The sequence below is a fragment of the Capsicum annuum genome, chromosome 2, assembly GCF_002878395.1.
Source record: "Capsicum annuum cultivar UCD-10X-F1 chromosome 2, UCD10Xv1.1, whole genome shotgun sequence".
NCBI lineage: Eukaryota > Viridiplantae > Streptophyta > Magnoliopsida > Solanales > Solanaceae > Capsicum > Capsicum annuum.
This window is the reverse complement of record NC_061112.1, coordinates 122395189-122500008: the sequence shown is the minus strand read 5'-3', so window position 1 is coordinate 122500008 and position 104820 is coordinate 122395189. Positions and strand designations below refer to the sequence as shown.

The window sequence follows — 104820 nt, the reverse complement described above, 5'->3', positions numbered from 1 at the left end:
ACGTTAATCTCCTAAAGCCAAAAAACATTAAATTTAGCAAATAGCCTAATACTAGCTATCAAACTAGAGAATCCAACTGTTAGCTCTTTTTACCCTGGATCCGGCCGTCCCTGACAAAGAACCTTAGATCCGCCCTCGACTCCCGCCCCACCCCAAGCCTCGACACCCTACCTTGACTAGGGTCTCGAAACCCGAGCTATACTCGAGAATCAAGACCCAATCCTCTTCGGGACCCAGACTGTCCCCAAATAAAACTTGACTCAAGACCATAGACCCGACCCTGACTCAAGACTCGAGACCCGACCTCAACTCGAGACCAGATATCCGAGCACGACCCAGGTCACGACACCCGATCCTAACTCAAGACTCGAGACCCGACCCTGGTTCCGACATCCAAATTCTACTTTCACTTGAACCCAACTCAGGACCTGAAACCTGAACCAACTCCCGCCCACGAGCAAGGTCCTAACACACAATCCTGACTCGGGACCTGATACCTTACACCGAATCCCGCCCCTAACACGGATCTAGACACCCAACCTTGACTCTGAACTCGAGACCTCACCCGGTCCCGACAATCGAACTCGACCACAAATCTTGATCTTGACCCAAGATCTTGACTCCTGACACTTGTCCCTGAATCTTATTTTATCTAAAAGAATCTGATTTATATTTTACAGTATAACGGAGTACATTCTACCCTCCCCAGACCACACTAGGTGGGAATATACTGGGTTTGTTGTTGTTGTTGTTGTTGTTGTTGTAGTATAACTATGTAAACTACCTATATGAGTTATGGATACCCTAAACAAACTTGAAGATCATATTTACCCAACTAAAATATAAGTGGTCCAACTCATAAAAATGTGGGGAAAGTGGGCTTATTTTATAAATACAATAACAACCTACCCAATCAAATCCCACAAATAACGTCTGGAAAGGGTAAAATGTACGCAGAGCATACCACTACCTCGGAGAGGTAGACATGGGGAGATTGCTTCTGAAAAGACACTCGTGGGCTCATTTTATAGATATGGGTTGAAATTGCCAGCTCTATGTAGACCTTACCTCTACCTCGGGCAGAGAGTTAGTTTTCGATAAACCCTCGGTTCAAGAGAAAAAAAGGTCCAAAACAGTCCAGAAAATGAAGTAAACAAAAGTACAAGAAATAATAGATAGTAACTACAACAGATTATATGATACTCGAAGGACAAGACAACGGATAACAACACAATGGATACTTCAACAACTAGTATCTCGTACGATACAAAATGAATTTCACTCAATTACATTACCCTTAGAGAATACTTTTCCAGATTCCACGTTCTCCATGGATGGATAACAAGACAACTTTTCTAATCAAACGCGTTAATGGCGTAGTATTACTTTCGTGTGATCAGCAGCATCAGAGATAGTAAAAGAAAGTTCACCCTGTTTCTGGGAATGTTTAAGAGCAAAGGTTAGATTTAACTGCATATGATAGTGCAATCTTAGACACTGAGCAATAATCTGTATAAAAGAATAGTAAAAAAGGTGCATCTCATGCCAACCTTTTCAGATAAGTGGGTTGAGTTTATACCCTTTAGCAAAATATCGTAACTGAAGAAGTGAAATTGTAGAGAAGAAGCTCCCATTCTAACACAGCAGTTCCATTTCGGAGTGATTTTTCCGGAGAAAGGAACTGGGTGGCCGTCGTAGAGATGTGGTGGTTATGGATTAGACCGGAGAAGAAGAAGCTCTATCGTCCTTTCAAATTGGCGGGTCGGACTGAGATCCGAATTTCAACTAACTATTTGGGTTGTCAACGTATTGGGCTTATAAGCTCGAAATGTCGGCTGAATTTCAAAAATAGACCCAAACAACACATTGGGCTTATAAGCTCGAAATGTCGGGTGAATTTCAAAAATAGATGCAAATTAGGGTAGCTTTCAAATTTTAGCCCCAAATAAAAAAGTTTTCTTAAAATAACCTTTACCTATTAACTAATAATTTTTTAGACAAAATTGTCCTTGGTCAATGGAGTAAATTACATAAATGATCCTTATAATGAATAACAACTCTATATTTATATCTTTCAACTTTATTTTTTTTCTCTTTAATTTTACTTAGATTTTTATTTTTTATTTTCTCTTTTTATTTTTAATTTTCTCAACCCTTACTTTTTTCCTCTCAACTTCATTTTTTTTATTTTTTATTTTATATTATTATTATTTTTTATTTTTTTCCTCTTTTTTTTTTAATTCTTTTTAGTTTTTCTCAACCCTTACTTTTTTTCTTTACACCTTTCAACGTCTACTTTTATAAAAAAAAAACTTTTTTTATTTTTCTTTGATTTTTATTTTTCCTTTTAAAATTTTTCTCGACCTTTATTTTTATTTAATCTTTCTTTTTTTTTTTTATCAATTTTTACTTTTTCCTATTCTCTCTCAACTTCTACATTCTTTGATTTTTATTTTTTTAATATTTTTCTTTATTTTCTTCTTTTTTCGCAATTTTTATTATTTTTTTCTTTTCTTCAATTTCTTCCATTCAAGTTACATCTCCTGAGTAAGAGTTGACACTATCACATTAAAAAGGTAAGATTTATGACTTTTGAACAATAAGCTAGATTTCATGAGTAAGAGTTGACACTACTACATTGTAGAGGCAAGACTTATGACTTTCAGACAACAAGTTATGTTTCATGAGAAAGAGTTGACATTACCACATTGTATTTTGATTTATGAGATGATCTACAACTATTGCCTTAGAGTCAAGACTTAGCTTAAGGACTTTCAAGCAAAAAATTATGCCCCACGGGCAAGATTTGACTCTACTACGTTATGTTTTCATTTATGAGATTTCTACAACTATTGCCTTGGATGCAAGACTTAGCTCAAGGACTTTCAAACTACAAATTAGGCCCCACGAGCAAGAGTTGACTCTACCACATTATGTTTTCATTTATGCGATATTCTACAACTATTTTCTCAGAGGCAAGACTTGGCTCAAAGACTTTCAAACAACAAATTACGCCCCACGGGCAAGAATTGACTGTACCACATTATGTTTTCATTTATGAGATATTCTACAACTATTGCCTTAGAGGCAAAACTTGATTCAAGGGATTTCAAACAACAAATTATGCCCTACGGGCAAGAGATAACTCTACCACGTTATATTTTCATTTATGAGATGTTCTACAACTATTGCCTTAGAGGCAAAACTTGGCTCAAGGACTTTCAAACTACAAATTATGCTCCACGAGCAAGAGTTAACTCTACTACGTTATATTTTTATTTATGAGATGTTCTACAACTATTGCCTTAGAGACAAGACTTGGCTCAAAGGCTTTCAAACTACAAATTATGTGTCCCATGGGCAATAGTTGACTTTACCACGTTTTTCATTTATCAGATGTTCTACAACTATTGCCTTAGAGGCAAGACTTAGCTGAAGGACTTTCAAACTACAAATTATGCCCCACGGGCAAGAGTTGACTCCACCACGTTATATTTTTATTTATGATATTTCTACAACTATTGTCTTAGAGGCAAGACTTAGCTCAAGGACTTTCAAACTAAAAATTAGGCCCCACGAGCAAGAGTTGACTCTACCACATTATGTTTTCATTTATGAGATATTCTACAACTATTTTCTTAGAGGCACAACTTGGCTTAAGGACTTTCAAACAATAAATTATGCCCCATGGGCAAGAGTTTATTCTACCACGTTATGTTTTCATTTATGAGATGTTCTACAACTTTTGCCTTAGAGGCAAGACTTAGCTCAAGGACTTTCAAACTACAAATTATGTCCCACGGGTAAGAGTTGACTCTACCATATTATGTTTTCATTTATGAGATGTTCTACAACTATTGTCTTAGAGGCAAGACTTAGCTCAAGGACTTTCAAATAACAAATTATGCCCCACAGACAAGAGTTGACTCTACCATATTATATTTTCATTTATGAGATGCTCTACAACTATTGCCTCAGAGATAAGACTTAGCTCAAGGAATTTCAAACAACAAATTATGCCCCACGGGCAAGAATTGACTCTACCACATTATGTTTTCATTTATGAGATGTTCTACAACTATTGCCTTAGAGGAAAGACTTGATTGAAGGACTTTCAAACAACAAATTATGCCCCACGAGCAAGAGTTAACTCTACCACGCTATATTTTAATTTATGAGATGTTCTACAACTATTTCCTTAGAGGCAAGACTTTGGATCAAGGCCTTTCAAACTATAAATTATGCCACGTTATATTTTTATTTATGAGATGTTCTACAACTATTACCTTAGAGGCAAGGTTTGGCTCACGAACTTTCAAACTACAAATTATGCCCCACGGGCAAGAGTTGACTTTACCATGTTATGTTTTCATATTTGAGATGTTCTACAACTATTGCCTTAGAAGCGAGACTTAATTAGCTCAAGAACTTTCAAACTAAGATTATGCGCCACGGGCAAGAGTTAACTCTACCACGTTATGTTTTCATTTATGAGATGTTCTGCAACTATTGCCTAAGAGGCAAGACTTAACTCAAGAACTTTCAAACTACAAATTATGTCCCAAGGGCAAGATTTTATACTACCACGTTATGTCTTTATTTATGAGATGTTCTACAACTCTTGCCTTAGAGACAAGACTTAGTTCAAGGACTTTCAAATAATAAATTATGTCCCACGGGCAAGAGTTGACACTACCAATTATGTCTTCATTTATGGGATGTTCTACGACTCTTGCCTTAGAGGCAAGATTTTGCTCAAGGACTTTCAAATAATAAATCATGCCCCACGGGCAAGAGTTGATACTACCTCATTATGTCTTTATTTATGAGATATTCTACAACTCTCGCCTTAGAGACACGACTTATCTCAAGAATTTTCAAAGAACTTCATAACAACAATTCATGCCCTTAAATTAGCTTTGATGTCAAAAAAAGAAAATCCCTTTGTGGATTATCTAATTTTTTATTTATTAGCAAAATATAATAAAAGTTGAGAAAAGAGAAAAAAGCGATCAAACAAAATAGAGAAATAATAAAAAAATTGAGAAAAAAAAAGAAAAGAAAAAACATAAATATCAAGAAAAATGTGAAGAATTAAAAAAATTAAGAAAAATAAAAATGAGTGGAAAAATAAAAATAAATATTTAAAATAATGAGGAAAAAATGAGAACTAAAAAGGAAAAAAATGATCAAACAAAATAGAGAAATAAAAAAAAAGAGTGAGAGAAAAAAAGGCAAGAAAAAAATAAAGATTAAGAAAAAAGTGAAGAATTAAAAAAATTGATAAAATAAAAAATCTGAGGAAAAAATAAAAATAAAGTTTAAGAAAAATGAGGAAAAAAAAGAGAACTAAAAAAAACTAAAAATAAAAGAAAAATAAAGGTTAAAGACAAATGAATTAAAAAATAAAAAAAGAAATAGATAATGCTTGAGAAAAAGGAAAAAAGAGAAAAAAATAAAGTTTGAGACAAATGAATTAAAGCATGAAAATAAAATTAAAGGAAAAAAAATAAAAAGTGAAAAATAATAAAATTAAAAAAAATAAAAAATGAAAATAATAAAAAATAGAATAATAAATGAAAGGAAAAAATAAAAAGTTGAAATAATAAAAAATAAAATTTGAAAGACAAATAAGTATGAAAAGTTTTAAAAATATATTTTATGTGTAGAGGGGTAAAACGATACTTGTACTATACTTTAAAAGTAAGGAAGATTATTCTTTAAAGACATTTCTTAGTAGGGTCAAATATCTAAAGCACCCATATTTGGGTTTATGACATGCAATTTCAAAAAGATCTTAGGATTACATTCATCAAACAAAATATTTTTAGCCGTCGCAAAAGAGGTGACGGTGCTCAAAGTAAACAGACAAGTCATCCTTTGAAGCTAATCACTTTTCATCTTTTGTAGGAAAATCCCCTTCTCTAGTCTTGGGAAATTGAGCGACCCATCCACATAAGCACAAGAATTTTTTTCCGAGTGTAGACACCTAATTTCGTCCCTCCCCGATGTCGTTTTACCTATTGTTTACCTTATCCTACCGTGTACCCTCACCCGTGTGATAATCCCTCCAAAAAAATGTCAAAAATAACAACCCCCTAACTAATTTTGTTTTATCCTAATATTCTAACAACCCACCCAATTAAAAAAACAACACCTATCCTCTCCTAACAAACTCTACCCCACCTCACCACTACCCCCTACCCCCTACCCCGCGTGACCCCACCTACCTGACCTCACTACCCCTACCCATGGACCATTTTATATATACACACATCACAAAACACAACAGATATGGAGAGAGCTTTATTTTTTCAGAGTTTAGCCATCAATAATTCCACTCACAATCTCACAATTTTGCACTATTAGTAACCAAAAAAAAAAAAAAGAACATACAGCACTCAGCATCATCTTCTTAACCTCACAAAAGCTCCATTTTTGGTCACACACAGGGGACACACACTCATCTTCTTTCTTTTCTTCCGATCGACACTCACCCTCACCATTTACACAACACACACATACTCTCTCAGACGCATATAACATGCAACAATACACAAAGAAATAGGGGCATAAATTGCACACACAATACCAAGAACACACACCCCTCTCACACCTACACACCCTAAATCAGACGCACACGCAGAAAAAAAAGGATAGAGAGAGTGAAATCGAGAGAGAAGGTGAATGGAAAAAGAAATTTAGGTGAGAAATTAAGAAAGAGAGAGATGAAATCAGAGAGATGTGAGAGCGAATCGATACTGAGAGAGTGAAATCGAGAGAGGAGGTGAACGGGAAAGGGGATAACGGGGTAAATCCGATGTCTCAACTGCTTTTTTCGGTGAACCTTTTCGCCGGATTTGGTATGCAGGTGGTCTTGTGATCGACTTGAGTTTAAAGTTCTTGAATATTCTTCGTCCCCACTAATTTCGAACAAAAACCGGCCGAGAAACAGTGAGGATCGCTAGAATTTTTGGTCCATCTTTTTCTGTCTCGTCTGAGCTTACCAGAGCTCAAGCTACATCGGTTTTCGATCTTCTGTCGTATTGATCTGGGGTTTTGGGTTCGTCTATTCTCACGCCGTTTGGGTAGTACATTCTTGATACTGAGTGGATTGTGCTACTGTGGAGTTTTTCGTTCGAGGATTCCTGTCTCGGGTTTCTTTATTATCGACAAAACATTCTATCGAGGTCCATTTCTTAACTCATCTAGTTTTTTTTATATATATATATATTTGGTTGGTTTTTTGGATTAGTTGCGATTACGAGTGGTGTGATTATGGTTTGTTGGATTTTGTTTATGTTGATGTTATGATCATGATGCTTGGTTGTTTGGTTTTGGTGGATTGAGGAATAAATTTGATCATGTTCTAATGGATGGATAGAAAGGAAGTTGGGGTGGAATTGAAAAATTGACAAAAAGGATAGATTCGGTTTAATTTTGATTTATTGTTGGTATGAATCGTGATAGATTTACGATGGGTTGAAATGGATAGGCAATATAGGTTCGGGTAGGCAAATTTTAAAACTTATGGTTTTGGTTGAATGTTATAATGTGCGTATGAATGTTTCTTCCTAGTTTATTGTGTTTAATTGAAAAAATGTATTCATTTGATCGGGGAATGCCCCGAAGATTCGATGTATTTATTCACCGGGGAATGCCCCGACGTATCATGTTGGCGGAAAATGATCGTGATGAAGGCCCGCGACATCGGGTAAAGCATTGGAGCTTAGTCTAGAATTAGTTTAGACTAGGATTTATATTTTCGTATTTTTCTATTTTTGGACTGTATAATTGGACTAGACTTTACATTTTTGGATTATTTTGTTTTGGTTATTGTTTGATTATTTTGCGTGCTTTTGTGTGGTTTATACATTTCGTAATGCCAAAATAGTTGATACACTGTACCAAGCGATCGTGGTTGAACCATGGGATCGAGGGGTGCCTAACACCTTCCCCTCGGTCAACAGAATTCCTTAATCGGAGTCTCTGTTTGCACATCAGTTTAAAGAGTCAAATGGTTTTGAAAAGAATTTTTCAATGTTGACTTGGCACACCAGATTATGCCAAGTGGCGACTCTGAATAAAAAATGTAAATAATCCTTTTCCGAAATGAATTTTCATTTCTTGTCACTTAAATAATAAAACCCTTTCGAACTAAAAACATTAAATTTTTTGGAGTACGTAAAAAAGGGGTGTGACAGCTCTGGCGACTCTGCTGGGGACAGTATGAGAATTCGAGCTATTTTTGGAGTCGTATCGGCTTTGTTTGACATTACGAGTGTATAAGCATTGTTTGTGGTTATTGTTTGTGTTATTTTCACTTTTGTGTGTTTTCGTGCTCTTTGTTTATAGTATTTATCCTATGTGTTACCGCTTTATATCTGTCATCATGAGTCCACCCCCCGGCCTTCTTTCTGCAATAAGTCCATAGTACACGTGTTGTACACAACCTCTAGTCGAGTCACCCTTATTTTAGGGGGGGAGCTGTTGGTGTTATGGAGTAGGTGGAAAGCAAGGCAGCCACTATCGACCATACGCTCCCCCGAACAGCCTTGTTAGTAAATCACAACGCAGGTTAGCCTTTAGGTCATGGTTATGTGCATCATACGGAGACCTAGCGGGACCCACATGACCCTTTGTAGGAGACTCCCCTCTAAAGTATCCCTACGTGCTAACTGTTGCATTTTTAAGGGTAACATGGTCATTTGACGGACTGATTTTTGAAAAAAAAAAATTTGTTAGGAGTAAGGTGCGTAGGCAAAAACGAAAAAGAAAAAAAATAGAAAAAGTGAGTCGAAAAGAATGAAAAAAAAAGAAGAAGAAGAGGAATGTCGTAGTTTATTTTAGAATTCTTTATGGCTTTTGTTCTTCATGATCCAAAAACTCAAAAGAAAATAAATTTTTACGTTTTACATTTGTCTTCGCAAAGTACCGTAAATTCAAAAAAAAAAAGTTTTGTTTGCCTTTTCTACTTATTTGTCGAAAACAAAAATACCAAAAAAAAATTTTCTTCATAATTGGTGGTGTCAGTCTTAGTTAAAGTGTCTAGCGAAAAATCCAAAAGGTTTTTTTCGTTTGTTTTTGGTGGTGTCTCTTAAGTTAGGGTCAATTTATTAGTTAATCGTTAATTGTCCAATGTGGATGAACTACGCACACCTGATTCCCTTCCCTTGGGTTGGGATACGTAGGCAACCCTCGGTGGGTTCGGTAATTCTTTGTGTTGGCCTTTGTCTTTGTATTAGCCTAGGTCTCTCGCCCCGTAATCTAGAGTTGTTTGCCAAGTAGACTGATTTCGCTCAGTACTTCTGTTTGGCAAATTAGAGTCATGGATGTGGTCTGTCCCATCGACATATGTTTGCGTCAAAAATCCCAAGGGTTGGGAATCTTCTACTCCTATCCAATTTTGAGATAACGTCTTATGTGTTATTATAGGATGGATTTGTCCACCAAGTCTAGAGTTCTGATGGTTGTCAAGGTGCCCAAAAAGTTAATCAAATGGTGGGAAATGTTTAACTATGTTGATTAGCAGAAACTGGTTAAAATATTAGGTGATCTTATGGAACTTCTGCATGTGACCCCTCGTCTAGACTTAATAGAGGCTTTGTTGACCTTTTAGGATCCGAGTAGTTTGGTATTCAGGTTTGGGGAATGTGAAATGACTCCTACTTTGGCAGAAATATCCGATTTGTTGCATTTGCCCTATATCGAGAAGGATATGATCCGAGCACGAAATCATACTGGCGTGAGATTTTTACAGTCTTGTGGTTTAAAAAGTAAGGGTATCCATTTGGGTTGCTTAAGTGATTCGTGGGTTTCCCTAGATTTTTTGTTCGCTAGATTCGGGCCTTCGGAAGGTTTTGATTGCTTTTGGGATGAATTTCATGTGACTAAGGAGAAGTGCGAGAGAAAGCATCTTGAAGACTTCACCCTCGCTTTGTTAGGTACTTTGGTGTTTCCGCTAGAAGAAAAACGTATTAATACCTGTTTGCAATCTGTGGTGATGGCCCTATTTCATAAGGATCAAAACGATAAGGGCGTCAATCAAAAGGGCAGGTTCACTCTCATACCCATGATCTTAACAGAGATATATAAGGCTTTAACCAAAGTGAAGGGGGAAGGAGATTTTTTGAGGGCAGTAACCTGATATTGCAGATATGGGTGATGGAGCATTTGCATGCGCCTTATTTAGTTAGATCAGACGTGTTAGATCATTGTATATTCCCAATCGAGTGAAAGCCATGGACTCCAGGTTGCGTTTGGATAAATTCTCATTACCCGTGGGAGTCGACGCTTGGATTGAATTTCTTGAGTCAAGAACCAGGGATAACATTTTGTGGACTTATCTGTGGCTTCGCCCAAAGATAGTATTGTTGGGTTGTCAGACGCAGCTCCCTTTAGTTATGTTAGGGCTCAATTGCACTAGACCATACAGTCCTTCTAGGGTAATGCGCTAGTTGGGTAGGCTTCAGGATGTGCCACCAGCAGTGGATCTTCTGAAGGATGTTGAGTACTTCAAGGACCAAGCCTTAGGTGAGAGCAAGTATGAGCAGTTTTGGAAGCATGCAACAAAGCTGGGTGTGGACACACTCAAAGAAAGTTTAGATAATCCGGGCTACACTCAAGGATATGGGGTTTGGCTTCAATCTATCCCTCAGGGTATCAGTCAACCCTTACCAACGTAGCTTAGAGGGAGAATACAGGAAGAATGCATAGTAGACGATCATCAGGATGAAAGTGTGGGGTCCAAAGTGGAAACACTGAGAGTTTAGTTAGCAGATTTATTCAAGACGGTAGAAAGGTGTCAGAATAATCTTTCCAAGTGCACTCCTCATGAAGCAAGAATACGGGCCCGAAGCTTCCTCCCCGGTATCAGGGTGTCTTTACGGGATATGCTACAAAGTTTAAATGGGAGAAAAAGAACTTCAGAGGCAGGTCCATATCAGCCAGGGTCATCACACAGAGCACCAGTCTGAAAGTGCACTTCTTATCTTTATCCAGTTTGAGTCTTTTATGTGTCTGGCATTGTAGGGTGGTGTCTGCTTTAAGTCGAAGTCAAGTTGTTTTTGGTATTAGAGTCATTTTTAGTAATTTCACCTATGTTGTCTTAGGGGTCTATAATGTTGTTTCGTATTTGTTGTTTAGTTTTAAAGTGGTCCCAAACTTTTGTACGTTTTTGTTGTTTTCTTTCTTCAAAATGTTATGATGTTACGTCTTTCCTTGGTTTGTTATTTTTGTCTTCTCAAAAAAAAAAGTGGGTAATATTTATGCACATGCTGCCCGAACTACGTAAGATCTGATTCATGTACAACATGATACGTAGGCAACCTACTTTTGGGTTCGATCTAATCATTTTGTTTCGTTGTTTTTCATTATTTTTCCTCTTTTAAGGAAAAACAAAAGCCATAAAGAATGATAAAATAAAGGTAGATAACGAGAAAAAGGAAAAGAGCAGAGATGGATACGAAAAAATAATAATAATAATAACAAGTGTAGATAAAAAAAAATAAGTATAGACAAAAATCAGGATGATGTTAAAATGACCTCGCTACCCTCAAAAGCTGGTAGAAATGAACATGAATTTAGGACAATTTTACCAATGTGATTCCCATGCTTGTTGTGTGCCCTAATCCTAACGGATGTCGTCTTTGATGAGCATGTTCTTTCAGATAACAGTGGTAGGTTTGCAGCACTCTGGCTAGTCACCTATACTTCACTAGATCTAAAGCAAAGCTCGCCATGGCTAGCAGGGAGATTGAAAATTCGCTCATTGACCCAGATCAGGATCACAGGGAAGAAAGTTCTGAACACAATGATGAGGTAGTAAGGCTCAAGAAACAATTGATAGATTTACACCGGGCATGGGCCAGCGGAATGCCTCCTCCTCCGCTCCCTGAAGGTCTTGGGAATATCTCTAACTGTCCACCGCTCTCTCAGGCACAATTCTCTGCTCCTACTGAGTCACCTGAGCACGCGCCAGGGTTCACTCCGCGACATTATTATCCTGGCAGCTCTGGTGTGCCCTTGGCAGCTCCCCAATCAAGACCAGCTGCTCAGCCAGAAACACCGATCACACCGGTATTCGTGGCTCCATCACCACATGAAACTCCTATATATGTTGTGCGTCCCACAACGAGGCTTCCTGGGTCTGCCAGTGAGCCAGTACTGAAGGTTTCAAATAGTCAGTATTATGCCCCGAAGCCTACTTTGCAAATGAATGAACCGTATGGGTACACTCAGCCGCCTGCATTTCCATTTGATACGGAGAGACCTATCGCAACAAAGGAAGAGGATATCATAGCCCGAAAATTGAAAAGTTTAGAACAAGCTATGAGGAATTTGTAAGAAATCGGAGATTATAGGAGTGTTTCCTATAAAGATCTTTGCATGTTCCCAGACATCAACCTTCCCCCCGGTTTTAACATGCCTAAGTTCAAGAAGTATGCAGGACACGGTGATCCCGTGGCACACTTAAGACGTTATTGCAACCAGTTGAGGGCTGCAGGAGGAAAGGAAAAACTGCTTATGGCTTTCTTTGGCGAGAGTCTTTCTGATCTGGCCTCAGAATGGTTTATCGATCGAGATATCGATAAATGGAACAACTGGGATGATTTGGCTTCTGAATTTGATCAATATTTTCAGTATAACATCGACCTGATTCCAGATGAAAATCCTTGGTCAACATGAAGAAAAAGAGCATCGAAGGTTTTAGAGAATACGCGATAAGGTGGCGTGAACAGGCCGCCAGGTAAAGCCTTCAATGAAAGAAAGTAAGTTGGTAGAAGTTTTCATTCAGGCGCAGGATGAGACTTATTTTCAACATTTACTTCCGGCAATGGGAAAGTCTTTTATGGAAGTCCTCAAAATGGGGGAGATGATAGAGGACGGAATTAAGACCGGTCAAATAGTGAGTTTTGCCGCATTAAAAGCCACCACACAAGCAATTCAAGGTAGATCTAGCACATTTGGAGGTAAAAAGAAGAAAGAGGACGTGGCAACTGTCGTAGCTGGAACCCATTCCTATCCCAAAAGGCCACCTCGCCCCTATCCCCAATCCCAAGCCCAAGTCTACGCCCAAGCTCCATATATTCCTCTCCACCATTACTACCCTCTACAAAACCCTATATATTCCATTTCGCCACCCCCGTACCCAGTATATAGCATGCAACCATATGCCCAAACCCCTTCTTACCCGCAGTGGCACGTGTAAGCTCCACAAAATCACCCATTCGATCCACCAAATTACTAAAACCCCTCTAGACCCACCTTTCAGCCTTGGCCCGAGTATAAGAAGGAGAAGACAGTCAAAAATCAATTCACACCTCTTGGGGAGTCATATGCTAGCTTGTTTGATAGGTTGAGAAAGTTGAAGGTTTTAAGCCCAATTCAAGGAAGGCTTTCAAATCCACCGCCGAGGAATTTCGATTATTCTTTAAGGTGTGCGTACTATTCTGACATGCCAGGCCATGATATTGAGAAATACTGGCATTTAAAGAGAGCTGTTCAAGATTTAATTAACATAAATCAGATGCTGGTCCAGGCCCCGGAGGGTCCAAACATTAACCAAAATCCGCTGCCAACCCATGCTGAAGCCAATATGTTAGAATTGATATATGACGGGAAAGAGTCTTTGAGGGGTTATAAGCTTATTGTCAAGATACAGACCATTGAGGAGAAATCGGTGAATGTAGCGGAGTCTTTGAATGCAATGTCATTGAACCGAGAAGGAATCAGAGAAGATAAAGCCAAGAAAGCACAAAGAAACCCCTGATCACAGTACAAGGCGCCAGAAGGTATGTTGATTTAAGTCAGGATAAACCTAAGTTGATAGTGGTGGGAGCTCTGAGTCAGCCCATCTTGACGGTGAAAGGAGCACTGGCTATGCCTATTGTCCTCAAACCAGTGACACAACCTCCGATAGTTGATGCGAAAAGGGTTCCCTGAAATTATGGGCGTACTGTGATGACCTATCAGGGGAAAGAAGTTGTGGAAGATGTAGATGAGGTAGGGGGTTTGACTAGGTCAGAAAGATGCTTTGTGCCTGAAAGCTTAAGAAAGTCCAAGCCAACGGTGAATGGGCCGTCCTCTATCAAAAAACCTATCACTGAAGAAGAAGCCGAAGAATTTTGAAAAAGATGAAATTGCCAGAGTATTCAATATTAGACCAGTTGAAGAAAACCCCTGCTCAAATTTCCCTTTTATCTTTGCTGTTACACTCCAAGGAGCATCGTGATGTTTTACTGAAGGTATTAAATGAAGCATATGTTACAAGGGAGATTACAATCAACCAACTTGAGAAAATGGTCGAAAAAATCTTTGAAGTCAATCGGATCAGTTTTTCTGATGAGAAATTACCTGTTGAAGGTACAGGACATAACCGGGGCCTTTACATTATAGTGAAGTGTGAAGGTTTCTACGTCACTTATGTCATGATTGATGGAGGTTCAGGTACAAATATTTGCCCTATTTCTACTTTGCAAAAGTTGAATATTGGTGCTGACAGGATCATGCCCAACAATGTATGTGTTAGGGCTTTCGATATTGTAAAATCAAATTCCATTGGCGAAATAGAACTAATGTTGACCATAGGGCCTGTTGAGTTCGCCATAGAGTTTCAAGTATTGAATGTAGACTTCTTTTACAATCTGTTATTGGGAAGGCCGTGGATCCACAAGGCCAAGGCGGTTGCATCTACACTGCACCAAATGATTAAGTTTGAGCATGACAGGTAAGAAGTAGTTATTCATGGTGAAGGAGATTTGTCAGCCTACGAAGATTCTCCCTTGTCTCTTATTGAAGCAAACAACATAGAGGAGACATTCGTCTATCAAATATTTGATACAGTGCCAGTGAATCATATCCTTGAATGGCAGGCTATACCGGGACCGTAATTGTCTTCTGCTTCTATCATGATGGTGAGTGAACTTTGGAAATATGGATTTGAGCCAGGAAAGGGTTTGGGAGCATCTCTGCATGGTATAGTTCATCCCATATGTCCGAGTGAGAACGTGGGCACGTTTGTTCTGGGATTTGAGCCTACAGCTGAAGGTCTGAAGAAAGCCAAGGGAAGGAAAAAGGAAATATGGTCACTCCCTCGCCCAATGCCACTACTCAGTGAATCATTTGTTAAGAGCGGTGTCACGAAGCATGTGGAATTTGAAGTTGAATTGGTTGATGACTTCCAGAACCTTTTTATTGAAGTTGATATGGTCAAAGCAGGAGAAGGTACCAGTATGGCAGACGTGCAATTCATAGGTCCAGCTGTCCGACTCAATAATTGGGAAGTCACCCCTCCCCCCGTCAGGAGGGAGTTTTGGTAGTTTATTTTGTTTTTCTTTCTGTTTATCCGAGTTATTTCAGGGTTGTAATTTGGATTTTAGTTTGTTTATGTTATGTTTGCATCTATGTTTAAAACCTTCTATCTTTTTATTTAATGAAATGCAATGTCCCTTTAGTTTCGTGTCTAATATATTTTGTTTTTCTTTTCTTACACAGTTCTCTTTATGCTGATTCTAATGACATGACATGCATGTGAAATTTTCAGCCTGATCTTAAAATCCAAACTAATGAAGATGTAATGAAGCAGGATGAGGAATATGATGAAGAAAAAGCACTAGAAAAAATAAGCAAAGAGTTGGAACAGTTTGAAGACAAACCGAATCCTAATTTGAATGAGACTGAGCCAATAAATCTAGGGGATCAAGAAGATGTTAGGGAAACTAAAATCAGTGGACATGCTTTGCCATAGATAAAGATGGAATGATTCAAGCATTAATTGATTATAAGGATGTTTTTGCATGGTCTTATGATGATATGCCTGGTTTAAGCACTGAATTAGTGGCTCACAAATTGCCAACTGATCCCGCGTTCTCTTCTGTCAAACAGAAGTTGAGGAAGTTTAAAATGGATGTAAGTATTAAAATTAAAGAGGAAATCATGAAACAACTTGAAGCCAAAGTAATTCGAGTAGCTCGCTATCCCATGTGGTTATCCAATGTTGTTCTCGTACCAAAGAAAGATGGCAAAATTTGAGTGTGTGTTGATCACCGTGATTTGAATAGAGCAAGTCCAAAAGATGATTTTTCACTGCCCAACATCCACATTTTGTTAAACAACAGTGCTAAACACGAGGTTGCCTCTTTTGTGGATTGCTATGCTGGATATCACCAGATCATTATGGATGATGAAGACGCAGAGAAGACATCTTTTATCACACCATGGAGAACTTATTGTTATCAAGTGATGCCATTCGGTTTGAAGAATGCTGGAGCAACATACATGAGAGCCATGACCACTATGTTTAATGATATGATGCATAAGGAGATTGAGGTCTATGTGGATGATGTGATTATTATGTCAAAAAGTCAGGCCGACCATGTTAAAGATTTAAGAAAGTTCTTTGAAAGGCTTCGTAGGTATAATCTCAAACTCAACCCGGCAAAATGTGTATTTGGAGTTCCGTCCGGAAAGCTGTTGGGGTTTGTAGTCAGCCGTTGGGGAATTGAATTGGATCCCTCGAAAATCAAAGCCATTTAGGATTTGCCCCCACCCAAGAATAGAACGGAGGTGATGAGTTTGCTTGGTAGACTGAATTACATTAGCAGGTTTATTGCTCAACTCACAACCACTTGTGAGCCTATATTCAAGTTGTTGAAAAAGAGTGCTGCGGTAAAATAGACTGAAGAATGTCAGGAAGCGTTCGATCAAATCAAAAGATATTTGTCAAATCCGCCAGTGCTGGTGCCCTCGGATCCTGGTAAGCCTTCGATCTTATATTTATCAGTCACGGACAATTCTTTCAGTTGTGTCTTGGGTCAACATGATGTCACAGGCAAAAAGGAGCAGGCTATTTATTATCTTAGTAAGAAGTTCACTGCATATGAGGCCAGGTATACTCTTCTTGAAAGGACGTGTTGTGCCCTAACTTTGGTAGCACAGAAGTTAAAGCATTATCTTACTTTCTATACTACTTATCTCATCTCCCGCATGGATCCTTTGAAGTATATCTTTCAGAAAGCTATGCCAACGGGTCGATTGGCAAAATGGCAAATATTGCTTACCGAGTTCGACATTGTATATATGACTCGAATCGCCATAAAAGCCCAAGCCTTGGCAGATCATCTTGTTGAGAATCCCATCAATGAAGAGTACGAGCCATTAAAGACATATTTTCCTGACGAAGAAGTGTCGTGCGTCGATGAAGTCATTATAGATGCTGATCCAGGTTGAAGGTTATTCTTTGATAGAGCTGTCAATATGAAAGGAGTTGAAAGAGGTGTGGTTCTTATCTCTGAATCGGGACAACATTTCCCGGTAACAGCACAACTTCGATTCTACTGTACTAATAATATGGTAAAGTATGAAGCCTGCATTCTTGGTTTGAGGTTAGCTATTGATATGGGAGTCCAAGAATTATTGGTGTTGGGGGATTCAGATTTTCTCGTCCATCAAATTCAAGGCGATTGGGAGACGCGAGATTTGAATCTCATCCTGTATCGACAATGCTTGCAGGAGCTATGTCAACGGTTTGTGTTAGTAAAATTTAGGCATATTCCAAGGATTCATAATGAAATTACTGATGCTTTAGCTACTCTGTCTTCAATGCTCCAACATCCTGACAAAGCCTACATCGATCCAGTGCATATACAAAGTCGTGATCAGCATGCTTACTGTAATGCGGTTGAAGAAGAGCTCGATGGAGAACCTTGGTTCTTGGATATCAAGTGGTACATTTAGTCAAGAGAATACCCAGCATACGCCACCAATGATCAAAAGAGGACGATTGGGCGTTTGGCTAGTGGATTTTTCTTAAGTAGGGGAATCTTGTATAAGAGAACCCCAGATCTGGGACTTTCAAGGTGTGTAGATACAAGAGAAGCCTTGGCAATCATGGTTGAAATACACTCTGGAGTATGCGGGTCACACATGAACGGTCATGTTTTGTCAAAGAAGATTCTTCGAGCAGGTTATTACTGGCTTACTGTGGATAGTGATTCTATTCAATTTTTTTGGAAGTGTCATTAATGTCAGGTACACGGTGATCTGATACGTTCTCCTCCTGTTGAGTTTCATGCAATGGCCGTTCGTGGCTTGGGGAATGGATGTGATTGGACCGATTGAGCCGAAGGCATCAAATGGACATAGATTCGTTTTTGTAGCCATTGACTACTTCACAAAGTGGGTAGAAGCAGTAACTTTCAAGTCAGTGACAAAGAAGGCTGTGGTAGATTTTGTTCATGCCAATATCATTTGTAGATTTGGAATTCCTAAGATGATCATTACAGACAATGCTGCCAATCTCAATAGTCATTTGATGCAAGAAGTATGTCAATAGTTTAAGATCGCACATCGAAATTCTACTCCATATCGTTCAAAAGCCAATGGTGCTGTAGAAGCCGCTAATAAGAATATAAAAAAGATACTGCAAAAAATGGTACAAGGGTCTAAACAGTGGCATGAAAAGTTGCCGTTTGCATTGGTAGGTTATCGCACCACTGTTCGCACTTCAACAGGGGCAACTCCATGTTTATTGGTGTACGGGACAGAAGCAGTCATCCCTATAGAAGTTGAAATTCCCTCTCTTCGAGTCATTGTAGAAGCAGAAATTGATGATGACGAATGGGTAAAAACCCGACTGGAACATTTGAGTTTGATTGAGGAAAAAAGGCTAATGTCTGTGTGTCATGGCCAGTTGTATCAGAGGAGGATGGCTCGAGCGTATAACAAAAAGGTCCATCCCAGGAATTTTGAAGTTGGTTAGTTGGTATTAAAACGTATCCTTCCTCACCAGGTTGAAGCGAAAGGCAAGTTCTCCCCTAATTGGCAAGGTCCATTTGTTGTGAAGAAAGTGTTGCCCAATGGAGCCTTATATTTGACAGATACTGAAGGCAAAATGGCAGAAATGGCTATCAATGCTGATGCGGTCAAAAGATATTACGTATGATATTTGATCCTTTATTGATTTTATTGCATGTTTAGTACTTGCATTTTTGAAGATTGATATGATGAAGATATTTTATTCTTCTATCCAAATATTGTGTCATCCTTCGTTTACCCGTTTGAGCCTCGTTTTAATTTTCTTTCATATCCCTCTTTTGGAATCAAAATGGATTCAAAGATAAATGTCAAAGGAAATAAGAAAAAAAATCAATCAAAACAAAGAACAAGCTGATGGAACTATGTGTGACCTGATTCTCCTCTCTCGAGAGTGAGATACGTAGGCTGCCCGATTTCGGGCTCGGTCTAATCAAATAAAGATTTAAGATTCACCCAGTCAACAAAACTGGGGCATGATTTAATGTGTTGTTTGAGTCGATTCCAAAAGTTGTAAGTCCCACCCCCCACTTCAAGTATCGTTTGAGCCCCTTACCATCTTTTTTAACCTTAACCTAAAGCTAAGTTACAACCAAAGAAAGTCCTTCAGATCAATTTTTGATAATGTTAAGGCTAATCATGAAATGGATATGATGATACATTGTGAGGTACCGCTTGTCTCCATCAGCATAAGAAATCAGGAAAGAAATACAAAAATGAGAGAGTCTTATTGGTGAAAACCCCCGTGGGCATCATAAGGCGATGGTGAGTTGAGAGAAAATGAAAATGAGAGAGTCTTATTGGTGAAAACCTTTGCAGGCACCATAAGGCGATGATGATTGGAGAGAAATAAAAATGAGAGAGTCTTATTGGTGAAAACCCTCACGGGCACCGTAAGGCGATGGAGAGTTCAAGAGAAAAGTGAAAAGTGAGGAGAAAGAGATTTGTTGGCGAAAGTCTTTTAAAATGTTGTCAATCGAATGTGATGTATGAGTCCAATGGATTTGAAGAAGCGGCTCAGCGGCAAAAGGTACGAACTCAACAACAAATGGGGAGTTTGGATAGGAAGATCAGACAGCTCAATCCAAAATGCATGTCATACTCATTGGAGTTGGTTGTTGTATTCAAATAAGTTTTCTTTTTGAATATGGGACATTGCCCTTTTCTTTAATTTACATATTCATGCTTTTTGTCTTTTTATGTCATTTATTAAAATAAAAGTCACCATCATTCCTTTACATTTTAAGTCAAGTCTGTGTCAACACAAGCGAGAAAGGATTTCAAAATTTACTATCAGTCTTTCCAATTATACAAGGAAAAGCCAAGGAACAACACAAGAAAGAAATATAATCATAATTTAACATGAAACAAAGGAAGTCTATCAACCGACAGGCTGTTGGATTAGTGGAAACATTCAGATTTGGGAAAAGGGTGCACCTCAGAGGCATGGTAAAATGGAAGCCCATTATTCGAGTCGGAACTCACTTCCCTCAATATGGATCCGGGTCGATGATGTGGCAAGACAGGGCAAGTGTTAACGATTTAGAACAAAGATGAAAGGAATGAGTGCTGGGCAGATACCTGAGAAGCCAAGATCTGCAAACCACCACTAAGTTTTTAACTGACATATTTTCTTTGTTGAAATAGGGGGAAATTCGCTTCACTTAATTCTGCTACCATTGGAAATGCACATCCGTGGGATTTTACTTTCTGTTCAGGACCTTCCTAAAAAATGGGATTTTACTTTATGTTCAGGACCCTCCTGAAAAAGGGATTTTACTTTATGTTCAGGACCCTCCTGAAAAATGGGATTTTACTTTCTGTTCAGGACCCTCCTGAAAAATGAGACTTTACTTTCTGTTCAGGACCCTCCTAAAAAATGAGATTTTACTTTATGTTCAGGACCCTCCTGAAAAATGAGATTTTACTTTATTTTCAGGACCCTCCTGGAAAATGGGATTTCACTTTCTGTTCAGGACCCTTCTGAAAAATGGGATTTTACTTTCTGTTCAGGACCCTCCTGAAAAATGGGACTTTACTTTATTTTCAGGACCCTCCTGGAAAATGGAATTTTACTTTCTGTTCAGGACCCTCCTGAAAAATGGGATTTTACTTTCTGTTCAGGACCCTCCTGAAAAATGGGATTTCACCTTATGTTCAGGACTCTCCTGGAAAAGGGGATAACGCTTTCAAAAATGAAATACTATTTTATTATAATTCTTGTTTGGGATAATTTTCGTTCTAGTTTTAATTTTGGATTTCAGGAGTCCGTCTGAAGAACAGGGTGATGAAATAACAAGTCAGAGGCCCGCCTGGAGAACAGAGTGAAGAAATGAAAGTCAAGCAACAAAGTGATGAAATAGCAAGTCAGAAGCCCTCCTGGAGAATAGGGTGATGAAACGAAAAGTCAAGCAACAAAGCGAAACAATTGAAAGCCAAGCAACAAGTTGAAAGAAATTGCAAGTCAGGAGCCCACCTGAAGAATAGGGTGATAAAAGTCGAGTCAAGAGCCAATAGAAGCTTTATAGATAGGATTTTTGTAATTTCATTTATGTTTTAACTTGTAATTTTTATTTTTTTGATGTAATGACAGAGCCGCGGACCGGAACCTCGATGGAACCTCACTCGACTCTCCAACTCGATATAGTCCACCTCTTCCAATCCTTTGAAATACCTGCGACTTGATTCTCTCATAACTTGGGTAAGAAGGATGTCTTAAGTTAAGAACCGGTTGTCCTTCTTCTTTCTGTTTCTTTCTTTGAATAATGGTCGGGTCAAAATTTGGTCTCTCTGTCTACTTCTTTGCCTAAAAACACTGCGTGTTTACATTCAAAGGGGCATGATGTAGACAACTAATTTCGTCTCTCCCCAATGTCGTTTTACCTATTGTTTACCTTATCCTACCGTGTACCCTCACCCGTGTGAAAAGCCCTCCAAAAAATGTCAAAAATAACAACCCCCTAACTAATTTTGTTTTATCCTAATATTCTAACAACCCACCCAAATAAAAAAACAACACCTACCCTATCCTAACAAACTCTACCCCACCTCACCACTACCTCCCTACCCCCTATACACACATCACAGAACACAACAGATATGGAGAGAGCTTCATTTTTTCAGAGTTTAGCCATCAATAATTCCACTCACAATCTTACAATTTTGCACTATCAGTAACCAAAAAAAAAAAAACATACAACACTCAAACATCATCTTCTTAACCTCAAAAAAGCTCCATTTTTGGTCACACACAGGGGACACACACTCATCTTCTTCCTTTTCTTTCGATCGACACTCACCCTCACCATTTACACAACACACATATACTCTCTCAGACGCATATAACACGCAACAATACACACAGAAATAGGGGCATAAATTGCACACACAATACCAAGAACACACACCCCTCTCACACCTACACACCCTAAATCAGACGCACACGCAGAAAAAAAAGAATAGAGAGAGTGAAATCGAGAGAGAAGGTGAATGGAAAAAGGAATTTGGGTGAGAAATTAAGAAAGAGAGAGATGAAATCAGAGAGATGTGAGAGCGAATCGATACTGAGAGAGTGAAATCGAGAGAGGAGGTGAACGAAAAAGGGGATAATGGGGTAAATTCGGTGTCTCGACTGCTTTTTTCGGTGAACCTTTTCGCCGGATTTGGTCTGCAGGTGGTCTTGTGATCGACTTGAGTTTAAAGTTCCTGAATCTTCTTCGTCCCCACTGATTTCAAAGAAAACCCGGCCGAGAAACAGTGAGGATCGCTGGAATTTTTGGTCCATCTTTTTCTGTCTCGTCTGAGCTCACCAGAGCTCAAGCTACGTCGGTTTTCGATCTTCTGTCGTATTGATCCGGGGTTTTGGGTTCATCTATTCTCACGCCGTTCGGGTAGTACATTCTTGATACTGAGTGGATTGTGCTACTGTGGAGTTTTTCGTTCGAGGATTCCTGTCCCAGGTTTCTTTATTATCGACAAAACATTCTATCGAGGTCCATTTCTTAACTCGTCTATTTTTTTTATATATATATATATATTTGATTGGTTGTTTGGATTGGTTCCGATTACGAGCGGTGTGATTATGGTTTGTTGGATTTTGTTTATGTTGATGTTATGATCATGATGCTTGGTTGTTTGGTTTTGGTGGATTGAGGAATAAATTTGATCATGTTCTAATGGATGGATAGAAAGGAAGTTGGGGTGGAATTGAAAAATTGACAAAAAGGATAGATTCGGTTTAATTTTGATTTATTGTTGGTATGAATCGTGATAGATTTACGATGGGTTGAAATGGATAGGCAATATAGGTTCGGGTAGGCAAATTTTAAAACTTATGGTTTTGGTTGAATGTTAGAATGTGCGTATGAATGTTTCTTCCTAGTTTATTGTGTTTAATTGAAAAAATGTATTCATTTGATCGGGGAATGCCCCGAAGATTGATGTATTTATTCACCGGGGAATGCCCCGACGTATCATATTGGCGGAAAATGATCGTGATGAAGGCCCGCGGCATCGGGTAAAGCATTGGAGCTTAGTCTAGAATTAGTTTAGACTAGGATTTATATTTTCGTATTTTTCTATTTTTGGACTGTATAATTGGACTGGACTTTACATTTTTGGATTATTTTGTTTTGTTTATTGTTTGATTATTTTGCGTACTTTTGTGTGGTTTATACATTTCGTAATGTCAAAATAGTTGATACACTGTACCAAGCGATCGTGGTTGAACCACGGGATCGAGGGGTGCCTAGCACCTTCCTCTCGGTCAACAGAATTCCTTAGCTGGAGTCTCTGTTCGCAAACCAGTTTAAAGAGTCAAATGGTTTTGAAAAGGATTTTCCAATGGTGACTTGGCACACCAGATTATGCCAAGTGGCGACTCTGAATAAAAAATGTAAATAATCCTTTTCCGAAACGAATTTGCATTTCTTGTCACTTAAATAATAAAACCCTTTCGAACTAAAAACATTAAATTTTTTGGAGTATGTAAAAAAGGGGTGTGACACTGAGTAAATTATTCTTCATCGCATAAGCCCATGACAAGTCATTTTCAGATGCTTCTTTCAGAAGAGCATGGAAAAAACCTATGGAATCCTCACTTGGTGATGGAAGTTCACCCAAGTTGTGGTGCCACAACCTTCGAACTAGGCGTGCCTTCTCCGATTCAATCAGGGGCCTAATCTGTTCGTCCAAGCGATCTTTTTGTTCTTTAATCTTGGCCAATTCAAGTTGATCCAAGGCTCTTTCGATCTCGGACCGATCCCCTGGCTCTTCTTCAGCCGCGGGAAGGCTTGGTTCTGTCAAAGAGCTAACACCCCCTCCAGCGCCCTCACCTGATCCAGGTAAAATATGGCCTCTTCGTTGCAACAATTTATTAACGTCATAAATTTTTGGGCAAACAACATAAATCCCGACAGTTTGTAGCTTAATTACAAAAAATCTTGACATTTTGCATAATTACTGAAAATTTTAATTTTGAGTCTGTCGAGATACATAATTAGCTTCGATACATCCAACAAAGATGCATTTTTTCCTTTGCAAAGATATACAATTAGCTCCCGATACACTTTTTTTTTAAATTTTGGGTCTATCGAGATATATATTACATCCAACGAAGATATATTTTTTTTGATAAAGATACATAATTAACCCCTGATATATTTTTTTGATTTTGAATTTGTTGAGATACATAATTAGCTCCCGATATATCCAACGAAGATACATAAATTAATTGAGATTTTTGTAATTACTTTATATGTGTGGAGACTTGTGCAGATATAATAAGTTAAGCTTTGTGTTTATGTTATTTTTTAAAAATTATTTTGAGATTAAAAATAATTTAATTTTTTGAAAAAGTTGATCGATAGTTAGAGCTTTCATTTGAATATTTGTGGATAAATTTTCTCGATCTGTTTTGATTTTCTCCTTAGTGTAGCAAGTTGGCAAGTCATACATGAAGTAAATTCGAAGACCCGATGAATGTAAATTAAATACATATAATCAGTTGTCATTTTGATTATGGCTACCGCTAATATCTTAATTTATAAGGTTTATATATAATTGGTTAATTACATGTTATGAAGGATTAAAATTGACATGCTTTTAAGATTTTCTTAGTAAAATATTTCTCGTTATAATGTTTTTGACCTATTAAACTCTCACATAATATTATCTCTGCATTAAAATATAGTTTTCCAATATCTTGCTGTTGAATAGTGGTTGATTTTTGCAAAATAACTAATGTCCAATTCCAAATTTCTTCTGACCTAAAAAAAGACCATGAGGATGACTTCAAAAGGTAAATATTATAACATCGTTTCCATCCTAAACTATACTCGAAACATCTAAGCCACACCTAAACTATTCTAGTGACTTATTACACACCTTAACTATAAAAAAGTGGTATTATTACCTACCCGCGACCCCATTCTAAGACGCGTGTGTTACACTTATTTTAGGCACGTCCAGCCTATTAAATAACAAAAGTAAACGGCTAAAAACATTAAGGGAAAAGTCGCAAAGTCGAATCCACACCTAAACTATATAAGTGACCTATTACACACCTTAATTATAAAAAAGTGATACTTTTTACTTACGTGGTGCTGACGTGGCAGCGCGTGTAAAACACTACACCACATGCAAGTGGTGGTAGCCTGACAAGGTGTAAATAGTTTCACTTTTTTATAGTTTAGGTGTGTATAGTTTAGGTGTGGCTTCAACTTTTCGGGAGATTAACATTTTGGTAGCTTCTCTTTGCCCAATTTTAGGAACTTTTGAAGTCAAACATTCTAAAAGTAAAGCCTAAGTTGAGGAGAAATGAGTCTGACTTTCACAGACTAATTGATATATCTTTAGTAATATGATGCCACTCTAACTTAGTTATTGCTCTAAGTACTATCCGTAAATAACATGACAAAAATTGAAAAGAGAGTTTTGTTAGTTTCCACCTCCAGGAAAAGAAAAGAGAAAAGAACTACTTTTGACAAATCAAAGAAAATCAGTGGCGGATGTAGTGTAGAAGGTGTGGGTTCCCGGAAATCCATACCCGCTATTATAAGGCTTAAAATTACGTAGAAAAATCGCCAAAAGTTATAAATATTAATAGGTGGGAACCCATAACTAAACCAAGGGATAACTTAGTGGCAGAAAAGGAGCCCTTGGGAACCTACAAATTTAAAATTCTGGATCCGCCTCTGAAGACAATGGTAATTCAAAATTAAATGGCTCATTTTTTAGCGGGTCTATCGAAAGCAACCTTTCTACCACACTTCTAAGGTAGTGGTACGGATTGTTTACACTCTATCAGGACTCCACTTTGTGGAAATATACTTGATATCTTGTTATTGCGTCTTAAACTAAAACAACAACAACAACAACAACAACAAACCCAGTGTATTCCCACTTAGTGGGGTCTGGGGGGTAAGATGTACGCAGTCCATACCTCTACCTCTGATGAAGTAGAAAGGCTGTTTCTAAAAATATGTAAAATATACCAAGATGTCATTTAATTTTGATTTTAAACATGCGACGTGTGAAGTTGAATTTAAAGAGTTGCAAAAGAAAAGATTAGAAAATTGAAACCGAGCAAGTATATATGATCTTTTAACCCAAATATTTGGGAAATATGCAGATCTTGATAAAGTCTTTTTCTTTAAAATTTAAAGGTCTTAAATTAAATTAATTGTGCCTGTGGCCCTGCTGATACATGTATTACAATTGCACTGCAATTAGTGAGCTGGAATTAGTTAGCAACCGTAGATTCCAAAAGTTAGTTACTACTGTGGCGTCAGTTCCAGATATTAGTTAGTCGGTTTAAGTCCTTTTAACTGTCCAACTTATGCTTTATATAGGCATTATAATCTAGTCATTAGCATCTATCAGCAATTAATAATAGTATCAATTACTGTTTTCTATTCGTCTTCAATTTTGTTTCCCTCCATTTTTGAGCTGCTAATTCTCGAATCTTCTTCATAAAGGTTCACGAAAGTTGTTATTAAATTCTCGAATTCCTTTTAATTCCTGATTTCAGCTATCAGCGGTATCAGAGTCAGGCGATTCTTGACATCAATGACGAAGGGACCTCGAGTTGATTGTGATCCCAATGGTGAGAATTCTTCCACTGAAGTGGGAGAATTACACGAAATAATGCAGAAATTGTTAGCAGAGGTTGGAACTAGCACGGATGAAGTTTCAAATTTGAAGAAATTGGACCAAGTGGTGGATGAAGTACAACAACATATGGGAACATCTGAGGAGAAATGATGAGAAAGAACTCCATTAAAACAAGAAGGAGGACCTTTCAGGTGGAAGGCTGCAGAGGGACGGAAGTCCAGTAAATTTCCCCACTCCCTCTTCTAATTTTCCTAGATGGTCAAGGATGGAGTTTCTGAAATTCTCAGGAGAATACCTGAAATCTTGGTTGTTTAAAATAAGATCAATTCTTCTCTATGGAGAAGGTACCATCAGATAAGAAGGTAGGCATAGCAGCTCTGCAGTTGGAAGGGGAAGCAATACAATGACATTTGTCATTTATGAGGTATAGACAAAATTTGCAACCTGCTACTCGGAATGAGCATATTATGACACTGGTTGAAGGGTTTGCGAATGATTTTAATAATCCCATGGAAGAACTCAAGAAGGTGAGGCGAGTGGGGAGTGTGAAAGAGTATCAGTCTATCTTTGAAAATGGTGGATCAGAGGAGTCATATCAGGTCTATCTTACCAACTCTTGGTTCTACGAGGAATGCATAGTGATTCATAGGAGGAGGTTAAGTCGAGAAGAAATGAATGAGAAGAAAGCAAACGGGTTATGTTTCTTCTGTGATAAAAGGTATGAGATCGATGAGATACAAGTGTAAGTGTCTCAAACAACTCTACTTGTTAGAGCTCGAAGAACAGGAAAAGGAGGAAGAGTTGGATCAAGAACAGGTCCAAAATGAGTTGGCAACTCTAGTTTACTCTTTATTTTTTTTCTTTTTCTTTCAGGTCAAACTCAAATCAGTTAGGAATAAATTCTCTTCTGATTATTTTATTTTCGATGTTGTCTCGCATCCCTGTCAAGTCAGTTGGGAATAAATTCCCTTCTGATTTTGTCGTTCCTTATTTGTCTCGTGATGAAGTAGAAGGAGTTTATTCTCTTACCAAGTCGCGCACCTTGAATTAAAATTTCCTGATTCAAGACGTGTGAAGCCTCACGACTTACTAAAGAAAATAGAAAAAAATTTGCAAATGACATCGACTAGCGGATGGAACAAGCGTGGGATATTACCCCTTTAGTCTCTTTAAAATTTCAGTTGCACTGTTGAAATTTTTGGTGAAAAAATTGCCTTCTTAGCTCCGGACTTGAATATTGAGAAGCTTTAATTTTGATCATATTGATTGTATACTAGTTCTTCAACAGCATTAATAATAAGCAATAACAATAACTTTATTTTATGTCTCGCGTACTTTGCTTGCAAGTTGTCCTTGTTTGATAAGTGAAGTTTGTGACTTAAAAATCTAAGATTTTGGATCCACAACTTCACTTGTTAAACATGCACATAATTTGAGTCAGTTGTGTAAAATACACTACATAATTTTTTTCGACTTTCTTGTTTTCAAGCCAAGTCCAAATGTTTTTATTTTTTTTCGGAACATTAATTTACAAAAAAAGAAAAATTACGTTAGTGGACAATCTGCAAAAGTATTGCTAAGCAAATTAAAGGCGAAAGTAAAATTTAAAATTTTATGAGCTTTGAAATGTTAATTTAGCTCATAGCTCGTTTTAGTTACTATGATCCCGATTAAATATTTATACATATTTAATAGTCAAAAATACATCTAAGCTAACTTTTTCGTGAGTTTCACGCAGTAATTATCTATTTTTTGATTTAAACTATCGCTTCTTTTACTTCTTTTGTATTAAAATACACCTAGATATTTAGTTGGCCTACACAACTACTTTTGAGTGGAAATAATATTTAACCAACTCAACATTTAGTACTCATCTCAATGAGTATATATCTTAAACTCGTAAAATTTAAAGCTTATGAATTTTAAACTTGTCATTAAATATCTAACTCATTTTAATTAACACATTCACAATTAAATATCTATATAAATTTATTAATATAAAAATAAAATCAAACCAAAAATTACTAAAATTATCTGAACCTGTACCCTGCTAATTAATTGCAAAACGGAAGAAATAGCTTTTCGGCAGCATTTGCATCTTAAAATTGACACAAGGAAAGTTGAAGCCAGCCACGTTTAGTTTTACTAATATAAATATAAAATCAAATAAAAAGTTACTAATAAATTTGTTTCATAACTAATACTCTAACTCCGGCCCCAACTAATTGCGAGTCCAAACAAAAGAGCTTTTCAGCAGCATTTGCATGTTAAAATTGACACTAATTTAAGGTTGTAGCCAGCCACGTTTAATTACTTCTCTTTAGGTGATTAACTTTAATTAGCATTGATGCAACACGTACTTAACATGCTAAGCATCTAATCAGCTATAAATACACCCTTAAAGTCGACTACTCCACCATCACCAGCCCTTCAAATTAGTTACTTCCAAAAAAATATATTAAATTAGTTCTATTGTCTTGGGGAAGATTTCACTTGTTGCAGCTCTTCTGTTGTGCTTGTTGACATTTGCAAGTGCCAACACATGCATTGACAATATCGATAATCCACCAAGTTGCCAGGAGCAGATGTAGAGCCAGAGGCTCAACCACTGCAGGTAAAAACCAAGTTAAGTATGTATAATATTATTGCTTTAATAAGCTCCTCCATTTTACTGTATGTGATTATAGTTCCTATTTGAAAGGTCAAACGATTTTTTTGCCTGCGTGCACTTTTTTTGACTTAAATTATAGTATTTCATATAGCTTCTTGAACTTGGAATTAAAAAAGATATACTATCTTACCGAGCTGCAGTATTGGTTTGTTATTAGCTAAGTTAGAGGATCCAGCTTATAAATTATTTAAGTTTAAGAGTTGTTTCAGTATTTAGCTTAATTTCTAACTATGTAAATTCTATTTTAAAAAATCATAAATAATATATCAGAATCATATTGAAAAAAATCCTTTTAATTCCCGTACTTCAAAGCTGGCCACATAAATTAAAGCGGAATCGAGGAAGTAGTGTCCATCTACCACTATAATGTTTTTACCAAAATAGACCAATAACACTTGTTCAATATAATATAGAACAAATATAAATTTGTGACATACTTCCTGAACAAATATAAATTTGTGACATACTTCTCAAAAGCTAGCTCTGATGGGAGGATTTTCCAAGACCATATAAGGAGACTCTACCGGTGTGGGACTCCAACACCCCCGCACTTGGGCCTAACTCAACCTCAAAAGCTAGCTCATGAGGAGAGGATCGCCTAAGACCATATAACGAGACCAAGAACCCTTTGATCTTGGGCCTAACTCAACCTCAAAAGCTAGCTCATGAGGGGAGGACTGCCCAAGACCATATAAGGAGATCCCACCGATGTGGGACTCCAACATCCCCCGCGGATTGCCCAAGACCATATAACAAGACTCAGAACCCTTTGATCTTGGGCCTAATTCAACCTCAAAAGCTATCTCATGAGGGGAGGATTGCCCCAGACCATATAAGGAGACCCCACCGATGTCGGACTCCAACACCCCTCGCACGCCCAGGGCTGGACATCTGGAGTATGGACAATATAAGACGGGGGCCCAACATCGGAAACAATGAATTGGGTGGGCCTGGTTCTGGTACCATGACAAGAATGGATCTTGGATCTAACTCAATCTCAAAAGCTAGCTCATGAGGGGAGGATTGCCCAAAACCATATAAGGAGACCAAGAACCTTTTAACCCACCGACTATGGGACTCCAACACTTCCTTCGTTTTAAAAAAACTGAACTTTTTTTAAAAATATCTATTTCAATTTAGTTGTCCCATTTATGAAATCAAGAGAATTTTACTATGTTCTTTCAATACTATCTCTGTATAATCTCAAATTTATCTTTTCAAATCATAATTAATAAGATTAGTTTGGTTAAATAAATCCTTAATAAATCTTTTCTTTAGGTGAGTGGCAAGTCAATAAGGGTCAAATATTTTAAAGGGCAAAATTCAGAAATAGCATACTTATCCCCTTAATTATGAGTTTCATAGCAACAGTTTCATAATTACATAATATAACAAGTTGTATTTTGTATTTTTGCAAACTGTTGCTACAAAAATACAAATACATATGATTTTTACTGCCCTTATGATCGATATGTATTTTGTATTTTTGCAAACTGTTGGTACAAAAATACAAATACATATGCTACAAAATGTAATTTGATAAAAGTGTTGTTATGTTTTGTAATTTAATACTTAAGTATGCTACTTTAGGTATTTTTTCCTATTTTAAAACGGAGAAAGCAGAAAGTAACACCCTGCGATAAACATAGTTCAGTAATTGTGACTTAATTTTTTTTGAAGTCCATTTATAATCATAAATCAAATTTGGACAATAAGCTGACAGTAACATCAAATTATGTGTAATGTTACTGATTTGCAGGATGTATCTTTCAAGAAACCTCCAATATTATGGCGATGAGCTGACCATGGTAACAGATAATGATGAGATCAACCCACCAATAGAGGTTTGTCGCCAACACTGCTGCCAGGAATTGAGAGATATTGACACTCAATGTCGCTGCCCGGCTCTTTTGAAGATGGTGATGCAAGAGCCTGGCACCCAAGGCCAAGAGGCAGAGCCTATGTTAGGGAAGGCTCGTTATCTTCCCCGTATATGTAACATTCAGCCCACTCAGTGCGATTTCTAATTAGTATAAGCTGAGTATAAAAATGACGTTTAAGTACTATATGTAATAAACACACCATCATGTGTATGAAGCCAGAGTTAATTAATTTGCTTTGTCTTTGGTTTTATCTTATGGGATGCTTTAAAGTGTTATGTAACTGAAACTGATTCTTGGACAAGGCCTTTGTAAGAAGGTCAACAATCTGATCCTTTGAGGAGATGTGAGATATTCGAAGAGCATCTTTTTGAACCAAATCTCTAACAAAATGGATGTCAATTTCCAGGTGCTTCATTTTGGAGTTCTTGAGTGAAGAACTGGATTTTGCCATGTGTATATGGTAGAGATGTTATCAAAGTATATTGTGGGAGGTGGAATCGAATAACCAAGTTCCTTCAAAAGAGATTTAACCCATTGAACCTGAGCAGCTGTTGCAGCAACAGACCTATATTCAGCTTCAGTGGACGATCTAACAACTGTCTTCTGATTTTTGGAACTCCAGCTGATCGGAACATGGCCAAAATATAAAAAGAACCCAGAGATTGATGTTCTATTCGATGGATCACCGGCCTAATCGGCATCAGAGAAATCATGAAACTTTAAAGAAGATTGTGGAGTAATATGGAGACCAAAGGCAATAGTAGATTTCAGATATCTGAGAAGACGCTTAAGAGCCAGCCAATGATGATGATTATGACAATGCATGAACTGGGAGAGTTTGTTAACAGTAAAGGCAATATCAGGCCTCTAAGATTTAAATAGTGCAAACTTCCAACCAGTTGGCGATAACAAGTGGGTTCAAGAGCGTCTTTGATGCAATGTGACTTGAGTAAAGAACATGTTGTGGCAATTGGACTTTACACTTCTTTAGCACCCACCATGTTTGCATGCTGAAGAATCTTTCTAACATAATGATGTTGAGAAAGGAAAATGCCTTTTGAAGTTTTATGAACATCAACACCAAGGAAAAAAGATAACTCATGGGGATTTTTTAATGAGAACTGGACTCCAAGGGATTGAATAAACCACTTGATGAAGGACGAGTTGTTACCTGAGATCATCCACATACACTAAGAAATATCAACATGTTGTACCTTGACAATTTATGAAAAGAGAGTGATCACTTTATGATTGTCGAAAGACAAACTTCAAGGTAAATGACCGTAGAACTTGGTACCACGCCCTCGGGGCTTGTTTGAGTCTGTAAAAAGCCTTGACTAATTTATAGACATGGTGTTGTTTGGTTGGATCAGTGAATCCAGGTGGTTGTTTCATGAACACCTGTTCTTCTAATGGACCATGTAAAAAAGCATTGTTCATATGTAACAGCTAAAGTGAGAACCACACGAATTGTCACCGGCTTAACCACTGGGCTGAATGTCTTACCAAAATCAATTCCAGGTCCTTGGTTGTATCCCTTTGCAACCAACTGAGCTTTGTATTTTTGAATTAAATCATCTGTATTTCTTTTGACCCTATAAATCCACTTACAACCGACTAAATTCTGTTGAGAATCAGGAGGAATAAGAATCCAAGTACTATTTTAAACTAATGCATTGAATTCATCAGACATTGCAGAGCTCCACTCAGGATGGGCCACAGCTTGTGCAACTGTTGTTGGTTTCAGTACTTTCGGTAAAGGATGTTTTGTTACATGGTAGACAAATTTAGTTTTATAAATGTTATTCTTAGAATGAGTGACCATAGGATGAGTGTTTTCCAGTGAAGAAAGAATGTTGTTTTGTGTAGGAAGAGAAGGATTCATACTCGCATTTGAATGAGAAGGATTAGTGTTTTCCATTGAAGGAGAAGAATCACAAAGTAATGAAGGAGAAGAATCACAAAGTAATGACTATTGTTCAACAGGAGGATTGGAAGACGAAGATGAAGTAGGAAAAGAATTAGACTGAAATGGGATTATAGTGTGAAAAGATTCACTAAAGGGGATAACATACCAATTTGAATTAGATTTTGAATCTGAAGGATGGGTTTGATATGGAAAACATTTTCAAGAAAGACAACATGATGTGAGGTAATGTATTTTTTAGATTTAAAGTCATAACATACATATGCACTTTGATGCAAAGAGTAACCAAGCAATACGCAGGGGACAAACTTGAGATCAAATTTGGAATTGGTATAAGGACGAAGGCATAAACAAAGGCAACCAAAGACATGCAAGGATTGATAATTGAGAGAGCAGTTAAAAAGATTTTGATAAGGAGAAGAAAACTGAAGAAGTGGTGTGGGAAGACGATTAATAAGGTAGGTGACTGTTTTGAATGCAAAGGACCAAAACGAAGAATAGAAGGAAGAATTTTGCAGTAATGTAAGAACAGATTCAATTAAGTGATGATGGCAACGTTCTGTAGCCCCATTATGTTGTGGGGTGTGAGGCGGTGTTTGCAAATGATTTATTCCACAAGATTGAAAATATTTTTTGAGTGTAACATATTCTCCACCCCCGTCGGTGTAAATCGATTTTATCTTGATATTAAAGTTATTTTCGACAAGTTTTTGAAATGGTGGAAAGATAACATACACGTCTAACTTAGCCTTTAAAGAAAAAACCCAGATATATTTTGTGTAATTGTCCAGAAAGATAATATAGTAACAGAATCCATCAATTGATTACACAGGAGTAGGACCCCGTAAATCAGAATAATCACTCAAGAGGTCTACTGCTTGTTAGAGAAGAAACGCCAAAAGTTTGACGATGACTTTTATTATATTGGAAAGGATTACAAAGAAATGTTTTACTAGAAGATGCTGGTAATTGAAACTTTGACAAAATGAAATTAAAGATCCTAGCATTGGGATGACCAAACGTTGATGTCAGGACTCTGATGAAAGCAGAATGTTGAAGGAGATAGGATTATTTGAAACAGCAGAGGACATAAGCTTTTACAAGGGTTAACCAAGTGGGCCTTTGAACTGAATCTCCCCCATGGACTGATCCTTCATAAGAAAATAGTCAAAAAAGAACTCAATTAGTACTTAGTTAGAATTACAAAACTTTGATATAGATATGAGGTTGGTTTTAATGGAGGGAACACACAAAACATTAGAAAGATGAAATTTTTTGGTAGTGAGAGAGATAGTACTAGAACCAACATGCGAGATGGACAAACCTGAGCCATCAGTTTGGTGTAGCTCATCACTACCATTATATGATGAATGAAGGAAAGATTGTCCAAGTCATTAGTGATATGATGAGATGCACCAGTGTCTAACAACCATTGCTGATCAGATCCTGAATTAGCATTAGAGTAGTGTGCTTGAGGATTCTATAAAAACAAGTCCCTAAAAATAATCACATGCTTGATAACACCATTTTACATGATAAAGATCCGTGCTTTGAGGTTGCTGCTTTGGTGCAGAATTTTGAGGCTTATATGTGTAATACCTCATATTTTTCCAGCCTAAAGTAATGGTTAGTCATAAGTTGATGCTCTCATTTCTATTTCAGCCATATCTCATGCACTCACAGATCTGTTCAGTAGCCCACTACATTGGGATTCAGTCATACAGTTTATTTCAGTTATGCATGATAGCTTATAGCCTCAGATTCCTTAGAAATTTCAACCTAACTAGACATTCGAGGACGAATGTTCCCAAGGAGGAGATATTGTAATACCCCATATTTTTCTAGCTTAAATTCGTTCCTAGAATATTAAGATATAGCTTCCAAATTGAATAATATATATTCTAATTGGAATTTTTAATATTGTAACTTTTCATTGTGTGGGAAATTGAATAAGCCTTTCATCGATACCAAATTCTCCTAAATCTGACACTCGGTGAAGGAGTTATGGTATTTTTAAGTTGACAATGTGTCACCTGGACTATCAGTGGGTCGCAGTGAAGGCACAATTCAAAATTGTCAATTTCAGTGGACCTCCACGATATTGACGCATTATGGAGAGGTTTAAACTTCCGTTTGTCAACATCTAGTGAGACTCCGCGATTTTACCGCGTTGCGGAGGAGTCCCATTTCATATTTGTCAATTTCCAGCAAACCTATGCGATAGTGGCGCATCGTGCCAATGGCCAAAATGGAATTTCAAAGGGTCACCGCGATAGCTCCACATCGCAGAGAAAGTCTAGTTTCCACTTGTCTTTTTCCAATAAGCTACCGCGATTGTAGCGCGTCGTGGTGGCCAGCCAAATCAGAATTTTTGCTGCTTTTCTAGTATCGTTTAAAAACTCAAAGGGGTGTTTTGGTCCATTCCCAAGCCCCCAAATTCATCCAAAGACATGATTTAACCCTATTACAAGCCTTCTATGCTTATATTCATCAAAATTTCTCTCAACCAAAACCCTAAGCTCCATTATTCAACTTCAAGAATCCCCAAGATTCCATCATTATTCTCCCAAATCAGTTCAAGATTCAAAGTTTCCAATTAAAGAACACCAAGAATTATCATTCAAGAGCACAAATAGGATCTTAAAAGAAAGCTTGTTCATCTAGTTCATCATCCAAGGTATATGAGGATTGAACAAGAATAATTCTTTCATCCTTGTGCCAAAAACTTTATTTTAATTTCAAATTTACTGCAATTTATGAGATTTCCCATGAAATTAAAGTTATAGTTTATACCCATTATCATTATTTACAAGATTATGAGATTTCCCATGATTTAGAAGTTGAATTACATGATTATATTTATATTTCTATTCATTGTGCAGAAATTTTCCAGATTTTATGATGAATTATGAGTGTTTATATTATCAAGCATGAATTTTTTTGATGTTTTAACATGAGATTGATGCATGGGTCATTAATCCCCAATTTAAGATTGTTATTTTGATATTATTTATGTCATGAGCACCCTCAGATAATATTATTTACAGATTTTGATAAAGATTTGACCTTTTGGTCCTGAGCTAAGATAAAGAATCCACTTTGTTCAGATAACTTGAGATTTAAAGAAAGAAAAGCATAATTGGTTTTCTTGAAAATCTTTGTGCTATTTTTGAAGTGGATTTCTTAATATTTTGAGCATAAGAATGAGAATAGTATTTAGCACCGAGTTGGGTGTGATTCCAAGGTCTCATGCCCCAGAACTACATACCACCGTAGGATTAAGATATTTCCCACTTCTATGTGGATGACTAAGATTGCAATCACTAAGATAGAAGTTTTATTCCGATGGCAAGGGTAGAACAACCCTACCTAATGTGGGCTAGATGTGGTACTCCATGGATGCTCACATGGTGTATGTCAGTTAGAAGAACCTCCCAATAGATGTCCCCCACTCTTCAACAGTCTATTGATTTAAAGATTTAAGATAAAATCATATGTTTTGAAAGTTATGGTTTTAAGATTTTAAGCCCTAAGATAAAGTATTTTCCAGATTTTAGAAAACTATATGTAAAGGCTCACCATTTTACTCAGACTATGCTTTACAGAAAGATAAGAGTTACATATTTAGTTTTTAGATTTCAGACTTAGAAGTGAGTCCTTTCTACACTTAGACAGTATGATTTAAAGACAGAGTATTAGCACATCTTTTAGAACTAAATATTATGGCTCACTAGATTTACAAGTATGATTTATTTCTCATGATTATTATTTTCAGTATTTCAGATGTTCCAGCTTATGTGAGTCATTTACATTTAACATGCATTGTTTTATAAATTTTGATGATGAGATGATGTTTTACTTATGCATTTAACCCCTATATACTTAGTACATCCTCAAAGTACTGATCCACATATATGTCTATGTGCTACATTGTCTTATAATGTAGGTACGAGTTGTAGCACGCATACCATATTCAAATAACTTGCAGATTCCAACCAGCAGATGATGATTCCTCCTATTTTGGGGACTTAAGTTAGATGTTATTTATGTATTTTATTCTCTTATGTATTGATTAGTGATAGTTGAGTCGCATTTCATCTATCTATAGTTAGTATAGTAGAGGCTCACAGATGTCAGTTAGAGTCAGTTATGTATTTTCAGTCCCTCTTTCAGATTTTATCAAAATTTAAAAGTTGTATTGATATTGTATTTTTCCCAGATTCCATCTTTATTATGTTTCCGCACAGTAAACTCAGTCATTTTATGTATATCATTCAATTGCTTATGAGTTATGCCAGTATAAGGGTTAGCTTGGGATTATTTGTGGTCGTAAGCACCGTGTGACGTCTCGGGATAGATTTTTGGGGCGTTATTAACTTGGTATCAGAGCATAAGTTTCAAGTGTCCTAGGGTGTCTGTGAAGCCATGTCTAGTAGAGTCTTGCGGAACGGTACAGAGACGTCTATTCTTTTCTTTGAGAGGCTACGAGGCATTTAAGAAAAGTTTCTTTCCTTTCATACTCTAGATTGTACAGGAAAGTTTTTCCTTCAGAAACTCCTGTCTACTCGTGTGTTACTCTAAAAATTTTCACCTATGACTTATTCTCGAGATAACATGATCAGCATGTTCCAATTCCTCCCTAAATAATGCTCTTAAATTTGCTAGTAGAAGTTTCAAAAGTCACCCAAAGGGCTTGAGAGGAGCTCTTTATTGTGTTAAGTTCCTTGAGTTGAACGTCTATGTTCTCACCCTTATGAGTTGTTCAGTTTAGACTGAATTAGATATGCATTCAGGTTCCTCATTATTCCTTCAGTACAGAAAGTACTCGTGAGTGGTGATAGTATGAACCTAGACTGTTAAATGTAGTGTGCATGTGAAGGATATTATGAACTTCAGTGTTATAATTTATGTGTAGTAGAACCTTATTATAGTCATAGGTATGGGTATAGATGAGTAGTGATGAGAAAAGTGAGAGTGTCAATTTATAGAAAGTATAGAGATAAACTTGTGTATGTTAACAGGTTGTATGAAGGTGATATGTTCTTGTGTGTTAGTTTAGTGGAAGGAAGAGAAGGAGTTATTAGTTAAGGTAAATTATTATTTGTTTGAAGTATGAAAGGGGTTATTGATGATAGTTATTGTGTTAGAAAAGTATTGGATATTAATGAAGTGTTTGGTGGTTTAGTATCGTTAATTTAGGCTTCCCTTAAGGTTACAAAAAGGAGTTTAGCTGAAACTTATAGAGTTGTGATGGTAATCTAGATATATAGAAAGGTAAATAGTAATAATGCATAGAAGGAGGAGGTGTTAATGGATTATGCTAAGATAGGCCATATGATCATGATCGATTATTGTTGTTATGAGATTCGAGTGAACTAGTGTTTCTTGACATTTTATTTCATAGCTCCCAAGCGAGAATTGTATGTAAGGTTAGGTAGTTGAATTATGTTAGCACTAGACACTAAGTTTGAATAGTTGATGGTCATCAAAGTGGATGTAATAATTTCTTGGTTAGTGATGCTAGTTGTATGGAAGTAATCTAGTAGGCTTGAACAGTGTATGCAAGAGTTTGAGTTCAGTTATCTGTAATTAAGTATGATGTTGTATGTATGAAGAAGAAGTATGCCCAAGGTGATATGGGGTTTTATTATTTTCTAAGGTTATTACATGCTGTGTGTGATTGGTAGTACCATTGAGTTGCTAAGTGGAAGGGGACTAGTTATATACATATATGATGTTCTTAATAGCTGAGTTAAGGAGTTATGGGTAGATGATGTTGAGCCTTTTTGGTATGATCTTGATTCTCATGGTTTAGAAATACAAGTTTAGAGATGTGATATTAGTAAGCTATGACAAGAGTAGTTTGTTTTATTAAAGTTTGATGATATCCGTGTTAAGTGTTAACATCTAAGTTTGAACCCTTGAACATTGAGTAAATAGAAATAAGAGTTGAAGCTCTAGATGGTGTGAACTCAGGATATGGTAATACTTATGAATATTCTAAGTTAGTAAGAGTTCAATATATTATGTGATGACAAGTGGAGCTATAGAAAAATAGAGTTGTATCTCGGAAGGAATTATTAGAAGTGGGTTTTACACTTTCAGGAGTAGTCTTTCAAAGTAAGTTTATTATTTGCATGTATTTTTGTGTTTTACATACTTAGAGTGATGGATTAAGCTAAGGGGGAGATGATAGAACGAGTACCAAAGTCAGACCTCCAGATGCTAGTAGTGATGCCAATGTAGTGTAGAACATCAGAAAGTGAGGATGTGGCTCAACCTATTCTTATTTCAATATTTATTTTTCATTTATCCCAATATCTACTCATGCCTTACGTGTCAGTTCCCTGACCATAGTTCATGTTCATGCGTATAATAGAGAACCATGTACTCTCCCAGTTTCTAGTATGAGGAGTTCCAGTTCATCCATCAGCCGGAATCACATTCCATAAGTTATGAACTCCAAATTTATGTCATGTAGCTCATGAATCATGTACTCGTGGTTTACAGCATGTTCAGATCCAGTACTCCTACAATAATCTTAACGATCAGTGGAATTCAGATTTATATTATGTCGTGAATACTCTATTCCTCAGGCCTCAGTAAGGTGTCAAGTTATGCTTAGTATCCCTTCATGTTTTAGACCCTATATTTCACCAACCTTTCAGTGATCTTACCTCAGGTCAAGATAGTGATGATGAGCAATTTTGTGGATGGGAGATAGTAAATGTGTTATGTCTGGGAAGATTGTTGTAAGATGGTTTTATGTAAGTCTATAAGTTTGAAAGAATTTTTAAGGTGAAGTTCATTTTCTTGTGTATGACTCGATTAATTGAGAATATTTTATGTGTATCATCATAAGAATTGAATACTGCATGGAAGTTGTTATTGATAGAGTTGTTAGAGAATATGAGAAAGATGCTCTTATGGGTAATTTTTTGGAAGTGCATATGTGGTTATGAAGATAGGCTTGAACGTTATGTTGTGAATTCCGAGTTAGGCTTGACCTTGCTGAGAGGATTCAGTTTAGTTTAGATTTTGTCGAAGGACTTATCAGTGCCCATGTGAGAATTATAAGTTGAAATAAGTGTATGGTATTTGAGAGCAATAGTATAGTAGAGGGAGTGTTTGGGAAGTGTTTCTAAATTTAAAAGTAAGAAGTTACATTGTTTAAGGCCCAGAAATTCTATCCTAGCTTATGATTTATGGTCTATGTTCTATGCTATAGAGATGTAGCAATATTGTGATTTCTTATTGAGAGTTCTTGTTCGTATCATGCCCAAAGTTCTTCACTCCCTAACAACATTAGGAATTTCTTAGATAAGAGTATTGAAGAAATACCCTATTTGGATGTAAGCATTCAGTATGATTTAGTTCATAAGTATCCTGCGTATCATCTCAGTCTTTTCCTAGTATTCAAACTAAATCAGTATCATTCGAGGACGAAAGTTTCCAAGGGGGAGATATTGTAATACCACATATTTCTCCTAGTTTAAATTCATTCCTAGAATGTTAAGGGATAGCTTCCAAATTTAATAATATTTATTCCATGTGGGATTTTCAATATTTCAACTTTTCATTGTGTGGGAAATTGAATAAGATTTTCATCGATACCAAATTCGCCTAAATCCGACACTCGGTGAAGGAGTTATGACATTTTTAAGTTGACAGTGTGTCACCTGGATTCTCAACGCGTCGCAGAGAGGTCCAAACTTCCATTTGTCAACATCTAGTGAGATTCCGTGATTTCACCATATCACGGAGGAGTCCCTATAGACACCTAATTTTGTCCCTCCGAATGTTGATTTTATCCATTTTTAGCTCACCTTACCATGTACCCGCACCCATGTGATTATATCCCATAAAAATGCAAAAAATAACAACCCTATCCTAACCAACTTTACACCTCATCCTAACAACCTACCCCACCTCATACCCCTACCCACCTACCCACATGACCCCCCTCTTTCTCACTTTTCTTAGACACAAAGCAAAAAAAAGTAGGAGGCATATAATACAAATAATCAAAATAGAAGGGGGGACCACACTTAATAGAATATACACACCCTTATATATAGAAAGAGAGGAGGCTTCTTCTTTGAAAAAAACACTTCACCATAAACACAAACGGCCATAGACGATACTCAAAAAGCTGACCAAAAATTCCTCTTCACACCCCACATTTTTTGATCTTTTTTTTAACACTTAGAGACACACATGAACACCATACATATAGTAAGCAAGAGAATGAGAGTATGAAGCCCGTTTGACGGAATCCGATGATAGAATAAGGTAAACGATGGGAAACCCAACTTATGGTTGAGCTCTTTTAAGCGACTGCAGCAACGGAATTAGTTTTCCTCATCATTCCGGCTGAATCAGTCTCAAAATTACAAAGATCCCTTTATTTTTCTTCGATTGCCGGACAGGAGCTACGCGGAATTCGATTGTTCCAGGTCGTTTTGGTCACTGTCAGCTCATCGGAGCTCAGTTTCTATCATTTTTTAGTCCTGTCGCATATTAGAATTTTTGGTTTCGTTTATTTTTGCATTCCGTCACCGTAATCGGGCCTTTGGGATTCGTTGGGTGTTGTTCCTATTTTGGGGTTTGGCTTTCCGTTGATCTCAATTAGTTTTGTGTTGCAAATTCTTCATTATCGGAGTTGGAGTTCGTCTTCGTTGAGGTCCTGTTCGAAGTTTTATAGTCTGGGCTTTCTTAACTTTATTATCAACAAAATTGATTCTTCAAAGGTCCATCTCCTAACTCTTTTTTTATTATATCAAAGTTGGTTAATATCGTGATTTTGTGATGTGGTTTTGAATATTTTGAGCAAATGTTAATTGTTGTTGTGGATATGAATGATTAGTATGCTTAAATGTTTGAATCTTCGTTGGGGTATGCATTGTTGATTTCGAATTTTGAAAAGTGATTTGATAGTCGAATTGGTTTCATAATATGGTTAAAAATGGATTTGGGGGTGAGAATTGAATACTTGATATAATTGGTAATTTTTGATTAGTTTGATTTCATTGGTTGTTTAACTTGAAATGAATGTTTATTGAATTTGGTAGTATCATGATGCGTCGATTGGTTTAGGCAAACATAGGTCGGGTAGGCAAATGTTTAGAATTGGAGGCTTTGGTTGAATGTTTGAAATTCTATGAAATGTTTGAAATTTTGTTGAATAGTTTGATTTTTCTCACACTAAAAAGGTATTCATTCGGCCAGGAAATGCCTCGAGGGATTTGTATTGATTTATCTGAGGAATGCCCCGAAGTATCTTGTACTTGGAAGATGTTCGTGGCGAAGGCCCGAGGAGTCGGGTGAAGCAATGGAGCATAGTTTAGGATTAGCCTAGAATAGAGTAGGTTTATATTTTTGCATTTTTTTTATTTCAGGACAGTATAATTGGATTGAATACTAAATTTTTGATTATTTTATTTTGTTTTGCTTGATTGAGTTGTTTTGCGTGCTTTGTGTGGTTTATACATTCGTATTATAAAATTAGCCGATACGCTCTACAAAGTGACCGTGGTCGAACCACGGGATCAAAGGGTGCCTAACACCTTCCCCTCGGTCAACAGAATTTCTTAGCCGAAATCTCTGTTCGCAAATCAATTTTAAAGAGTCAAAATCGTTTTGAAAAGGATTTCTAAAGGTGACTTGGCACACCGGATTATGCCAAGTGGTGACTTTGAGTTTAGAATGTAAATAAGTCTTTTTTCGAAACTACGTTCAATCTTTTGTCACATTAATAATAAAATCCTTTCAAACCTTAAAATCTGAATCTTTTTGTAGTTAAAAAAGTGGTGTGAAAGATCTGGCGACTCCACTAGAGATTTTTCAGAATTCAAGCTTATTTTTTAGAGTTATATCGGCTTAGTTTGACATTATGAGTGTATAAACGTGTTTGTGTGATTGTTTGTATTATTTTATCATTGTGGCGTGCTTACGTGCTCTTTGTTTATAGTTTTTCTTATGTGTTACTGCTTTATATCTGGCATCATGTGCATAATTCGAGTCAATTCTTTCTGCAACAAGTTTTGTAGTACATGTTGTGTACACGACCTATAGTTGAGTCACCCTTATTTTAGGAGGGGGAGCCGTTGGCTAGTATGGAGTAGGTGGAAAGCAAAGCAGCCACTATCGATCATACGCTCCCCCAAACAACCTTGTTAGTAAACCCGAACATAGGTCAACCTTTAGGTCATGCTTATGTGTAGCATATTGAAACCTAGCGGGGCCCACTTGGTCCTTTGTAGGATCTCACCTCTAAAGCATCCTATGTGCTAAATGTTGCATCTCTGAGGGTAACGTGGTCATTTGATGGACCGATTTGGGGAACTCATGTGTCAGAAGTAAGGTGTATAGGCAAGAAAGTGTTGCAAAAAAAAAATGAAAAAGAGAAAATGGCGAATAAAAGAAAAGGTTTCGTAGTTTTTAGAGCTCTTTATGGCTTTTGTTTTCCACAATTCAAAAATTCAAAAAGATTTTTTTTTTTTTTTACTTTTTACACTCATTTTTCTCAAAAACATAAAAACGATTTTCCTTTTGTTCCTTTACCATGCATTCATAATTTGAAAATTTCAAAAAGATTTTTTTAATTGGAGCTTTTTATAAAGAAAAAATGCAAAAAGATGGTAGAAGTTTTGTATATTTCATATAACGAAAATACCAAAAAGATTTTTCTCTCTCATAGTTGTTGGTGTCAGTTTTATGTGAAATGTCAAACTAAAAACTCCAAAAGATTTTATTGTTTTTCATCTTCTGTTTGTGGTCGCGTCTCTTAAGTCAGGGTTCAGTCGGTTATTTAATCCTTAATTGTCCTATCTGGACGAACTACGCATCCCTGATTCTCCTCTCTCGAGAATGAGATTTGTAGGCAGCCTATTATTGATTCGAGGATCTTATTTGAAAAACTAAAAAAAAAAAAAGAAATTTTCTTCACTCTTTATTAGAGTTGGTGTTTCATATATATCTTTAAAAGAAAACTACAAAAAAGATTTTCATTTTCATATGAAATTCAAAATCAAAAACCCAAAAAGATTTTTCTTTGGTAATCATAGGTTTCATTTTGTATAGGGAGTTTAAACTTGAAAAATGCAAAAACAAAAAAATTCGTCAATTCTTTTGACAATTTGTTATTTTCTTTTCTTTTTAAAGTTTCAAGAAAAAAAAAAGAAAGGAAAAAGAATTAATTGGCTATTTTGGCAAGATTTCACGAACTACGCACACCTGATTCTCCTCTTTCGGGAGTGAGATACGTAGACGCCCTTCTTGGGTTCGGTGACCTTTTCAAAAAGAAAAAAAGAGGTTTTGAAGAAAAAAATGTTAAACTCTAACACATTTGTTGCCTTTTGTTCAGTTAGTTTAAGGTGGTTAGTTTGTGGCATTTTGGTTGGTCCTCCATATTGCACCAAGTCACGGAAAAAGTTACGGCCAACAAGGATACCGAGTTTGTTGTCACTGATCAGATAGGGAGTTCGGGCGATGAGAATTTAGGAGCTAATGAAGAGATTCGGAAATTAAGGCACCAAATGATAGAAATGCATCGAGTTTGGGCTAATGGGTTGCCACCTCTTCCATTTTCCGCTGATAATCTGGAATATCTTTTTAGCTTGCCTTCAGTGTCACATATCCAGTTTTATATTTTTGTTGACATTCCATATGTGTCAAGATCTACTCCGGGGTAGCAATATCCAAAAACTTCCAATATTTATTTCCTCACTCCTCAACACAAAACTACCAGATACTCAACTCCATCTGTTGTTCATACTTTTGCGGTGCCACCCTCGTCTAAAGCTCCTACTTTTAATGTCAATCCAACGATTGTGATTCCTTACTCTACAAGAGACCCTGTATTGAATATTTCTAGTGATCAACATTATGCTTCCAAGCTCCACAGAATCTTTCCCAAAATCCATTATACTCTATTCCCCCACCTCCATATCTAATATACAATACATAACCCTATGGTCAATTCCCTTCTTACCAACTCTTCAGAGTCATCCTCAAACTCCACAAACATACCAAAGCCCTTCTAGGCCAAATTTTTGGTCCAAGCCAAATAATGAAATAAGGTATAAGTCGAGGGATAGCTTCATATCAATTAGAGAGTCGTATGCAAGTTTATTCCAGAGATTGGTACAACAGGGTATGATCACTCCTCTCCTTGGGTATACTCCTGACCCACATTCAAGAAGTTTTGATCCTAATGTACGATGTGCATATCATTCTGATGTTCAGGGTCACAGTATTAAAGATTGTCAAGATTTGAAAAGAGAAAATGAAAAGATGATTCAAGATGGATCAATTATGGTGCAAAACATTGACAGTGAGGGAATCTCCAGTCATGTTGATAGGCAAACCAGTGGCTAAGTTGTCAGGCTGAGCAATTCAGAAGTCACCCCTCTCCCTACTAGGAAGAGGTTTGGTAGTTTGTTTTGTTTTCTTTTTTATTTTCTAAAGTATTTCAGGGTTGTAGTTCGGGATTTATCTTGTTTTGTCCCTTTGTCGTTTATGTTCGAACCCTCTATATTTTATTTCAAATAAATAGAGTGTCCCTTTTTCCCTTTGTGTTCAAATATATGTTGTTTGTTTGTTTTCTTCACATAGTGCATTTTATGTTGATTCTAGTGATATGACATGCTAGCGAAATTTTTAGTCATATCTTAAAATTCAATTTAACCATGAAACATTGAATCAGAGGTTTAAGTTAGTAAAAGAGAACATTTGAGGAAATAGGTAGAGTGCTGAGACATTTGGTGACAAGTTGAAATCTTCTTTGAAAATTACGGCACTTAATTTGAGAATCACAAGAATAACTTGATCATCAATTGAAAGACATATCTCAATTAGGTCAAATAGCAGTTGCATGAACAGAACGAAAATCAGCTCCACAAAATCATGAGTCATTCAATGTGAGTAATGTACAACAAAGGTGGAGTTTGCGGAAGAAGTAGTGATGCACAGACTCATTCAAAGTTAATGTTGTATGAGATGTCACAATGATCTTCATCTTTCACTTTCACTTGTATGCTATGTACCAGTATTTTCAAGGATTGATATGACGAAGGCATTTTATTCTGTTATCCAAATATTGTGTCATTCTTTGTTTACCCCATTTGAGCTTTAGTCCTATTTTCTTTCATACCCTTCTTTTGTAATCAAGATAGAGTCAGTAAAATTCGAAAGAAAAGTGTCAAAAAAAAAAACAATAGAGTAAAAAAAAGTTCAAAAAAAAAGAGAAGAAAAAGAAAATATGTCCAAAAAAAAAGAAAAAAAAGTGTCAAGATAAATAGAGTCAGAAAAATCCAAACAGAAAAGAGTGTCAATAAAAGAAAAAGAATCAAAAGTCTAAATGATGCAAAACAAGTTGCCAGAACTATGCGTGACCTGATTCTCCTCTCTCGGGAGTGAGATACGTAGGCTGCCCTACTTTGGGCTCGGTATAACCAAATAAATAATTTAGAATTTTCCAGTCAAAAGAAACTGGGGCATGAGTTAATCCTCATTATTTGAGTCGATTCCAAAAGTTGTAAGACATACACCACTTCAAGTGTCGTTTGGGCCTCATGTCATCCCTTCTTTCTAACTTTATCCAAAAGCCAAGTTACAACTAAAGAAAGACCTTCATATCAATCTTTGAGAATGCTAAGGCTAAGCTTGCAATAGATGTGATGACGCGTTTTGGGAACTACTTGTCTTCCTTAGCATAAGGAATTAGGAGAGAAATGAAAATGAGAGAGTCTTATCGGTGAAAGCCCTCATGAGAACTATAAGACGATGTTGAGTTGAGACGAAAAAATGAGAGAGTCTTATCGGTGAAAATCCTCACGAGCACCATAAGACGACTGTGAGTTGAGAGAAATGAAAATTAGAGAATCTTATTGGTGAAAAAACCTCACGGATGCCATAAGGCAATGTTGAGCCGAGAGAAAAAAAATGAGAGAGGCTTGTTGGGAAAAACCCTTCAAGGTGTCACTAGACGAATGAGGTCTCTGAATGAAATTGACCCAAGGAAGAAACTCAATTTCAGGGTCATTAGCTCAACAACAATTGGTGAAAGTTTTGATGAAAAGATAAGGCAGCTTAATCCAAATGCATGGCATAATCATTAGAGTTGATTGTCATTTTAGATAAATTTTCTATTTCTTTGTTTCAAATGGGGACATTCATTATATTTTCTTTCTTATCTTTATCTTTATCTTTATCTTTATTTTTATTTTCTTGAGTCAGTTATCCAAATGAAAAAAATCATTTTCATTTTTCTCGTGTCTTTAAGTCAAGTCCATGATAAAATAAGTGAGAAAAGATTTCAAAACTGGCTACCAGCTTCTTCAATTGCACAAAGCAAGACAAAGTCAGCATATAAAGAGACATGATTGTGAGCCGAATAAGGCATGCATAAGGTTTTGTCAACAAACAAGTCAGGGAACTCATGAAAATACCAGGATTCAAAGGGTCTATCTGAGAAACATGACAAAGCAGAGATATTGTGTTTGTTTCAGTCACTCTTAGTAATCTGAGTTTGGGTCAATAATTCAATAAGTCAATGATATATGCTAATGGTTGGAAGCACGGTTAAAAGTGATGGGGGCAAGAGCGATCGTCGCGAAAGCTAAAGCCATAAACTAGCCACCATGTTTTAAACTCACAAGTTTTCTTTAATGAAACAGGAAATATATTACCTTCAAAGCAGGGACTTCAGAGTATAAACATCAAGGGCTGTAATGCCTCACTTTTACAAATATAGGAAGCAATATTACTGCACAGGTTTGATAATAAAATCATGGTAAAAATTCATCATCCTATATCCCTCGGAGACACACATGTCCAGGGATTTCAATTTTCATTTGCTAGGTGATACACTTCTTAAATTGAACCTTCACTCCTAGGAGACGTACCTTCTAGTCGAGTCATTCCCCTTGACTCTTAGAAGACGTATCTTTTAGTCGAGTCATTTCGCTTGATTCCTATAAGACGTACCTTTTAGTCGAGTCATCCCTTTGACTCTTAGAAGACGTACCTTTTAGTCGAGTCATTTCCCTTGATTCCTATAAGACGTACCTTTTAGTCGAGTCATCCCCCTTTGATTCTCATAAGACATACCTTTTAGTCGAGTCATCCCCCTTGATTCCTATAAGAGGTACCTTTTAGTCGAGTTATCTCCTTTGATTCCTATAAGACGTACCTTTTAATCGAGTCATTTCTTTGATTTCTATAACACGTATCTTTTAGTCAAGTCATTCCCCTTTACCCCTATAAGACGTACCTTTTAGTCGAGTCATTCCTCTTAAACCCTAATACCTTTTAGTCGAGTTGTTCCTTTGATTCCTATAAGACGTACCTTTTAGTCGAGTTATTCCCCTTGACCCTTAGAAGACATATCTTTTAGTTGAGTCATTCCCCTTGACCCCTATAAGACATACCTTTTAGTCGAGTCATCTCCCTTGATTTCTATAAGAGGTACCTTTTAGTCGAGTCATTCCCCTTGACCCCTAGAAGACATACCTTTTAGTCAAGTCATTCCCTTGATTCCTATAAGACGTACCTTTTAGTCGAGTCATTTCCTTTGATTCCTATAAGACAACTTTTAGTCGAATCATCTCCTTTGATTCCTATAAGACATACCTTTTAGTCGAATCATTCCAATTAACTCATAGAAGATGCATTTCTTTGTGTGGAATAATTTTTTTTTAGTTTTGATGTGATTTCAGGAGCCCGCCTGAAGAATAGGGTGAATACATGGAAAGTCAAGCAACAAGGTGAAGCAGTTGAAAAGCCAGCAACAAGAGAAAGAAAATTGAAAGTCAATAGTTAAAAAATAGCAAGTCAGGAACCCGCCTGAAGAACAGGGTGAAGAAATGGAAAGGCAAGCAACAAGTTGAAGAAATTGCAAGTTAGGAGCCCGCCTGAAGATAGGGTGATGAAGTAGCGAGTCAGGAGTCAAGGAAAGATGCATAGATAGAGTTTTTATAATTTAATTTATGTTTTAACTTATAATGTTCATTTCTGATGTAATAACAGAGCTGCGGACCGGAACCTCAACAGGACCTCACTCGACTCTCCAACTCGGTTGTCCTTCTTCCTTTGATTTCTTCCTTTGAATAATTGTCGGGTCAAAATTCTGTTCGTTGTCTACTTCTTTGTCTGAAAATACTTTGTATTTACATTCAAAGGGGACATACTGTAGACATCTAATTTTGTCCCTCCCAACGTTGATTTTATCCATTATTAGCTCACCTTACCACGTTCCTTCGCCCATGTGATTATATCCCATAAAAATACAAAAAATAACAACCCTATCCTAACCAAATTTACACCTCATCCTAACAACCTACCCCACCCCATACCCCTACCCACCTATCCACATGACCCCCCAACTCCTCACCTTTCTTGGACACAAAGCAATAAAAAAAGAGGAGGCATATAATACAAATAACCAAAATAAAAGGGGGGACCACACTTAAAGAATATACACACCCTTATATATAGAAAGAGAGGAGAAACAGTGAGGGGTCTTTTTCTCTGAAAAAAAACTTCACCATAAACACAAACGGCCATAGATGATACTCAAAAAGCTGACCAAAAATTCCTCTTCACACACCATATTTTTTGATCTTTTCTTTAACATTTAGAGACACACATGAACACCACACACAGAGTAAGCAAGAAAATGAGAGTATGAAGCCCATTTGATGGAATCCGATGGTAGAATAAGGTAAACGATAGGCAACCCAGCTTTTGGTCGAGCTCTTTCCAGCAATCGCAGCGACGGAATCAATTTTCCTCGTCAATTCGGCTGAAATTGTCTCAAAATTACAAAGATCCCTTTATTTTTCTTCGATTGCCGGACAGGAGCTAGGCGGAATCCGACCGTTCCAGGTCGTTTTGGTCACTGTCAGCTCACTGGAGCTTAGTTTCTATCAGTTTTTGGTCCTGTAGCATATTGGAATTTCTGGTTTCATTTATTTTTACATTCTGTCACTGAAATTGGGCCTTGGGGATTCGTTGGGTGTTGTTTCTATTTTTGGGTTTGGCTTTTCGTTGATCTCAATCAGTTTTGTGTTGCAAATTCTTCAATATCAGAGTTGGAGTTCGTCATCGTTGAGGTCCTATTCGAAATTTTATAGTCCGGGCTTTCTTAACTTTATTATCAACGAAATTGATTCTTCAAAGGTCCATCTCCTAACTCTTTTTTTATTATATCAAAGTTGGTTAATATCATGATTTTGTGGTGTGATTTTGAATATTTTGAGCAAATATTAATTATTATTGTAGATATGAATGATTGGTATGCTTAAATGTTTGAATCTTCATTGGGGTATGTGTTGTTGATTTTAGATTTTGAAAAGTGATTTGATAGTCGAATTGGTTTAATAATGTGGTTAAAAATGAATTTGGGGGTGAGAATTGAATACTTGATATAATTGGTAATTTTTGGTTTGTTTGATTTCATTGGTTGTTTAGCTTGAAATGAATGTTAATTGAATTTGGTAGTATCATGATGCATCGATTGGTTTAGGCAAACATAGGTCGGGTAGGCAAATGTTTAAAATTGGAGGCTTTAGTTGAATGTTGAAAATTCCATGGAATGTTTGAAATTTTGTTGAATAGTTTGATTTTTCTCACACTAAAAAGGTATTCATTCGGCCGGCGAATGCCTCGAGGGATTTGTATTGATTTATCCAGGGAATTTCCCGAAGTATCTTGTACTTGAAAGATGTTTGTGGTGAAGGTCCGAGGATTCGGGTGAAGCAATGAAGCATAGTTTAGGATTAGCCTAGAATAGAGTAGGTTTATATTTCCGTATTTTTTTATTTCGAGACTGTATAATTGGACTGAATACTAAATTTTTGATTGTTTTGTTTTGTTTTACTTGATTGATTTGTTTTGCGTGCTTTGTGTGGTTTATACATTTGTAGTGTCAAATTATCCGATACGCTCTACCAAGCGACTGTGGTCGAACCATGAGATCAAGGGGTGCCTAACACCTTCCCCTCGGTCAACAGAATTCCTTAGCTGGAATCTCAGTTCGCAAACCAGTTTTAAAGAGTCAAAATCATTTTGAAAAGGATTTCTAAAGGTGACTTGGCACACTGGATTATGCCAAGTGACGACTCTAAGTTTTGAATATAAATAAGTCTTTATTCGAAACAACCTTCAATATTTTGTCTCATTAATGATAAAACTCTTTCAAACCTTAAAATCTGAAACATTTTGGAGTTAAAAATGGGGTGTGACAGTTTTATTTCATATTTGTCAATTTTCAGCATGCCTACGTGATAGTGGTACGTCGTGCCAGTGGCTAAAATGGCATTCCAAAGGGTCACCACGATAGCTCTGCATCGCGGAGAAAGTCCAGTTTCCACTCGTCTTTTTTCAGTGAGCCACCGCAATTGTGGCACGTCGCGGTGGCCATCCAAACAAGATTTTTGCTACTTTTCCAGTATCATTTAAATGTTCAAGGGCAGGGGTTTGGTCAATTCCCAAGCCCCCAAATCCATCCAAACACACGATTTAACCCTATTACAAGCCTTCTATTCTTATATTCATCAAGATTTCTCTCAACCAAAACCCTAAGCTTCATCATTCAACTTCAAGGAACCCTAAGATTCCACCATTCTTTCCCAAATCAGTTCAAGATTCAAAGTTCCCAATTCAAGAACACCAATAATTATCATTCAAGAGCACAAATAGGATCTCAAAAGCAAGCTTGTTCATCTAGTTCATCATCCAAGGTATGTGGGGATTGAACAAGGATAATTCTTTCATTCTTGTGCCTTAAACTTTATTTTAATTATTAATTTACTGCAATTTATGAGATTTTTCATGAAATTAAAGTTAGAGTTTATACCCATTATTATTATTTGCAAGATTATGAGATTTTCAATGATTTAGAAGTTGAATTACATGATTATATTTATATTTTTATGCATTGTGCAGAAATTTTCCAGATTTTATGATGAATTAAGAGTGTTTATATTATCAAGAATGAATTTTTTTTATGTTTTAACATGAGATTGATGCGTGGTTTGTTAAACCCCAATTTAATATTGTTATTTCGAGATTATTTGTGCCATGAGGACCTCCCAGATAAGATTATTCACAGATTTTGATAAAGATTTGACCTTTTGGTCCTAAACTAAGATAAAGAATCCACTTTGTTCAGACAACTTGAGATTTAAAGAAAGAAAAGCATAATTGTTTTTCTTGAAAATCCTTGTGCTATTTTTGATGTAGATTTCTTAAGATTTTGAGTATAAGAATAAGAGTAGTATTTAGCATCAAGTTGGGTGTGATTCCAAGGTCTCATGCCCCAAAACTACGTGCCATCGTAGGATTAAGATTTTCTCACTTCTATGTGGATGACTAAGATTGTGATCACTAAGTGTAACGCCCTTAATCTGGTACCCGAAATGCTACAAGGTGCTCAAGACCCCGAAGGACCACAAGCTAACTCAGGACTGATATCTGTACTTACATACTACACAAAATACTTTATAATGCGGAAACCTGAAAGGCCATAAGGTTCCAAACTAATAAAATATAACATCTGGGTGGGGTATGAAATACCCAAAACAACTGAAATAAACTGATTGGACATGATAGTCTGAAAAGCCTCGAACTGACTGAACTGTCTGAACAGGGAGTTGATGGGACATGTCTCTAACTAACTCCAACTAATAAACTAATTAATGAGATAAATAAGAAATGATAATGTCCTCGAAGTATAAGGACTCATTGCTAACTCTATCTGCAGATAACTGGAATCTACTGATGCTTTGGAGCTTGTGTCTCTGAACCTATGGTATAAGACACCATAGCGCAAATGCATTAGTACTTTGAATGTACTGGTATGCATGTGAGGTAGACTGAATACATGGGGTTTTATATGTATGAACAATACTAACTGGCTGACTAACATGAATGTGAGAATGCATGTATGAATATATAATAACTATAAGTGAGATCATGGAAACATGATTACTGAGTCTGAATACTGATATAATGAGTTTACTGATATATTTGATAACATGGGTGACTGTATCTAACATTCCTGAACCTGATGGAACTAGCTGAGTTCCATACTGTATCTGAGTTGACTGTATCTGACAGTCCTAAAATTTGAAAAACTATCTGAGTTCTTTTACTGAGACTGATTTTGAAATTATGGGAGATAGTTATCTAACCGACATGCCCCTAATATGCCATTATGGCTGAGTTGGGGTCCAATCTGTAACCCCAATTGGAAGGGTGTCAATACTGCGCCACTGGTAAGGACAAGTTATGGGTGACCCTCATCTGATAGTGTCCCCTAAAAGAGAATGGTGGGACCCTCATCTGGTGGGACCCTCATCTGATAGTGTTTATCCACCTCATCAACCCTCATCAGACAGTGTTGATGTCTCAACCTATGCTGGCTACATAGTTCTGGAATGCAAGGATGACTTCTAAGAATCACACCCTCATCTAACAGTGTGTGTCCCCATCCTTGGGTTCACTTGGTTCTAATTCCTACTCCCGTCTGATTAGACTCTGAACATGATTAACTGAACTGTACATCGACTGGGTTTGCTGAATTCTGTGACTGACGGAATACTACTGATATCTGATAACTGAATGAGTTCATAAGTTTATTGAGAGTACTGAGATTTCCTGAGTCACATTACTGACTGAATTCTACTAAACGTGTCTTGAATGGGAGTATCATGAAAACATGACATGGATCTAGGCACACAGCTAATCTTTCGGGTACAAGTACCCCCAGGACTCGATGGAAAGAAACTAACAAAGCATGACTTTATTGAACACATAATTAACATCATAATCCATAATTCATTTATCGAAGTATTTCATAAAGCATGTGATATGCATAAACTTGTACATACATAGGGATTTCATAATATCATACTAGTTGGGAAATTTTTATTCGTATAGGCATTAATCAAACACATGGTAAGCATAGTACATGTAGATAACATTATACAACAATTAAAAATCATGGTTCATCTCCAATTTAACCATTCAAGGGTTTAATCATGGATTCACATGAGGCTACACCTATAATAATAAGTTTCCCCTTAAGATTTTATCCTTACAACATGGAATATAATTCAATTGGTCATTATCAACATGAACAAAATAAACCCAACATGGAATTCATATAGATTTATATACTTGAACTTTGAAAAGACATTCTTGGGCTTAATGGACGAAAGGAGTCCATGAATGAACACTACGCATACCTGGAAGTTAGTTTCTTGAAGTTCTTGAACTTGAAGAATTGGAATCTCTTAGTTCATGAAGAAGATTTGGATTTTGTTTCTTGAGGATTGCTCTTAGGGAGAAAACCCTAATTTTAATGTTGTAGAAGAATAATGAATTTAGGATCCTTGGTCGGAATTACTAGGTATATAAATGGGTGGTAAAGTACCAAAAAAGCCCCTTTAAAATGGCTTAAAAATAACTAAATGGGACCTGCAACGGCTCGTGCGATGGTCCATCGCTGGCTCGACGGTTCATAGTTTCGACCGTCGTGGGTGGACCAGGAAAAGTATTCACTGCCTAGGTGCGACAGCTTGGGCAACGGTCCGTCAACCTGTCCGTTGCACCTTAGCTAGAAGGTTGCCTCACTGCCTTGGCTGCGACGATCGAGGCGACGGTCCGTCAACCTGTCCGTCGCACCTTATCCAGAAGGTTATCCCACTGCCTTGGCTGCGACGGTCTAGGAGATGATCCGTCTCTAGATTGGCGGTCCGTCAACCTGGCCATCGCACCTGGGCAATTCTGATTGCTCTGATTAAAATGTCCATAACTTTTTACTCTAATACCGAATTTGGATGAAATTGGTATCGTTGGAAAGCTAATTTAATTTTCCACATGATAAAAAGTGAAAATATTAAAAATTTCACATGTATAAAAATAGATTCATATTTCAAAGTAAGTTTGTAGCATTTTTGGGATGATTTTAAGCTAGGTAGAAGTGCGGGTTACTACACTAAGATAGAAGTTCTATTCTGATGGAAAGGGTAGAACAACCCTACCTAATGGGGGCTAGACATGGGACTCCATGGATGCTCACATGGTGTATGTCGGTTAGAAGAACCTCCCAACAGATGTCTCCCACTCTTCAACAGTCTATTGATTTAAAGATTTAAGATAAAAAAATATGTTTTGGAAGTTATGATTTTATCATTTTAAGCCCTAAGATAAAGTATTTTCAAGATTTTAGAAAATTATGTGCAAAGGCCCATCGTTTTACTCAGACTATGCTTTACAGAAAGATAAGAGTTACAGATTTTAGTTTTCAAATTTCAGACTTAGAAGTGAGTCCTTTCTACTCTTAGACAACATGATTTAAAAAAAGAGTATTAGCACAACTTTTAGAACTAAATGTTATGGCTCACTAGATTTACAAGTATGATTTGTTTCTCATGATTATTATTTTCAGTATTTCAGATATTCCAACTTATGTGAGTCATTTACATTTAGCATGCATTGTTTTACAAATTTTGATGATGAGATGATGTTTAACTTATGCATTTAACCCCCATATACTCAGTACATCCTCAAAGTACTGATCCACATATATGTCTATGTGCTATATTGTCTCATAATGTAGGTACGAGTTGTAGCATGCATACCATATTTAGACAACTTGCAGATTCCAACTAGCAGATGACGAGCCTCCTATTTCAGGAACTTAAGTTAGATGTTATTTATGTATTTTATTCTCTTATGTATTGATTAGTGATAGTTGAGTCGCGTTTTAGCTATCTATAGTCAGTATAGTAGAGGCTCACAGATGTCAATTAGAGTCAGTCATGTATTTTCAGTCCCTCTTTCAGACTTTATCAAAATGTAAAAGTTGTATTGATATTGTATTTTTCCCAGATTCCATCGTTATTATGTTTCCGCATAGTAAACTCAGTCATTTTATGCATATTATTCAGTTGCTTATGAGTTATGATAGTAGAAGGGTTATCTTGGGATCACTTGTGGTCCTAAGCACCATGTGATATCTCGGGATAGATTTTTGAGGCATTACAATATGATGATGAGTTCACTGAAAAACCAATATTAGCATTTTCATATTGAAAATACTGGTTCTTTCCTGAATTACCTTGTTTTTATTGATGCAAAAATCTAGTATTTATACCCTTGCACACATGATTAATTGAGATAGGAGTGGTGTCAAATACGGGATCTATTTATTTCAAATATAATTCATGAGCCAATAACTTATCTTGGAGTTTATCAAATGATATGATGGTGTCTAGCATGAATAGCTGCAGCAATATCTTAAAATTCAAAGCCAACACCACTAAGAACGTGAACCACAAGATGTACATCAGTAACAGGACTTTCGCACAAGGAGAGTTCCTCGGTAATTGATTTTATAAGCTGAAGATATTCTGCAGCTAGACATGAATCTCTCTTTGCTCTAGAGAGTTTGTCATGCAAAGATAAAATCCGCGTAGCTGACTTGTTTACAAATGCCACTTGTAACTTGGTTCATGCCTCCACTGAGGTTTTGGTATCTGCGATAGTATTCATTATAGAAAAGGATATAAAAGCAATTATGGCTGTCAAAATTAACTAATCTTGATGCTCCAAAAATTCATAATACGGATTAGAGACCTGTTGACCATCTTTATCAATGGTGGTTGGAGGTTATTTGCTGACAGCAATGGCATAAACCATAAGATTGTGACCATGAAGTAAAGGAGTAATTTGGGCTCTCCAAGTGGGGTAGTTTTAAGAATTGAGTTTCAATAGAAGTTGAGATCCATTGACGGAAATCAAAGTTTTTCCAGAAAAATGGCAAGATTATTATGCTAGAGGATGCCATGAGAAAGAAAAAAAACCATCAGTTGTTCAGAAACAAGTTGGATCACTACTCTGATACCATAAAGAGTTTTAGAAGAGAATAATTCTAAAAATTGTATTTGTATAATGAAGATTGCACATATTTATGGATACAAAATAAAAGTAGTTACAAGAGATAAGAAGTCTACATTAGATTGAGTTATCCTAGAGGTTGTTATGATAAGGTTGAGTTATCCTTTTGATTTTAAATCTGATAGGGCAGGATTATCCTTAACAGTTAGCGTATTTGTTTTCCTATGCAACTTTTGGTTTTTGAAAACTAGTGAATGATTCTCTTATGCAAGGAATAATTGAAGAATTGATTTTCTAACTTTCAAAATATAGTTGATACACAGGGACACTGTTACATTAATATCAAAAGGTGGCTATAGATGTTAATTTTTGACACTATTACACCAACTAGGCTTATTAATTGCTCAAAAAATGATACACCATCTATTCATATATATATATATATATATATAACTCTAAGAAGGAAAACCGACAACAAAAAGTGATAATAAACCTGAAACATAGTAGTTAACCACATTAGCTTATTTCAACAAACAAAGAGAAACATGAGAAAATTGAAGGAAAGGTATCTCTTAAGTCTTGAATGAAGGATTGGTGACATTGACCAACTTAAAGGGTCAAACGTCACTAGAAAACTTGATTAAGTTAATTGTGGACTTGATTAATATTTTCAAAACTTTCTAATCTTTTCAAAATACAAATCAAACCAACCCACACCCCTCTTCAATCCAAATCAACCAGTCTCTCTTCTCTCTCTCTTGATAACTTCTCTCAACTCTCTCCCAACCAACAATTCTGTAAATTTCTCCTTTCAATCCTCTGTGACTTCAACCTCCGATGATAAATAGTTGAGCTTCGAGTTCCTTTTCGACTTCAACCTTTAATCGACGTGACAACCGTGACAATAACTTCAAATTTTTCATCATTTTTTTTCTTCTTTCACAGGTAAAAAAATTATGACCTTTTTAGTTTTGAAGAAAATGAGGAACTTGAGCCAACTTCTCTTATAGTATTGGTTAACAATTTCAATATTTGTTGTTTTAATTTGAAATGATGCCTGAATAAAATCCTAATTTCTGGTATTTCTTCTCTTCTCTTTTCGAAGTGAATTATGATTTTTTGTTGTTTGTTGCATTTTTTTGAAGTTTAATTTTTGTTGTTTGTGTTTATACAAATAAAACAACGATTTGGATTGATTTGTTCTGTTCTTGTTCTTGGTAAAAATGTTGATATTACTGTTTTCTGTTAAACAAAATTGTTCTACTATTTTTTTCTACAACAGATTATTCATCTGGTGCAACATATTAACCATCTGATGTAATAGATTTTTCATATGATGTAACAGATCAATCATTTAATGCAACAGAGGAACCATCAAATTAAAATTCTGATGCAACAGATTAATCATCTGATGCAATAGAGGAACCATCGAATAAAAACTTTGATACAATAGATTTATCATATGATGCAACAATTTAACTATCTGATGCAACAGATTAACCATATGTTACAATAGATTAACCATCTGATGCAACAAATTTACTATCAGATATAATAGAGGAACCATCAGATAAAAAAATTAATACAACAGATTAACCATCTGATGTAATGGAGGAACTATCGAATTAAAGATCTAATGCGATAGATGAACCTCCTGTTTGATAAAATCCTATCAACTCTTCAAACAGGACATGTCCAAGACTTGAATTTTTCAAATGATCATTCATCAGCCGCGATAGGTGACCCTTCTGTTGGAAGAAATCTAAACAATATTGACCTTTGATAATTGTTCCAATAGATCACTCATATGTTGTAACAGATGTGCGACCTGTTGCATACACCATTCATCTTTCTCAACAGATGAGTGACATATTTTGAATAGTCATAGTAGATTACTCAGCCATTGTTGCAAGTTAGTTAACTATTTTGACGGATCTCTCATATGTTGCAACAGATGTGTGATCTGTTGTATAGACCATTCATCTTTCTCAACAGATTAGTGATATATTTTGTATTATCGCTACAGATTACTCAGTCATTGCTGTAGGTTATTTAACTGTTCTAATAGATCACTCATATATTACAACAGATGATGTTGCAACAGATGTGTGATCTGCTGCACGAACCATTCATTTTTCTCAATAGATAAGTCATATGTTTTGTATTGTTGTAACAAATTACTCATCCGTTGTAATAGGTTAGTTAACTATTCCAACATATCACTCATATATTGTAAAAATGTGTGATGTATTGCACAGACCATTCATCTATCTTAAAAAATAAGTGATACATTTTGTATTGTTGCAACAGATTATTCATCTGCTGCAACAGGTTGGTTATATGCTGCAACAGATATACTACCTGGTACAACAGATTAGTGATCTGTTGGAACTGTTATTTTATTGTTTTGCTTGTTAGATTTATTGTTCTCTTTTTTTTAACGATGCATTAATCAACTATAATAGTTTTTTTATGTTCTTGTTAATTTTAGATAATATGGCACTCAAAAGAATAGAAACCGAATCAAGTCCAAGTAAAGGAACAAATGAAGCACCTAGGCTACATCCACCACTCTATGAGCTTGCTTTATAAGCGTTATCTCAATCAGGATCAGAAAATGATAAACACGGGGAGGAGGAATATTTCAAAAGAGATGATCCAAATGCTAATAGCCCTTCCACCAAAGAGTTGTTCAAAACCTTCAGCAATGATCGTTATCCTGTGAGAATGCAGTACGATGGTACCACAGATTTAATGGGTGATTTTGTAGTTAAGTCAGTCATGGGAAAATCTTTCGACGCCTTCATAAAAATACTTCAAGAATAAAAATTGAATGCTTATTTCAGGGACAGCTGCTTTGGGAAATATCTTGATTTGTCGGAGGACAACAATGCTTGTTTCCAAATAAAAATGGTAATGAACTTTCTAAGTGGAGGTTTATGTATGAAAACAAAGATAAGATGGATGAGGTGTGGATAATTACTGTGGAATGCCTGTTTGTTTTGGTTTGAAGGAGTTTGCCATATTAATTGGACTAAAATATTATCCTCCTTCTTAAGTTATACCTATTCTAACCCCAAAAAAAGCATCCCGCACACCCAACAAAGGCAAAGGCAAGTCATGTGATCGTGATGAATTGGTGTCCATATTAGTCCAAGCTTTAAAAACAAAAATTTGATAGAAGCATTGAAAGGTAAAGGACTTTCAAAGAAGCACAAGTACTCATTATGATTGGTTTGGTTTGTACATAATATTCTTTGGGTGAGAGACGTTAACAACAACATAAACATCAGTTTAATAAAGCTCTCCGAGGATCTTAAGGCATTTAACAACTATCCTTGGGGTTATGAAAGCTTCAAAATGACTGTCAAATATTTGTTGACTCTGTTAGCGCCAAAGACAGTGAACTTATATGACTTTTCATGGGATTTCATGGTAAATGTTTCTTTCTTTTATTATGATATCATTCATTTTTTTACTCAATAATGGTTTTAATTTATTGGCATTATTTTATAGGCTTGGGCATTTGAATCCATTCCTTATTTGAGACAACAAGTGAACTACCAGGAAGAAGTTTTCTGTCCAAGAATCTTGAGATGGTTGTCGGCCAAAACTGATAAAAATGTAAAATTTATAATCTTTTCAATCCCCCGAAGGATGCAGTAAGTATAATTATAAAAGAGTTTTTGTTTTAATTAATGATTTTTTTGAATGATCTAATCATCATTTTAATATATGTTAGATTGTGCATCCGTCGCTAGTTTTGACCAATCGAGAGTTGAAGATGCCATTTTTTCTTACGTTACGATCTGTGCAAATTTATAGGCCGCTAAGGTCATTGACAAAATAAAATGGAATTTTTTGGAGCAACAATCATTAAAAGAAAAATAATTTTGGAGGATGGGCTTGTTGTTGTTGATGGTCTTAGTGGTGATGGAGCTGTTGGTGCTAATGATACTCCTCTTATAGCATTTAAAACAAACCATTACAGACTTGTTTGATTTGCTAGAACATATAAGTTATCTTTTTCCATTTTGTTGTATCTCCATAATTAGCATTGACCAATTCTGGCTTTTCAGGTAGATGTAGAAGCTACTGTTGAACAACATTGACAATATGCTACTCTTTTTATGGAAATACGGAGAACAAAAATACTAAAACCGTACGTAAGAGATAGTAAAGATCCACGACGACCAAAGCTGAATTCCATAGCACCTGATGAAGAACAACTTGTCCATATTGAGTAGATCTTTATAGCTTGAGTCTGTCAAAGTAATAACCTGATCCCTCCTTAGGAATCCTTGGAATCAATACTTAAATTGTTGATGTATTTGTTGAGATCTGTACCCATAGTAATTTTTTTATATTTTATTTATTCGTTGATTTATTTTAGCTAATTTTTGAAGGCTTCGATTTATTTTATTTTATCTATGAATTTTATTTTTTCTTACATTTGAACTTATTAATTGAAATAAAATACTAGATTCAAATATTGCAACAGATAATGTATCTGTTACAACAGACAACATATCTGTTGAAAAATATCAAACAGATTTAGACATATGTTGCAACAGGTAGTTAATCTGTTGAAATTTATCCAACATGTCTTTCCACTGTTGCAACAGATAGACTTAGATAGAAACATCGACATAATGTAACAGATGACCAACCTATTACAACAAATAAACTATATGTCAGAACAGGTAGAATATCTATTACAACGGATGGAGAATCTGTTGCATTATAAAAATTCAAATTTCATTGGACATAAATAATTGCCACTATATGTAAAAAAGTAAAAGTGAATTGAAATAAAAAAGGTGGAACCCATCGACAGTATTCAGTTCAAAACACCTAAAATAAAATAAAATAGGCAGCAAGTAGACAACGTTCATTTTAAACACATAAAATAAAATAGGCATAAAATGTGTCAGTTTGACACTTTTTGCCCTGTTGGCTACTTGCGTGTAATTCAAGCAGCCAAGGCTGTTGAACTACCATTTTTGCTGATTTGGCATCTGATTTGGCCCTCAATGGTCATTTTTTTCCCATTGTCTTATGTATTCATCTTTTTCCTAAAATTTAAATCTAAATTCTCAAATCTTCTTCTTCATCATTATCTTTTTTTATCTATCCAAATTATTCAAATTATTTGCATTTGGTCTTTCTTTTCTTCATTTTTTTTCAACCGAGCTTGACAATGTTGAGCGTATCTTCCACTATTTTTTGTGATAAAGATTTTCGATATTGTAAGTGTGGTCATGAAGCTCCATTGAAGACTTTTTGGACTCAAAAAAATCTAGGTCGTAGGTTTTTTACTTGTAAGATTTCAAAGGTATATTTTTTTTTATTTAATTAGTTGATTAATTATTGACTTGTAATTATTTTGTAATTGTGTTCTAGCTTTTATAGAAATTGGGTGAATGCAATTACTTTGATTGGTATGAAGAATGACACCCTTCACAAGAAAATCGTGTAATCTGGAGTTTGTTAAACAAAGTCAAGGCTTCTGAAAAGAAACAAAATCGAGCAAGAAGATGCTACATTGTTGCCGTTATTGCTACTGGTTTGGTGTTGTTAGGCACATGAAAATTCAAGCCTAATTGCTGAAATTTTCATGGTGATATAATTTCTACTGGTTTGGTGTTGTCGAGCACATGGATATTCAAGCATAATTGTTGAAAAATATCAAACAAATTTAGGCATATGTTATAAAATTTAGGTCATCTACTGAAAATTATCAAACATGTCTTCCCACTGTTACAACAGATTAGATAGAAATAACATCAGCATAATGCAACAGATGATCAACTAATTGCAACAGATAAACTATCTGCCAAAACAGATAGAATATATTTTACAACAGATTGACAATTTATTGCTTTATAAAAAACTCAACTTTCATTAGAAAATATTATTGCCACTACATGTACATGTAATTTAAAGTAAAGTGAAGTGAGACTTAAAATAAAAAATTATTATTTCACAGGCTCTTCTATATACACAGGCTCCAAGCATCCAGTTAATACCCTATAAGCCCAGACCTCTTGCAGCTTTGCCACAACGTTGTCAAACAAAAAGGTCATTAGCTTAGCCATTTCTGTGTCGGTCAGCAAACATTCGATATGTGCAAGAGCGTGCGAACTGCATGCGTAACCAGTATCATTTTTTGGAAGGTGCATGACCTTATTTCGACAATTAAAATCCCATGATTTCTTTATCAGCACTTCCTTTGGAAAATGAATCATCAGCTTACTCTCCTTCAACAAGATGGGAAACAACTCCATTAGTGGTTGCACATGGAAAAAAAGATCGGCCTCGTCAATGGCAGGCTTGTTGTAGTCATAAACTTTGATCTTTTTCTCCTTGAGTAGAATCTCAATAGCCCAATAATGTATGCCATTCACGCTAATGATTTCAAGAATCCTATTTGCCTCGGTCCAGCTCTTGTCGTATGGATTTGGCCTCTCCCCTCTAACGTAGAAACTAAGAAATCAAATCTCACACCACAGTCCAATGCAACATTATTGAGTTGATCGTACTTATCCTTGAGCTTCTTGCAGAAGTCGAGGTCCATTATCCTATCAGCAATATCATAAGTTTCTGAATACGTTAATTGCCTTTTCCTCATGAGGCAGAGAATTTTGTCAACATGTTGTGATATAAGAAGTCAATTTTTAAATAGGTTAGTAATTGTAAAGATGCAACAGATGGTCCATATGTTGCATAGGGGTTCTCTGAATCAATAATCCAATGCAACTTATGCAACAGATGGATAATAAGTTGCAACAGAAGCACTACCAGCTACACCAGAATACCCATCTTTTGCAACAGATTTCACATTTGTTGCGTAGCTTCTTCTTCATAGGGTAGATTAGAAGGCTAGGTTAGGAAAAGTAAACTTGCCTTGTCCTTATACCGTATACACATATTTGTCATAATCTAAAATTCTTGGGGGGCTGGTGTTCCTGGCTTAGTATTCTTGGCCTGTCGCAGATCCCTCTTATCTTTGGCGCCAAGTTTCATATATATGTCCACCTTCTTGAATGGCCCCTGAACTTCAACATCTTTTGGAGAGGGAGGAGTTGCAATTTTTTTTGTTGACCAGAGAGTACGTCGCTAATTGCTTTTTTCTTTCTCCTAACCGCCGTTATAGGAGTGTATAGCTCCCTTACCTTCTTGGATGGTATTACACCCCTCTTGTATTTGAATTCCTCAATAGCTTTAGAGATATCCTCTACTTTTTCAAAGAGTTTATCCTGGTTGTCTTTGCACTCTTTGCATTCGCACGTCGAGCAATGTTAAACAATCCATCTAATTTTACCTTGCGTTTTCTTGCCTTGGATCTTTTGCGAGGTGTTCCCTTAGCGATAGGTGGTTCTTTTGGACGATGGCATCTCAAGCCCGTCACTATGGCAAACTCTTGCAAGCCAAAACAAACCGGCATGCCATAATAGTTGATCCAGATTTCATCTATATTTTTTCCCTCATCCTTCAAATCTTTATCATCTCCCACGTACTTGATCCTGCGCTTGAGAAGACCATATACCATCCTCATATGAAAACAGGAAGGGGGTCCTCAGGCAGCTCAAGAATGCGTCCAAAGCAGCTCTTCTTAAAAAGTCCATCTACGTTTTTGTTCTTCATAATTTTTATAAAATAAATAAAATTTCTCCCCATCTGACATTTAAGTACAAGTTCACCAGTTAGTTGTTCTTCACCAGTTAGTTGTTCTTCTACTTTTGGGTCATTTATCGGCATCGCAACTTAAAACCTGTCAATACTAAAAGTTTTGACAGGATCATACTGGGATGTCGATATTAAGTCATGCCCCATTTGATACAAGACAAACAAGGAGAACACGAAACACACTCCAAATTAGTCCGCTAATCTTAAGGATCTGAGGACCTTTTTGGAGACCACTCTTCGATTAGCTATCAACAAGAAGAATACAAGATTCAATGATGTATATCCCAAAACATCATCAACACATGAAGAACAAGAAGATTATAATAATAATAACCAACGGTTTCAACAACACAAGAAACAACAACAAAAGATTACACTAAAAAAGAGATAGAAAGATAGACTACATGAAGGCATAATCTTAAGAACCCAAGAGCATATTCCACTCTTGGACCCTTAACACTGCACACTACAATTCACCGATATCTTATGTGGCACAAGAAGGACCTTTATCTCCCAAGTATCCAATGTTTCCAAGCTTGAATCCAACACGAGTGATTTCACACTCAAGTTGAAATCCCTAGTTACAATGTTTGGCCATAGGGGCCTTTCTCACAAGAGAGAAATATCTAAGTGTCTACAACTTTTAATATTCATCAAAACTAATGACTAAAATCCTACATAATTCTATTTATAGTGTGTTACAAATAATAGGTAAAATGACCAAAAGGTCCCTTTAATGAAATGTGACCAAGGGCGCCCACCAAGTGCAAGTTTAGGGTCGGTTTTGGTGTGATCCAAGGTCTTCTCCACACTTCACTTGGGCGCTTTATTGGATGGGTCTAATGCATTCTCACGTACGTGTATCCTCGTGGTCGTACCCATATCATCAATGATATAGTTAAAACTTGGAAGACACGAAATTGGCTCAAAACAGTCCAAACATACTCCAAAAATAGTCCACTAATTCAAAGAACCGAGGACCCTTTTGGAGACCACTCTCGGATTCAATAATGCAATACAAGAAGGACAATATTACTAGGTGTTTGACACCTTTGCAGCCAACAACAAACTAAGTTAACAACACAAGATTAAACCACAATGAGAACAACAACAACAATAACAAAAATGACTTCACAATACAAGATACAAAATGGATACAAGATTACAAAAGGAAAAGGATAGATAGATAGACGACGTGAAGGTATAATGTTAAAAACCCAAGAATGGTAACTCTTGGAACCTTAAAACTCCATACAACAATAAACCTATCTCTTACAAAGACAAAAGATCAGAATCCACCTCTCTAGCATCAATGTTTCCAAGAAATCAATAACAAAGAGAATCTACCCTATTGTTGTCTCGTAGTTTCGGTTTTTCCTCATCAAGAGAAGAGAGGAATTTGTGTTTTTCAAGTGTTTCTCACTTCAACATCCATAATAATCTAAGTAAATAAAACCCTATATTATTCTTTATATAACTATTACAAGATATAAGTTAAAATGACCAAAAGGGCCTTCAAAGAGTGGGCTGCCCATCAAGTGTAAGTTATGGGCTGATTTTGCTGTGTTTTGGGCCTCTTCTACACTTAAATTGCACACACCAAATCTCGAGACCAACGCGCACCCTTATAAGTCCATATCCATGATTATTCTTGTATTATCCCCTCCATTTTGAGAGGAATTTGCCCACAAATTCACGGTTGCATCTCGTTCAATTGGCCACTTCAAAAGAAACTGCTCAAAATAGTCTGCAAAACATGAAGAGCCCGAAAGCTCAATAATAACAAGGGATGTATCAAAAACAAGCTAAAAATATCCCACAAGAGATGCACAAAAAAAGTCCATAAGCTAGCCAAACCCGAGAGTATAATGACAAAAGTCTAGGATCCAACATCATTATTTTGACCCTCGGGTTCCTCTCCCTCTTGAGAGTGGCCTTCAATATCATCCGACTCAAGTTTCCTTCTATCATATAAGCATCATTGTAGACTCCATATCCTTCGTGTCTCTCTTCACCATGTTCCTCTTCTTGGATGTTTCAGTTTTGGGAAAGGGAAGTTTCGACTGTGGAGCTTGGATGAGAGGAAATGGGCTTCCAAGTCCTCTTTGTTGGAATTGAACAACTTGCAGGGGAAGAGTTCTATCTTGTTCTCGGTTTTGAGGTTTATTTGGAGCTTGGCTTGTGGCATTATGTTGTGGTCTTGGAGGATTGGTTATTGGAAGTAAAGTTTTGGGAGTAAAAGCACGGGAGTTCCTTCGACTCTCTATTTGATCCAACCTCTCACTCATAGTTACCACATCCGAGTCAATTTTTTCAAGACCCACATTTGCCATAGCAAGGTCATGGGACAAAGCATCAAAGAGGGACAATATGGTTTCCATTATGCCCAAGAAGTTACCTACAAAACAACAAACAAGTTAGATGTACAAGAATGGTCCTCACACTCCCTCTCTATTGTTTTATCTCTCAGATCTTTTTTTTACTTTTGTCTCACAAGTGTCGTAACCTTGTTTGTACTCCATGAGGAATTGAGAGGTGGAACAAGCATTACAATGACTCAAAAGAATAAGACACACAAACGAACATATACATAAAGGACGGTTTCAAAACTAACTTACAATTTAGTACTAGCTTGTAAGTTAGTAATGGAATCAACAAATGAAACTAACGGAACAACACAATGAAACTAAAAGATCAAAATTTGAGCCAAAATTGTTGCATGAACAGTGTATATGGTGATGTGGTGGTCCACGTGGCATTCCACTAGTGGTTCGATTCTTGACAAATTTTAATTTCACAATTTGGACTTTGGTGGAAATTGTTCAATGGAGGGAAATACAAACTAGTCTTTGGAGCTCTTTTTTCAATTCAAATTTCAAGACTTAAAAGTCTTTGACTAGACTTGTACTTCTCCTTAAAACATGGACCCTTTTTTTATGGAAAAAGGTTGAGATGTGATGTAAAGTCTTTTTGGTGGTTAGGGGTCTTTCAAGATTCAACAAATACTACACCTTGTCTTTCACCTTTTTAAGATCTAAGTTCACTTTAATATTAACAAGGTGATGAATATGGTGAAGAACTTCAAGGATGCAACAACCACAACAAGAACAACCAACAACAATCTCACGGCCAAGACCACAAGGATAGCAACAACAATCGGCTAAGTCCCCTTTGTGTTGTGTTTTCGGTTTTACAAAAGGTGAAGGTTGTGATGAACAAAAAGAACACAACAATATTTCAAGATCTACAACAATACCACAACATAAGGCCTTCAACTCGGTCAAGGCTAGAACAACAACAACATCCAATCGGCCATACTTTGTTCACAACAACAATATTAACAATTCAAGCTCAAGTTTGGATCGACTCAAAGTGTTAGTGAGGAACAAAACTAATACTATAAACACACAATACAAGTAAAAGACTCCTATACCTATACTCAAGAACAAATCTCGGCCAAGAACACAATTTCAGCCAAGACAACAACAATGGACAGATTGTAATTTTTCTGAAATTTTCAGCTTTTCAACAATTTTTTTTATTTTCTAACAAGCAATCCCAAGATTGATCTTGTAGGAACAAGATCAAGCCATGCTATGATACCAAATGATACGAGAAAAACAAGGAGAATACGAAACACACTCCAAATCAGCCCATAACTTACACTTGATGGGCAGTCCACTCTTTGAAGGCCCTTTTGGTTATTTTAACTTATATCTTGTAATAGTTATATAAAGAACAATGTAGGGTTTTATTTACTTAGATTATTATGGATGTTGAAGTGAGAAACACTTGAAAAACACAAAGTCCTCTCTTCTCTTGATGAGGCAAAACCGAAACTAGGAGACAAAAATAGGGTAGATTCTCTTTGTTGTTGATTGCTTGGAAACATTGATACAGTAAAAACTTGAAAGACACGAAATTGGCTCAAAATAGTCCAAACACACTCCAAAAATAGTCCACTAATTCAAAGAATCGAGGACCCTTTTGGAGACCACTCTCGGATTCAAGAAGGACAATATTACTAGGTGTTTCACACTTTTACAGTCAACAACAAACTAAGTTAACAACACAAGATTAAACCACAATGAGAACAACAACAACAACAATAACAAAAACCGCTTCACAATACAACTAGAATACAAGAAGAATACAAGATTCATTGATGTATATAACACCCAAAACATCATCAACACGTGAAGAACAAGAGGATTACAATAATAATAACCAACGGTTTCAACAATACAAGAAACAACAACAAAAGATTACACTAAACAAAGAGATAGAAAGATAGACTACATGAAGGCATAATCTTAAGAACCCAAGAGCATATTCAACTCTTGGACCCTTAACACCGCACACTACAATTCACCTATCTATTACATGGCACAAGAGGGACCTTGATCTCCCAAGCATCCAACATTTCCAAGCTTGAATCCAACACGAGTGATTTCACACTCAAGTTGAAATCCCTAGTTACAATGTTTGGCCATAGGGACCTTTCTCACAAGAGAGAAATGTCTAAGTGTCTACAACTTTCAATATTCATCAAAATTAATGACTAAAACCCTATATCATTCTATTTATAGTGTGTTACAAATAATAGGTAAAATGACCAAAAGGTCCCTTTAATGAAATGTGACCTAGAGCGCCCACGAAGTGCAAGTTTAGGGTCGGTTTTGGTGTGATCCAAGGTCTTCTCCACATTTCACTTGGACGCTTTATTGGATGGGTCCAATGCATTCTCACATACGTGCATCCTCTTGGTCGTACCCGAATCACCATTGGTGATCCATTATCATTATGTTGATGATCATCCTCTTTCTCTTTCTCACTCTCTAATTCCTCCTCTTTCTCACTTTCATTTTCTTCATCACCATCTACAGACCCTTGTTTACCTCCCTCAACATTATTTTCATATCTCTCCTCAACTTCACTTTTCCTTGACTAAGATTTTTTAGGAAGCTCCTCCGGATCCCTCTGTACTGTAGCCCTTTTTTTGTGGTCATACGTTGATCCACTTTCACCTTCTTTTGTTTTGGGAGATTGTTTTACATACAAATAACAGAAAAATAAAAATTACATTACAATTGATGTATGCATAAATTTTAAAAAATATATTATAAATACGACTAATACCGACACACCAATTGCTACCACCACTACAAACACCACCAACCAATGCCACCACAAACACCATCAACCAATGCCACCAACAGCCACCACCAGTGCCACCGCGACGACCACCACCACCACCACCAATGCCACAAACACCATCCAATAATACCATGACAATCAATGGAACACCGTGATAGAAACTAGGATTTTCTCGAGTTCTTCCTATGATTTAACCATCAAAACTCAAAATTGTAAACCCATTCTCGAAGATAATACAACTAAAAGTCTTTGTTTATTATTAACTTAAAAGACCTTATTTTTTAGAAAAAAATAATAAATATAGAACTCTTCTCAAACTCTGTTATCTACGAAGATAGAGAAAATGACTAATACAAGCAAGAATGAAGACAAAAATAACACCTAAGTGGTCGGAAATGAGAAGAAAATTGATCTGTTTTGAAGAGTAGAGCAATTTGTTGAGTAGTTATTGTCTGTACTGTATAGTTGAATGAGAAATAGGAAAGACCGAGAACTCGAGATTTGAAATGATGAAATATTTTTCTCACAAATGGATGATTTGAATGGGTTGATTTATATTTTGGAAAAGAATGACAAGTTTTGAAAATGTTAATTTGGTCCGAATTGATCTTAATTATTTTTTAAAATTATAAAAGATATGCATAATTTTTAATCCTCTCATCATGCAATTGCCAAAAAACTCAATTAAAATGTAGTTGACCCTATGAACTCACCCCTGGTCCTAGATTAATTAATTTAGGTATTAAACTCTAACATATGAACTCAATTAAAATTGTATAAAAATAATGTTCAACTTGTTGCATCAGATTATGCATCTGTTGTAAATTATCAATAAGATTAACTCATTTGTTGCAACAGAGTAAATATCTATTGTAAATAACCAAACAGATTAAGTAATCTATTGCGACAAATTACCCATCTATTATAAATTATCAAATAGATTGTCAAATATCGCAACAGATTATCCATTTGTTGTAAATTATCAAATAGGCGCTGCCATCTGTTGTAGTTGACCCTATGAGAACTCACCCCTGATCCTAGATTAATCAATTAAGGTATTAGTAGAACATATGAGGTAGTAAGAATTGGTTTAGCTCAGAGTGATCGATCGACGACTCTGGTCGAGAGAAATGCAATACTGTCTCATCATGCATTTGCCAAAAGACTCAACTGAAGTTATACTTGACCCTATGAGAACTCACCCTTGGTCCTAGATTAATCAATTAAGGTATTAGTCTAACATATGAACTCAATTGAAATTGTATAAAAATAAATGTTCAACCTGTTGCAACAGATTAACCATTGTTGTAAATTATCAAACATATTAAGTCACTTGTTGCAACAGATTATGCATTTGTTGTAAATTATCAAACATATTAAGTTATTTACTGTGACTGATTACCCAGCTGTTGTAAATTATCAAATGAATTAAGTCATATGTCGCAACAGATTACTTATTTTTGGTAAATTGTCAAATAGGCCCTACCAACTATTGTAGTTGACCATATGAGAACTCACCCCTGGTCCTAGATTAATCAATTAAAGTATTAGTCTAACATTTGAGGTAGTAAGAATTGGTTCAGCTCAGAGTAATTGATCGATGACTCTGATCGGAAGGAATGCAATACGATCTCATCATGCAATTTCTGAAAGACTCAATTAAAGTAGTAGTTGACCCTATAAGAACTCACCTCTGGTCCTAGACTAATCTATTAAGGTATTAGTTGAACATATGAAATCACTTGAAATTGTATAAAAACAAATATGCAATCTGTTGCGATAAATATCTTTTTTGTTGGATTTAATCAAATACATTAAGTAATCTGTTACAATAGATTACACATCTATTGTAAATTATCAAACAGGTGTTGCATCCTTTGCGACAGATAACCGAGCTTTGGAAATTTTCAAACAAAAATTGTCATTTGTTGCACTTAGATGTTTTAAGACCCTTATTTTTAAAGAAATTTAGGTATTTCATCTCCGAGATAAAAAAAAAAAAATTAAAATACTAAGGCAGTAAAAAATTTTACTTGGATAACTCAAAAATCTCCTGAGTGAGTAGTCTTATCTAGTCTTTTCAATGTCACCGTCTCCTCGTACCCATCAAAAGTTATTAATAAATATTTAAAACTCATATCTAGAAGAATACTTTCTCTTTCATCCATAAAGTAAGACTCAAATCATCTATCACTCTTCTTTATTCTCAATTCTCTTTTTTTCTTTTTTCCTCTCTTTTCTCTCTTCTTTCGGATGAGGATCCTTTCAGATCTCAATCGATCAATATCTTTTCTCGACTAAACTGGATGTTCTAATCCCTTTGCTTTTTTCACATTGCAGGTATGGTTCACTATTGCTCTTTCCATCTTGTCTTCTTTTTTGTATGTCATTTAAATTAAATATTTACATCTGTTTCTATTAATGATTTACCCATTACAAGTTTTCTATTTATTGATAAAATAGAAAAAAAGGTGACTTTTAAATCTTGAATAAATGAACTATTGTTTTTATTAAAATATGTGAAAAAAATCATCTGTTAGGAGAACTAAAAAAGCCTTGTTGTCAATATAGTTTGAAGAATCAGCTGTTGGAATAGACAGAGCAATTGTTTGAAGAAATCAAACCAGTAGCAAGGCTGGTTTGATTCATTCCAACGAATGAACTATCTGATGCAACATGTCATCCATCTGTTACAACAATGCCTCATCGGTTGAACTGATGGGTAATCTATTGTATCAGATTGGTCCTCTACTGATTCACTCAATTTTGTGATACCCTTTTGTACAGACGAAGCAAATGTTTGAAGAAATCAAACCAGTAGTAAGGCTGGTTTAATTATTCCAATAGATGAACCATCTGTTGCAATATGTCATCCATCTGTTGTAATAGATGCCTTATTGGTTGAACAGATGGGTAATCTGTTGCATCAGATTGGTCATCTGTTGATTTACTCAATTTTGTGTTACCCTTTTGTAATGTTCTTTTTGTTCTTCTCTTGTTTGACATCAAATGTATTTCTCTTGTTTGCAGATAAAAAGAAGTAAAACTGGATCCACTTTTGCCCGACCAGCATTAAAGGCTAGAATAAAGATGGGTTCGGAGGAATAAGCTGCTTGCAGATGAAACCACTTCATATGTGGGAGGTATGCATTACTAATCAACTATCATGAAAACACACATCCAGTACAATGATTTTGTGAATGTTTGTTCTTTACCTATTAGGCGTTAATCCTTCAAACAAGATATGGCATTTTATAGTTAAGATTGTTAGGTTCAAACTGGTACGACTGAAGGATCAAGTAGGTGGTGTCGATGTCCTGTTATAATTTAATGACCGTTTATGCTCATGTTATTGTGTCATATTTGGGGAAGGGTTCAAGTTTTTGGTGGCAATGTAAATATCCAATAGTGATTGGACCAGTTTTAATGGTTCAATGGACTTCTTAAAAGGCCTCCAAAACCTTGCATTGCAGCAAACAACGATGAAACCAATAGAAATTCTCTTGGTCTAAATTTATATGGATGGGTTGCTGGATAAGAATATTATACAACAGTAGGTGCTTAGGAGAATACCTGTGCAGGAAGGGGGAGGTTGAGAAGGCCATATATAATCTTAGACCTTATTTAAGAGGAAAAACAGGGTAGGAAGGAAAGTGTAGTGAAACTGGCTGATGAAATTGACATGAAAAATGAAAAAAACTGGATGAGCTGCGAATGTGAAAGTGTATCCAAAAATGAAAATCCATCAGTCGTTGAAGAAAAAGAAAAATGGTCAAGAGGTCTAGAGCTGATCACTTTTCTAGAGACTATAACTAGCGAGTGTGCCCTCAATAAAGACCCACAAAATGCAGGACCAGAACTCTAAGGAAGCAGCTTTGCGAACACTGAAGGTGGTAAGATTGTCGGTCATAATTAAAACCTTAACCAACTACTCCTGAATTAAAAATATGGGATCAAGCCAAGGTGGCAATTCCTCAAGTTAAACTTACATCCCATTCCTCCTATTTATGGATCTGGTTAGGTCAAAGGCAGTGGAAACAACAAGGCATGGGATTTTTGCCCAACTTCAGACCTTTTTATTTCTACTGTCATTGACCTGATCATACCCACAAATAGAAGGCATGGCATTCAAGTTAAACTTTAGAAATTGATGCCTTGGCTTCCCTTATTTTTAATTCAGGATTTGTTGGTTCAGGTTTTAATTCTGACCGACAATCGTACCAATTTCCTATGCTCGTGAAGCTTCTTCCTTAGAGTTCTGGTCCTGCACTTTGTGAGAGTCTTCATTGAGGCCACGCTCGCTAGTTGCATTCTCAAACAAAGTGTCTAGCTCCAGTCCTGTTGACCATTTTTATTTTTCTACAATGACTGACGGATTTTTATATTTGGATACACTTCCACATTTAAAGCTCATCCAGTTTTTTTGTTTCTCATGTCAATTTCATTGGCCAGATTCGCTAGAAGTTCCTTAATTGCTTCCATGTGTTTCCTCTTAAACAAGGTCTGAGATGATATATGACCTTCTCCACCTCCCCCTTCCCATACAGGTATTCTCCCAAGCACCTTCTGTTGTATAAAAGTCTCTTCCATTAATCTATCCATATAAATTTGGACCAGGAGAATTTCTATTAGTTCCATCATTGTTTGCTGCAGTGCGAGGCTTTGGAGGCCTTTCAAGAAGTCTATTGCACCATTAAAACCGATCCAATCACTATTGGATATTTATACTGCCACCAAAAACTTGAACCCTTCCCCAAACTTGACACAAAAATATGAGAATAGACTGCCATTAAATTGTAAGAGTGTATCAACACCACCGTTTTGGAACCCTTCGACCTTATCAATTCGCACCCATCAAACTAAACTGTATAATGCAAGATCTTGTTTGAAGGATCAGTGTCTAATAGGTAAAAACTACATTTACAAAATCATTGCACTTTATGTGTGTCTTTTATGGTAGCCCAATCAATAATACATAACTCCCACGCATGAAAGTGGATCCATTGCACGCACCTTATTTTTCCTACCCCACCAAGACATATCAGACAGTGTTGTTTATTCATCTGCATGCATGTGATGACTATTAAAAAGAGGTATGAAGAGTCGTGACTTTTTATCTTAACACATTCAAAACAGTTGATGAATTGAAATCTCCATCTACTACAACTGAAGAATCAGCTATTGGGAAAAATCAAAACCTCTCCTCCAACATATGGTCCATTTGTCGCAACAGATAATTCATATGTTGCAATAGATGGTAAATCTGTTGTGATAGATCAGACATTATTAATTCATCTGTACGCATGTTATGACTATTAAAAAAGAGGTAAAGAGTAGTGACTTTTTATCTAACACTTTCAAAATAGCTGATAAATTGAATTATCCATCTGTTGCAACTATTGAATTAGCTGTTAAAAGAAATCAAAATATCTACTCCAACATATGGTCTATTTGTCGCAACAGATAATCTATAGTTGCAACAGATGTTGCAATAGATGGTAAACCTGTTGCGATAGACCAGACTGTGTTCATTCATTTACACGCATGTGATGACTATTAAAAAAGAGGTAGTCATAACTTTTTATCTAACATATTCAAAACAACTGATGAATCGAATTCTCCATCTGTTGCAACTGATGAATCAACTGTTAGAAGAAATCAAAACATCTCCAAAAGATGGTCCATCTATCACAACAAATAATACACATGTTGACATCTATTGCAAATACAAACCATCTGTTGCAACAGATGGTAAATCTATTTTGACAGACCATCTATTACACATACAGACAATCTGTTGCAACAGATGAATGATCTGTTGCAACAGCTCAATAATAACGGTTGTTATCAAGTCTCAAAATCATTTGAAATGGTGAGAAGTATTCATGTAAAAGAAAAATTCACGACTTTTCACAGAGAATAAAATGTCACCTGTTTGAATATAATTAATACAATGGATCTTAACAGTCATGCCTTTTGTCCTGACACATCCAGATTCAATCCTCTATAAATAGGTCCCTCCTTAATCTTCATTTTACTAAACTTTATTTATTTCTTTTCGTGTGACATCTTCAACCACTTCTCTTCAAAGAGCATATTCGTTTCTTATTGAGGTAATTTTTCGGTGTAAATCTACCAGTTAGTAGTATACATTATATTATATTTGAACTCTTTTTCTTTACATTTATCAATTCATGCGTGTTCTAGATATAGCTGATCCTGTTTGGGATATTGCTATTTTGTGCGACATAGAGTGGAAACTTCAGAGGCAGGTTAATGACCTGTAGAGGGAGTTGGTCGTCGTGAGAGCGATGATGTTCAGAGAGATGCAAAGGCTGATGAGGGCCTTGCTGCTGTGAGTTGATTGACCGACTGTCATTAATGATGTTGATGAAAATAATAATAATTAGAATTAGAATGCATTTTTTATTTTAGCGTATGTATTTTAATTTTTCTATATCGGATCTATACCTAATGTATTTTATTTTTCATTTAATGAAAATTTTATTTCTAGTCGACTTATGCTTTTTAATTCTTATTCAATTTTCATTCAGTCTATTTCTTCTAAACATACATGTTAATGCTGTTAATGTTAACATGTCGACGATTGGAGGTAAGGAACAATTTTGAATCCAGTAGTTATAGCAATTTTGTCTTTTGAGTTCTTTCAACAGATGGACCATGTGTTGGAACAGATTGGTCATCTATTGGGTTTTTGTCAACAGATTATCCATCTGTTGCGACAGATTTGTCATCTGTTGGAGGAAAATATTTCAATTTAATGGAACTGTGTTGTGTTCTTTCAGCTAATGTCCATCTGTTGCCACAGATGATTAATTTGTTGAGAATAATTATGGTCTGCTGTATTATTTAGTTCATGTTTTGCCTCTTTTTATTGATGCACAACTTATTAAAAAAGATATTTTATACATAATAAATGATAACATTACGTTCACAACAATGAGTTAAATTTATAAAAGTCCACAACAAACAACAACAACACAAGTTTCTGCAATTACAACGATCTTGGTGGATTACGATCCGGGCATGTAGTTCTTTTGTGGCCAGCGCGCTTATATACAGAGCACTTTTTTTTTCTTAATGAAAATGATTCTCCGACTCCACGCCTCCTCTTATATGGCTTTTTTTCCGATTTGATAGTGCTTGAGTCAATATATGGAGGAGGTATTAATCTCCCCAAAATCTCTGCAAGAACAATCCAAGATTCTTCAGGAGGCACCGGAATAATATGCCCACTATATACCATTTCATATTCTTCGACCGAATAATATTGAGAGGAGTTCTCGTAAACTTTAGGTCCATATTTTAGACCGTATTGAGCTCGATGTGATGCCATGGCATGTGGACAGGGTATTTTGTCCAAGTTAAAAACTCTGCACATACAAGATCTTATTTAAAAATCGACCATGGCAACATCACCATGACTGGTGATACTGAATTTATAATCTGCTATTTTATGAGATAATAATCTATTAACCAAACTGACGTTCGTTGATATTATTTTTTGATTTTGAGAACAAATCAGGTTCTTTTTGGGCCCTTAAACTGCACACGCCTTTCGTTGAAAAAATGGCCATATTTCTTGTTTATTACTTCAAACATAGCCTTGATGGGAAATTCTTTTCCATCGCCAAACAATGAATTCACCAATTTAGCTATGTTTGATGTCATAATATTGTACTTATACAAAAGAATCACTTAGTACGACATCATACTAAACTTGTAACTCAAACAAGATATTAAATTCATAAGAATGTACCTATCTGCCGGATAGAATGCCCATTTCCAACTCTCAAAACTGACACGTACGAGAAGTTCTGCTACCTTGGGATTCATATCCGTTATTTGATTGAAATGGTATAAAAACTCCTTTCTACTATATGCTTTAGCTGTTCTATAAAAAAGGGTCATGACCCTTTCGTTGTGATAGTTGGTCTAAATGTTCTCTCGAAGATGCCTGATGCAACAATCAAAGTAAGCTGAAGTGAAGAAAATTGAACCCATCTTTGAAATACTTGAATGCCTATCCAAAATAAAATACAGTTCTTCGGTATCTTCGATGCAGCTTCGCAGTTGTTCAAGAAAAATCCATAAGAGGCATCACATTTTTTTTCCGCTACACAAAAAGCGACAGGAAAGATGTGATTCTCCGCATCCTACGCCACCGCCGCTAGTAGAACTTCATTATACCTACTCTTCAAGAAGGTACTGTCGACGGCTATGCCTTTTCTCAAATGTCGAAAATCTTGAATCCAAGCACCATAGGATACAAAAAGTACTTGAACCTTCCATTTTCATCAACATGCAATGTCATCTTACTTTCGGGATTTGTGGACTCAATCATGTAACGGTAGGCCTCCAGGACTGTATACCCATGCTCGTGTGTCCCCTTAACCAAGTCCTTTTCAATCCCCATGGTCGTATATATCTTCCAATAACTGAACAGGATACCCAATTCCGTAAGGAGTTGATTGGCTATAACCCTTGTTGAAGGGCCTTTGCCATCGGGGAAACTACTCCTGAAATATTCACCGAGGACCTTTGCCGTGGCGTAAGGATTTTGGCCCAAGATATGCTCCGAACCACATGTGTAATTCTTTTCATATTTATGAATGACGAATCTGTCAGTACTTGCGTACTTCACCGCTCTCAACCACCACTTGCAGTTTGGATTAGCACATTTGAAGTAAAAACACTGCTCGAATTAATCACCTTCTTTATTGTAAAAACTTTTTTCAAGCAAGAAATAAACAAAGTGGTAGATAGTTCATTCTTGTCCTTGAATGACATTTCTATAAAAAAAAGCCGATCCCTTCGTCTTGAATATTTCCAGATTATGTCGATTGAGAAGAACTACCCATCATATTGGTCGCATCAATGGGCGTAAGTGTTTGATCATCATCTGGAATATTCATGTCTAGATCATCCAACCTATCATCAAAGATGTCTTATTATTGTTCTTCTTCTACGTTCTAGTTCTCATTCTCTCTCGTCTTTTCAACCATGTACACCCTTAACACCAGCCTGGATGAATCACTAAGATAAGCATGCAACTGAACCTGATCGATTATCTTAAAAGGTAATACCCTCTGATTTTCAAAGGAGCTATGCATGTAGCTAATGACGAGTTCTTCTGATTGACAATTCAATCCACAATAAATGATGATTAAGTTCACAAAATCATCATATGAAATATCATTTTGGACTGTCATAGCTATCTTCTCTAAAATTTCACCCTCATTCCAATGCCATACATATCGATTGCTCTTCTTGATCCATTGACCATGACAATCCACCCCTATTGTTATTGATCCTTCAATTAGTGGTACCTAAATAAAGTCAATTGAAAAAAAAGTTAATAATGATTTCATAGTGCCGTAAATGAATCCCAACAGATGTGTAATCAGCCTCTACAGATTACTTACCGTTGGGATTCATGTTATGCTCCTGAAGCTGATTTCAACAGACGAGTCATCTTTTGTAATAGGTGAATCATATATTGCAATAGGGTAAATATCTTTTTCAATAAATGAAGCGCCTATTAGGATTGATGTTACAGTACTGTGGCACCTTTGAAGCTGATTCCAATAGATGAGTGACATGTTGAAACAGATAACGATCTATTGGAATCGAGGACAGGTTCTATCGCAACAGGTTACTAATATGTTGCAACAGATATTTACCATCGGTTGGAATCGAGTTCAGGTTCTATTGTAACAGGCTAATAATCTTTTGCAACAGATATTTAACTTGTTTCAACAGACAACACGTTTTTTTGAATCGAGTTTAGGTTCTGTTGCAACAGGTTACTAATCTGTTGTAACAGATTTTTATCATGTTGCACTAAATAACTAATCTGTTACAACAGATGGGCCATATGTTCGATTCATAGTACGGCACTATAGAACTATAAACATGAATCCAACATATGAGTCTTTCTTTGAAACAGATTTGTTTAAACAGATGGCTCTTATATCACATTCATGTTCGCGTGCTATCTATTGTTGAAAAATAACATAATAACAGTTACTCAGATGACAAATTCAACTAAAAATCATAATTTGACTTACCAAAGTCTCCTATGAAGTAATGTCAAAGTGGAAAGTGATGTACGAAATAAAATTTGACCTAAGAAATTGGTCAAATAGGAACAGTAGCGGTAACAACAATGACAATGGTCAACAGTAAGAAGATGAAGATGATAATGAAGTAGAAGATGATGATAATGAAGCAAAAGATGATGAATAAAGCAGAAACAACAATGAACAACAAAAATCGCTAAGAGAGAGAAAACAATGATGGATGAGAAGAGAGAGAAAGACGCCTTTTTTTTTTCCTCTGTTTTATGTTATATTAGGTAAATATTTGGATCAAATTATAAATTTAAAAACTTCTGGGCTATTCTCAAACTTACCAAACTTTCTTAATCCATAATAAAGTAATTGTCACCTCCACTCAATAATTAAGACTTATGTCATCTACGTCTTATTTTAAAACTCTTTTGTCATCTATAGCTCAAAGCCCCGAGAAACATATATAAACATATTCACTAATACAGATTATGCTATACAACAAAAGGACAATGGATACCATGTTCAAACACGGATCTACGTCATTCTTTGGTCATTCTAATTTCTATCACATGACTACTGTATATTAACAATGCATCTACTTTATGTGTTTTCATATAAAAATAATTATATAGAGAGAAAAGAAAGAACAATTGGAGAAAATTTAATTTTAATGACAAATCGATATATCATTATTTTAAACCTTTCAAATTACAAACAAGGGCGGAGCTAACTTGGGGTCGGGACGTTCACCCGAGCTCCTCTGGACTGAAAATGATACTAAAATAATTTTGTATATGTTAGAGTTGTTACCCAAAATTTGTTGAATCGACCCAGAAAATTTTGCGGTGTGACCCATGTTTGTGATTTTCAATGGGGTATATGGTTGTAGCGTAGGGATCGGGACTAGGACCTTTATGTTTTTGGGCCTAGGACTTATTTGTATGCATGTATTATTTAAGTGCAATTAGTAAGTCGATTTTGATTATTCAGAAATTATGTTGCTCCGCATTGTACTCCTCTTCTTTCATAGTGAAAACCTCTTCTGCCTCTGCCCGTGGCTTTTCTCGCAAGGGTTTCCACATAAATCTTGTGTTCTCTCTGCTTGTGGTTTGCTTTATTTCTGCCCGATTTCTAACAATATATATAGTAGACGTTGAGCCTCTTTGGCTAGTCTGTGTGTTTAACATTTTAAACCCTGAGTCGAGTCAAACATAATCATATATAAGGAAATAGAGAATGTGCTTTTTTGCCTCCTTGTTTATTACAGTCATCGTAAAATGGAATCCAAAATTACAATAGGAAGAACAACTTCTAAAGTATTTCACATGATGTAGATAAGCTAATAAAACAACAAAAGTAACAAATGCTACCAAGGATTCATCATCAATCACCTCTTTCCTTCATGAAATCAAGGTACGATTTTCCATCAAGTTTTCATGCAAAAATCAAAAAAATCCTGTAAATATTTTTGCACTGGAACTCTTCGGAAAATTGGAGGATTAGTTGGTCCAACGAGGCTGTGTGCAGGTCCCAGTTCGGAATCAAGGCTGGGGGTATGGAATATTGCAACAGAGAGCCGTTCCTTGTTTGAGTTTACAACTGTTTTGTGCAGTGCTCAGTGCTCCTATAAACCCCATTGCTCACTATCTGCATGCCAAGTCAAGCATAGCACATTTACGTAGACAGTCTTCAAATGATATTTTCAATAATATCCTATTAAGAAAATGAGCTTTTCTTTGCATAAAATAAGATATTTCTGAACGAGCAAGTTCTAATTAGCCAAGTTGTATTATCTAATAAATCAAATCAATGAAAATAGTATGATTTCCTTGCTTCCACCTCCCTCCAAGCATCTTTCTTTTTTTGCAGGGAAAGGGTGAACAGATTGAATCATTACACATAAGTCTGAATTAATTCCCTTCACGAATATTCAAACCCAACCAAAAGACTACAATTTTCACTAGTCACCACCCTTAGAGAAATCGGTAACTAGGTAAAAAGTTGTTAGTTTACCTCCATCATATCTCCAATATTCACAATCAAAGCATTTGGGAGGGGCTTTATTGATACCCAGATATCGTTGTTTCGGACTTGGAGACCTTCAGTTTCATTTAGTTGGTGAATGACGGTGAGGGCATAGGCATCAGAATGAGGACTAAAGCCAATAGCCTTTTCTGGCTCAGGGCATGGTAGATAATAGTTCATTCTCATTGACTGAATACCATCACTGAATAGCTCTCTCATTTCCTTTTCATCCATCCTTAAAGCCTTTGCTAATTGACATATAATACAAGTAGTTCTTGTTAATAGAACTTTATTGAAAGAAAGAAAGGCTAAGGTTTACAATATAATCTGAAAAGCATAAAAACTAACTAAAACAAAAGTAGGCTATATATATACATAGCCAATAACCTAAAGGTCCATAAACTAAAGGCCCAATAACATATGGGCTAACATCCCCCCTCAAACTCACAATGCAACAGCAATAAGCATTGAGAGTTTGTCACACAAAAAACGAAATCGAGACGCCGACTGAGCCTTCGTAAAAAGGTCAGCAATCTGCAAAGACGATGGAACAAAAGGAAGCGATATGGTCCCGAGCTGTAAATGATGACGGGTGAAGTGACAATCAATCTCAATGTGCTTCGTACGCTCATGGAAGACAGAATTCTTTGCAATTTGTACCGCACTTTTGTTATCACAATGCAGGGGAGTAGGCATAGAAATGTGAACCCCCATATCTGCAAGAAGCCAACGTAACCAAATAATCTCACATGTAGTCACAGCCATAGCACGATACTCAGCCTCCGTGGAAGATCTAGAGACAACATCTTGTTTTTTGCTCTTCCACGAGATTAAAGAGTCTCCAAGAAACACACAAAAACCAGTGGTGGATTTACGATCATTGCGATCTCCATCCCAATCAGCATCACTATAGGCTCGCAACTCGAGAGATGACGTCGAGGGAAACAAGAGATTCTGAAACTGAGTGCCACGAAGATACCTTAGAATACGAAGTACAGCTCCCCAGTGAACAGAAGTAGGAGCAGTAACAAACTGGCTAACAACATGAACTGCATGTGCTATATCTGGACGAGTAACCGTAAGATAAACCAAACTACCCACAATAGTCCGATAAAGACTCGGATCTGATAATGGAACACCATCACTAGGAGAGTAACGTGCATTGGTTTCAAGGGGAGTATCTACAGTCCTGTTGTCAGAAAGACGCGCCCGTGTAAACAAGTCAGATATATACTTAGTCTGAGAAAGAAGATACCCTTTCTTAGACTGAGCCACCTCAATACCCAGAAAATAACGCAGCAAGCCCAAGTCCTTCATTGCAAATCGATGAGCCAAATCATGCTTCAATAACTCAATACCACTATGATCGTCACCAGTAATAATCATATCATCTACATATAAGGACAATAGAATTCGCCCTGCACTTGTACATCTAACAAACAATGCTGAATCATGGTTACTCGGGACAAATCCAAGGGAAGTAATAACAGTGGAGAATTTCTCAAACCAAGCACGAGGGGCTTGTTTGAGACCGTATAAAGCTTTTCGAAGCCGACAAACTTCACCTGGCTGGTGGTCAATACCTGGGGGAGGAGTCATATAAACTTCCTCGTGGAGATCACCATTCAGAAAAGCATTCTTGACATCCATCTGAAATATCTTCCACTGTCGAACGGATGCAACAGCAATCATAGTGCGAACAGTCGTCATCTTTGCTACGGGGGAAAAAGTCTCCTCATAATCCATACCATATTGTTGTGAGTATCCTTTTGCCACAAGTCTTGCCTTGTATCGCTCAACAGACCCATCAGATTTTGTTTTTATCTTATACACCCATCGACAACCAATCGCATGCTTACCAGGTGGGAGAGTAACCAAATCCCATGTATGTGTATGATGAAGAGCAGCAAGTTCCTCAGCCATAGCATTCTGCCAAAGAGGATCAGACACAGCCTCTCTATACGACTCAGGTTCAGACAAATGATGTATGTTTGCAATAAAGGAAGCAAATGAGGCTGAATATGTAGAATAGGAAAAATCTGGCAGTTTGGTGGACTTACAAGGTCGAGTAGACCTCCTCAGAGGTGGTGGGTCTCCAGTCTCAACAGTCGAAGGAGTAGACTCAGGCACAGGCGAGGCTGAAGCACTATCAGGTGGCACACCAGAAGGCATGGATGGATCCGGAACTGGAACCTCTATGTCAATCCCGAAGGGATCAATAAGCCGAATATCTGACTTTGTCACATCATGGGTTTTAGCTGGAATGGAATAAAAAGGAATATGTTCCAAAAAGGTGACATGTCGTGAAACATATAATTTCTGACTTACAGGATCATAGCAACGATATCCTTTTTGTCCAATACCATACCCCAAAAACACACATATAGCTGATTTTGACCCTAACTTATTTCGTTCAACATGAGGACGAAGAACAAAGCAAGTACATCCAAAAACTCGTAATGCAGAATAATTCGGCGGGTGACCATATAGTTTCTCAAACGGAGACATCCCTGAAGTCAATGCAGTAGGAATACGATTAATCACATATACAGCAGTTAGGACTGCTTCTCCCCAAAAAATACTAGGAACCTCTGCAGACAAAAGTAAAGAGTGTGCTGTCTCAACAATATGACGATGTTTTCTTTCTGCCAGACCGTTCTGCTCAGGAGTGTCGGTACACGATGACTGGTGTATGGTACCATCAGAGGCAAGTAACTGAGTGAAGTCATTAGAGGTATATTCACCCCCTAAGTCACACCTGAAACACTTTATCACAGCCGAATGTTGTGTTTTAACAAGGGCTCTAAAGTTGTTGTAAATGCCAAAGAAATCAGATCTGCGTTTCATAAGATACACCCAGGTATAACGAGTATAGTCATCTATAAACGAAACATAATAGGTCGATCTACCCTTAGTGGATACTGGCGTTGGTCCCCATATATCAGAGTGAATAATATCAAAAGGAGCAACAGAATAAGGCACACTTTTATTAAACGGTAAGGCAGAAAATTTTGCCAGTTTACAACCACTACAATCTGAAATATCACTAGTGTTCACATGACCCAAAGCACCACTAGAGACCAAAAAACGTAAACGTGAAACTGACACATGTCCTAATCTGGAATGCCAAAGATAAAACTGAGAAGACAAAGGACTCAAACGAAAAGAAGATAAATCTATGCTAGAGGCAGCAACTGCAGACACTTTGAGATTCTCCAAGACATAGAGTTCCCCCAACCTATGGCCGGTCCCAATCACCCTCTGAGTGTGTTGGTCCTGTATAACACAAACAGAATCAGAAAAAAACACCCAATTACCAGCCTTACACAACTGACTGACCGAAACAAGATTTAAAGCAAGTTTGGGAATGTAATAAACATCAGAGAGGACAATGTGAGGGGTAGTAACAGAACCAACACCCTCGACTGACATAGGTACAGCACTCGCGGACATAACAGAGATTGGTGAAATGGGTAACAAAGAACCAAATGATGACAAATGAGGGGACATGTGATGAGACGCACCAGAATCCAATATCCACAAGGAGGAAGGAATACCTGAGGTACTAGAAGAAACTGAACCCGAATGAGACATAGATGCTGACATGGCCGTAGGATTAGAAACGAAGAACTGTCTGAACTGTTCGAAAACCTGGGGATCCAACGCAGAAGGTGGCATAGTGCTAACAGACTCAACATCTACAGATGGTGCAGCAGCAGCGAACTGTGGAGGACGAGATGACCATGGAGGAGCACCAGAGGAGCGTGACGGAGACTTTTGCTGCCCATATTTCTGTTGCTGCCCAGATTGAGGTTGTTTGACCTTGTTAAGTAACAACGGACACTGAGCCTTCCAATGATTTTTCTGTTTGCAGAATGCACACTCATCAAATGCAACGTTAGGAGATTGTCGAGTCTGAGTACGTGGTGGCCTAGACTGATCAGTTGAAGCAGCAAACACGACAGGAGTAGTAGTTACTTTAGACCCTTTATCCACTTGAGACTTGATACGAGTCTCCTCTGCAATCAGTTCATGAACCACAGAATCAACAGTAGGGAGGGGAGATCGATGAAGGATTGTTCCACGTAGGCCCTCAAAGTCAGAACGTAGTGCCATCAAAAACTGACCCAAGCGTTGCTCTTCCCGTCTAGCAATGTACGGCCCAAAACCTTTTAACTCTGCAGATTCAGTAAGTGCCAATTGATCCCACAAATCCGACATGGCAGCATAAAAATCTTGAATACTGAGATCATGCTGTTGAAGAGCACGGATATCATACTCCAACTGGTACTGCTTAGCAAAATTAGACTGAGTGTACAGTCTTTCCAAATGATCCCAGACCTCCTTTGCTGTGTCATACTTAGCCAATTGCATACCAATTGACTGAGTTACAGAATTGTTGATCCAAGTGATAATCTTGGAGTTATTAGTTTCCCATAAGTCCACCAACAAATCAAAATTTTCAGTTTTATCATCGATAGGTCTTAGTTTTACTCCAGTGATATAACCCCACATATTCTTCCCACGAAGAAAATTCTTCATGACATAACTCCAATAGGCATAGTTCTTACCATCTAATTGAGTACTAATGGACTGGAGAGAATCATCCTTTCCAGTCATTGTAAACACAGCAACACACAAACAATTCAAAAAAAAACAAAAAGATGCAAAACCCTAGGTTGAACAATTCCGAACGAACAACAATGGCAGCAAGCAAAAGAACGAAAGACGAACAATACCAGACAGCAAACGAATACAGCAGCACCTCAAAAAGTTCTAACAAAGTTCGATCCGCGCAGTAGGTGCCTGCTACAAAATCTTCAACCAACAAATCAAAGGACATGGATCAAACTAGCTTTGATACCATGTTAATAGAACTTTATTGAAAGAAAGAAAGGCTAAGGTTTACAATATAATCTGAAAAGCATAAAAACTAACTAAAACAAAAGTAGGCTATATATATACATAGCCAATAACCTAAAGGTCCATAAACTAAAGGCCCAATAACATATGGGCTAACAGTTCTAACAAAGAACAAGTTACAAAATATAAGTAGTTCTAACAAAAAGTATAGTTAGCAAGTTTGGGAATCATCTCAAAGAGTATAATATTATCGCTCAAGGTTCATAATTATTCCTCCTTATTTGGTGGTTATAAATTACTAACCATAAGATCTTACCTATTTTCTCATAACTTACTCCTGGTTAATGGTCCAAGGGCCAAATAATTTGGACCTTTTTCCTATATTTTTCTAAGAAATCATTAATATCGCTAGCTGGATTTGGATAGAAGAGTCTGTTGCTTAAATGATCACTGAACTAGTAGAAATAGGTGAACATACCAGTTTTCTCAACTTTTCTCATAAAAAAAAAGAAGAGGAAGAATAACTTTGTTCACTTATTTCCCAATAGTTCAGTGATCGTTTAAGCAATGAACTCTTGAAGAGAGCTCATGATTTTTCTTTTTTCAGTGAGAGGGGTAACTATGTTCTGAGAGATAGGCACCTGAGCCCTGAAGGCAATTTCTGAAACAAGTCCACTTTGCGGATACGAGGAGGAAGAGTCTTTACGGTAAAAATGTCACTCCAATCTAGCTTCTGCTCCTCTGATAGAACAAACGCCTGCCCAAAACCTTCAACGTTGTCTTCTTGTTGCCATAGTTTCTTCTTTTCTTCCATTGGAAGTCTAAACAATTCTATAACCTCTCTCTTGAAGTCCTCCAGTAAAAAAGGTGTCACTCCATGATTCATAACCTAACATTCAATAATATGCTAGCAAAATTCAATAACCTTTTCACAATTACAGAGTTGCCTATACCAGAAAACAAAGAGTAATCTTTTAGAACTAATAGTTAAACTGTCATACGACCAATAAATTGGAAGATCAGAACCATGCATTTTAGACTACTTTTTTTGTGATAGTAATATTTAAGTCCATTTTTCGTGGAATTAGAAATAGGTATAGTATTAAGTTTTAACCTGTGATTTGAAAGGAGGCGAGTGAGGCTGGGCATTTTACTTGGCACAGAGCGAGGCGTAAGCCCTGGCAGTGCCCGCCCCCGGCGAATCCAAAACTGTAATGACCCTTACGGTCATTTCCCTGTATTTTCATATAATTTTAGTACTATTTAAATATATCGTGGATTATTTAATTTGATTTGACATTTGGTAGAAATATAATTTAGTATCCTTCTACAATGTTTTCGATATTGGTAAAATTCTTTAAGTGGTGATATATTTGTATCACTTTATAATAGACTTTTATAATTTATTAATATTTTAAGCGGAGATAGTAAATTTAAAAAATGTTAAAATATTATTATTATATAATAGAGGTTTTGTTAGAAACAATTTTCTATTAATTATGGTACATTCAAAATATTATAATTATTTTATCACGAATTTATGCAATACTCAAATATATATACGGTGTAAAAAAATTATTAATTGTGGCTATTTAGCACCACACGTGTGGAAAGTATTGTGGGCAGCAACTTGTAGATATTTTGACTTTTGTCAAATCTTAGCTATTCATTGATCTTTTAACAATATATATATACAAGTCATCCACTTTATACGCTCAATGGAAAATCCTGTTTTTTCTTTTCTCCATTCAACACTTACATACACGAACCATTTAATTCTCCACACACAATAAGGACACCTGTTGAACACACAAATCGAAAGGGAGAATCAATAAATTAATCAATTATCCAAGCTTGATTTCTAGTAGGATATTATTCGGAGGTTTCGCAAAAAGATATTATAATTTTGGGGTAGGTTAGGTTTATCTTATATTTAGATTGAACTTATTTACTGAAATTGTAAATTATTATATGCTAGCTTTGGATAGATGCTTGTAGATGCGTATTTATTTGATTTATATAAAATGTCTTATTTATCCGGATTAAAACCCCATTCTAGTAAATATTGAAATATTATCTTTTAATACAATATAGCATCTATTACTTTAGGACGTGAAACTAAATTCCAAAATCTTGAATTTATCCCTTTTTAATTAAGATTGACAAATGATTATTTAGACGTTGACATTTGATTATTATTGTTACTGAGTTCCGGTTCGAGCCCGGCATTTGATTATTATTGTTACTATGAGTTCCGGTTTGAGTCCGGCATTTGATTATTATTGTTACTGTGAGTTTTGTTTCGAGTCTGGCATTTGATTAATATTGTTACTATGAGTTCCGGTTCAAGTCCGACATTTGATTATTATTGTTACTTTGAGTTCCGGTTCGAGTCCGGCATTTGATTATTATTGCTACTATGAGTTTTGGTTCTAGTCCGACATTTGATTATTATTGTTACTATAAGTTTCGGGTTTGAGTCTGGCATTTGATTATGGTTGTGGTTCCTCTGAGTTTCGGTTCGAGTCCGGCATCTGATTATGAGAGCTATTGTATATTATATATGTGGCCTATCGTTATTATCCACTATGTCTGGTTCGAATCTGGCACATGTTCTCTTGTTATTATCCATCACTATCGGTTTGATTCCGGTATCTGGCCTCTCGTTACTACCTATTGGTACCGGTTCAAGTCCGGTGCACATCTACATGACTATCATGGTTTCTTGGGATTGGCTCAGTTACAAATTATTTACGTTTATTTTCTTTAATTGCTACTTGTGTGTCCCACCGGCTTATGGGGGTACGATTGGATTAATTATCTTCTTCAATGTGTGTAGCGGGCTTATGGGGGCCCAGTTAGGTTATGTTGCGCGCCTAGCGGGCTTATGGGGTGCCAGGTAGGTTACGTTTGATTTGTCTGTAATTATTGCGCTATTTATTTTCTAATCGCTTACATTTATTCTTCTATCTCATTCGCGTAGCTTGGTAGTTGTTTACTTTTCTGTCCCTTTTTACTGTTGATTTAGATTACATCCTTGCATTGTAGTTATACCGTTTTTGTATTGAGCTCAGTCGGTCGATGATGCCTACTGAGTACCCGTTGCTTTGGTACTCATACTACACTTCTGCATCTTTTCTCCGATGCAGATCCGAGTATTAGCAGTCGTCATTGACGTGATTCCTACCTTCCAGTACTGATTTGTAGCAGGGTGAACTTACTGTTGTCCGAGGCTGATCCTTCTCTATCTACTCTGGCTTAGTCTTTTGTACTCTAGACTGCTTGTGTATAGTGGGTATATTTGGAATTTCGTCTAGTACTCTGGGTATATTTTAGTAGTGGCTCTATACCGACCTTACCAGGTCTTGGGAGGAATTCTTTTGTGTATTTGGTAATTTTTCTTCCCTCGTTTTAGTATATGAGATATGGTTACTTTCTGTTTGTTAGTACTTTTATTTACTACTGCTATCATTATACACGATCTTTTCTGATTTCTGCCTATTAGCTTGTTATCTATTATTTCGGGCTATGGTTTGGCTTGCCTACTAGGGGATAAGGTAGGCGCCATCACAACTTGAGAAATCGGGTCAGTGACAAAAACCTGCCATTTTAAAACACTGTTTTAACATGTCTTTGGTGTTTATTTGATCTAAATAGATGAAAAATTGAAAATTATGCAAATAATGTTAAGAGTTTGTTTGGCCAAAACAGCTAGTTTTGATGAAGAAAAACCGCTTGTGCTTCCCAGACAACCATTTTCATTAAAAGAAATCACACCTGAATAAATAAACAAATCATGAAGAAAATAAAACCTGGAGGAAACCCCATTGTTGGCAAGCAGAGTGAAGCTTTTGCAGCTCAGAATCCATGGAATCTCCTGATATCAACTTCTGGGCATCGATAACTGGTACAGCTTCTCGGATAGCAGATACAGCCTGAGATTCTTGTCCTGGATGGACATACCTATCCGGATTATTGGTTAGGTGTTGTTTGGCAAGCTCCTGAACACTAGGAACTAACAGAGATTTCCCAAAGTTAAATTTAGCCTGCTTTGTTTCCATTCAATTCACTCACTCAACACTGTTGAGCTCTTCCTTGCAAAACTTGAAAATTACTATTAATTTAGCTTTAGATTTTATCAATTTCTTCCAAAGTCGGGTACATACATTTGTCTTGTATCATCACATCATCATTGAAAAGGAAGATACATGATAGATTTACATCACCACTGAGCTGTATAATACATACGTTCATCTTGTATCACCGTCAAGTAGCTGACTTGTATTACCGCCATGTAGCAGATTTACATCACCACTGAGCACAAGGGTAGCAGATTCAGAGGGCGGCTCACGGGTAAGACTAATAAAACATATGCTTTAAATTTCAAAATTTTGAGGTCCCAAAAAATCTAATATGAATTGTATGATTTTTATTTTACTTAAATTAATATCAAAGATGGTAAAATATAAAAGGTACAAAATTTAAATTAAAAAAATAAAGAAGAACTTTCTATTTTTTATTAAAAATATTTTAAAACTTTTTATCAAATCTTCATAATATTAGAGGTAATCCATTGTAAACAAATGACTAACATATTATTAGTTAAAATTAGTCCTTACTTTTATAAATAATAATATTAATATGTGAAGTTAAATGCTTAATATCTTCTAATAATACTATAGTAAAAAAAAGTAACACATAAGAATAAAAAAAGATAGCTCTGTTATAAATGTATTTACATTATAGTGAATATCTATCAAGATCTACTTTGATATCTATTAAGATTTAAAGCATCTGTCTTTTACTCAGACTAGGAGTAAATTTCCCCTATAAATAGAGGGGTTTTGTTCATTGTATTTACAATCTGATGATCTCTCATCCTTCAAAAGAAGAAATAAGAATCACTCTCTCTATTCTCTCTACTTTTCTTCTTTATTATTTTATAACACGTTATCGGCACGAGATTCTAACAAACAAGGTGAGATTATAAATCTGAAGTATTTCAAGGTTAGTAATTCTTTATGTTATCTTTCTTTTGCTACTATTAATATAATTATTATTGGATTTGAGGAAAAATAATTGGTTTGGAACCATTTATATTTTAAACTTATTCCTCAAAAATAATATTATCAAAAAGGATGATAATATGTTGGGTTCAAGTCCCATTGATTCATGCCTAAGACGCCTTTATATGAAAAAGATGTTGAGTTTGAATCTCAATACACCATATTGATGATATTATGATAGTTAAGACAAAATAATGGGTGTTTAATGAAAAGTCATGAAATTCGACCTATTTAATATGCTCCATTCCATGAAGTGAATGTGGTAGCAATATATGATAAGTCTGAAATATGACAACTTACTTCATTCTTGAGGTGTATTTGGTAGCAGTACATAATATTTATGAAAAAAGACAAGTGATTAAATGCACGAATATACGCGTGGAGGGACAATATGATAATGATCATCAAAAGTGACGATATTTTCACACGCTTATATGATTATAAAATATACTAGAGAAGAATTCTCTACATCATATGTATGCCTCGATTTGTTTCTGAAGTAGCAAAATCTTGAAAGAGGTTATAAGCTATCATAATTTGATAGGCTTAAGGCACGATTATATTCAATTCCTGTGGAATGAGAAACTTATTAATGCAAACGTGCACGTGATTGTGATTGTATCACAACTCACCTCCAAAAGAGGTTGAATAATTTTGAAATCTACTTCTGAAGTAGTAAATCTGAAATTTATTCATATGATAGTAAATCTAAAATTTACTAAAGCAAAAATACATATCATGATAAACTTGGCGATTGTTATTCCGAAGATGTGCATACTGAGTATTGAACATATATTGAAGAATTAGAAAATTCTTCATGAACTTTAATGTTGCTTGTTCTCATGATAAGTTGGTTGGACCAACTAATTTTGGGATTGGATCCCTCAAAATTTGAAAAAAAAAAAAAAAGGTGAATAAGGGCCCGTTCACCTATCATGTGATATGTTGAAAAGATGCATCAATAAGATGATCACATATATATTCATGGTCAACCTACGTTTGACATTCATAAGGTTACTTGTTCAATATAAATTGAGCATAATTTTCAGATTGTGCAATCAAGAAAGTTATCTTGATGATGATGGTTTGGCATTGAATGTCTTTGATAAATAGCTAAACCATCGCTAATGAGAACAAAGCTTCATGTGTTGGTCTGAAATATGATATGTTGCATACAATAACATTTGTATGCATTACACCAATAAATTATGATTATTTATTCCCTCTCAATTGGTTCAAGCTCGGAAACTAATTATTTCATCTAATAATTTTGATGTGCGGTATACGATTAATTAATATACCAATGCACAAAGATAGATTCCTCAAAGAAGTAGAGGATGTATGTTAGTTTTCCTAACATAAGGGAGAGATTATAAGCGCTATTAAATATGTTAGAAATTATCACCAGATCCTCATCCAAAAGATAATTCAAGTCAAATGCCGAAAGCATCTCATATTAAGCGTAAGTGCTCTTATTTTGTGTTCCTAAAGGACAGAGTCTATGTATGCGTGAAGCGTGGTAGACTAATCGGTTCCAAATGAAATAGTCCTTAAAAAATAAAGAGCAAATAATCATAATAAGAAGGCAATGAACTCTTGAAATGCCTACGACATAACACTTCATGAAACCTTATGTAAGGTTCATGTGCCTGAAAATAATAAAGTGATGAGATCTCAAAATATTATGTCTTATTGTGAAACGATATGAAATGATATATCATCAATATATTTGACACAATATTGGCGCAATATTGTGAAAGATTACAAGGATCTAAATTCTACATTTATTTAAGCATGCTGACGTAGAAACATTTATCAAGTGACATGAAAAGATACATCTTAGTAAGTATAAAACTTATTTGATTTACAGTCCAGATATTTGAAGATGTCACTCATGAAATGTTGAATATTGTCACTTGACAATACTTATGTGAAAAACTTTTAAGGATTCAAAATGCTTGAAGCATATAAAAGTTTCTGGGAAACTTACTTATAATCCTTATATTGTATAAGCTTATAGCTTGAAAATCATTGGAACTCTTGGAGACTTTTCAAAGCAATAGATTATTTTCTGAAATTCGAAATATATCAAATTGGATTGTTTATGAAGTACCATATCTTAGTGCAATTGATGTACTCATGTACCTTACAAATACTACAAGGCCTATAGCCTTTTCGGTTAGTATGTTAGCAAGGTATATTTCTACTCCTACTAGGAGACATCGAAATGGTATAAGATACATGAGCTTATTTTAATCTAAAGATTGCAGTCCCGATCTTACTGGCCATGCTGATGTTGGGTACTCATCTAACCCGCATAAATCTCGGTCTCAAACATGTAATGTGTTCATATATGGGGATACTGTCATATCTTGGAGATATACAAAGCAGTCTATCATAGCCATCTCATCAAACCATGCGAGATTATAGCTATTCATGAAGCAAACCGACAATGTTTGTGGTTGAGGTCCACGATACACCGCATAAAGCTCGGTCTCAAATAGGTTATGTGTTCATATGTGGTGGTACTGCCATATCTTGGAGATATACAAAGCAGTCTATCGTAGCCACTTCATCGAATCATGCTGAGATAATAGCTATTCATGAAGCAAGCCGAGAATGTGTATGGTTGAGGTCAATGATACATCTCATTCGAGAAAAATATGATGTGAAATATGATAATCTACCCACAATTTTATACAAAGATAATTCAGCATAAATAGCACATCTTAAGGGAGGATTCATAAATGGAGATAGAACGAAGCACATTTTGACAAAGCTTTTCTACATACATGAGCTACAAAAGAATAATGATATTAACGTGCAACAGATTCGTTCAACTGATAAAGTGATTGATTTATTCACCAAATCTTCTCCAATTGCAACTTTCAAGAAGATACTGCACAGGATCGGGATGCAAAAGTTCAAGGATGTTCTCATTAGGGGGAGCAAATACGCGTTGTACTCTTTTTCCCTTTCAAGGTTTTGTCCCACCGGGTTTTCCTTGTAAGTTTTTTAATGAGGCAGCTGAAATGTGTATTATTAGAAATGTGTACTCTTTTTCCTTCACTGGATTTTTTTTTCCTACTGGGTTTTTTCTAGTAAGGTTTTAACGAGGCACATTATCTATCAATTAGGCATTCAAGGGGAGTGTTATAAATGTATTTACATCATAGTGAATATCTATCAAGATCTACTTTGATATCTATTAGGATTTGAAGCATCTGTCTTTTACTTAGACTAGGAGTAAATTTCTCCTATAAATAGAGGGGTTTTGTTCATTGTATTTACAATCTGATGATCTCTCATCCCTCAAGAGAAGAAATAAGAATCACTCTTTCTATTCTCTCTACTCTTCTTCTTTATTGTTTTATAACAAGCTCTAAATTATTGATAATATTTTTATTATGTGTATATATTTAAGGCTTATTAAAATTTTACTTTAGGCCACTAATTTTGTTGAGATGACCTTGACTGAGTAGGACGATATATAAATTTGCTTTGTATCATAACAGATTTACCTCACCACTGTGCAGGTCGATACATACCTTTGTCTTGTATCACCGTCAAGTAACAAGTTTACATCACCGCCGGAGTAGTACCATACATACCTTTATCTTGTATCACCGTTAAGTAACAATCACCGCCGGAGTAGTACCGTCACCATACACAGTACAGTAGCAAGAATAACTTGTAAATAGGTTACTTGCCATTTATCGAGTTACTAATCAGATTTCATCGGTCAGTAACAAATGTCACATGCAAACTGCTTCGGAAAAGGAGCAATTTAAGGCCATTAAGAGCAGTAGATTCTGGACTTGTTTATGATCCTAGTACACTGATTACCTTCTGTATCTCTATAGCGAAAACATAAGTCTGAACTCATCGTTCAATTGAGGTGAGAAAATAACTTGTGGCGAGTAATCTTAACTATCCATAACTTGTGATACCTAATATCAACCATCATAAGAGTTGTTACAAATGTCGAATTAGACAATTCAACTTACATTTTTAGTTGTACGATATATTGTTGATAAACAGTTAGAGAACAAAATGTTGAAATGACAAGAGTTTTCATTTGGTTGGTACACCTAGATTGATGGAGTTCACGTGGTTCGAAGTCCCATTGCGGTATCATCTTCAGTCTAACTTCTTGTATAGAGATTATGTGCCCAAATCCAAATCCCATATTTTATATGTAACTAGAGCGTGATATTATGAAATTTCAAACTAAAATTGTTAGGTTTCGCACAGTAATGAAATTTCAAGCTCATGCGTATGATCGGATTTGTACTATGCATAACCAACAAGTAATTATATAATTCCTTCCTATACAAAAGAATGATCTATTTTCTTTTTAGTTTGTTTAAAAAAGGACCCTTTTTTGTACAATACTTTAATTTCAATTTTTCACGTGGCATATTTAAAATCGTAGGATTAAAAAATATTTTAGTACATTTGACGATAACGATCAAACTATGGAAGCTAAAATGAACACAAACACTAAAATCAAAGACTCAACTTTTGACCTAAGACCAAAAACGTGAATATTAATTTCTTTTGTGATTTTTCGATCTTTCAAGACGACTAGACCCAAGATTAACTTCATAGGAACGAAATTAAGCTCGGATCTGATACCAACTAATATAAGATCGAACCACGAAAACTAGAAACAAACACAAACACTAAAGAATCGACAAAATTGAAATACGAAAAGTAAAGGGATAAAAGAATAGATTGATAAAGATAGATAGATAGACACAAAGAAGATAAAGAGAATTAAGAACTAAAGAGTATATTAAGCTCTTAAACCCCTAATTCAACTATCAACAAGTATCAATGTCTTACATTGACCGCAAAGAAATTGAAATGCCCTTACAACCACCATTTCTAAGCAAAATGCAACATAAGCTTCTTCAAGCTGTCAAACACTTTCGAGAGTTTTCATCTTTAATCAACATCATAAACTAAGGAAATAATCTAAGATAGCTAGTATTTATAGCATTGGGCTATTTAATACATAAGTGGACCCAAAAGTGATCCAAATTAACCAAAAACTCAATTTTGTCCGCTTTGGCATCTGCTTAAGAAGATGGGGCGCACCTTGGGAGCGGATGCTACTGTTTTGACTTGCTCAAGCAGGTCAAGTGCACCTGGGGCGCAGGTCCTACTAAAAGGGACTTTTTACCCCTGATTTGCACTCCTTTGACCCCTCTAAGGCCCTTTGGTCCTTCTTGTATGATTTGGGCACTCTAAAATACTTTTTAAATGGTATCTAGATGGTTTGGAACAGATCTAACTCCTTCAATATCATGAGAGTTTTTGTAGTCCTTGGGCTTGCCTTCTTGTTGAGGTTTTAGGATAAATTCAGCTTCTGGCTCCAAGCTATCCTCCACACATGGTGTTGAGCTCTTGAGAGCTTGAAAATGGTTCCCCAAACATATCTTTGCCTACCATAGATGACCATGGCTTGGGTACTTTATGTCGGCCTTGGATTGTAGTCCTTGAAAGTTTGATGTCGATTTGGCTTGTATCACCTGATATAACTTTAATTTGTCTTTGCAATCGTACTTGAATTTCCATCTCTATGTACTCATCAGAGTAATGACGGATCGATATGCATTCATATCAATCTCTTCCTCGTCTCTCTCTCTCTCTCTCTGCAATCGTACTTGAATTACTCTTGTCCACAGCCGCTGCTGCCTTGAGATTTTGAAAGCCTTAGCAGCTGCAATCAATGGAAACTCTGTCTTCCATGCAATCCATTTATATGAAGCACCATAAACAGTCTCTTTCTCATTTGGAAGTTTCAAGAATCTGTCCATTTACAGACCACAAAGAAACAGGTTAGGTCAAAATACGTCCTTTGAGTGAGCAAACTATAGTGATTAGCCAGAGGAATTTGTCAAAACTTGCAGTCCGAATATGATTCAGTGCTTTTTGCCCAGATCCAACAGATTCTCTTTTCTTCCACAGGTGATGTTCTATTTTTCCAAGCTTCTGAACTTTCTTGCATCCAAATCTAGAAAAATTATAGAACCCAAAATTTAGAAAAGATAAAAAGAACATTTAACATGAAATTAAGCTTTAGATAATACTCCACAGAATATAATCAAGAAAATGAGTAACTATTATCACATTGACCAGCTATACAGACCAGATGATATGAATCAGTTTAAAAAAAAAAGTGTTAATGGCGTAGTATTACTTGTGATCAGCAGCGACAGAGATAGTAAGAGAAAGTTCACCCTGCTTCTTGGAATGTTTAAGAGCAGAGGTTACATTTATCTGCATATGATAATACAACCTTAGAGAGTGAGCAACAATCCGTATAAAATATACTCTCTCCGTTCCATGTTAGTTGACCCCAGATTTGGCACATCCATTAAAAAAATACTATTAATTAGTGGGTTTATTTTATCAAATTAGCCTTATTAATTATGTTTTGAAAATAATAAATTTGAGTAAATACACTTTATTTAGTCATTTAGTGTGAAGTATAGTATTGAAAGAACATAATGAAATTCTCACAAATATTTTTAAAGAAAGGACCAACTAAAACGAAACGGAGAAATTAGTAAAAAAGGAGCGTCTGAACCAACCCCAACGTTTTTCTTGCATTGAACATGTTTAACAATTGCTTCCAGTATATTGGTAAATAACCTTTTCAGATTATTGTGTAGTTTTTTCATAGACCTCAAATTTTAAAAGAAACAAATTTTAATTTTATTTTTTTGTGGGGGGTAAGGGAGTTGGAGGGTAAGAAATAGTTTGAATTCTTTTATTTTTTAAATGGAGGGGATGGTAAGGGCGGGTAAGAATTTTTTTATTTTGAGAGTGGTATTAACATTGCAATTTATTTTCTTTACTTTAATTAAGAAAGTCATTTTATTTTTCTAGGAAAAATATTTTTCAAAATTTTTAGCCAAACGAATATCAAAAAATAAGAAATCATTTTTTAGAAAATATTTTCCTTGATATCAAACACAACCTGCATCCACTCTTTTCTCTGATTTTTTCTTTACTTTGAGCAATTTATATTGGAAAAAATACATAAAAATTACATTTTATAGCATATGTATTTGTATTTTTGAAGCAACAGTTTGCAAAAATATAAAATAACATATCATCATAAGGGCAGTAAAAATCATATGTATTTGTATTTTTCTAGCAACTGATTACAAAAATACAAAATACAACTTATTATATTATGTAATTATGAAATTATTACTATGAAATTCATAATTAAGAGGATAAATATGCTATTTCTGAATTTTGCCCTATATATTTTTGTATATTCGATCCCTACTCTGTCGGTTTCCCAACTTATAATTTCTAGTGGTTGATATTTACTTTGTGCAGTTTACTTCTTTTGAGTTACTCATTCAGCTAATGCTCAAGATGCTTCAATTAGGATTTAAAATTGAAGTCAAAATGAAACTTCCCTTGAGTTACTCTTATCAGGTTAATGCTCAAGGTGCTTTAACTAGTATTTAAAATTAAAGTCAAAAAGAAACTTCTCTTGAGTTACTCCTATTCATTTAATGCTCAAGTATTTAAAATGTCTTTCAAGAACACATATAAATACCAAGCTGCATTTGCTTTTAGCACTATCACACTCCCATTTTCCCCTCATCCACTTAATTAATTTCCACACATAAGAAGAAAAAGCAAACTATGGCTCAAGACAAATACTTTTCATCGATAACACTCACATTTTTGTTTTTGATTTCTCATTTTTTGTTTATTATAGCATACGATTTGGAACCAATTGTTGATCCTATTGTCGATCCTCCGGTGGCCAAAACATCTTACATTGTTTTTACTAAGAATCATGATTATGTCAAAATCTTAACCTCAGTATTGGGAAGGTTCATGTCCCTACTTTCCTTATTTTATTACTCTAATACTTATAATTTAAGGGTATAATGTGTGTTATTTATTTATTTTAATTGTCTGATGCACCCTCGTCTTTTTCTTTAGCGAGGAGGCAGCAAAACAAGCAATATTGTATAATTATCATGAAATAGTAGGATTTTCAGCTTTATTAACTCCCGAAGAAGCTTCTCGTTTGTCAGGTAAATTTGTATTGTAATATTTGCATCACATAATTTGTTGCTTAATTTTGCCGAAAAGAGGAAATATGCACCTAGATATTTTCCAATTTCATTAAAGTTATTTTTTTTTGAGTTGATTTATAAGTTGTCTATTTTGTTATACCAGTGGATTTTTCTTTATTCAGATTATGAAATTTATAATTTTTATTTTTCTTATGAACATATATTTGTAAAAAATACAGAACAAAATATGCCTTGACCGAATTAATATTTGTATAGAAAATGTTTGAGTGCACCAACTGAAGCACAATTTTATTTCGCAGATCAAGAAGATGTATTACACGTCTATGAAGACAGATATCTCGACTTAGATAAGGGATTGGAAGTTCAAATCAACAATTAACAAGGAGAATTGTCAAATGGTCAATAAGCTCTTCAAAAGCTCATATATTGTTACAATCTTTTAGCCATTCGCAAAATAAAGAGGAAATTAATTGTCACTTTTGAATCCTTTGAAAAGATATTATTATATCTCAAAGAGAAAAAGAATCATATTTTAGAATTTTTCTAATATTTGCTATTAATCTAGGTCCTATTTCAGTGATCTTATTGTATTTATTTTTCTTCATATCTCAAAGGTTGAAAGTAATACATAAATGTGTTTTTATTTAGCATAATACATAAATACGACCTTAAACTTGACATCAAATTATAACTTTAACCTTAAACTTTGATAGTGCACAAATAAGACCTTTAACTATTCAAAACCTGAACAAATATGACCTCCAATTTTACACCCCCATGCGTGAGTTTCACTTGCGCCCACTTGGAAAGGTGATCCAATCACAAAGTGCCACGTCATTAAAGGGCTGACATGGCATGATGACGCGGTTTCAATTAAAACGACGTCGTTTAGGACCGTTTTTTTAAAATTATTATTATTATTATTATTATTATTATTATTATTATTATTATTATTTTCATCTTAGTAACATTTTATTAATAAAGTTTTAATAGCGTTAATTTAATAACATTTTAATAACGTTAATTTAATAATGTTAATTAAACAACGTTAGTTTAATAAAGTTAATTTAATAACGTTTTAATAATTTTAATTTAATAACGCTTTAATAACATTAATTTAACATACTACTACTGCCCTTAATAATGTTTTAATAGCGTTAATTTAATAACATTTTAATTTAATCACGTTAATTTAATAACGTTAATTTAACAACGTTAATTTAATAACGTTTTATTAATAACGTTAATTTAATAATGTTAATTTAACAACGTTAATTTAATAACGTTAGCTTAATAATGTTAATTTAATAATATTTTAATAACGTTAATTTAATAACGTTTGCCTTTATTAAAACTATATTTATTATTATTAGTATAGTTTCATCTTTGAGCTGAAAATAATAAAAAAATAATAGTGAAAAGTTATTTAAATGTATAAAAAGAAATTAGTAAGGGCATAATAATCATTTTACCCTTTTTTAACGGTTGGAAAGCTCAAATTTTTAGACCGATGAGCCCAGTTTTGCGTGTACAACACGCGTTTCGCCACGTCAGATCGGAGGTGATATTTGTGCAGTTTTGAAAAGTTAAAAGTCATATTTGTACACTGTCAAAGTTTAAGGTCAAAGTTATAATTTGATGTCAGCTCAGAATATACATTAGCTTAAGAAAAAATATTGAGATAAGAGGAAGAGAGGAGGAAGAAGAAAGAAGAATGTTATCATTGATAAACTAATTGTACATAGGCTAGTAGTCTTTATATAGACATGATCAAGACCTTAATTAACTAACTTTGTGAAAGTAACTGCTTAAACTAACATAGCTAAGGACCATATTACCCTTTCCGCTACTAACAGGATTACTACTAATCTACTTCACTGCATTGTCCTCAATAGTACTGCTCAATATATTTTGACATTTAATTAATGCTACAGTACATACAATAATAAACAGTATAGCATGAAATGTAAATCAAAATTATTTTGGATTATAACTAAGCATACAACATTAGAACAGAAAAGTACAGAAATAATTACCTTACAGCCTCAGTAATGTTGCCCTTTTCTTTTTTCTGTCTAGACCAAATTTCAGTTTCAAAAACGTGTTCAACCAACTTAGACACTCGTACTTCAGTTGTTAGATAAACTAACAGTGATTAAGAGATAACGGTACCATAAAAGTCAAGAAAACTACAAATGAAAGTTATATTTTGTAATTAGAGCCAACCTAATTATATGAAGTTGCACTGGATGCCTCAAACTGCTATTACTTACCACTTGTGATCAGCAGCATCAGAGATAGTAAGAGAAAGTTCACACTGCTTCTGTGAATGTTTAAGAGCAGAGGTAACAATAACATGTAACATTATCTATTTAGAATGGTACTGACCAACTGGACAGATGAGTTATTACTAGAGGGGAGCCCGGTCCCATGTAAATTAAATTAAATATATATATATAATCAGTTGTCCTCTTGATTATGGCTGCCGCTAGAATCATATGTTGTCATGGATTAAAATTGACACGCTTTTAAGATTTTCTTAGTAAAATATTTCTCGTAATAAATATTTTTAGCCTATTAAACTTTCTCATAACGTACTGTCTCTTGCATTAATATATAGTTTTTCAATATCTTGCTGATGAATAATGGTTGATATTTGCAGAATAAAAACTAATGTCAGTTTCTTTTGTCCTAAAATATAGAACATTTGAGCTGCTAGTGAATCAGGATACACATTTCTGTTCTTAAAATATTACACAGAGTTTTTCTTTTGAAGAATTAAGGCAGGACTTTTCATGTGAGCTGCAATGACATTCAACATGTTATCCAACCAAACCAAAATTACTAAAATGGCTATTCTGATTTCCTATCAAAATATAAATAAATCACTTATAACTCATATACAGTTAGCTCTTTTTTTCCAACAGTAAAAGCCCAAATTACACTTTTTCCCTATGATATTTGACAAGTATTTTTGGATATTCATTGGTCGTACTATTGACTTACTCTTTATTAGAAAAGGAAAGGACTAAATTAATCCTCAAAGTATAGGTTTATGTTCATTTTAGTCCTTAAGATATAATATTAGTTACTTTCACACTCGTTCAGGTTCATAAAAGTCGATATTTTCAATTCATATTTCATCTATGTCTATATCTATATCTATAATCTATAATCTATATCTATGATATATTAAAATCATGAAAACCCTTAGAAAAGTGAATTGAACTTTTTGCCCTTCATTAAAATAATGTGTAATAAACAAAATCGTCTTTTCACTTTTTCCCTTCAATTATTATTTAATTAAATATATGAATAATTGATGTTGATAAATATTCTTTTCCTTGTATATATAAAAAAGAAGTCCCAAAATTTATGGTAAGAGAAAAAAAAAAGAAAAATATTTATTGGGTTTTTTCTTTTTGTACATGTGAAAAGGGGATCTCAAAATTTCTTTTAATTTATTATTAAATGATTTTCGTTATATTGGGTCCTTAAGTTTTCCATTTTTTTTTGTGTACGTGACATATATGGGAAAAACTAGGCGAAAAGACTAAAATATATTTGTATATAAAAAAATATTAATCAATGTCTTCTATGAAAAAAAAAAATGGAGGAAGGAGGACGTGAAGGTCCAATTGTTTGTGGCAGTTGTGGTGTGTAGATGGTGCTTGTTGTTCGTGGTTCTAAAGGAACTAGCAAAGGTAATACGTGATATTAACTGCCTTGGTCATACTATTCATTTTGTGTGTTGTATGTATGAAAAATCTAACAATTGTTCAATAGATAAAGTCTTCGTCCAACTCTTTATTTCTTAGTTAATTATATGGATTTGAAGTTTTTAAGAGAAAAAAATGTGTTTGACAACGAAGTTATGACATCAATAGTTGCAAAGGCATCTCATACACCATCGGAGCATATACACCATCCAACCTCTATTTTCAGACATCAAAGTTTTATTTTTTTGTTTCAATTTTGTCGGAATGATGTTTGGTTTGTTATAAACAAAATCATTTGTTGTCGTTACTCTTCAATTTTCTATTGAGGAGAAGAAGGGAAAAGGCCAATCTGCATCTCTATTAAATTTATGTTAAAATATAACTTCAACTTCAAATATTTTTTTTTTCAAGTGTTAGCAAAATCATATCAAGACATTCACTTAATCTTCACAATGCAAGTAAAAGTGAGCAAATATATACCGTTTCACTATAATTAAATAAAATGTAGTGTAGGAAGTATTCTGTTTTTCTAATCAACAATAACATATCTATTGAAATGTGATTAGTGGAGTGTGAGGAGAATAGAATATACACAACTAACATTATGCCGATTTTTCTAAAATAAAGAGGCTATTTTTGATAGATCATAGGAGGAGTCAAATAACTTTCAGTCTCCATGAATCTCTATCAATCAGCAATGAATTTAAATATTTTTGAACAACGACTCAAATTATATATCTAATTCGCAATACTCCAATTAGAAAGACTAAGTACTCCTCTGTTTACTAGCTATATCTTTTGGAAGTGCAAAGG

At 35.6% G+C, this 104820-nt stretch overlaps 2 protein-coding genes and 1 pseudogene across 2 annotated transcripts; 1 reads left to right on the top strand and 2 right to left on the bottom strand.

The window, feature by feature from the left end:
* Positions 1 to 31890: 31890 nt before the first annotated feature.
* LOC107861148 lies at positions 31891 to 91461 on the bottom strand (annotated as a pseudogene).
* Positions 91462 to 97190: 5729 nt separating this feature from the next.
* LOC124895985 (pentatricopeptide repeat-containing protein At4g18975, chloroplastic-like) lies at positions 97191 to 98821 on the bottom strand. Its single transcript, XM_047406786.1, has 3 exons — positions 98416 to 98821; positions 98118 to 98229; positions 97191 to 98017 (listed from the first exon to the last, which is right to left on the bottom strand). Exons 1-3 carry the CDS (start codon positions 98499 to 98501, stop codon positions 97793 to 97795), a joined length of 423 nt encoding a protein of 140 aa, XP_047262742.1. The 5' UTR covers positions 98502 to 98821; the 3' UTR covers positions 97191 to 97792.
* A 573-nt stretch (positions 98822 to 99394) lies between these two features.
* LOC124895984 (subtilisin-like protease SBT3.1) lies at positions 99395 to 100822 on the top strand. The gene is made up of 3 exons (XM_047406785.1): positions 99395 to 100078; positions 100191 to 100285; positions 100588 to 100822. Exons 1-3 carry the CDS (start codon positions 99885 to 99887, stop codon positions 100665 to 100667), a joined length of 369 nt encoding a protein of 122 aa, XP_047262741.1. The 5' UTR covers positions 99395 to 99884; the 3' UTR covers positions 100668 to 100822.
* Positions 100823 to 104820: the final 3998 nt, after the last annotated feature.

Excerpts from the sequence above, each read along its gene's own strand:
- LOC124895985 (XM_047406786.1), bottom strand. The coding sequence starts at position 98,501 with ATGCAGATAAATGTAACCTCTGCTCTTAAACATTCCAAGAAGCAGGGT. Across the intron at positions 98,230-98,415 it reads TCTGTCGCTGCTGATCACAA|ATTTGGATGCAAGAAAGTTC; the intron begins GTAATACTACGC and ends TAATTTTTCTAG. Across the intron at positions 98,018-98,117 it reads ATCATATTCGGACTGCAAGT|AAACTTCCAAATGAGAAAGA; the intron begins TTTGACAAATTC and ends GACAGATTCTTG.
- LOC124895984 (XM_047406785.1), top strand. The coding sequence starts at position 99,885 with ATGGCTCAAGACAAATACTTTTCATCGATAACACTCACATTTTTGTTT. Across the intron at positions 100,079-100,190 it reads TTAACCTCAGTATTGGGAAG|CGAGGAGGCAGCAAAACAAG; the intron begins GTTCATGTCCCT and ends CTTTTTCTTTAG. Across the intron at positions 100,286-100,587 it reads AGAAGCTTCTCGTTTGTCAG|ATCAAGAAGATGTATTACAC; the intron begins GTAAATTTGTAT and ends TTTATTTCGCAG.